This window comes from Monodelphis domestica, chromosome 2 (genome assembly GCF_027887165.1).
Source record: "Monodelphis domestica isolate mMonDom1 chromosome 2, mMonDom1.pri, whole genome shotgun sequence".
Taxonomy (NCBI): domain Eukaryota; kingdom Metazoa; phylum Chordata; class Mammalia; order Didelphimorphia; family Didelphidae; genus Monodelphis; species Monodelphis domestica.
The window spans coordinates 259,496,026-259,630,661 of record NC_077228.1 but is presented as its reverse complement, the minus strand read 5'-3'; the positions used below and the strand labels follow the sequence as shown (position 1 = coordinate 259,630,661).

The window sequence follows — 134,636 nt, the reverse complement described above, 5'->3', positions numbered from 1 at the left end:
GTAAGTGGACAACACCATAATTAGTTACAAGAAATTAGAGAGCTCTGGACTGGAGATGTGTAGTGCACTGCCATGAGGATCCTCTACTGGAGGCCAGGAGTACAACCAACCTGGAACCCAAGGAACACCTGGGATTCTCTTGTTCCTGGACAATGGACTTGGAAGAAAACTTGAAAGGGAATGGTCAGGTCTTAAGCAACCTTCGGGAATACCCAGGAAAAGCTATTTAAAGCCAAAAAAGGCAAGAAAGGGATGTGTGGAGTTGGGAGTAGAAAGGATGCCAGATTTGGAGACAAATGATGGGAGTTCTGAAAAATCCCACTCAACCACCGAGTTAGTAGGTAGATAAAACACTTTAACTTTTAGGGAATCAGTTCCCTACACTGTAAAATGAGAATAATTTGTCTCTCTCAGAGATGGGTTTATTATAAAAGAAACTGAGAAAAGCACTCTGGAAATGGGAAACAATGTTGCACTGTGGGCACCTTTCCTTAAATGGAAAAAAAAAATTCAAGGTTTTTTCAGCTACATAAATTGCCTTCATTTCTTCCCAACTTTCTAACACTATATTTTAAAAAATCTTTTTAACAAATGCTTAGTAAAGAAAAACAAATTCCCAAATTGACCATGTCTAAAATCTGCATCCTGAGCCTAGTATCACCTTTATATCAGATGGGATGCATGGTAGAGGGCAAGATAACAATTTGAGAAGAGGTTTCAAGAAGTCTTGTCAGACTAGAACCCTGGGATGAAGCTAGTAAGATGTCAGTTAACAGTGAAAAATAGAAAATTCTACATTTATCTTGAAATAATCAACTACCAGACTAGGGAGATATGGATAAAAGTTAGTTCAGATGCAAACCTGGACAGCAAGCTCAATGGGAGACCAAAAGTGTGAGGGGGCAACTAGAAGATCTAATGTGATTTTAGGCCACAGGAAGGAAAGCAAAGTCCAGAACTGAGCTGATAAAAATCCAACTATATACAAGTCAAGGAAGTTACAGTACCCAGTTATAGAACTGGGACATAAAGCCTGTAGATGAGGAGATGAAGGGAGATGTATAGGAGCTTTTCTTTTCAATGTAAGTTTAATTATTTAGTTTCTCCTTACTCCACTACTTTTATTTATTTTTATAATCCTTACCTTCCATCTTATAATCAATACTGTGGATTGGTTACAAGGCAGAAAAGTGTTAAAGGCTAGGCAAAGGGGGTTAAGTGTCTTGTTAAGATTGATTTTGTTGGACCACAGCAGCAGAAGTAGAAGGAATGGATAAAATAAACAAATAAATGAATTTAGGGAACTTCCTAACAATGAGCAAAATCCCAAAGGGTAACGTGCTGCCTTCAGAAGCAGTGGGTTCCCTTTGACTGGAAGTCTTCAAGCAAAGGTTGGATGAGTGCTGGTTGGGGAGGTGGTACCCAGCCTGTACCACAAATCCAGATTCCTGCTTATGTGCCTTGCTCCAACCAACCTGAAAATCCCCAGCTTCCTTCAAGACTCAGCTCAGGTGCCAACTCTTACAGGAGACTGTTCTTAGTCTCCTCTCTCCCCTAGAAAAATATTTGTATTTACATATCATGTTGTTTCCCCTTGATAGAACATCAGCTCCCTGGAGACAGAAACAATTTTATTTTTGTAACTTAGTACCTCGCTCAAGTGTTGAACCTCTATTGAACTAAAGGTGACTTGTTTCTTCTCTAAGTATTGGTTGAAGTAAATGGCCTCAGACTCCTTCCAATTCTGAGATTCTATAGAGTGTGCATGGGCAGTAGGGGGTGGTAGTGGTGATACAGAGTAAAGTTACCCTTAAGTTTCTTTTCAATACCTCCATACCCAGGCAGTGTCTTAAGGTCAAAAGACCTAGGTTGATATCTCCCCATATTTATCATATTAGGCAAGTTCCTTTCCCTCTGAAGCTTCAGGTTCCTCATCTTTAAAATGGGAACAATACTTGATTCTGTGAACTATAATCAGTTTTCTGTTTCCTGGTTCTCCTACCTTCTCCACCACTGCCACCTTAGATGGAGGATTTTGAGGTTGACCTCAAAGAAGACCTGGGGCCCCTCCTGTTTGTGAAGCTCCAGAAAATCCACCTTCTGCTGAAGGATGCCTGGTTCTGCAACCACATAACTGTTTGGGTCTCTGAGAAGAACATGGAGGAGGAGGAGGAGATACTGTTCCCCTGCTATAGATGGGTGCAGGGAGATGGCATCATCTGCCTGCCTGTAGCCACTGGTAAGAAGAGTGGAAGCTGAGGCAGGGAGACAGCAGAGGTCTGGAAGAGAGCTTTGGGATCATCCAAATTAATGCCCTGATTTAAAAGAAAAACAAAACACCAAGGCTCTTTAAAGGAATGTGACTGGTCCAAAGGTTAGGTGTGATTTGGGTTAAAGTTAAAAAAATTGGAGGGAGTAGTTGAGGAAAGGATCATAAGGAAGACAGAGGACATATAGAGAGGAAGACACAAGGAAGTGAGAGTATAGCAAGAAGCCAGAAGGACAGAAGTAGAGGTAGCTGGAAGAAAAATTACATGGCATAAAAGAAATAGCTTTGCCTGAGTGCAGTTGGAAGACACAAGGAAGAAAAATGTAGCATGTGTGACTCTAGGGAGCTGGTAACAAAGATAGGTGAGGATAAGGGTATTGGAATAGAAAATGTGAAGAATGTGATTTTGGAGAACAGGAGATGAGGGAGTGAGTGAGGGTTGGGCACAGAAAAACAGCATACAAAACTGAAGTAGAGGCAAGATGGGGATAGGAAGTGTGGGGTGAGGATGCAGGAGAACAGGAAACTTGCCCTAATACTGGGCAGCAGGAAAGAGAGGAATGGGGAATGGGCTGAATATGGAGGTAGAAAGGAATAGAAAATGGGGATAAGATCCAGGAAATAAGTGAACTGGGGTCAGGGGATAGTGAGCAATCGGGAATATATGCATGGAGATAGAGCATGTAAGTGAGAATTTATTCTCCTGCCTTTCCAGCTTGGATGATGGGAAAGGATGTCCAACACTTGTTTCAAAAACACAGAGAAGAGGAGCTGGAAGAGAGAAGGAGATTATATCGGTGATGTCCCTGTCCCTAACTCCTCAGTAGCTGAAGCTCAGACTCCTGAGTCCTATCTTATTTATTCTGTGACCTCTGACCCTTTAGTAGCTTCTAACCTCCACTGATCCTTGATTTTTAACCCTTTACTCACATATTGATTTTGGTTTCATGGACCTCCAGCTGGGCCACTTCAATAAAAGGAATACCACTGTCAGTGGATGCAACATCAGAGAAAGACCTGCCCCTGGATATGAGATTCCATGAGGAAAAGAAGATTGACTTTAATGGGGCAGTGACTGCAGGGTAGGAATGAGAACAGAGGCAAAAACTGAGGATCCTCAGCACAATGGCAGATATGGGACTCAGGGGTAGGGTAGGAATTCAAGCATCTAATTCCTCATTTAATTTCTTTATTCTTTATCCCAGATTGATGGAGATGACCCTTAAACGTGTGGGCACCCTCTTGAGTTCCTGGAATAGTTTGGAAGATTTTGATCAGATCTTCTGGGGCCACAAGAGCACCTTGGCCAGTTAGTAACAACCCCATGACTTTGATGATCCTTTCCAATAACTCATCCAGAGACAGTCTCTGCTCCTCCTCCCAATATCAGTAACACCCCACTTCCATCTGTAAATACTCTTATCACTGCTGCCTTCCAACTGGTTATCTTACCTAGAAGTGTCCCTAAAGATGACTCTTGAATCCTCTCTCCACAAGGTGTCCTGAGTATTGAGAGGACTGAAATGCTTGGCACTATGAGGAGAATCAGAATAGAGAGCCCCATAAGGTGCTATGATCTCTTCTTTCTGTTCCCAGGGAGGGTGCGCAAGTCCTGGAAGGATGATGATTTTTTTGGCTACCAATTTCTCAATGGGGCCAACCCCACAATGCTGAGAAGGTCCACCTCACTCCCCACCAGACTTGTGATCCCCCCAGGGGCAGAGGAGCTTCAGATTCAGCTGGAAAGAAAACTCCAGGTAGGCTCTCTCCTCTTGGTCTCCTCTCTATTCTAGTTTTTCTTCTTTTTGGACATCTTTCTGAACACAAGGAATTTAAGTTAAGGAAATTTCTAAGCAAACATACATTGCTTGAGGTTTAGGGTTGAGGTTGAAATTATATAAGGATAACTTGATTTTCAGAACTGAGGAATTATAAGTAAATCCTGGAAAAAACAAGGATCAATCAAGATAGCACAATCGGAAGAGGGAGTCAACAGTAGTATTTACTCCTTAATGTAAAGCCTCATTCCGAGGGGAATCAGATGATGTAAAAGAATATTATAAGAATAAAATGACCCTACTTTGTGTTAGTCTTTTTCTTGGGGAACTTACAGTATAACAATATAATAATAATAATGATAATGATAATAAAAGAAACTGGACGGAGAAAGAGGAAACAGATGGAGATCAGGACAGATTAACCACCAAATGCAGACTCTCCAAATGGATCTGAGTCCTGGATTTCAGTACTCAGAGAAAGCCAGATTTAAGAAAATTTTCCTGGAAGAGGTGGGAGTGGAGGGCTTGGGAGTTTGGAAGAGGGGAAGATTGAAAGGTAAGAAATATATTTTGGGGGAACAGAAAAATCTGTTCTGGAAGTGAGGAAGGAAGAAGGGAGATGGTGGGAAGGAAGATTATGCCCGAGAGAGAAGCCAAATAATTTTGGGGTTTTGAAGAGGAGCTTGATCACCCAATCAAAGTGTCCTCAGTATAATATAAGTAGAAAGAGCTCCAGAGTCAGGGACAGCTAGGTGGCACAGTAGATAGAGTGCTAAACCTAAGGTTAGGAAGACTCATATTCCTAAATTCAAATCTGGCCTTGGCTACTTTTTAGCTGTGTGAGTAAAGTCCCTTCACCCTGTTTGCCTCAGTTCTCTCATCTGTAATATGATCTGGAGAATGAAAAGGTAAACTTTCATCAATATCTTTACCAAAAAAAATAAAACATCTCAAATGGGGTCATGAAGAGTTGGACACTGCTAAAATAAATGAAGTCAGCAGACTTGGTCTCTAACGCCTGCTGTACTGAAGTAGTTGTGTTATGCTAGACAAGTCATTGCACTTCTCTGAGCCTCAGTTTCCCCCACTGTAAAATAAGAATATTGGACTAGATGACCTCTAAGAGACTTCCTAGTTTTCATATTCTGTGGGTCTGAGTCTCATTTAAAAACGTAGGTGGCTTTTTAAAAAAAAAACTATTACCTGCCATCTTAGAACCAATACTATATATTGGTTCCAAGGCAGAAGAGCATTAAGGGCTAGGCAATGGGAATAAAGTAACTAGCCCAAGATCACACTAGAAGTGTCCGAGGTCAGTTTTGAATCCAGGACCTCTGTTTCTCTAGGCCTGGCTCTTAATACACAGAGCTGCCCCCATCTGGACTTGACTTTTAATCCTTTATGCTGATATTTTGATTCTCTCTGATAAACCTCTGATCCTTGACCTCAGACTAATCTATTCCCCAGGAGGGCTGCCTGTTTGAAGCTGATTTTTCCCTGTTGGATGGAATCCAGCCCAATTTGATCCAGGGAGAGAGACAATACCTAGCTGCCCCTCTGGTTATGTTCAAGATGGAGCCTGATGGGAAGCTGCTACCCATGGCCATCCAGGTAAGGAAGCCCAAGTATCATCTTACCTAGATTCCTGATCCAACTTTCCTTCACCCCACTGCCTCCCCCACCAACCCATTTCTTGGGACAAAGACCGGACTGCTCTGCTTCATCAACCTCTCTTCCTTTCACAGCCTACCCTACCCATATAGTATAGGTTTATTTTTTTTTTTTAAGAGAAGTATCTAGAAGAGAGGTCCCAAGTTCACCTTCCTGCCTCTGATGTCTCATCTTGGGCAAGTCATTTAATCTCTACTGGGCTGCTGAAGTCCCTTCTACTTCCAGAGTTATGATTGTATTGATTCTTTTGTCCTCCAGCTCCAGCCTCCCTGCTCTGGCTCCCCAGTTCCACCACTTTTCCTGCCCTCAGATCCCTCCCTCACTTGGCTCCTGGCCAAGGCTTGGGTCAAAAATTCTGACTTCCAGCTGCATGAACTGCAAGCACATCTGCTGAAGACCCATTTGGTGGCTGAAGTGTTTGCTGTAGCCACCATGAGGTGCCTCTCAGGGATGCACCCCATCTTCAAGGTACTTACAACCCTACCTTACAGCTATTCTTCATATTCCACCCTACTAAACCTAAGGAAAAGGATTGCCTCTACAGGCATTCCAGAAATCAAATCTAATTAGAGCTGAATTTTCCATTTCTTTTCTTTAATTCCATTTTTTAATTCCAAATTTTTTCCTTTCCCCCTTTCTACCCTCACAGAAGGCAAGAAAAATAAAACCCATTACATATATGTAGTCATGCATAACAACTTTCTGTATTTGCCATGTTCATAATTTTTTTTAAAGAGAAGAAACTTTACCTGTCTATTCTCTGAATCTGCTATTTCTCTATCTAGAGGTGGATAACATGTTTCATCATGAGTTAGCTGGAATTGAGTTTGGTAATTTAGTTGCTAGGAGGTATTAAGTCTTTCACTATTCATTTTCTATTTCTTTCATTGTCTAAATTGTTCTCCTAATTCTACTCATTTCCCTTTGAATCAGTTCATATGTCTTCCTAGGTTTTTCTGAAACTTGTGATTTTTGACAGTATAATATTTGCTTTCCAGAATAAATGGAATACTGCTTATCTCCACCAAGAATGTATTAGTTTATCTGGTTTCACAACCCTCTCCAGTATTTCTCTCTTCCTTTCTTATAATCTTAACTAATCTGTTGGATATAAATTAATACCTCAGGGCTGTTTCAATTAGTATTTCTCTATTGGTGATTTGGAACACTTTTTAAAATGGCTATCGATAGCTCTGATTTCTTCTGAAAACTTACCTATTCATATCCTTTGACCATTTATCATTTGGGGAATGACTCTTATAAATCTGACTCAGGACCCTATATAAAATTTCAGAAATGACATATTTATCAAAAAAATTCCTACAAAGATCCTCCCAAAGGAATTTCTTGCTTTTCTCCTAATTTTAGCTATGCTGGCTTTGTTTATACATTTAAAAAATTGTTATCAAAAATTATATATTTTACCTCCCATCTTCCTATTTTGTTTGTTCATTAACTTTTCTGTTTTCCATAGATCTGAAAGGTAATTTCTTCCATAACCCATTATTTTCTTATGACATTCCGATTTATTTTTTAAAGCATGAAGCCTTTGTGAGCTTGTCTTGGCATACAATGTGAATTGCTGATCTATGACTAGTTTCTCCCAGATTGCTTTTCAGTTTTCACAATAGTTTTTGTCAAATACTGGGTTCTTGCCCCAGTAGTTGGGTTCTTTGGGCTTATCAATCATTAAGTTATTTGCTCATTTGCTCCTATATGTGGAGTTCCATTGATCAACCTCTCTATTTCTTTCCTCATACTGAATGATTGTGATGATTATAATTTTGTAGAATTAGGCTCAGTTTGAGATCTAGTATTGTTAGGTCCCCTTCCTTCCTATTCTTTTCTCATGGATTCCTCTAATATTCTTGACTGTTCTTCCAGATGAATTTTGTTAATATTTTTTTCTAGTTCTAGGAAGTAATTTGTTGGTAGATTGATTGTATTAGCACTAAATAAGTAAGTTAATTTTGGCAGTATTGTGACATATAAAGTTTTGGCCTACCAATAAATAATATTTCTCCAATTAACTAGAGTGTTCAGATAGCTCCTATGTGTGGCTGGGCAGATAGACTCCCAAGTATTTTATATTTACTGGGGCTATTTTAAGTGCCTTTATTCTTTTGTTTCATTTTCTTGGCAATATGTAGAAATTCTGATAATTCATGAGTTTATTTTATATCCTACAATTCTGATGAAATTGTTTCACTTATTTTTTTTTAAAACACTTACCTTCCATCTTAGTATCAATAGTATGTTTTGGTTCCAAGGCAGAAGAGTCATAAGGCATAAGGGATAAGGCTAGGCAATGGGGGTTAAGTGACTTGCCCAGGCTCACACAGCTAGGAAGTGTCTAAGGCCACATTTAAACCCAAGATCTCCTGTTTATGCCTGGTTCTCAATCCACTGAGTCACCCAACTGCCCCATTTGCTTATTCTTTTAGTTGACTAAGTAAATTGTCATATCATCTGCAAAAAGTGATTCTTTTGTTTCCTCTTTGCCTACACTTATTCTTTCAATTTTCTGATACTATCTTATTACTATAGCTAGTGTTTTTGTTATAATATTGAATAACTATGGTGATAATGGACATTCTTGTTTCACCCTGATCTTCTTAGAAAGACTTCTGGCTTATCTTTATTAGTGAAAATGCTTGCTCTTAGTTTTAGATAGATACTACTTAGTAGTAGTAGTCGTCTCTTGGTAACCAAGGATGACGACTGTCTTTGTGCATTTTCAACTATGGTGTATAGATGAGTGTGCACAAAGACACTTGGGCGTAAATGAGATTTAAGTGGAAAAGTCAATGCACAGAGACAGTCCCACTCTCTTGGCATTGGAAGCCTGGGTCCAGGGGCACAAAAAATCGTTACACCTGGAGACTTCCTCAGCTGCATTGGATGGCCATGTTGTCCTTTGTGCTCCAACACGCCCTAAGCACTCCACAGTGCTTTGCTGCGTCACCATCTCAGCCATTGAACCTTTTTATTGGTTTCTTCCGTCTGTTCAGCCAAAGCAGTCTTCACATGCTGGGTGAGCAAAGCCCTAGTTCACCAGGGGTCTACAACCCGATGGCTACCCTCACAAGGTTTAGCCGTTGCCCGGGGTGTGGCCGCTGCCGCATGCTAGCAGCTACTGGAAGCCACAAGTGAGAGCTGGGTGTCAGGTGAGGGTCAGAGGTTGGAGAGCTGCCCTAGGAGGGCACGACAAGCCCTCCATACCAGAGATACTACTCCTCCCTGAGCACCATTATCATTTTAAGAAAAGCTCCACTTTATTCCTATGCTTTCTTTTTATCAGGAATGTTGTATTTTGTCAAAAATACTTTTTTTGGAATAAATATTATTTTTGTTTTTAAAATATGGTTAATTATCTTTAATATTTTCTTAATGTTGGAACAATCTTATATTCCTGGCATTAATCTAGCCAGATCATTGGGTGTGATTTTTATGATATATTGCTATAATCTTCTTGCTATTAAAATTATGAAAGCACTTGTTCTTCAGGGTAATGGTTTATGATTTTCTTTCTTTGTTTTAATTCTCCCTCCATTTCAGTAGCAAGATCATATTTGTGTCATAGAGAAAGTTTGCTGGAACTGCTTTTAGATATTTGGTAGAATTCATTTGTGAATACATATACAAAAAGTTTTTTTCACCTAGGGAAGTAATTTATGACTTGTTCCAATTTTTTCTCCTAGGATAGAGTTTCATTAAGAGGTTGAGTTTCTTTAAGCATTATTTATGAGGCCTTACTTACGAGTGAAGTGTCCTGGAAAGCATCTTTGGGAAAATTACATCCTCAGTGAAATGAAAATGAATATGATGGCTCAGCATCTTTCTAGTTCTTATATTCTAAGGTACTGTAGAACAGGCCATAGAGAAGAGTGGACAGAGAATATTCAACTATAGAAATCTAACAATTTTGTAATAATGAGAAAAATCAGTGTATATCCAGCATTAATTGTATGCTGGTCATTGTTGAAATCTTGAAAGGATTTAAGAAATGATGTGGCTTCTACCTTTAGGAGTTTCAAGTTTAAGATTTACACTCACAATTCTGGTAATGACATCCCTATAAACCCATAAAACAATCTGTAATGAATAGGTATTCTCTCCTCCCCAAAATCTCCTGGTACAATCTTTCCCTCGCATTTTCTCTCACATTCTCTCTCCTATTGCTTGCTTACCCACTCTCCCCTTTTCTATTTTCTCTTGTTCCCTCTCTTTAACTTACTTTCTCTTTCTTCCTGTACTCCTAGAACAGGCAAGAATAAACATGGCATAAGTTGAGGGAGAAGTCTGTGAACTACTCTACTGAATTGAAGAGTTTATTAACTTGAGTTTGGCTGTTAAGGAATTAGTGTCAGGTTCAAGGAGACCTTGAGGATCAAGTTAAGGACTCTGGACATTTTCCTCAAGGCAGTAGAGAACAATTGATGAAAACTTGTATTTTAAAAATATTAATCTGCATAGAGTAAAGTGAAGAGACCCTGGAGACAGTGATGCCAATTAAGTTGCAAAAGTATAGGAATAAGGTGGCAGGGGACCTGTGATATTACAACAAGGCTGAATGAGTAGAGGTGGAGGAACAAGAATAAAGAGTAAGAGATGATTAATCTTTTAAGCTTGAGTGGGTGATAGACACTAAAGAGATGGTATGAGTGAGGATACAAATTGTGAGACATATAATGTATATGGAAATAGACAAGTCAACTTTGAATTAACTGTGGGCCATCCAGAGGAAAAATACTTTTAGTAGCTAAGACTGCAAGGCTGGAGACAGAATGAAATGTCTAGGCTGAAGATATATAGATTTAGACCTTTATCATTATAACACAGAGGTGATAACTGAAGCTATGAAAGTATGAATTCATATTTAAAAAGAAATGTAAAAAATGACAAAACCTTGTGAAGAAAGAAGGCCATAGATGGAAGGTAATAAGGAAAGAGGTTCCAGAAATATTAAAAAAAAAAGCAACTTATAATGAGGCAAGGAAAAAGTCCAAAAAGATGGAGGGAAAATGAAATTAAAGCCTGCTTGGAGCTTCTCAGAAGAGAGAATACAAATTGTATCAGAATCCTAAACTTCCTCCAAATATGGATCAAGAAGTGCTTTTTCAAGAACCTACAATGAAATCATGCTCACTCTCTACAGTGTATTCACAATGTTCTATAATTAGGTCCTACAAACCAAGCCTTCACTTCAACTTCATAGCCTTCATTCACCAAACATAACAGGTTCAGCCTACCTTTGCTGCTATTCTTCCTACAGAATTGCCTCATTTCTTGTCCCTAAAGGAGCCTTGATAGGTCATCAGGTTCATCTTCTTGTGTCTAAATCTGATCTCATCCCAGTTCAGATATGTTATCTGTCCACATGTTTCAATGTTCCTCTACTGCAGCACCATCCTGGTCAAGTATCTATTGTGGGGAATTCAAGACTTTCCTCTCCCATTTCCACCTACCTTCTTTCCACAGCTGCTGGTCCCTCACTTCCGCTATACTATGGAAATCAACACTCGTGCACGAACCTCACTCATCTCTGAAGGGGGATTTTTTGATCAGGTATGAAGGGGTGGGACCCAGGAATTGGGAAAACTTGGAGGAGTTAAGGAGGGACATGCCCCTCTATCTCAGCTTCTTTACCCATGAAGACTTCACCCTCCCCGAACCTTCCAAATCAATGACCTGATTTTGTTTTATTTTTCATCTAATTAAACATTTAAGTATCAAGTATACACGAGGCACTATATAAATGAGCCTTGCTCTCAGTAAGCTTACAATCTGGCAGAATGGAAAAGATAAAGAAATCACTACTTGTTAAAAGATAATTAAATATAGAGGAAAGGTCAGCTTAGAATGTAAAAGTCAAGAAAAGAAATCACATCTACTTATGTCAGAAAAGGAGTCAGATGAAAGTAGCACTTAAGGGGAATCTCAAAGGAAGAGAAAGATTTCAATACATAGATGTGGAGGGATTATATTCCATACATGGGGAAACTGTTAGAGTTTAGTCATGTGTGAAATCAAGTAATATGAAATGAAGTGAGAAAGCAGGATGGATCCAGATTAGGGATGGCTTTGAATACCAAGCTGAATTTTTTGTATATTATTTTGTAAGCATGGGGAACCACTTAATGTTGGAGACAGAGCAATGGCAGCATCAAATCTATCCATTATCTAGACTATTCTGGCCATACTGAAGAATGATCAGACAAGAAGAGTCTAGAGGTCAAGAAGGCTGTTAGAAAGTTATTACAATAGGTCTAGGCCAAAAATAGCTAGGAACATGAGGATGAAAGGAAAAAAAATCACTTTATTTTCTGAATTTCTTACAACTTCCTTTCTAATTCCTATATCTCAGCCCTTACCTCCATCCCACCTAATTCCCCATTCAACCAACACAGGTGATGAACACTGGTGGGGGAGGTCATCTGGATGTCCTCTGCAGGGCAACAGCCTGTCTGACCTACCGATCCCTCTGCCCTCGTGATGACCTGGCTGACAGAGGGCTTCTGGGGATTCCATCAGCTCTCTATGCCAATGATTCCCTTAGGCTCTGGGAAATTATCTCCAGGTGAGGAAGGAGAACCTAGCAGAGGAATGGACTAGTACAAGGGGAAGATGGGCTAAGGGATTCCAATGGTGAAAAGGCAAGAGGGGACTGAGAACCAGACAATCTAGACTAGGCAAACAAAAAACCAAATCTGAAAAGATGAAAGTTATTGCAGGGGTTAGGGCTATTTATGTTATCTGACTTTCTAGGGAACAATAATAGTTCATACTTATAAGGTACATTACTAACAAATGTTAATGGTATGTCCATTTTACAAGAGAAGGGACTCAGCAACATTAAGTGACTTGACCTTAGATATACAGGAATAAGAAATAAGTTAAATGGGGCCAAAAAAGGTTTGAATTAAAAAGTAAAGACAAAGTGTTCTAAATAAATCTAGAAATCTAGATGGAGAGGGAGAGAGACAGTGAGAACAACAGAGGAAGAATACCAGTAGAAGTACCCAGTAATTGAGAGAAGACAGAATCCTAGAAAGAAAACTAATAAATAGAGCAGATGGCAAACATGCAGGAAGCAAGACAGAAAACTGGAACCAATGAGGTTCAGGGAAGAACAACTCATGACAAGAACATGACAATGAAAAGGTTTTTCTTATTCAAAGGAAAAGGATAATGGATTAAAGGGTAAAAAGCACCAAACCTGAGTCCAGATAGTATTATACTTCTGGTTTGGGAATGGAAAGAAATAAGACACTCATGCACCAAATCCTATTTAACAAACATAAATTCGCTCAACTACAGCACAATTTGGATACTTAGCAAAGATAGAACATAAGGTTCCATATCTTCCCTCACCTTCATAATTGGCATGGCGGTTTACATAGTTAGAAAGATACCTTGATTCACAGGGAAAATGACAAAGTCTAAACAGTACTAACTACTCATGGCTGGGCTTTAATCTCTTAGGCTGTTGGTTTCCCTAACTTTTATGATCATGAAAAAAAATATTTTTGAGCATGTATTTCCAAAATAGTTATGTTTATTTATCATTTATATGCATGTAGTTATACTATAACTTATAACTGCATATTAGTACAGTGTTTTAATGACCTAATAAATGAATACCTAATAAAACACCCAGAAATAAAAATACATTAAAGATGAAATAAAGGTGAAACAATATTTAAATGAAAAGGAAGCCAGACCTAGAAAGAGGAGGCACTGGGTTCAAATCTGACCTCATAACACTTCTTGGCTGTGTAACTTTGGTCAAGTCACTTAATCATCATTGCCTAGCCCTTACCACTCTTCTACCTGGGAAACAATACTTAGTCTTGATTCTAAAGAAAGTAAAGGTTTAAAATTAATTAATTAAAATAAAACGGGTAGATAATTGAGAATGAACACAAAAGAATCTTATAAGAAGAGTGTCAAACACAGCATTATCTGAATTGGATGATCAAAGTTAAAGATAATAAAAGGCTTTCTAAGTTACATTTGGGCAAAAAATACCAGAGAGGGAATAGAATTCCTGTTTGGCTGGATGAGCTGATGATGTAGAGAAGAAAGATCTTGGAAAAAAGAAAAATGGTGAAAAGGAAATTGAAACCCAAGACAAGCATAGAGATAGTAGGAGAGCACCTAACTCCTCTGGACAATTTCTATTCACTGGACCCAAATCAATGAAATCCCAGGATTCTAATGAGATTGCTGAACTAATTAATGTTAGTGATATGTAAAAAATCATAGGCATGGAAGAGATGCTACAGGGCTAGAAAATGACAAAGAATCTCAATATCCAAAGGGAGGAGGAAAGGTAGAAATCTTGAGAGGAACAGAATAACTTTCAATCACTTAAAGGACCAGCATCTGCAGAAGAATTCAAATTATTCTGTGATGCCTCAAGGAGCAACTCTAGGAGCAATGAGGAAAGTGGGAAAAAGAAAGATCTAAATTTTGATGTAAGGAACAGCTGCTAGACATATAGAGCTACACAAAAGGACACTAATGATCTTCAAATGAAGACAGAATCATGACTTGTTAGGGATGATATAAAAAGGATTTTTAGTCAGTTTGGGGTAAAAGAGAATATTCCTTAAATTTCTTTCAGCCTATGATTCAGACTATGGGAGACATGCCTCTACATGGTCTCCTTTAGCTGATCTTCCTTAAATCCCTTTCTTTATTGGGAAGCAGGTATGTGCAAGGAATAGTCCATCTCCATTATTCAGGGGACAAGGTTGTGCAGAGTGACCTTGAGCTACAGGCCTGGTGCAGAGAGATCACTGAGATTGGGTTGTGTGGGGCCCAGGCCCAAGGTAAGATGTGACATCTGCCATATTGAAAAGTCATCTCTCCTTTTTCCTAACCCCTCCATGGAGCCCTCCCTAAAATCCCTCTTTGAATATCAATACCCTTCAGAAACTATTTCCAAGCCTAGGGCCCACTCAAAATGATCCTTATCCTTATCCCATGTGATTACAAACAATGCAGAAACAAACCGAGTCCACAAACATAAGGCACCAAGACCCACAAAAAATATATGATTACATATGGCAGTGGGGTTCTATTGCCAATAAGTAGATCTTAGTATCTACAACCACCATTTTCATCACCTCTATCATGGATAAATTTGAGAGACATTTCATCCATCTAAGACTAAATTCCTGTGATCAGTATCCCTTTCCTTCTCACTTCTAATCTTCAGGCTTTCTGGTGCTTCCCCTATCTATTATAATTGACTATATACAACTCGTATGTAATTCTAAACCTTACTATAATGTAAGGGGATTTACCAGAGCAAAATATTATGACTGGAAAAAGTGATTTACCCCTCTAAATCTCTCTAAAATGAAGGGATAAGTAAAACATTTGATCATACAACTTTTGAGCCAAAATTTTTCCAAGTTTCCTAAAGATCCTATCAAGGATCTTGGCCTGAGAACACCAGTCTTTATTTCTCCCCGAGTCTTCAGTTTCTTCCACAGACTCTTCTCTCTTCCAGGGTTTCCTGCCTCCTTCCAGTCCAGGGCTGACCTCTGCCACTTTCTCACCATGTGCATCTTCACATGCTCAGCCCAACACTCAGCTATTAATCAGGGACAGGTAAGGGGCCCAGATATATTCCTTCCTCAGGACTGAAGAGAACCTTCAGGGGGAAAGGAACTAAGAACTAAAATCCCTGGGACCATGAATGATTTTGGTCTCTCTCCCTACCAACAGGAAGACTGGTATGCCTGGGTTCCTAATGCTCCAGGCACTATGCGGCAGCCCCCACCAACCACAAAGGATGTAACATTAGGGATGGTGATGGCCACACTGCCCAATGTCTATCAGGCCAGTCTCCATATGGCTGTGGTATGGCTTCTGAGTCGGATCCAGCCAAACAGGGTGAGAGCCAGGGCCCTTGAGGAGGGTACAATGCCTGGGGTAAGGGACTTGAAGTGGCAGCTGAGAGTCTACAGACCTGAAGCTTGTGACTCTGAGATGCCTTCTTTCTCTGCCTCAGGTACTCCTGGGTTATCACAAGGAAGAATACTTCTCAGGACCTGAGCCCAAAGCTATACTGTGCCATTTCCAGGAAGATTTGTATACTTTGGAAAGAGAGATTATGGCCCGTAATGAAGGCCTGGATCTTCCCTATGAGTACCTTCAGCCAAGCAGGATAGAGAACAGCATTACCATTTAAAACATTTAACCACTTAAAAACATCTGGCTGACTATTACTCTGATTGGGTTGGAAAAGCCCCATTTCTTTTCCTAATTCTAGTCTTTTTAATCTCATAACTATAGATACAAAAATCATAAGTTTAAGGTTTTGTCTCTATATCTAAACTATCTTCCCTTTTTTTTTTCACTCAGCCACTGAGGAAGGGTCTTTAATATCATTCTCCAGTGTCAGGGGTCATTAGTTCACACTCAGCTCCTTGGCATATTCCTCCTCACATATACTTGTCATTCTCTGGTGCTGCTGTTCCTGGAAAGACATAATCTTCACTTTGACTTTCTTCCTGGGACAGGGGCAGAGGCAGCCTTCTGTTATCATTCTGTCCAAGGATTGGAAAGCTCCCAGTGTAACCACATAGGGAGTTTCCAATTTCCTTCTCTTATCACTGATAGTCCCCCTAGTTATACCACCTCATTTCTTCTGTATCTTTACATATGCCTGTCCCTTTGCTAAAATCTGCAATAAATAAATGGATAAATCGATCTACTATAAGCCATCTCAAATTATGTTGCTCATTGAACAAAATAACTGCAATACTGGCATACAGCCACAGACTAAGATTGTTTTTCATATCACCAAGAAGAGTGATATGAGAAATCACAATCATCTTTCCTGGCTAAAAAGGTTAAAAGTAACTTTCCAAACAATCATTGAGGTCTGACGACTGTAAGGATAATTTTAGGGTTGTGACCTAAACTAAATTAATTGGGTAGCCAAGGAATATCCCAAATAAAAATACCCAAGTCAGTTTGGAAATTTATGGTGGTTTAATCAATATAGGGAGAAGAAATCAAGGCGAAGAGAGAGGGAAAGGGAATAGGATTTCTCCCACCTGGCCTGTGCCAGGGGGAGTTCAAAGTCCTCCACCACAAGGACTTTGAAGATTAGAGGCTTTCTCTAAGAGGATAGTGTTTGGAAGGTAAAGGAGAAAGGAATCAGCTTAAACTCCAAGAGAGCTCCACTAAGATGCCTCACCTGAACTAGGCTACTCAGCTTTTCCCAGTATAGTATCAAGGAAAACTCTCTGCCAAACCAGACAATAGCTTCCACCATGCCAAGATGCTGAAATACTCAGCATGCTGCCAGCCAGAGACCTCTCCACCGCCAAAAAAAAGAGAGAGGAAGTGATGTGAAATATATAGATGGTTTTACATCACTTTCTTGTGTCTCACCTGAACCAATGATAACTTAAGCTTGACTTAGGACAGCCCAGGCATCTGTCAGCTGTTTCTGATTTGTCATTTGCTAGCACATGCCTATCATAGGCCATCCTCCTAGATACTTAATCTTTAAGTATGGGTGTAGACATTCCTGATTTTGTTAGACTAAGTAGGGTGGAGTAATCTAAAGTTCACACTTCCATGAGTGTGGCCATGCCTCTTTTATCTACCCTTATTCTGTTTCCATCATCATTCTGATCATCATCATGGCTAATTGATTCTATGAGGTCACTGCCTGTGTATAAAGTATGCCTTTCATCTTGTTCCAAATTTGTCTCTTTCAAGTTGGGGGGGGGGGGGGGGAGGAAGTGCACTGCAGTTCCTTTACTGCAAAACTGACATCTTTAAGTCATACCCTGTCTTTATCATTCCAGAAAAAGTCAAAATTCACTTTTAGCTTCTACTTTTAAGATTTGCAGAGAGGGCAGCTGGGTAGTTCAGTGAATTAAGAGCCAAGCCTAGAAATGGGAGGTCCTAGGTTCAAATCTGGCCTCAGATACTTCCCAGATGTGTGACCCTAGGCAAGTCACGTAACCCCCATTGCCTAGGAACTCTTCTGCTTTGGAACCAATACACAATATTGATTCCAAGATGGAAGGTAAGAGTTTAAAAAAAAAAAAGATTTGCATAGTAATTTATGTGTATTTTTATATGATCCTTGAAATTCTGAGAAAATAATATCATGATTTTTTATCCTTATTTAAATATAGTCATAAAAGCTAAATTTGCAGTCTCCCAGCTAGTAAGTATCAAATATGGGTTTTGAATCTAAAACTCTGAAATCCAAGTAAAGTTTGCTTCTCCCAACAGACCATTCTCAGGCTCCAATGAACAACTATCAACTTTTTAGCCTGCTCATAAGGAAGCTCTTCTGAACCAATCTTTTAATATTATTTATCTTTATATAAAACCCTATGAGATAGCTGTTACAAATAAAAGAGTGGTTGCCTTAAACTGTGACCACAGGAGGGGCAAAGGAAGGGTTAGTAACTGGTGGGAAAGAAACAGAGGTGTTAGGGTTGGAGGAATGAGTAGGATTTGAACTTAGGATGGTCAGTATGGGTGGGGTGTGAACTCAGGGTGGAGGTGGTAGGGTCAGAAGCATGGGTGGGGTGAGAATTTAGAATGGAGGGTGTGGGATTGGAAGCATGGGCAGGTTGTGAACTTAGAGTGGAGGGTGTGGGATCAGAAGCATGGGCAGGGGGAGGAGTGGGTTGGTTAGAAGTAGGGTTTTCTGAGGTTGATGGGGCAGGGGGAGGGGTGGGTTGGTTAAGAGCAGGGGGTTCTAAGGAGCAGTGGGTTGGCTAGGAGGGTTAGTGTCCAGAGCAGGGTGGGACAGAGATCCTGATAATGTTCTTAACTCTCTTTTAATGCTTCTCATAAAAGTTATGATCTCCCCATGACGTCCCTCTATAAGCTCCTGCCGAGTATTTAGTTCTACAATTTGTTGAATATTAGAGGGAGCAATTTGTTGGTTTGACTGAGAAATGAGTTCTTCAAGGAGATCCAATATTACAGTTACAACAATCAAAAACTCAAGGGAAAGTAGTATATCAATTAGATTTTGCCATAAATTCCATGGGATGAGCCCTTTCAGAGAGACAAGGAATTCTGTATTTACAAGTTTGGTCATGGAGCTGATGAGCCAGCTGTTAAGTAAGTTGCAGACCAATGCTTGTACTAAAAAAAGAACAAAGTATTTACTGAAAAGCCAGTTGTTAACTAAGTTCTGAACTGGCTGTAACTCCATATTTCTAAAGTAAACTCGTGGGAAGCAGGACAAGGCCAAAATATTTTCCCAGGTAATTCTTAATCCTAATTTAGGCAGTTGTTCCCTAAAGGAAAGAATATTTAGAAACAGCTCTCCTAGCCAGGACCTTAGGACCCTGTTGCTAAGATTTAAAACAGCTGTGTTCTATTTAATTTAAGGAGAAACCAAAATGTTTTTTACTCACCCACTCTTGCAGCTGTGTTCTGAAGCTGAGTTAGCATGTTTAAAAAGACTGACTGACAGAGAAAGTAATAGAGAGAAAAGAAAGAGATTTCACAGAAATTTTTGAGGGTTTTTTTTTTCACCAACTTCATGGTCAGCTATAAACTGTTACAAATAAAAGAGTGGTTGCCTTAAACTGTGACCGTGAAAATATGGTTTCAAGACTTTGAATTGTCAAAACTGTAAAGATATTTTTTAGTGTTTTGGTTTTATATTAAAAATAAAGTGGTCGCCATGGGAATTAATTCCCTAATATGAAATACCCACGTCAGCTGGGTTTTATGGAGATTTTAATTAATACAATTAAAGGAATTAAAGAAAAAGGAGCGAGAATAAGAGAGATATAGTATGAAGGGCCTGAGCCTTAAGAGAGAGAGTAGTCAGTCTTTTATCATTCACCACAAGATCCTTCCAAGCAAAACTCTAGTGTTCAGAGAGACCCTCCAGTTCAGCTCCTGAGCTCCACTTCAGCTTCCAAGGCTGAATTCCCTTTCAGCCACCAAAACAGAGACCAGCCTCCAGTTCAGCTCCATAGTTGAATTCTCTTCAGAGGCCTTCTGACCTCCTTTTAAAGAGAATTTTCTCCTATGTCACCTCCCCTAAGTTTTCACATCTACCAATCACAGTAGATGTTTTCACAGGACTGACCAGTCTTAATTCACACCTTGTTATCATCTTCTCTGGGTAGACTAAAACCTCACACCTCTTGCTAAGCTTGCTTGACCTTTTAGTGATTAATTTGACCTTCATAGGTACTTAGCACCTTTTTGTATTAAATCTAAAAATAGACCCAGCTTAAGGGTTTTAGCTTTACTTTAAGTATGGGTTGAGTACTTTTCATTGTTCAGTAAGGAGTTTTACAACTTTATCTTCCCCTAAAGTATGCTTAAGTATGGGTGGAGTAATGTTAGAGTTCTCACATTCCTGATCAAGTACCTTCATTGTTTAAAATGGGGAATGGTCTTAACCAAATGTTCTAAGGTAGAGTCTGAGAATTTTTAAATTCACAAGTCTGAGAAATTTTAAGATTCACATAGCATAAATATTATCATCACAGACAAATGAGGAAAATTAAGTTTCTAGGATTGAACTAAATAACCCAAAGTCACAAAGGAAAGAATCAGGGTAGGAATGGAACTCTGATCACCTATACCACTATAGCTACATTTGACTTTCTCTGAAACATCTCCAATCTGTTTTACTTTTTTCTAAGTTCATGAATATGAATTTAATACAGACGTTCAGGCGTGAGCACCTAATGCTTTTGTAGGAAGAAAAGTGTAGGGCAGTTGAAAGATTATTTAATTTTGAGAACTAGGTTTAAATATTATCCTTGAAACAACCTGTATGACAAATTACAACTTTTGGGGGCCTAAATTTCCTCTCTGGTAAAAGAAACTTTTAAAAAACTATGTAACATTATATAATTTATTTCAACTGCTTTTTTAATTATATATTTCAAATTGAGCCACAAAAGCATACTGACTCTAGGAACTTGGATTTTAACTGAGAAATGGTGGGAAGATGCTATTTCTAATTCATGATCAATTCAAATAAGAGGAACAAAGGATCTTTCCCTGTGGTTCCTCCCACATCCCTTCTTGTTCTGCCATTTTAGGAGGCCCACTTGGCAGAATTCAAAACATATGCTATTATCCTCATCAGACAGCTAGGCCTATATCCAATCCCATCCAAAATCAAAGATGGAAATGACTGATTTCCCCCAATATCCATAAGGTGGCCTTGTAGCTCTTCTGCAGAGTCCTTTCCAGCCCCATTTAGGGATGAGGGTAACAGCCTATACCAACCAAAGTTCCTAAATTTGTCTTTCTGGCAAAACAAGGGGGTTGGATTATATAGTCCTTACACCTTTAAAGCATGGAGTATGTGGCATTCTCTTTGACTTCAATCACTTTCCTGATGATATCTAGCATCTTAATTGTACAGTGGTTCCAAGGACTTGGAGCTTAACTTTGAGAAATGGTCCTAAGACTCTCGTCCTAGTTCCTAACTGTTCAGGAAGAGAGAACAAAGGATCTTTCCCTCTAGGTATCTGTCTCTAGTTCTTCCTACCTCCCTTTCCTCTTCTACTCAAGTGGGTTATAATTTGTGTCTTTCTCATAAGAAGTGTTTCATCACAATATTTAAAAAAACTGAGATAGAAGTTAGTATTTTCCCTTCCTTTTAGAACATCCTCCTTCTCTAAAAACAAAACTTTTGACCTGCCAACTCCTTTATCTTCTAACCTACAACACAGTAATTAACTTATCTTTTAAAGATGTCAAAGATGAGGGCATCTGACCAGAACAAAGGATAGGAGGAGGAAGATGGAATGGAGTTTCTATGATTGGAAGACCCTATAAATTAGGTCTTTGGACTCAATACTTTGACATTCCTTAAGCATCCAAAGCTGGGGAATGTCTTTTTCATGAAAAAATAAATTGCTTTCTTATACTTCTGCTCCTAACTCCATTATGTATTCATTTAAGTGGAGAAGTACATTGCTCGGGAACTCATTCCATACATATTTAAATTTAAGAAGGCCCACTAGGCATTCCTGAAAATATTTTTGCTACGGTCCAAATGGGACAAACAGGCTTTACACCAACTGTATCCAATCAAAGCAAAGGTGAAAATGGGCCTGGATCCCCTCCCCTCATAAGAAACACCTCCAAACCATGTACCCCTCTGTGACAATCCCACAAGGCCCTTCTCCAACATCCCCCCACTTTAGAGAGGGAGGAAACCAGGCTGGCACCCCAAAAATGTGCCTAGAACTAAGAATTCAGGAATCTACTTAATAACAGTTCGCTAGAGACAAGAAGATACACCTATCCAGGTCACATGAGTCGGTCAGTTTGCAATTCTTATTCCCCCTTCTGTGGGCCATACCATATTCCCGTGGAGAAAGAAGAGAGAAAACTTGTATTTGTCTCCTGACCGTGCAAAATAAAGAACTCTGTGGGAGTTGGAAGTGCGGCGAATGTCGTCCTTGGTTCTACTTCATGACCACATTCTTCCCTGCCATCGACTTCTCTGGGAATGACAGGATCCCAGCTCTCCAAGCACCAGGAGCTAGTTTCTCCCTCACAGATCCACCACCTCCCTACTGCTCAGCTCCACCCCAGAATTTGGAGCCCATTCCCCCTCCCCTCTCACGGAGGACACCTCCTCTCCTCCCGCCCACTCCCGAATTGCTCCTCCCCTGATCTCTAGACCCGCCCCTCTGGTCTACTCACTCCGAGGCCCCTCCCCTTCCGGATCTAGCTCCGCCTTCTGACCCACCTCTCCAGATCCCACAATGGCCTCTTTCCCTGCCTGCTGCAGCCCAGGCATTTGAAGCCAGGATTCCGTTAGCTGAGACCCACACTCCAGCTAGGCTCCTGTACTCTCCGGCCCCACCCCACACCCGCCCCACCCTACGGGCCTCCCCATGGTGTCCTTCCTTTGTCGTGTGCCCAAGGCGGCTGACTGCAGTGTGAAGGAGGCCTATGTGGAGCATCGAACTAATGAATGATTGAAACCCCTTTGTGGTGGGACAGAGTGTTTGCGAGGAATCGTGGGAGCCAACTTTGGGGGAGCAGGGGATGGGGTGGTGGAGAGGAGGGCGAGAATTTGGGGAATTAGAGGACAAAGGAAAGGGCAAACGACAGACCCTACTCTCAAGGTGAAGGAGTTGATAAAGTGTTTGTATGACCTGAGTTCAAATGTGGCCTCACACTCTACATTCCCTTTGCCAAGAAAACCCAAAGAGACTCAAGAAAAGTCTGATACGATTTTCAGAGTTAAGTTGAGGTTAAGACCAAGGGCAGGTTTGGAGAACTTTTAAGGAGTTTATGAAGTACCACCTCCAGCTGTGAGCTACAATTGACCTAAGATCTACCTACCCACACAGAAAAAATTGCAGGGATTTAAAGTATCCAGTCATAAGACCTAATGCATTAAGTGCACAGAATGGAAGTGGGGCCCAATTAATGTTTACTGAGTTAATGAAACTCGAATTATGGCCAAAAAACTGAATCTGTATCCCTCCCCTTCTCTTTCTTTAGAGAAGACCCCACTGAGACACCTTCCAGATACTTCCCTAAACTGCACACTCCCCAGTCTTGTTTCCCAAGCTTCCTCCAAACCCAAAGAACCCAGAATACCCCCAAGACTTCAACAGTCAACAGTTTGCTATCTCTGTGTCTGCCACAACATCATCCAGTCTCCTCTTACTCTCCCCATACCTCCTCTTCCTCCATTCCACCAGGCAGTTCTGCTTTGTTGTTTCTTGCTCTTCACTTACTGCTCACCGATTGAGGTGAAAAGCTGAATAGTATCAATGTAAAAGAAAAATACTGGGAGCAAACTTCTGAGTGAAATAGAATGTATTGTTAATGCCCATCTCACACAAATCCATGGTCTACAGAATTCCCAGTAGCCTGAGATGTCTAGCTGTTGAAATTAAATAGTATTTATATAGGTGCTAGATTACAGAAATTCCATTTACAGGAGGTCTGCCAAGTGGAATCTTTCTTGTGAAGGTCATTCATCTTCCCTTGGAAGCTGGGCACCCTCCTCGTGGCAACAAGGTCTGGGGTTTTTCTTGTGAAAGCTGGATCTTCCTTTGGAAGCAGCAGAGTACCTTCTTGGCAAGAAGAGGTGGGGTTTTTCTTGTCAAGAAGGTCAAGATAAGATTGTTTTATCTCTTTTCTTTAGGTGGATTATATAACCCTCAATTCCATAGATTGTGATAATGTGGATAGCCAAGGTTATTCTGTAACTTCAGAGCAAATGAGATAAGAGTCTCAGAAACTTCTGGATACATTCCAAGACAATGAAAGTATACACAAACTTCCCTTAGCAAAGATATCTAGAAAGAATTCATTTTAAGCACACTCAATTATTGGTTCCCATATACAGTAAGTCAATCAAGGAATAACTGGAATTATTCCTTATTATTCAATGTATTATGATTACAACTTAGCATTATAATATTGGGTATCTAATAGAATTATATGCTAAGAATATGAAGCTATACAGAGGCATAAAACAATATAAACTGAAGTTGATTAAATTATCCTTTCCTTAGAAAAGAAACTGAGAAGCTATGTGTTTGCTTCTGAGTGACTCTAGATTCTGTTTTTTGTTTTCTCTCTCTATCTGGACTGTATACCTGGGTTCCTAATGCCCCATGTACTTTGCCCCACCCAGCACAAAGAATGTGACACTGGAAATGGTGATGGCCTGTGTCCACCCAGAAATGCCTCCAGATCTCTTCAATATGGCAATGGGGTCAAGTTCATCCATAGTGAGTAGATGGAGAGTTAAAATTGAGAGCCAGTGGTTGTATCTAAACCTCAAGAGTGTAGAACAAAAGTCTCTCCTTGCTCCAATCCACCTTCCAAAAGCCAATGTATCTTTCCTTAAACACCACTAGTTCTTTATTACCAATAAGATCAAAAACAAAAATCTTGTTTGGTAGTAAAACTTTGCTTAATGTAGGTCCTCTCCCCCACTCCACTCAGATTTCCAGCTTTCTCACGCCATACTCCCTACCACATACTTTTTGATCCAGTGACATTAACTTTTGCTGTTCCATGAACAAGATACTCCATCTCTAAGCCTCAGGCCTTTTCTCTGGTTGTCCATTAGGACTGGAATGTTCTTCCCTCCTCACTTTTTGGCTTCCCTTAAGTCTCAACTAAAATGCTATCTTTTACAGGAAGTCCTTCCCAATTGCTCTTAATCTTAGTGTATTCATTTTGTTAATGATTTCCTATTTATCCTATAACTAGCCTGCACATACATATTGGTTGACTTGCCTCCTCCATTAGAATATATAGCTCAGTGGATTGAGAGCCAGGCCTAGAGACGGGAGGTCCTAGGTTCAAATCTGGCCTCAGACACTTCCTAGCTGTGTGACCCTGGGCAAGTCACTTGGCCCCCATTGCCTAACCCTAACCACTCTTCTGCCTTGGAGCCAATACATATTGACTCCAAGACAGAAGGGAAGGGTTTAAAAAAAAAGAATATGAATGCCTGGACTGAACTATCTTTGGCCTTTTTTGTTGTCCCAGTGTTTAGCACAGTGTCTGATACTTAAGAAATCTTACTAACAAACTAGATTTGGAGTGAGATCTGGGTTTGAATCTCAGCTCTGATAGTGCTTATGTGACCTTGGACAAGTCCCCACTCTGAGTCTGAATTTCATCAATGAAATGGGATAGTGGTAGGAACAGGATCAGAAGGAGGCTTAAGAATTTTTTTAAATTCCTTACAGATATGAATCTTAAATTCCTTTAGGGACAGTAGGGAGCTTCTTGGATGATCTATGAAAGGAAATGCTTGTTCTATCTGGCCCAGTTCTCTTGGAATAGTACAAAGATGAATACTTCTCAAGCTCTGGGAAACTGGTTGTGTTGAGCAGTATTAGGGAAAATTTGGATTCCCTGGAGAAAGAGATCAAAATGTTCTGTAAAACCTGTCCTATGAATACCTGAAGTCAAACTAAGTGGAAAAGAGTCACTCTCAGACTCTCCCCTCCCCCAGCCCTTCCAACAATGCCTTCCCAAGCTCACAGGGACTCTACTGCAGTGGGATCCCAGAGTCCACTCTTAAAAACACCTCCATGCTGGATGAAAGGGAAAAATTAAATAAAGCTTTCTCACTGAAATGAATAGCAAACTTGATTCAAGAGTAGGAATCCTGTCAGCCACTTATCAACTGTGTGATTCAGACAAGTCATTTAGGCTTTCTACTTATGGGAGGGTTCAAACTAAAGCTCCACGGAATTGGAGAAATTATTCCTAGTTATATAAGAAATTGAGGCTATATTCTTTCAGGTCTCTATCAAATTGCATATCTCCTCCCTACATTCCCCCCAAATAAAAAAAGGCAAGGTTCCTGTCCCCAATATACAAGCTCTCATTTCCCATTCAGGAAGTCCTAATCACCTAGAAACAAACCCCAGACATCATCTCCCTCTCCACCTTCCCTGCCTAAATTTCTGTGGCAGGTCCAGGCCTGTCCCAGGATGGGGAAAGTGAAGGCTTAGATTGAGAAGGGTGGGGACTGGATAGGCACATGGGTGGATATGGGAAGGGCTTCTCCACTATAAGACTTGAGCCAGTTACCAGGGCAGACACTGGACAGCAGTGGGAAGAGCTCTGAGCAACTTTTCCGTTACTCTTCTCCCAGCATCCAGAGTCTCCAAACGTGATGGGTCGGTACAGAGTACGTGTGGCCACTGGGAGCTTTGCCTTCTCGGGGTCTACCAACCAGGTGCAGCTGTGGTTGGTTGGGCAGCGTGCAGAGGCTGAACTGGGGATGCAGCTGCGGCCCACTCGAGGACAGGTCAGCAGCTGGGTGTGGATGTGAAGGGGAGGTGGGGGGGACTGGGACAGCTGGGAGGCAGGAAACTGCTCTGGGCTGAAGATTTTTAAAGCACAGTGATACTGATCCAGGACACCTGGAACTTTCTTCTTGTAAGCCAATGGATTTATATAAGAGGAAACCTTGAAAGGGCATGCTCAGAGCCTTTGTATGGCCTTCTGCAGTGCCCAGGGAAACCCATGTACCCCAGAGCCAAAAATTTGGAGGTTAGGGGACAGAGATAGGGCAAGTGTAGAAACAGTAGTAAACTTGGAGCCAGAGGATCTGGGTTAAGATGCCCCACCTCTGCCCTATAAGGATCTAGTTTGTTCCTGGGTAGTCAAATTACTCTGCCTTTCTGGGAACCAGTTTCTCTCTCCATAAAATTAAGGTTTATTGGCCAACATACCAATCAGGCTTTTATACAACTTCTGAAAAGTACTGTGGAAATATGACATGTTCCTATAGTCCCTTTCTTCTCTTGGCATTTATATATTAATTTTATAAATCAAAACCCTATTTTTTCTTCCTCCCATCCTGCCCCATGACCATGAAAAAGAAAAAAAACAAAACACTTGTAACAAATATGCATAGTGAAGCAAACCAGTTCCTAAATTATGGCTCTTAATCTGCATTCTGAGTCCAACAAATCATGAGTACCTTGATGTGGTTGGTTAATTAGAGTTCTCAAGTCTTTCAAAGCTGTTTCTCTTTATACTGTTGTTATTGTATATACTGTTCTCCTGGTTCTGCTCATTTCACTATGGATCAATTCAAACAAGTCTTCCCAAGTTTCTCTTGCTTTCATTTCTCTTTTCCCCCCCTTTTAAACATTATTTTATTTGGTCATTTTCAAACATTATTCATTAGAAACAAAGATCATTTTCTCCCCCCCCCCCCTCCCACCACCCCTCCCAATGATAATGTATACTTCCTCTGGGTATTACATGTGTCCTCTTTTCCATGTTGTTGGTATTTTCATTAAGGTGTTCATTTACAGTCTTTCCTCAATCATATCCCCTCCACCCCTGTAGTCAAGCTGTTGCCTTTCCTAGTTGTTATTACTCCCACCGTTTGACCTCTGCTTGAGGGTAGTTTTTTTCTCTCCTAGATCCCTGAGGATTGTTCAGGCACATTGCATTGCCAGTAATGGAGAAGTCCATTATGTTCGATTGTACCACAGTGTATCAGTCTCTGTGTACAATGTTCTCCTGGCTCTGTTCCTTTCACTCTGCATCAATTCCTGGAGGTTGTTCCAGTCTCCATAGAATTCCTCCACTTTATTATTCCTTTTAGCACAATAGTATTCCATCACCAACATATACCATAATTTGCTCAGCCATTCCCCAATTGAAGGGCATCCCTTCATTTTCCAATTTTTGGCCACCACAAAGAGCGCAGCTATGGATATTTTTGTACATGTCTTTTTCCTTATTATCTCTTTGGTGTACAAACCCAGCAGTGCTATGGCTGGATCAAAGGGCACACAGTCTTTTATCGCCCTTTGGGCATAGTTCCAGATTGCCCTCCAGAATGATTGGATCAATTCACAACTCCATCAGCAATGAATTAATGTCCCAACTTTGCCACATCCCCTCCAACATTCATTACTTTCCTTTGCTGTCATGTTAGCCAATCTGCTAGGTGTGAGGTGATACCTCAGAGTTGTTTTGATTTGCATCTCTCTGATTATAAGAGATTTAGAACACTTTTTCATGTGCTTATTAATGGTTTTGATTTCTTTGGCTGAAAACTGCCTATTCATGTCCCTTGCCCATTTATCAATTGGAGAATGACTTGATTTTTTGTACAATTGATTTAGCTCTACAAATTTGAGTAATTAGATCTTTGTCAGAGTTTTTGGTTATGAAGATTGTCTCCCAATTTGTTGCTTCCCTTCTAATTTTGGTTACATTTGGTTTTGCTTGTACAAAACCTTTTTAATTTGATGTAATCAAAATTGTTTATTTTACATTTTGTGACTCTTTCTATGTCTTGCTTGGATTTAAAGTCTTTCCCTTCCCACAGGTCTGACATGTATACTATTCTGTGTTCACCTAGTTTACTTATAGTTTCCTTCTTTATGTTCAAGTCATTCACCCATTCTGAGTTTATCTTGGTGTAGGGTGTGAGGTGTTGATCCAAACCTAATCTCTCCCACACTGTCTTCCAGTTTTCCCAGTAGTTTTTGTCAAATAGTGGATTTTTGTCCCAAAAGCTGGGGTCTTTGGATTTGTCATGGACTGTCTTGCCAAGGTCACTTACCCCAAGTCTATTCCACTGATCCTCCTTTCTGTTGTGACAAGGAAATCACTTTAAAAGACTGATATATATTAATTTAAGGTCGCCAAGGAATTCAGCTATGTAATTCCTTAATGAAAACTCAAGTCAGCAGTCAACCTTTTATGGAGTTTAATTACAAACAGGAGGAAGAAAGGTATTAGAGAGAGAGAGAGAGAGAGAGGGAGAGAGAAAGGGGGAGAAAAGGGAATAGGGCTTAAATACCCCTTCTGTTTAGGCTGGGCCAAAAGGCCCAAGCCCTTAGATAGCTGAGGCAAAGAAAAGAGATCAGTCCCTATCACTCACATGACCAAAATGGAGAAACAGTCTCAGGGGCCTCCACCTCCAGCTTCCTTCAGAGCAAGCTTCTCAGAGCACAACCTCTCAAAGCCAAACCTCTCCAACCAACCCCCCAGTCCTCAGACCCTGCTATCTTTAAGGAAACCATCCAAGTTCACTCCCCTCAGTTCTCACATCTACCAATCACTGTCCATGTCTTCCCTGTGCCAATGGTGGCTCTAGCTTAACCCAGGACCACCCAGAGGAGAGGTCTGTGGCTTTGCACATGTCTGTTGAAGATCATATTCTCAAATAATTAAATCTTGATCTATGCTGCAGCCCTTCCTAAATCCTCTTAGGACTGAGTAGGGTGGAGATTGTATCAATTCTAAAATCAATCATGACTCAAAGAACTTCCTATTCTATGTTTAAGCATAGGTCAAAGCCCTTTCCATTGTTCAGCAAAAGGTTTCTGTCCTAAAGTAATCTTAAGAAGGGAGGAGGAGGAACCTCCCTTGCCAATGGGGTTCACATTACAATGGTGAAATTTTCAACATTCACAAGTCTAAGAAATTTTAAGGTTTACACTGTCTCTTAGCCAGTACCAAATTGTTTTGATGACCACTGCTTTATAATATAGCTTGAGATCTGAGACTGCAAGGCCCCCTTCCTTTGTAATTTTTTTTCCATGATGTCCCTGGATATTCTTGAACTTTGTTATGGTTTTTTCTAATTCAGTAAAAAAAATTTTTTGGAAGTTCAATGGCACTAAATAGATAAGTTTGGGTAGGATGGTCATTTTTATTATATTGGCTCGTCCTATCCATGAGCAGTTAATGTTTTTCCAATTGCTCAAGTCTAGTTTTAGTTGTGTGGAGACTGTTTTGTAGTTGTGTTCATATAGTTTCTGTGTTTGTCTTGGCAGATAGATTCCTAAGTATTTTATATTGTCTAGGGTCATTTTAAATGGAATTTCTCTTTCTAATTCTTGCTGCTGAGCTGTGTTGGAAATATATAGAAATACTGATGACTTATGCAGGTTTATTTTGTATCCTGCAACTTTGCTAAAGTTGTTGATTATTTCAATTAGCTTTTTGGTTGAATCTCTAGGATTCTTTAAGTAGACCATCATGTCATCTGCAAAGAGATATATCTTGGTCTCCTCATTGCCTATTTTAATGCCTTCAATTTCTTTTTCTTCTCTAATTGCTACTGCACTAGCAGTACTAGTTTCTAGTACAATGTTAAATAATAGAGGTGATAATGGGCATCCTTGTTTCACTCCTGATCTTATTGGGAATGCATCTAGTTTATCCCCATTGCAGATGATGTTAGCTGATGGTTTTAGATATATACTATTTATTATTTTTAGGAAAGACCCTTCTATTCCTATGCTTTCTAGTGTTTTTAATAGGAATAGGTGTTGTATTTTATTAAAGGCTTTTTCTGCATCTATTGAAATAATCATGTGATTTTTGTTGGTTTGCTTGTTGATATGGTCAATTATGTGGATGGTTTTCCTAATATTGAACCATCCTTGCATTCCTGGTATGAATCCTACCTGGTCATAGTGAATAACCCTCATGATCACTTGCTGGAGTCTTTTTGCTAGTATCCTATTTAAGATTTTTGCATCTATGTTCATTAGGGAGATTGGTCTATAGTTTTCTTTTTCCTAGATGTTTTTGACCTGCCTGGCTTTGGAATCAGTACCATGTTTGTGTCATAAAAGGAATTTGGTAGAACTCCCTCTTTGCTTATTATGTCAAATAGTTTGTATAGTATTGGGATTAGCTGTTCTTTGAATGTTTGATAGAATTCACTTGTGAATCCATCTGGCCCTGGGGATTTTTTCTTAGGGAGTTCTTTGATGGCCTGTTGGATTTCTTTTTCTGATATGGGATATTTAAGAATTCTATTTCTTCTTCTGTTAGTCTAGGCAATTTGTATTTTTGTATATATTCATCCATATCACCTAAATTGGTGTATTTATTGCCATATAATTGGGCAAAGTAATTTTTAATGATTGCCTTAATTTCCTCTTCATCGGAGATGATGTCCCCCTTTTCATCTTTGATACTGTTAATTTGCTTTTCTTCTCTCCTTTTTTAAATTAGATTGACCAGTACTTTGTCTATTTTGTTTGTTTTTTCAAAGTACCAGCTTCTTGTCTTATTAGTTCAATAGGTCTATCACTCTTGCTTTCATTTCTGATAGCCTATAAGTATTCCATTCCTACCTAAATATGATCCTATAGCATTCATGATGGTATCTAATGGATAAATAGGCATTACAGATAGAAAGAACTTTCCAGATTTTATTCAACTGACCAAGTTCCTATTATGAATTTGCCCTGTGATCATCTTATCCAACTCCTTGAGTTTTTTGTCTATTCTATTAATTTTATTTATATAGAAACAAATGTTAACAACTGCTTTCTGACCTTTTTGAAATCCAATTTTTCTTTCTCCTTCTACCCCACCCTCAGAAAGTAAACAATCTTATATAGGTTATTCCAGTGTTGTCACACAATACAAATTTCTATATTCCTTCTCCTTCACTTTAAAAATCAGAATACTGAGATGCAAGATCACACAAATTGTAAAAAGAATCTGTACTGGATTACTTCTACTAGCAGGAAGCTAATTTCTCTTATCCTTGTCTGAGAGTGGGAAGAAAACCAGGGCTCTGGGTTGCAGAAGCTGAGGCTGTGGTCTTCATTGTCTTCTAAATGGTTTTTAACTTAATAAGTTACTCCTGTCCTAGAGTGAAAGAGGGCTCTAAAGATGGAATGCTTATCCATTTGAAGGTCCTATAAAATTTGTAGGTAATAAAAGGAAAAATTACCCAACAGTGTGCATAATCCCAAAGGATAATGTGCTGCCTTCAAAAGGATTGGGTTCCTTTGACTAGAAATCTTTAAGCAAAGGCTGGATGAATGCTGTTTGGGGAGGAGGTGGTAGAGACATTGTTCCTACTTTGTCTTGATCCAGATTAATCCCCATATCTGGAAGGCTCTCCCTTCTCACCTCAACCTCTTAAAACCCCCAGCTTCCTTCAAGGCTCAGCTCAGGTGAAATTCTACCTGAGACAGTTCTTAGACTCCTCTGTCCAGGAAAAATATTTTTTATTTACTTAACATGTTGTATCCTTACAATAGAACATAAATTCCTGAGGACAATGAGAGTATTCATTTTGTCACCTAGCATAGTACCTGGACCAAGGGTAACTATTTCTCTTGAAATAAAATTGAATTAGTGGGCAGCTAGGTTGCTCAGTAGATTGACAAGTAGTCCTTGAGAGGGGAGATTCTGTGTTCACATCAGGCCTCAGACACTTCTTAGATGCATGACCCTGGGCAAATCTCTTAACTCCCATTTCCTAGCCAGTGATGGTGAATCTATTGAATGGGTGCCAAAAATGGCACACAGAGCATCCTCTGTGGGCACGCAAGCCATCTTCCCCCACTTCAGGGTTCATTATTAGGAAGGCAGAGGGACTCTGGTGCCCCTGTTCCTTTCCCCCTCTCCACATCTTTTCACATCACCTGCCCCTCCACCCAGCAGCCCAGTGGGAGTGCTCTCTCACTCCCCTGTGTGGGGCAAGGAGGAGGGGCAGGGCATGCCTGGCACTTGTGGCGGGTGAGTTGTATAGTATTTGGTCTGGGGCGGGGGGGGGGGGCACTCTGTCTCTAAAAGGTTTGCCATCATGCCTTGGAATCCATACACAGTATTGATTCTAAGACAGAAGATAAGGGGAAGGAAGGAAGGAAGGAAGGAAGGAAGGAAGGAAGGAAGGAAGGAAGGAAGGAAGGAAGGAAGGAAGGAAGAAAGGAAGGAAGGAAGGAAGGAACGAACGAACGAACGAACGAACGAACGAACGAACGAACGAAGAAAGAAAAATTGAATTTCTTTTTTGGGTAAAAGTTGGAGTAGATGGCTTCAGATGCTGTCTAAGTCCAATATTCTTGGGGGGGAGGAGGGGGAGGGAGTATCTGTGTATGTTTGTGGTGTTGCACAGTAGACAGTTTCCTCTAAAGAATCTTTTCAATATCCCTATATAAAGCATAGTGCCTTGATGTCAACAGACCTATGTTGAAATCTTACCATATTGATCATATCAGGAAAATATTTTTCCTTTTGAAGTTTCAGGTCCTTCATCTATAAAATGGGGACAATATTTGACTCTAAGATTTAATTAAAGGTTCTCCTACCTTCCCTTCCACTGCCATCTTAGATGGAGGATTTTGAAGTGGATGTCTCTGAAGACCTGGGGCCTCTCTTGTTTGTGAAGCTACAGAAAATCCATCTCTTCCTAAAGGATGCCTGGTTCTGCAACCACATAACTGTTTGGACCTTTGAGAAGAGCATGGAGAAGGAGATAGTGTTCCCCTGCTACAGATGGGTGCAGGGAGATGGCATCATCTGCCTACCTGAGGCTACTGGTAAGAAGGGTGGGAGCTGGGGCGGGGAGAAGGCAGAGGAATTAGGATTGGAAGGAAGCTTTGGGATCATCTAAATCAGCGGTTCTCAACCTCTCAATTTGTAGCAATGAGAATACATAATGCATATCAGGTATTTACATTCCAAATCATAACTGTAGCAAAATTACAGTTTTGAAGTAGCCACCAAAATAATTTTTTGGTTTGGGGTCACTGCAACATGAGGAACTGTATTGCGGGGTCACAGCATTAGAAAGGTTGAGAACCACTGGTCTAAATTAATACCTTTATTTAAAAGAAAAAGAAACTCAGTCTCATTAAAGGAATGTAACTTGCCTAAAAGTGAGGTGTGGTTGGGGTTAAAGTTGAAAAACAAGAGTTGAGGGAAGGATTAGGAGAAAGTCAGAAGATATAAGGAAGGGAAGGCACAAAAAAGTCAGGATACAGTAAGAGGGCAGGAGGACAGAAATAGAAGTAGCTGAAAGAAAAATTACATGTTAGTTATATGACATTAAAAAGTATCTTTACCTGGGTGAGGCAGGGGACATGAGGAAGAAAATGTACAGTATGTGAATCCAGGGAGTTGGTGACAGAGACAGGTGACAACAAAGGTCTCAGCAGAAAATGTGAAGAATGTGATTCTAAAGATCAGGAGACAGGAGTGAGTGAGGGTTGCATAGAGACAGAAAAGACAGTATACAAAACTGGGGCAGAGGAAAAATAGGAATAGGAGGGGTGAGGTAGGGACACAAAAAAACAGAAAACCTTCCCTAAGACTGGGCAGCAAGTAAGAAATGGATGGGGAGTGGGCTGGACATGGAGGCAGAAAGGAACAGAAAATAGGGATGAGACTCAAGAAACTGGTGAGCTGTGGTCAGGGATAGAGAACAGCCTGGGAACACATCTGTGAAGATGGAACAGGTAAATGAGACCTAGTTCCATGTCTTCTCAGCTTGGACGATGGGAAAGGATGTCCAAGGCCTGTTTCAGAAACACAGAGAAGAGGAGCTGGAGGAGAGAAGGAGATTATATCGGTGATGTCCCTGACCCCTAATCTCTCAGTAACTTAAGCTTTAACTCCTGGACCCCATCTTATTTATACTGTGCCCTTTGACCTCTCACTTCCACTAATCCTTATTTTTTAACTCTTCACTGACCTATTAACTTTTAATTCTATGGACCTCTAGCTGGGCCACCTGGAAGAAAGGGATACTCTTGTCAGTGGATGCAAAATCAGAGAAAGACCTACCTCTGGATGTGAGATTCCATGAGAATAAGAAGATTGACTTTGAAGGAACACTGATTGCAGGGTAGGAATGAGATCAGGTGCAAAATCTGGGGATTTATGGTGGGGGCTCCCAGGCATAATGGCAAATATGGGGACTGGGGAATTTGGAGGGAGAGGGAGAGAGCAAAATTCAAGCAACTAATTTCTTTACTCCTTATCCTAGAATGACTGAGATTGCCCTTAAACGCACGTACACCCTTCTGAGCTCCTGGAGTAGCTTAGAAGATTTTGACCAAATCTTCTGGTGCAGCAAGAATACCCTGGCTAGTCAGTAACAGTTCCATAAGCTTGGTGATCCTCTCCAATAACCCATCCTGACATTCTCAGCTCCACTTCCCCATTTCAATAACAGCTCACTTCTACCCTCCCTTCCCCCACATATACTACATCCCTGTTGCCTTTCCACTAACCATTTTTACACAGAAATATGTCCCTTAAAGTGGCTTCTCTCTTGACAGCATCTGGGGCATCCCAAGATTAGGGGCTCATACCTGGTACCTGGGGTACTATGATATTTCCCTTCTGGTTCCAGAAAAGGTACGCCAGTCCTGGAAGGATGATGATTTTTTTGGCTACCAATTCCTCAATGGGGTCAACCCCACAGTACTGAGAAGGTCTACCTCACTCCCCACACGACTTGTGATCCCCCCAGGGGCAGAAGAGATTCAGATTCAGCTGGAAAAAAAACTCCAGGTAGTTCCTCTCCTCTTGGTCTCCTCTCTACTCCAATTCTTTCTTCTTCCTTTGCATCTCTGTGACCAAGAGAATTAAAAAGGCTCCTAGGGATCAAGTTAGGTTAGTTTCTAAATACACTTACTTAGACATATTAGTTTAGGGAAAGGGACAGGTTGAAATGTCACAATTATAACTTGATTTTAAGAATGGAGGAACCATAATTAAATCCTGGAAAAGCAAGCAACATTCAAGATGGTATAGATAGAAGTAGTCAACAGTACTAATTCAACACCCATTCTTCATACAGAACTTCATTTTGGGGGGAATCTTAAGGATATGTAAAAACAAGGAAGAGGTTCCATAACAGTAAAATGAGACTACTATTTATTACAAGAGAAACAGGACAGAAAAAGAGGAAGCAGATAGAGACAAGACTAGGTTAACAAATGAGACTCTAAATGGATCTTAGTCCTGAATCTCAGAACACAAGGAAATTAAGAGAAGAGGGAATCAACAGATATAATGATTTAGAGAAACTTTCCTGGAAGAAGCAGGAAGAGAAAATCTTGGGAGTTTGGAAGGTAGGAAAATTGTTGGAGAAAAGAAAAAATATATATATTAGAGAAGAAGAAAAACCATATTTTGAAAGTGGGGAAAGAAGAGAGATGATAGGTTTGAGGAGTTAGAAGATGCTGTCAGAGAAAGAAGTCAAATAGTTTTAGAGTTTAGATTTGGTTTGGGGGACTAGAAGACTGAAGAACATGACCACCAAAACAAAGGGGTATTTCAATTTCTCTTGGGGTAAAGTAAATGCAAAGGGTTTTGGAGTCCACAGACTTGGTCTCTAATGCCTAATGTGCTGGAGTAGTTATTATTTCTAGACAAGTCATTTCATTTCTCTGGGCCTCAGATTCCTCCACTGTAAAATGAGGGTATTGGACTGGTTTTTACATTCTGTGGATCTGGTGCTCATTTAAGAATTTGGACTTCTCTTTTAGTCTTTGATGCTGAGCCTCTTGACTCTCTGGTATTAAAAGTGTTCTACATTAACCTCTGATACTTGACCTCAGACTAATCTATTTCCCAGGAGGGCTGCCTCTTTGAAGCTGACTTTTCCCTGTTGGATGGAATCCAGCCCAATGTGATCCAGGGGGAGAGACAGTACCTAGCTGCCCCCCTCGTTATGTTTAAGATGGAGCATGATGGGAAGCTCCTACCCATGGCCATCCAGGTGAGGGAACCCAGGGATCCTTCTACCTAGCTCCCTAATCCAGCCTTCCTCCACCCCACTGCTTCCCCAACCCTTTTCCTGGAACCAAGACCTCTGACCTCTCTGCTCTGCCTCATCAATCTCTCTTCCTTTCAAAGATCCAGGGATCTAATGCCCTACTTTACACATGTAATTCAACTAAAAGAGCAGTGACTGGAAGAGAAGGAAATCCTGGGTTCACATTCCTGCCTCTGATGATATCTCATCTTGGGCAAGCCATTTTAACTTCCCTTCAGCCTCTGAAGTCCTTTGCAGTTCCAGGCTTATGATTGTGTTGATTCTGTTGTCCTCCAGCTCCAGCCTCCCTGCTCTAGCTCTCCAGTTCCACCACTCTTCCTGCCCTCAGATCCCTCCCTCACTTGGCTCCTGGCCAAGGCTTGGGTCAAAAATTCTGACTTCCAACTGCATGAACTGCAAGCACATCTGCTGAAGACCCATTTGGTGGCTGAAGTGTTTGCTGTAGCCACCATGAGGTGCCTCTCAGGGATGCACCCCATCTTCAAGGTACTCACCCTTCCTTACATATACCCTTCACATTCCACTCCTGTTATCCTAGGGCAGTTATGGGGTTTTTTGTTGTATTTTATTTATATTGTTAAATGTTTTCAATTATGTTTTAATCTGATTCTGGCAAGACTTTAAAGTGTTGTTGATTTACTGTATGGTCCTTGAGTTTGACATCTCCACTTCAGACAATCCCCTCTAAAATGGGCTTCCCTCAAGTCCCTAATGTATGTGTATATTTGAAACAATGCCTGCATCTATGAAAATGAGCATTTTTCCAAGTAAGCCTGTAATAAATTTTTCTGTTGCACCTATATTCAGTTTAGTAGGTTGCTCTAAATTTATTTTCTGATTTCACAAAAACCTAGCTAGCTCAGTTCCACTTTCATCTTTGCTACTTGTTTTTTCCCTCTCAACACTCATAAAACAATCACTTTCTTCTTACCTGGGTTTCTTGTCCTTCTAAGCACCTTCAGAGGTCATCATTTTCATCTCCTTGCCCATCTGTTCTCATCATAGGCCAGGATGTAATCATCCACACACTTTAAAGTGCTCCTCTATTATAGCACCATCCTTACCCAGAATCTAATGTCCTGTGGGAAAGAAGTTTTCCATTCTCTTATTTCTACTTGCCCTTTTTCCACAGCTCCTGATTCCTCACCTCCGATATACTCTGGAGATTAACACTCGTGCCCGGACCAAACTCATTTCTGATGGGGGGATTTTTGATCAGGTTTGAAGGAGTGGGAATCACAAGTTAGAAAATTTGGGGGGAGTCAGGAAAAAATAGGTACTGCCACCCCAGGATCTTTGGGGTTTTTTCATCCTCAGGAGCCCTTAGAGACTCCTCCCTCCCTCCCTCCCTCTAAAATCAATGATCTGATTTAGACTTATTTTTAATCTAACTAAACATTTTTTAGGTACCTAGAATGCAAAAGACACTGTGACTATATGGGTCACAGATACAATCCCTGTCCTCTAACAGCTTATAAACTAGTATATGAGAAACAATATATACAAATAACTACAAATTAGGAGATGATTTATATATAGTTTAAGTGTTGTAATTAAAGATGTTTAAGTATTGTAATAAAGATTGTAATGCAAGATTCAAGGAAGGGGATATCTATCTGAGTACATTATGGAAGGTAACCTAGGAGAGATGATACATGAACTAGACCTCAAAGGAAGAGAAAGATTTCAACACATGGAGGCAAAAGGATTATATTTAACACATGAGGAACCTGTTGTGCCTTAGCTGTGTGTGAAGGGGAGTAATGTGAGAAGAAGTGAGAAAGGTGGGATGGAGCCACAGTAAGGATGGCCTTCAACACCAAGCTGAAGAATTTATATTTTGTTCTGTAATCATAGGTACCACTTAAGACTGGGGGCAGAGCAATGGCAGCATCAAATCTGTACATTTTCTAGACTATTCTGGCAACACTGAAGGATGACCTAGAAAGGATGAGCCTGGGGGCCAGGAAAGCTGTCAGGTTATTACAATAGTTAGGTCAGAATTAACAAGAGACATTATTAATGTGTATCTTAGTAGGGAAAAAAATTACCTGTCTCTAAATGCCTTCCAGCCTCCTTTCTAATTCCTAAATCTGGCTCTCTACCTTCATCCCATCTTAACTCTCCATTCAACCAATACAGGTGGTGAACACTGGTGGGGGAGGTCACCTGGAAGTCCTCCGCAGGGCAACAGCCTGTCTGACCTATCGATCCCTCTGCCCTCCTGATGATCTGGCTGACAGAGGGCTTCTGGGAATTCCATCAGCTCTCTATGTCCATGATGCCCTCAGGCTATGGGACATTATCTCCCGGTGAGGAGGTGGTTCCTGAGGAGGGATGGACTAGAACAAGGGGAATATGGGAACTAAATCATCTAGACTTGGCAAACAAGATAATCAAGCCTGAAAGACTATATGGAAGAGTCATGAGACAGTGGTCAGAGTCTGGGAAAGAGAAGATCATTGCAGGCATTGGAGCTGTTTGCATCATTTGTGTTTCTGGGAGAACCATCTTAGCTCACATTGACATAGCACATTATGATGTCCAATCACTTTCTTCACAACTGCCTCTGAAGTAGATCATGCAGGTACAATCAGTATAAATACTGAGTGGCAGGTCCATTTTACTACTGGTGAGAAAACTGAGACTTAGCAGTGTATGTCACTTACTGACTTATCCTTAGTCACACAGTGATGAGATAGTCAGTGCCTATGGAAAAGAAGCTTTAAATTAAAAAGGAGGAAATAGTAGAAGTAAATCTTGCAATCTAAATAGAGATAAAGAAAAAGTGGGAGCAAGGATGGGGGTGGGGATGTGACAGAGAGAGAGAGAGAGAGAGAGAGAGAGAGAGAGAGAGAGAGAGAGAGAGAGAGAGAGAAGCAATAACATCATAGGAGGAAGACTACCTGTAGAGATGCTCAATAATGCATGGGAAATAAAATCCTAGAAAAAAATCCACAAATCCATCTAACAGGTGAAATAAATGCACAAGGAATTAATAAGTAATAACCAAAAGTGCAAAAAATTCCACCAGTGAGACTTAGTATGATTCATGACAAGAATATAGTTATGAGGGGCAGATAGGCTTCGAGGGAGAAACTGGGTTCAAATCTGGCCTAAGACACTTCCAAGATGTATGAACCCTGTGCAAGTCATTTAATTCCAATTGCCTAGCCCATGCCACTCTTCTATCTTACAATTAATATTCAAATAGGTTAATAAAAAGAATATGACTGTGGAAAGTTATACCTTATTCAAAAGATTCAGAAAGGGAAAAAGTAAATGGAATCTTTGAACTAATACTTAGTATTGATTCTAAGACAGAAGGTAAGGGTTTTAAATAAAACAAAAAATAAAGCTGCCAGCCTGGGTCAGATCAGTATGGTAATTCAGGTTTGGGACTGGAATAAAATGAGACACTCATATTCCATATACCATTTAACAAAAGGTTGTTCACTCAATCATTGCACAGATGTGATACTCAGGAAAGCAACCCTAGAGCAATGGTTCCAAAGTTCCCCTCACCTCCATATTAGACACAATGGTTCATATGGTCAGAAAGCATTCCTCAGGGCAATTCCTCAGGTCAGAAGTCCATTAAGCCTAAAGACTACTCATGACCCTTGGTCACTGGTCTTCCCAACTTTTGTGCCTATGCAAACATATCAGCAAAATGCTAATTTATATTTTATATACATATAATTTAAATGTAAATATTAGTATTATATGACACTATACTAATAAGTAGGTAAACTATAATTTAATTTATTTAATTATTTAAATTTAAAAGTATACAGTCAAGAAAAATATTTTAATCAAAAAGAAGCCAATGGAGTCTACAGAGTCAAACAAGGAAATAAAATATCAACCTGGAAAAAACAAAGAACTACTAAAGTAGTCAATAAAACCCAGTCTTTAATTAGGAAAGAGATAATGTTCAATATTTGGCTATCACACAGAGTCAAGCACCTAAAAACCACACAGAGCCAAAGGCTCTGGGACTCTGCCAAAGATGGTTCTCCAAAGAATGACAGAACTTGGGGACTTACCTACCTTTTAGGGAATTAAGTACAGCAAACATACACTGATCAGTTGCAAGCAGACTTGGGAAAGAGGCTGTAGCCAGAGGCTGGGAAATCAAGAAGTGGCCTACTGTAAAGGATACTAAAGAATAGTTCCTGCACAGGTGTTGGTCTTTTTGGGAACAGATCTCAGATACAATAGGGGAAACTTCTCTAAGACTAAAAGAGTGATTAAGCATTTGAACATTTCTATTATTCCTATTCCAGACATTTAATGTGTGCTGGGAGATCCCTCATTCAGTCTAAGACAAAGTCCCTTAAAGTAAGTTCCCAGGGAAATGGGCAAACTTAGGGCTTCCAGAATTCACATTGACAAAAATGTTTGGATCTGCACTTCTATAAAAACCACTTTGGTCACAGTATGCAGGGTAGAATGGAAAGAGGAGACTGTTAAGGTAAATAAACCAAACAGGAAGCTATTGTATATACAAAACGTGGTAAGGGCAAATACAAGGGATGTTGGCTGTGTTAGAAAGAGAAAGATGCAAGAGATGGCATGGAGGTAGAAATGACAGAATTTGGCAGCTTCTTGCTTCTTGAATATGTAGAGTGAGGAAGAGAGTCCAAGAATTACAAAATTCAAAAGATTCAAAGAAAGGATAGACTAGGATTCCATGACCTAAAACTATTGTCAAAGTCAGCCTAGAAAGGATGGGAAGTTCTCAAGATTGAAAGTATGGAGAAGAAAACAGAAACAATGATGATGAAGAAAAGAAAAAATTGTTTCAAGAGACTAATGTCTCTTTTAGCTACTTAGCCTTAATTGGGGATTAACACAAAAGCAGAACAATCCTATTAGAGAATAATGTCAAGCATAGAATGACCTGACTCTGATCATGAATGTTAAGGATAACAATCTCTGGGTTGTAAAGAAGAGAAGAAAAATGGTGAAAAAAGAAGAAACCTAAGAAAGGTAAGGAGAGAGTAGGAGATCTAACTCCTTTGGAGTCCTTTGAGTTACTGGGCCCAATTCAATCCCAGGTCCTAAACACCTGACAAATGTCATTGCTAAACTAATGTTAGTGATCTACGAAAGATCAGGAGAATGGGAGAGATGCCGCAAGACACTGAAGGACAAAGGTCCCAATTGTTCAAATCAGAGAGGGCAGAAGGCTTCAGAGAAACAGAATAGCTTAAAGAACCAGCATGTGAAGAGGTACTAGATTTGTTCTGTGTGGCCTCAAGGGGCAGCACTAGGAGCAATGAGGAAAGTATTAGAAAAGGAAGATCTGGTTCCTTTGATGGAAGAAAAAAACTGCCAAAGCTACTGAATGCTATACCTCAAGAGGAAGCACGTTTTCTCTCACTTGTCTTCAAATAAAAGCAGAATCACAACTTTTTGGCCATTATATGACATACAAAAGATTTTTCTTTAGTTTTCAGTTAAAAAGATGTTTCTTGAATGTTCTAATTCCAATTCTGTGCTTCTCAGTGATGGGCATCTCAGTGATGCCCTGCCTGTTACCTTCAGCTGCTTTTCTCTGACCACCTTCTCTCTTGGGGAGCAGGTATGTGCAAGGAATAGTCCACCTCCATTATTCAGAGGACAAGGTTGTACAGAATGACCCTGAACTACAGAACTGGTGCAGAGAGATCACTGAGATTGGGTTACATGGGGCCCAGGCCCGAGGTAAAACATGACATCTGCCATACTGAAAAATCATCTCCCTTTTGTTTTAAACCCTCTCTAGAGTCCTCTCTAAAAACCCTCTCTGAGTTCCTGTATTCTTATGAAACTATTTCCAAACCTAGGGACCACCTAAGATGATCTTGGACCCCAAATCCCTAACATTTCCATATATTCTGATTCCATATCCCAAGGGTTTACAAACAACAGAGAGAGAAAAAAACAAGCCCAGTCCATTAACACGAGGCACCAAGAAACATATAAGGGACATGGTACCACATGACAGTGGGATTCATTTGCCAAGATAGCTCTTAGGGTCTCCAACCTCCATTTTCATCATTTCTATCCAGGAATAAAATTGAGAGATATTTCTTCCATCATAGTCTGGGTTCCTGAGATTGGCTCCTCCGTTCATTCTTATTCCTAACCATCTCACTTTTTGCTCCTTCCCCTCTTCACTGTAGAAGACAATATACAATCCATGTGTAAATTTAAACTTTACTACAATGTAAGGGGATTTATTAGAACAAAAGATTTGTGAGGGAGAAATTTATTTACACCTGTAAATCCCTCTAAAATTGAAGGGAGAAATTTGATTATTTGACAATTCCAATTTTAAGAACCTAAATTTTCCTAAGTCTACACATCCCTAAGAACACCAGCCCCTTTTTCTCCCTGAGCCTGTAGCCTCTTCCACAAACTCTTCTCTCTTCCAGGGTTTCCTGTCTCCTTCCAGTCCAGGGCTGACCTCTGCTACTTTCTCACCATGTGCATCTTCACATGCACAGTCCAACACTCAGGCATTAATCAGGGACAGGTAAAGTTATTTGAAAATCTGAATCCCTGAGTGTGTTGGGAGGCTGAAAACATTCCTTTATTATGGTGAAGGAAATGGGGATGGGGAACTAAGGGTTCAGATTCCTGGTCTCTGAATGACTTCAGTCTCTCCTCACAATAGCTAGATTGGTATGCTTGGGTTCCTAATGCTCCATGTACTATGAGGCAACCCCCACCAACTACAAAGGATGTAACATTGGAGATGGTGATGGCTACATTGCCTAATATCCAACAGGCCTGTCTCCAGATGACTATTTCATGGCACCTGGGTCGGTTCCAGCCAGACATGGTGAGAGCCAGGGCCCCCAGAGGGAACTGGGCACAGGGGTAAGGGACTAGAATTGGCAACTGAGGATTTATATCCTGAAGCTTGTGACTGTGAACTTACTTTTTTCCTTCTATCTCAGGTGCCCCTGGGTCAGCATAAGGAAGAATACTTTTCAGGACCTGGGCCCAAAGCTGTGCTGAGTTTTTTCCAGGAAGAATTGAACACTCTGGAAAAAGAGATTGTGGCCCGTAATAAGAATCTAGATCTGCCCTATGAGTACCTGCAGCCCAGCAGAATAGAGAACAGCATTACCATTTAAAACTGAACATCTGTCTGACCATCACTCTGGCCTGGAAAATCCCCTTTTCCTTTCCTAACCTTAGTCCTTTTAATATACCTACAGGTATAGCACTCACAAGTGGGCTCTATTCCACAGCTGACCTACCTCCCCTATCACCTACCTACTGAGGAGAGATCTTTCTTCTTACGGTATAAATCATGTTTAATCTCGATCTCCAGTGTCATGGGTCATTAGGTCATATTTAGTTCCCACTTCCCACATGTTTCTCATTCTCTGGTGCTAGTGTTCTTGGAAAGAATTTATTTCCCTTTGATTATTTTCCTGAGGCAGGGGCAGAAGCAGAGGCAGCCCTCCCTTATCATTCTTCCAAGGATGGGAAAGCTCCAGGTATAACCAGATATGAAAGTTCCCATCCCCTTCTTCTAGTACTGATAGTCCCTCCTAGCTCTACCACCTCATTGCTCTGGGTCATTACATGTCCCTGCCCCTTTGCCACAATCTGCAATAAACAAATCAATAAATCGGTATACTATATGGCATATCAAACTGCTGCTCAAGGAACATAATAACTGCAATGCTGGTATAAGGTCACAGACTAGTATTACCTTTCATAACTGTACTATTGAGAAAGTTGATAAATGAGAATATAGTCATCTTCTCTGGCTCAAAAGGTTAGAGTAATTCTTCAAAAAGCTGTTGAAGGTCATTTATAAGTATAACTAAACCTCTCTTGAAAGTTGTTTCCATCAGCACTCTGTTAAATTTATTGGTTGGACTGAATATTTAATTGGTGGTCACCAGGGATTTAATTTCTATATCCCAAAATGAATTACTCAAGTAAATGGAATCATGGTAGTTTATTTTACAATAAAGGGAAGATATTAAGGGAGAGAGAGACAGAGAGAGAGAGAGAGAGAGAGAGAGAGAGAGAGAGAGAGAGAGAGAGAGAGAGAGAGAGAGAGGAAAGGAGTCTCAAGATGATGGGCCTATCTCTAAGGTTCACACCTCCAGAAAGGGCAAGGAAAGAAGTCAGCCTTTATACTCACCATGGTGACAGGAAAGCAGTCTGAGGTCTCCTGCACAAGCTCCTCCAGGGGTCCAGTTCCACAGCCAAGTGTCTTCACTCCAAGTCTGAGTGTCTTCCAGTCTCTCCTCAAGTGTCTGTCTTCCCTCCAGCTCTGAGTGACTGTTCTTCACTCCAAGCCTGAAAGGCTGTCCTCTAGTCCAACTGAGTGACTGAATGATCTGTGCGCCTCTGTTTCCACTATTTAAAGACCTTTTTCTCTTGTGTCATGTCCCCTAAATTTTACATCTACCAATCACAGCAGACAATCCTCTCCAGGACTGCCCACTCTTTTACAGGTGGATCACAGACCTCCTACTCAATGTATGAAATGGGTGTTCATATCTTTTTGTGGTTAGTTCACACCTTTTGGTGGTTAAAATGAGTAGATCTACTTTAAATACTGGGTGTAAACTTTGGGGATTAAAATCTAAAAAATAGACAGGAGATACAATTTAATCTTCACAATAAAGGAAGAGCTAAACACCTTCATTGTTATAATCAAGGGAGAGCTAAATCCAATCTTCACAACTCTATTCTCAACACTAAGGGCAACTGGTTTTATGTCTTTGATTTTGTTCCAAATTTCCCTTTTTCAAGCTTAATGGAGAGACATTACAATACAATAATTTACAAACTTCAGCCAGATCTTGTCTTCATCTTTTCACAATGAATAACAACTTACTTTTAAAATACTTTAAGACATTTCAGAGCATTATGTCTCTTACTTTGTAGTCATTGCAACCCTTAGATAAATAAAACAAATATTATTACCCCTATTTTATACATGGATATGTCAACTTGAAATCTGGAGACTCCAATTCTGCCCATCCCCTGAGAATTCACCCCAAGGGAAGTCCCAGATTTAGTCATTTCAGATTGAATAATAGACCTTAAAGTACTTGATAATCCCAGTTTAGGTGGGGCTAGCAGATTTAAGCAAATGCTAAATACCTTTTTTTTAGTCTCAGAAGTTTCCCCCATTGTATCAGAGTTCCCAAGAATACCAACATATGAGCAGGAACCATCCTTTTTAGTATACATTGTAAGTAGACCACTCTCTGATACCCCAGCCTGTGGCTATGGTTTCTTTCCCAAAACTGTTTGCATCCAGGCTGTATAGGTTGGACCTCTCATTTCCTTGTAGCCATGGTAATGTCAGTCAATCATATTTCCCTGTCCCGAGTTCTCCAAATTCTATTGTTCTTTGGAAAATCATCTACTATGGTGATTCTCTCAAAGATACTGTTGCCAGAGCACCAGAGCCTTTGGCTCTGTGTTTTGGGGCACTTAACTCTGTGTGGTGGCCGAAATATTGAACACTATCTCTTTCCTGATTAAAAACTTGGTTTTTCTGACTACTTTAGTAGTTCTGGGTTTTTCCAAGTCAATAGATACAATTTATCCTTTGTCATCCACCTAGCATTAGAAGAAGGACTTGATTTCAGGATCCACATTCCAAATAATCCTTGCTTTTTCTACTAAATCATGCTGCTACATTTGTCATCTCTAATGACAAACACTTCTTAGTTTGCTCAAACAGAAAGTCTCCCGGGTCAGTCCTTTAAGGACTCATAATACTTCAAGGCTTATACTGTTTTCTTCATAACAACTTTGTATAGTAGGAAGTATAAAGAGTGTCATCGTCTTTGACAGATAAGGAAACTGAAAATTGTGAGGAATGGAACCCAGATCTACAGATTTACTTCTCCATTCCTCTTTCAACTATAGCTACATTTGCCTTTCTCTATACCATCATGAGGTCTGTTCTACCACATAGTTTCATAAGCTAGAACTGAATACAGTATTCCAGGTATGGAGAGAGGGATGCTTTTGTAGGAAGGAAAGTGTTGGGTAGTGGAAAGAACAATTAATTTTAGAGTCCTGAGTTCAAATTCTGCTATCCACTCTGTTAGAAGGGACAAATCAAAACCTCTGGGTCTAAATTTTCTTTGTGGCAAAATTAGATGGTTTTTTACAGCTTCAAAGTATGGAGTATATGACATTCTCTCATGGATTTCAATTGTTTTCCTGCTGATACCTAGCCTCCTGGTTGAGTCAATAGAAGCACAATGACACCAGGGACTTGGAGCTTAACTCTGAGAAATGCTCCTAAGATGTTCTGCCTATTTCCTTACTCTTCAGGATAAAGGAGGAACAAAGGATTTTTCTCTCTGGATGTCTTGGTCCCTGGTTCTTGCTCTTCCCTTCCCATCCTCTGCTTCTGAAATTTCAGAAGGCCCACTTGGTAGACCTGAAGATATCTGCTCTAGAGATCCTCACACGACAACCAAGCCTTTACACCACATCCACCCAAAGCAAGGGTGTTAATGGGCCGTGGTCCTCTTGCCTCAGAAGTCCATTTGAAAGTCCCACCTGAAGTTTCACTTGTCCAGCAAGGCCCTTCCCCCACATTCCTCCACTTAATGGATGAGGGAAACCGGTCCGACATCGAAAAAAAGCGTCACATGCTAGGGATCCAGAGCTTCACTAGAGAACACCTTTAGCAGTTGGTGAAGATTCTTTCTCCACCCCCTTATCTTATCTCTTTCCTGCGGACCGTACCATATTCATGGGGAGAAAGAGGAGGAAAAGGCTCATATGTGTCCCCGTACCCTATATTAATAGGACTTTATGGGAACTGGAAATGCCCTGAATATCGTCCTCCGCTTCTCTTCCTAAACACATTCCTTTCAGCCACCACCTTCTCTGGGAAGGATCCGTCTCCGGCGCTCCAAGTCCGCCCCCTCCACGTCTCGAGTTCCTCCCTCCCCAACAGCTACTGTGTTCGGCTCCGTCCCAAAGCATGGAGTCTGCCCCTCCCCTGTGCAGGGCACCTCCTTCTTTCCCCGCCCCATCCCAAACCGCTCCTCCCCTGCTCTCTAGGCCCTCCCCTCTCGGTCTCCCTCCACGAGACCCCGCCCCATCCAGAAACAGATTCTCCCCTTTTCCTAACCCCGCCCTTCCCGGATTCTGCTCCTTCCTCTTGTTAGCTCTCTGCCCAGGTACCTGAAGTCAGGATTCGTTTTGCTCATACCCATTCTCCGTCCCAGTTCCTTCATTACTTGCCTGGTCCCGGGTTTGCTATGAGGTCCCTTCTGTATCGTGGCCCAAGTTGCCGCAGTGTAGAGGAAGCCAATATGGAACATGAACCGAATGAATGATTGAAACGCTCTTGGGATGGGACCAGAGAGCGTTTGCTAGGAATTGTGAGAGCAGACTTTGGGGGAGCAGGGCGAAGGAGGATGGTGGTGAGGGGGGCGTTAATTTGGGGAATTAGGGGACAAGGGGTGGAGTCAGACAGTTGGCATTTATTAAGCGCCTTCCATGTTCCTGCCCCTTAAATTTTTAAGGTATGAAGAAAAAGGCACTAAACCAAACCCTACTCTCAAGGAGCAGCTACACAGTGGATAGAGCACCCAGCCTGGCGTCGGGAAGATTTGAATTCAAATTCATCCTCTGAAACTATGATCCTGGACAAGTCACTTAACCCTTTTTGCCTCAAATTTTACATCTGTAAAATATGCTGAAAGAAGGAAATGGCAAATCACTCTAGGATCTTTGCTAAGAAGATCCAGTGTCTCTTAAAGAACTCAGCCTCATAGAAGTGAAGTTGTGGGGAGAACAAGAGGAAGCTCAGGGGAGTTTGAGGAATTTATGAAATAGCTTCTGGAAATGTGGCCTGTTACAAGCTACAATAGTGAATAATCTACCCGCTCAGATGAAATCACAAAGTTTTAAAGTATTGCAAGGGGGCAGCTAGATGGCTCTGGATTGGGAGACAGGAGGTCCTAGGTTCAAATTTGGCCTCAGACACTTCCTAGCTGTGTGACCTTGGGCAAATCACTTAACAGCCCATTGTCTAGCCCTTACTGCTCTTCTGCCTTAGAACCAATACACAGTATTGATTCTAAGAAGTAAGGGAAGGATTAAAAAAAAAAAGTATTGCAGTATTCAGCCACTAGTACCTAATGCATGAAGTGCACTTGGAACAGAAGAGGGATTTAGTGTTTGTTAAATGAATGAAGAATGAACTGCTGGAAATGGCCAGAAATCTGGATCTATACCCCTATCTTAGAACCCACTCAGCCACCTTCTGGATACTTCCCTAAAAGGCACTGTATAGTATAAGGAAACTATTCAATTGTGGGAGTTGGGAGAAAACCTTACTGCATTGCTTAAACCTAGACCTGCCTAGCTGGGAAACTGGTAACCTAAGACTCAGGTTATGCTGACCAGAAACACTAAGAGTGATAGAAAGGGTGTAAGCAATCTATGTCTTTTCTGAAACCTGGATTCATACATATCAATCAGTTGTTGTTTCCAAGCTCCTTTAATTGTTTACAGATACCTGAGGAGTAGAACAACTTTTCCTGAATTCAATGAATTTCAGCTGTTCACTTTCCCCCTATTAATTTGGCAAGTCCCCAATCATTCAGCCAATTAGAAATCAGATTACCTGGACTTGTTTTCACTTGGTCTTATTTCATTAATTGTTGTTCATGTATAAGTCTGTCTCCTACTGTTTTCAGTGGCTTTCTCTGCCTGTGTCTCTATGTTTCTGCCAAAACTCCACCCAGAATCTTCTTCCTCTCCCCATACCTCCTATTCCTCCATTCCATTTATTTCTGCTCTTTTGCACTTGTTTGCAATGTTTTTATGCCCTAATACGTGGTCAATCTTTGTGAACGCACCATGTGCTGTTGAAAAGAAGGTGTAATCCTTTGTGTCCCTATTTAATTTTCTCCACATATCTACTAACTCTAATTTTTCCAAGATTTCATTCACTTCTCTTACCTCTTTCTTATTTATTTTTTGGGTTGATTTATCTAGTTCTGATAGAGGAAGGTTCAGGTCTCCCACTAGTATAGTTTTTCTATCTATTTCATCCTTGAGCTCCACTAGTTTCTCCTTTAGAAATTTGGATGCTATACCATTTGGTGCATACATGTTGAGTACTGATATTTCCTCATTGTCTATATACTGCCTTTTATCAGGATGTAATTACCTTCCCTCTTTTAACTAGATCTATTTTTACTTTGGCTTTGTCAGATATCATGATTGTGACTCCTGCCTTCTTCTTATCAGTTGATGCCCAATAGATTTGGCTCCATCCTCTTACTGTTATCCTATGCGTGTCTACCTTCCTCATGTGTGTTTCTTGTAGACAGCATATGGTAGGGTTTTGGATTCTAATCCAATCTGTTATTCACTCGCATTTTGTGGGTGAGCTCATTCCATTCACATTCAGAGTTATGATTACCAGCTGTGTATTTCCCAACATTTTGATTTCTACTCCTAGTCCTTCCTTTTCTTCTTTCACTATTTCCTTCTACACCAATGTTTTGTTTTTAATCAGTCCCCCTAATTCTTACCCTTATTTTACTTCCCATTCTACCACCCTCCCTTCTTATTCCTCCCTTATTTTCTTTACAGTCTTTTAAAACTACCCCACCCACCCTCTTCCTCCCTTATACTACTTCCCTCCCCACCAGTCCATTTGTTACCCTTCTATTTCCCTATAGGGCACAAATAAATTTTCTGCCCCAATGGATTGGACTGTTCTTCCCTCTTTGGGTCAATTTCAATGCACGTAGTAAGAGTTGAGTTTTTCCTATCTCCAATCTCTTTACCCTTCCAGTGTATTGATGTTGTCCCCCCACCCACCAAGAGCTTATTTGTTGACATATAAATTTACCCCCTTTTTGTTTCTTTTCCCATTTCTTTTAGTATTAACCTCTTTTTTTAGCTCTAGTTGTATATATATATATATATATATATATATATATATATATGTGTGTGTATACACATATGTGTATTTATGTATACATATTTATGTCTTAGCATTTCATCCTATACAGTTTGTCACTGTTCCCTCTGAGTATAATTCTTCTAGCTGCCCAGGTGATAATAACAATTTTTAAGAGTTACCAATGACCTATTTTCTTATAAGGATACATATCATTTTAATTTATTGGGTCTCTTTTTTAAAAAAGGGTTTTTTTGTTGTTTTGTTTTGTTTTTCTTTTTTCCCTCCTTCTTAATTAGCTTTTGATGATTCTCTTGAATGGCCACTCTATCTACTCTCCACCAGGCATCTGTATAAATATCTGTACTTGGGCATCAAATTTTATGTTCAGGTCTGGTCTTTTCTTTACAAATGCTTGGAATTCTTCTATTTTGTTAAATGACCATACTTTTCCCTGTAAGAATACAGTCAGTTTTGCTGGGTAATTGATTCTTGGTTGTAGACCTAGTTCCCTTGCTTTCCAGAATATCATATTCCATACCTTTCAGTCCTTCAGTCTAGATACAGCCAGATCCTGTGTTATACTCACTGTGGTTCCATGGTATCTGAATGACTTCTTCTTAGCAGCTTGTAATATTTTTTCCTTGGTCTGATAGTTCTTGAATTTGGCTATAACATTCCTGGTTGTTGTCAGTTGAGAATTAAGTACAGGAGGTGATCTGTGGATTCTTTCAATCTCCACTTTTCCCTCTTGTTCTAGAATATTGAGGCAGTTTTCTTGGATAATTTCCTGTAGTATGATGTCCAGGTTTTTTCTTTTGTCATGGTCTCCTGGTAGACCAATGATTCTTAAGTTGTCTCTCCTGGAACGATTTTATAAATCTTCTGTTTTGTGAATGAGATGCTTCATATTTTCCTCAATTTTTTCATTCTGTTGATTTTGTTTTATAGTGTCCTGCTGCCTTGTGAAGTAATTTGTTTCTAGTTGTTGTCTTCTGGTTCTTAAAGTCTGGATTTCATCCCTGGATTTTTGGTCATCCTTCTCCTTCTGGTCTGATTTTCTTTGGAGGTCATCTTTCATCTTCTTTGCCTCATCTTTCATCTCCTCTGCCTCATTTTCAAGCTGGTTGATTTTGGCTTTCAAGACACTATTTTCTTGTTTTAGTTCAAGTGCCTCTGTTTCCAGATGACTTATCTTAGTTTTTAAGTTCTTTCCCCAGTTGTCTTCAGCCCCTTTTAATTGTGTTTTGAATTGCATTTTGAGTTCTTCCAGAGCCTGTATCCAATTTGCTGGGGTTTTTTGCTTAGAGTTCCTTCATCCTTCTTTGTTCTGTTTGCTCTTTTTTCATTGCCTGTATAGAAGCTGTCAGTTGTAATTTCTTTTTTCTTTTCCTGTTGTTTGCTCATATTTACCCCTTCTTTACTCCTTGCTGTTGCCTGAACTCTTGCTCCTCTCATTTTTTGTGGTTTTGGGCTTTTCGTTCCACCTTCACCCTTGGAGTTTTGTCAGTAAATCTCTCAGTACAGTCTGTGGGGGAGGGGTGTTGGAACTTGAGCTTCCCTGCCCTCTGGAGGCTTTGATGGGATTAAGTCCATCTATGTTGCTGGATGTGCCCTAAGGCCAAAACCTCGGGAAGGGGGGTGCGATATGGAGTGTCTCCCCTGCTACAATTAGGCTGCTTGCTCTGCATTTCTTCTCTAACTGCTTCCCCACTACCTGTGTTGGATGCTCTGAACCTGGCACAGCTTTGCCTGCAAGGTACTCCCTCTGGACCAGTGCCTTTGCCAGCCCAGAGGTTCCAGCTGCCACTGGAGGCTTAGCACTCTAGGTGGGGGAAGGGTCTCAGGACTTTCCTTTTTCCTTCCCCTTAAACTGGAGTGTTCTCGAATTCTGGCTTTTGGTGGTGTACCTTTTAAGTTGAGTCCAGCAGAAGGGTTCCTTGGCTCTGTCTTATTGTTAGGTTTGATTTTCAGTCCCCTAGGAGCATTTAGTTTGTAATTGGTAAGGAAGAGTTTTCAGAGGTCTGAACTTTTGCTGCCTCTACGCTGCCATCTTGACTCTGCCTCCTATTCCTCCATTCCAGAGAGAAGTCCTCCTGCTTCACATATACTCTATCATGAAGTCAAGGACAAAATTCAGTACTGAGGTTAAAAGTCCAGTGGTGTCAAAAAGGAAACTGAGACCATATATTTGATTCTGAGTGACTCTAGATTCTTCTTTTTGTTTCTTCTTTCCAGCTGGGCAGATATGCCTGGGATCTTAATGCCCTGTGCACATTGCCTATATTTCCACTCAGGACAAAGGATGTGACAGTGGAAATGGTGATGGCCACTTTATCCACTCTCCACCAGGCATCTGTATAAATATCTTTAAACATAGCAGTTGGGTCAAGTTCAGTCATGATAAGGGGATGTTGAGTTAAAGGTGAGAATCAATGACTGAATCTAAATCTAAGATAAAGAGTATAATACACCCAAAGAGATCATAAGGAAAAATACTTGTTCAAAAATATTTATAGCCACATTCTTTGTGGTGGCAAAAAATTGGAAAATGAGGAGGTACCCATTGATTGGGGAATGGCTGAACAAATTGTGGTATATATTGGTGATGGAACACTATTGTGCTGAAAGGAATGATGAACTGGAGTATTTCTAGGTGAACTGGAAAGACCTCCAGGAATTGTTACAGATCAAAAGGTGCAGAACCAGGAGAACATTGTACACAGGGCCTCTACTAGCAGCAATGCAATGATCCAGTACAATCCAGAGGAACTTAGAAAAAGAACACTATCCACATCCAGAGAAAGAATTGTGGAACAGAAATGCATAAGAAAAACATATGACTGATCACATAGTTCAGTGTGGAATGATTAGGGTTTTGATGTTAAAAGAGCATTCTATTGCAAATATAAATAACATGGAAATAGGTTTTAAAGAATGATACATGTATAACCCAGTGGAATTGCTTGTCAACTCCTAGAGTGGGGTGGGAAGAGGAGTGGGGGAAAATCATGAATCATGTAACCATGAAAAAATATTCTAAATTTTTAAAAATAATTGAAAATTTTTTAAATTAAAAAAAATTTAAGAGTATAATACAAAAGTCTCTCCCTACTTTAAGCCATCCTCCAGCAAAGTATCTTTTCTTAAACACCACTGATTCTTTATTACCTCCAAGAACAAATACAAAATCCTTTGGCAATGAAACCTTGCTAAATGTAGGTCCCATTCCCTACTCCACCCATATTTCCAATCTTCTTATAGTCCTTATCACATATTTTTTTGATTGAGTGACATTAGTTTCCTTGCTTCTCCATGAATAAGACATTCTATCTCTAAGTTCCAGGCATTTTCTCTGGCTGTTCCCCAGGACTGGAATACTCTCCTTCTTTATCTTCTGCCCTCCCTTTAGTCCCAAGTAAAATGCTAACTGCTATATGAAGTCCTTCCCAATTGCTCTTAATATTTTCATTCTGTTAGTTATTTTCTATTTATCCTTGCTGGTACATATTTTGCCTCTCTTATTAAATAGACAATGAGCTCCTGTACTGGATTATCTTTGGCCTTTTTTGTAGTCTCAGTGTTTGTTTAGCACAGTATTTTTGGCACTTAAGAAATACTTAGGGGCAATTGGATAGCTAAGTGGACTGAGAGCCAGGCCTAGAGATGGGAGGTCCTAGTTTCAGATCTGACCTCAGACACTTCCCAGCTATATGACCCTGGGCAAGTCACTTGACTCCCATTTCCTAGCCCTTATCACTCTTCTGCCTTGGAACCAATAGACAGTATTGATTCCAAGATGGAAGGTAAGGGTTTAAAAAATAATTAATTTAAATTAAAAAAAAAGAAATGCTTACTGACAAACTCTAAGATTTGGAATGAAATCTGGCCTCGAATCCCAGCTCTGACAGTAATTTTCGGTCTTGGACAAGTCCCCTCTCTGAGTCTGAGTTTCTTCTATGAAATGGCGATGGACTGCCCTATCCCAGTCATAGTAGTAATGGTGGCTGAAGCTAGAGCAGAAGGAAACTTTAGGATCCTTCTAGCTCTAAATCTTTTTTTTTCTTCAGTTATGTGAAAACATGATTTTTTTTATATTTCATTTTTTAAAGGTTTGAGCCAAATTTTCACCTTCTGTGAATTTTAAAACTATTCCACCCTAATCAGACCATACTTTAGAAGATCTGATTTAGCTATTTCCTAATCAATAACAATAGAGATACTTGGACTAACAGAATCAGGTCTTGGGAACCCTGCATTTCTCCACCCTCCTAAGTTTAACAAGATTAGGAAGGTCTGTACCCCAAACTCAAGATTTAATTATCTGAGGAAATGGCCTTCAACAGACATATGCAGAAAAAGCGGACAGACCCCTGGGCTATCCTAAGTCAAGCTAAGCTATCATTGGTACAGATGAGACACAGGAAAGTGATGTAAAACTGTCTATATAAGGCACATCACTTCCTCTCTCTTCCTCTTTCCCTGGAGAGGCAACTCTGGCTGGAAGCTTGCTAGGCGTTCTGACAATTTTGGAGTAGCCCTTTCCTTTTTGGAGTTCAAGCTGACTCCTCCCTCCTTCATACTCCAAAACCTTATCTCCCAAACTCACCACTCGGTACTAGTCAGGTGGGGGGGAGGGGGAGGGGAGAAAACCTACTCCTTTCCTTCTTCTTTCTCCTTAATCTCCTCCACTATCAATTAAATCACCATAAAATTTCCAGCTGACTTGGGTGTTTCATTAGGATTTTATAAATAAGATTCTTGGTGATCAAAATAATTATTACATTCAGTCTCAACCATAATTTTAACCATTACACTGCTCTCCTTCCCTTACTTCTCCCCTCCTTAAGATGGCAAGAATTTTGATATCAATTTTACATATCTAATACTGTTAACACAGCTTTCCATATTCCATATTTTGTGAAAGAGAACTCAACCAGTAAAAGTGTAGCAATAAAATAAAATATAGTATGTCTCAGCTTGCATTCAGATTCTATCAGTTCATTCTTTGCAGATAGATGGCATTTTTTTATCATGAGTCTTTGAGGATTTTCTTGGATCACTGCATTGCCAAGAACAGCTAAGTTATTCATAAATGTTCATTATATAATATTGCTGTTACTGTATACATTATTCTCCTGGTTCTTCTCACTTCACTTTGCATTAGTTTATATAGGTCTTTCCAGGTTTTTCTTAAATCATCTTTCTCATCATTTCTTATAGCACAGTACTATTTCATTACAATCACAAAATACAACTTGCTCAGATATTTCCCAATTGATGAACATACCCTCAGTTTCCAGTTCTTTGTTTCCACAAACCTTAAATCTTAAATCCCATTAAATCCCATTAGGATACAAAGGAGCTTCATTGATGGTCTTTGGAATTAAATTCTTGTTCCATCTGGCCCAGGTTCTTCTGGGATGACAGCACAAAGACAAATATTTCTCAAGCTCTGGAACACTGGTAGTGCTGTGCAGTATTAGGATAGATTTGGACTCCCTAGAGAAAGAGATCATAGAACATATTCAGTAAAACTTGCCCTATGAATAACTGAAGTCAAAGCTAGTAGAAAAGGGTGTTACCCTCAGATCTGTACTCCCCCTAGCCCTTTCAACCATGCCTCTCCAAGCTCACAGGGACTCTGATCCATTTCCTAAAGAATCTTGGAGCCCTCTCTTAAAAACCTCCATGCTGGAGGCCAGGGAAAAACAAAACTTTCAATGCACTGCAATGAAAATTGGACTTGAATAAGGACTACCCTGTCAGTGACTTCCTAGCTGTGTGATTTTAGACAAGTCCTTTCTCTGGGCCTCATTTGCCTCATCAATGAAAAAGGAATACTACTACTTATGGGAAGAGTTAGATCATAAAATACAGGCAGTTTTAGCCGGAAGGTTTTGACGACCAGAAGGAACGAGAATTACTCTCAAAAGATTTTTTTAAGATAGCCTAGATAATTTTTTTTTAAGCCACATTTCTCCTGCCAAGGCTTTTTGCCCACCGCATCCACCCACCCACTCTCACAAAGTCACTTCTCCTGATTCAGCTCACTCCTGCTGCTAAATCTCAGGGGCTTGCTTCTCTTGCTTCTGCTTCTGCTCCTGTTGCCCCCTCCAGCCTCCAGCCATCCACTCCTGACCTTCTTGATCCAGATTGCTCATCCAACCCCAGGTCCAGCCCCAGGACCCAGGCTGCTGGTAGCTGCCCCTGTGTCTTCGGAATCACAAACCAATTGGTAAAAACTGGGGTATATTTTTTTCTATTTTGATTTTTTAAATTGTCACATAGAGGATGGATGGACTTCATCAAAACTGGTTACAATTGTATAACAACCTTTGGAAAATTTAATGAACTAAATATCTCAAATTGATCTTAAGGGGTCTTTAGACATGATTTTTAGATTTTTTCCCCCCACAACTGATCATTTTGCCTGCCTCTAACAGGAGGTAAGGTCCATTTTAGTAGCTGACGTGAAATACAATTATAATCCCCACCTGCCGATGGGACATTACAGTCTCATACCAAAGGAGCTGGAAAGTTGATCCCAGGGCACAGTACCCCTGGATGGCTCCCAAAAGAGAGGCATCTCTCATTTGTAACTCCTCTGTTCACTTACTTTCACCAGAATGATCTCTAGATTTCTTGATGATGTTCTAGACCCAAATATGTTTTATTTTGTTTAAAAATATGTTTGCCAAGGTTGAAAGATTTGCTACATCTGTAAAAATTTCCTTAGCTGATACAGTGTGTCAATGATTATAAGCTATATTTTTTATTTTTAAAACTTTTATTATTCTTTTTTCTTGCATGTGCAATATACTATTTCAGTTTTTTTTTAATTTTTTCTCTCCTATTTGAAACATGCCACCAGTATTGAGATTTTCTTTAACTTTTTTGATTTTGCAGTAATATAAGTTTAAAATATATTTGCTATAATGTCAATGCATACCCCCAAAGCTTTAGACTATAAAAATGATGCCACTGGTTGTTTAAAAAAATTATGGGGCTTTGCTTGATGATTGTCTGATTCTAGGACAAGAAAAAATAAAAAAGAGCTACTGCACAGTGCCAAAGAAGCACAAAGCTAAACTGCATAGTGCCAATCGAGCACAAGGTCAAAGAGACCAACTAATCCCAATGGGATTGATGAAAATTTTGAGCCAAGACAAGAGGACTTGAACTTGTTTGGGGTTCGAGGTTGTGGCTGTTTAACATATGTTAAAGGCAGGTCTTCCTTATCCCACATTCTACCAAGTATCTCAAATTTGGCTCCTTTCTGGCTCCTATAATCTAGTCTCTTTTCTGTTTTCATAGTGTGGCAAACTTTCTATAGTCCTGGCTATTGATTGGGTAAATGCATAATTGCTTAAGTCACTTTAATTGGGCCCTGATTCAAGGACCTATTATAGATTTATTTTTCCTTTACTTAGAATTTTTACACATAAGACTTTGATAGTCTATATTTCATCCAGAAATTATTTTTTTATTTGGATTTCTCATGCCAATTGATTCATATACCTCATAACTCAGCCATGCATTCCTAAGTGATCCTTGTGTTTTTCAATCACCCTCTTCAGGGGGGGAATGTATAATTATTATTATTTTAAATTGAAAAGTTTAAATTCCTTTTGAGAGTAATTTTAGGTTAAGAAACCTGCTACCTCTCCAAATCCAGAAAGTGATTTGGAGAAGATACCATGAAGATGCCTCCACAGACCACATGCTACACCAGAAGATCCAGAGTGAACTCTGAGATGTGGTGATTTGAATGACCATACTTTCCCCTGTAAGAATATAGTCAGTTTTGCTGGGTAGTTGATTCTTGGTTGTAGACCCTTGTTTTCTGGAATATCATATTCCATGCCTTTCGTTTTTTCAGTGTGGATGCAGCCAAATCCTACGTTATCCTCACTGTGGTTCCGTGGTATCTGAATGACTTCTTCTTGGCAGCTTGCAATATCTTTTCTTTGGTCTGATTGTTCTTGAATTTGGCTATAACATTAAGTATAGGAGGTGATCTGTGGATTCTTTCAAACTCCACTTTTCCCTCTTGCTCAATAGGATATCGGGGCAGTTTTTTAAAAATAATTTCCTGTAGTATGATGTCCAGGCTTTTTTCTTTTGTCATGGTCTTCTGGTAGACCAATGATTCTTAAATTGTCTCTCCTTGAACAATTTTCTAAATCCTCTGTTTTGTGAATGAGATGCTTTATATTTTCCTCAATTTTTTTCATTCTTTTGGTTTTGTTTTATAGTGTCCTGCCTTGTGAAGTAATTTGTTTCTAGTTGTTGTCTTCTGGTTCTTAAAGACTGGATTTCATCCTTGGCTTTTTGGTCATCCTTTTTATTTTGGTCTGATTTTCTTTGGAGGTCATCTTTCATCCTCTTTACCTCATCTTTCATCTCCTTTTCCTCATCTTTCATCTTCTTCACCTCATCTTTCATCTTCCTTGCCTTATCTTTCATCTCCTTTGCCTCATTTTCAAGCTGGTTGATTTTGGCTTTCAAGACACTATTTTCTGTTTCCAGATGATTTATCTTAGTTTTTAAGTTCCTTTCCCAATTGTCTTCAGCCTCTCTTAATTGTGTTTTGAATTGCATTTTGGGTTATTCCAAAGCCTGTATCCAATTTGCTGGGATTTCTGATTTTTCCTTTGCTGATCCCTCCCCCTGTTTCATTTGCTCTTTGCTCATTACTTGTACAGAAGCTATCTATTGTCATTTCTTTCTTCTTTTTCTGTTGTTTGCTCGAGTTTACCCCTTCTTTGCTCCCCATATTTGTCTGTGCTCTTGCTCCTCTCATTTTTTTTGTTTTGGTTTTGGTGCTGTCAGCCTCCCCTCTTGGAGCTTTGTCAGATCTCTTGGTACAGTCTCTAGGGGAGGAATGTTAGCTTCCCTGCCCTCTGGAGGCTTTTGATTGGATTAAGTTCAACTGGATTGGGTTGTATGTACTCTGAGGCTGAAGACTCCTGGAAGGCTGGTGCCACTCAGGCTCTCTCCAGTTCTCTCCAGCTGCTTCTCTGCTGTCCGCAAGGTTCCCCAGTGCCTTTGCCTGCCCAGAGGTTCCTGTCCTTGCAGGAGGCCCTGCACTCTAGTGGGGGAGGGGTCCTGGCCTCCCTGAGCTCTAAGGAGTCCTGATGGGATTAGGTTCAACTGGGTTGGTCTGGATATGCCCTGAGGCAAAAACCTACGGTGAGACTAAAGCCAGATGGAATGACCCAGCCTCGGGGCTACAGGCTCCCCGGTCTCTCCCTGGCTTCCTTCCCACTGCCCACACTGGATGCTCCGAGCCCGGTGCCCCACTGCTCACAAGGTAGACCCTCCAAACCAGCAGCACCTTTGCCCGCCCAGAGGTTCCTGCTGCCGCTGGGGCTCAGCTCTCTGGGTTGGGGGAGAGGGATCCTTGGACCTTCCTTCTGCCTTCCCCTTAGACCCAAGTTTTCTTGGATTCTGGATTTTGGGGGGCATACCTTTTGATTTGAGTCCAGAAGGAGGGTTCCCCACCTCTGTCTTGTTGTTAATTTTGAATTTCAGTCCCCTAGGAGCATTCACTTTGTGATGGGTAAGGAAGGGTTATCCGAGGTCTGAACTTTTGCTGCTTCTAAGCCGCCATTTTGACTCCGCCTCTGAGATGTGGTGATTTAAACTGTGTGGGGTTGAATGCATTTGTTTTGTATGTATATTCTTATACCAAAGGGGACTGCCCCCTAACTGGCTTTTTGTCAATGTGTCTAGCATTTATTGGTTTTGTTCTCTTCATCTTATCCTCAAATTATTGTAATTTCATAGCTAGTATGTTTACAAGACCCACTGGAGAGACTAGTCTTCTGCCGGTCTCAGGGGGGAATATATAAATGGAGATTCTTGAACCCTAGACTTCATTCCCCAGAAGTCCTTGCTATTTCCCAGAATTCCCTATAATCTCTCCTGCATCTCCATGTTGGCAAGATCACATTATTGCTATTTAACTGGCAGTAACGCCTACCATGCTTTCTCTTCTTGAATGATGTAGCATGAGCAGTGATGTGGTAAGGTGAGGAAAATTTGAAAATGGCTAACCAGCCATGGGCACGTGGCTTTTATTTGGTATCCTCTTTATTCCTTGATTTCTAATGATCCTTAATAAACCTAAAAAATATAATATTTTTATTATTAGAGATTATAAATTTAATTTTTACAAAGGGGACATAGAAATCATCATGTCCTATATCTTAAGACAAAACAAAAAATCACTTAGACTAAAGCTATGTGAGATTTTGAAAATTAGCCCTGGTTTTGTAAGAAGAAACAGAGTATTTTCTTTCTGGGATCTCTCTGATTGCTTATTTTCTCATCCATTCCATCCCCCCTGTCAAGATGGGATTAACTTTCTGGCTCACCTACTTTTAAATTTAATCACCAGAAGCATACATACCATTCTTAATGCCTAAGTGGGGGAGGTCCAAAACCCACTTGCTAAAGTGTGTGACAACTCAGAAATGATTGACTGCCCCCTGGGTAGTCCTCAGCAAAGTTATAGATGGCAATTGGTCCCTGTAAAGTGGAGTGATGTGGAAAAAGCACTATAAAAACCCTGAACTTTCTGTCCAAACACACTTTTTCCTTCAAACTTAGCCTTGGAGGAGCCCTGACTTGGGGGCCTCTGTTTGGACTGCTTCTGGTAAAACTGCTCTTGGATTTTCCCCTATGGACTACAATGTGGGTGAGTGAAAAAGGCTGACTCCTTTCCTGGCTTCTGGAGAGATTAGTTTCTGGAGAGGCCACTCTGTCTTGGGGAGGCTGTATGGTTATTCATCACTGAGTCCTCTGGCTAAACAGCCCTCCATCTGAGGGCTGTGAACCTTAAAAATTCCCAGACCCTACTTCATAAGATTGGATTAAGACCATTCCCCATTTGGGCAGTGAACTCTACTTAGATAAAAAATGTGAAGACCTCTACTCCACCTGTACTTAAGCCTGCTTTAGGGGAGAAAACTCCTTGCTGAACAATGAAAAATACTTAAACCCATACTTAAGCCATGCCTATTTTTAGAACTAATACAAAGGGGTGCTAAGTACCTATAAAGGTCAGGCAACTTATGAACTTACAAGGAACAAAGAGGTGAGAACTTACTCAGAGATTTTAGTCTACTCAGGTGTGGATTACTCAAAAGTTTAGCCTACTCAGGTGTGAATTCAGAATGGGCTGTCCTTTGGAAAACATCTACTGTGATTGGTAGATGGAAGAACTTAGGGGACGTGACGTAGGAGAAAATGCCCTTTAAATAGGAGCTCAGAGACATTCAGAGGATTGAGCTGGTGGAAGTCAGCTGAGATGGAGCTGGCCTGGTGTCACTAGAATCCTTGCTTGGACAGATCTTGTGGTGAGTGATTAAGGACTGACTGATCTTTTCTGTTAGGGCTTAGGCCTGGGATGGCCAGGACTGGCCAGGGCCAGCTTATCCCTTTCTCATTATTCCCTCTTTTTCTCTCTTTCTTTAATTTCTCATTGTATTATTAATTAAAAATCTCTATAAAACCCAGTTAACTTGGATATATTTCATAATTGGGAATATTTCCCTGGCGACCACCTTATATTTGATTCAAAAACAAAACACTGTAGTGAAAGCATATTTCCTGCGGTCACAATTTACTCATCCACTCTTATATCAATCACAATTTAAGTCTTCTGGTATTTTAACTCACTACAGTTTATGACCTCAACCATTTTAATCATTACAGTTTATGGCTCCCACTCTTTTAATTATCACAGTTTATGGCTGACCACGAGGTTGGTGAGAAAACCCTCAAAAAGTTTCTGTGAAATCTCTTTCCTTTCTCTCTTTATTACTTGCTCTATCAGTCAGTTTTGTTTTCTTTTTTAACTTGGCTTCAAAAATACAGCTGCAAGAACGGGTGAGTAAAAAAACCTTTTTGATTCTCCTTAAATTAAGCTGTTTTAGATCTTAACAGGGTCCTAAGGTCCTGGCTAGCAACTGCCTAAATTAGGACTAGAAAAACCTGAGAAAGCTTTTGGCTTTGTCCTGCCTCCTACATGTTTACTTTAGAAATATGGAGTTACAGACAGTTCAGAACTTAGTTAACAATTGGCTTTTCAGTAAATATTTTGTTCTTTTCTTAGTACAAGCATTGGTCTACAACTTATTTAACAGCTGGCTTATCAGCCCCATAACCAATTTTATAAATACAGAATTCCTTGTCTCTCTGAAAGGGCTCATCCCATGGAACTTATGGCAAAATTTAATCGACATACTATTTTCCCTTGAGTTTTTGATTGCTGTAATTGTAATATTGTATTTCCTTGAAGAAATCATTTCTCAGTCAAACCAACAAATTGCTCCCTATAATATCCAACAAATTGTGGAACTAAATACTTGGCAGGAGCTTATAGAGGAGCTTATGGAGGGACGTCATGGGGAGATAGTAACTTTTATGAGAAGCATTAAAAGAGAGTTAAGAACATTATCAGAAACTCTGGACACAGTTCCCCCTGCCCCACCGGCCTCAGAAAACCCACCCACTCCTCCCACTACTCATGCTTCCAACCCCACACCCTCAACTCTAAGTACACACCCCACCCACACTTCTGACCCTACACAATCAACTCTAAGTACACACCCCACCCATGCTTCTGACCCTAATACCTCCACTTCACACCTTACTGATTCCTCTAATCCTAACACCTTTGTATCCTTTCACACTTCTTCCTTGGCTCCTCCTTCTCACCTTACACAATCCACTTTAAGTTCACATTCCAACCTAAATTCACACCCTACCTCTGATTTTTCTGGCACTATGGGACAAAAACAAACCCTCTCCCTCAGTGTGCCCAACTCTTCTATTTCTTATACTTACCCAACTGAGAATGGAGCAAGAAGCCTAGAAACAGGAGTACCAAATAATTCAGATAGCTTATTTCCTTTAAGGGAAGTACCCACTTTTAATAAAAATGGAAACTTGGTATCTGTAAGACATTATACACCTTTTAGCCCTGAGGATTTAAATAAATTGAAGGAAGATATGCCATCATTTGAGGACGAACCAATATTAATTATAAAAAAATTAGAGAACATATTCAGAACTTTTGACCCCACTTGGTTGGATGTTGAGAATTTATTAGAAGCATTATTGACAAAGAGAGAGAAAAATAATATCGTCTCTCTGGCTAATCAAAAATGAGGTAAAAAAGGAAGTTATTGGCCAACTGAAGATTCACATTGGAACCCCAATGTTGAACTAGATCACACAAAACTAAACCAAGCCAGAGAAGCATTATTGATAGCCATGAGAGCTTGCTCTTATAGACCTGAAAAATGGTCAAAATTTGAAAGAACCCGACAAGATCTTGATGAAACACCCTCCCAGTTTATGGACAGACTTATTGACTTAGGAAATACATATATGGGCCTTGATTTATCCAGAGAAAGAGACATTAGTCAAATACATAGGCAATTCATTGAGAATTGTTGTTCAGTGGTAAAAGACTACTTTAAAACTAGCTGTCCTAATTGGGACTCTATGGACCTTGAAGAATTGAGGAGAGTAGCAACCTATGTTTATAAGGGTCGTGTAAAAAGACCTGAGGAAGGCAATACTTTAGTGGAAGATTTAAAGAAAGAAATTGAAATATTAAAGAGACAATTGAAAAATAAGGGAGAGACTATAGCCCCTTAGCGGGGATTCACAAATAAATCAGTAACTTGCCACTTCTGTGAGAAGAAGGGCCACAAAATGATGGAATGTAGAACCTTTCTTAAGATGATTGGAAGGAATACGCAGTTTAATAATAGCTTTAGAAATAATAACTATAGAAATGATGATAATGGTCATAGAAACCAGAACAACTATAGCAATGATAATGGTCATAGAAACCAGAATTTTAGAAATTTTAGAAATTATAATAATGATTATGGAAATAACTATAATTAATATAGAAATAAGAACTTTAGAAACCAAAATTATAGAAATAGGAATTGGGAAAATAATGACAATGCTCAAAATGAAGAAAATTATAATGATAATACCCAACAACAAAATATAAGAAATGGAGCTCGTCCAAAAAACAGTCGAGGTGCCCTTCAGGGGGGTGCCCAAGGAATATCCCAAACGCAATGATGGTGTCGGGGGGGGGGGGCTGGGGCACAGGAATCAGAGGATACAACCTTTGATTTTCCAGACCCTGATGTCCTACTACCCGTTGTCCCTATCCACTGCCCTACCCATACTAATGAGCCCCATGTTACCTTAAAGGTGGGTAACACTTATTATGATTCTCTCTTAGACACTGGAGCTACCTTGAAGAATGTACCAGATTTAAATTGTTATTCTGTTGGCTCAGAGAATGTAATGGGAGTATCAGGAATACCCCAAAGAGTTAAAAAACTTGCCCCTAGAGGTACAACATTCCTTTCTTTTAATGCCTGACTCCCCTTTAAATTTGCTGGGGAGAGACCTTCTATGCAAACTCAGAGCTACAATAACTTGTTCCCCAGATGGTTCCTTAACATTGGAAGTACCAGAGGAATCTCTAAATTTACTCCCTGTACTTCTCTCGGAGAACCAGGAGGCAAAAGAGCCTCCCACTTTTGAAATACCTAAGGATATACCGGAATCTCTTTGGGCCACATCTTCTTCCGATGTAGGCTTACTTAAATCTGCTGTTCCTGTGCAGATAAAAATTAAATCTAGCCCACCTCCTTTAGCCCAGTTTGAGTTGCTCTAGGTACTGGAGAAACATTAGGGTGATAAGCTAGACTGCTTACTCTACCCTCTTTCACATTACCCTATTTAGCTCACTCTCTATTTTGTAAATAAAGCTGCTAAATAAGTCATTTTGACTTGAGCCATAATATTGGTGACCACATTCTCTTATTTAATCCAATCTTAATTTTTAACCCTTACACCCCCCAAATTGCAAGTTCTTATCCCCTATCCCAAACCCTCTTATTTCCCATCCAGATAGGCCTAATCACCTTGAAAGGAAAAAAAAAAACCCTTATCGCCTTGAAAGGTATGTATCCTAGAGGAAATCACTTTAACTATGTCTCAGTTTCCTTACCAATAATAGGAGTTGAAGAAGGAAATGGCAAACCACTCCAGTATCTTTGCCAAGAAAACCCTAACAGAGGTCACAAAGAGTCAGACATTAATATCTGCCTTCTTCTTTAACAAATGCTTATAAAAAGAAAAAGTAGAAATTCCAGAATCCCCCCTCCTCATCAATTTTCCCTGGCAAGTCCAGGTTTGTCCCTCAGTAGGGAAAGTGGAAGTTTAGATTCTGAGAATGAAGGGCTTCTCTACTACAAGGCTTGAGTGTGTGCCAAGGAGAGACACCAGAGAGCAGTGGACAGAGCTCTGAGTAACTTTCCTATTATACTTTGTTTTTAAAAAAAAATAAAGGGGGCAGCTGGGTAGCTCAGTGGATTGAGAGCCAGGCCTAGAGATGGGAGGTCCTAGGTTCAAATCTGGCCTCAGATACTTCCCAGCTGTGTGACCCTGGGCAAGTCACTTGACCCCATTGCCTAGCCCTTACCACTCTTCTGCCTTGGAGCCAATACACAGTATTGACTCCAAGACGGAAGGTAAGGGTTTAAAAATAAATAAATAAATAAAAATAAAAATAGATAAAAAGAGGGAATGTACCCCCAAAGGGGAGGCTTGGAGTCAAAGTATGGAGAGGGGGAAAGGGAGGAGAACCCCCTTCTCCACAAAGTGGGGTTCAGAGGAGCCAGCAGATGTAAGATGTTGGCTCATAGAGAGGAGGGGGGGTTTGAAGAATTTCCCCCTTCTGCCTTCCCTCCTTAGCTAAAGCTGCTCTCCCCAATTCACTCTTGTCCCTCTTGTCCCCCCTCCACTACTCGAGACCAAAAGGTCTCCCCTTGATTCCCTTCACTCACACTCAGCTTGGGGAACAGATAACTTTAATGATTACTCAATCAGATAATACAAAAGGAATAATGGGCAGGGAAAGAATGGGAGAAGGAAAGTGGGAAAAGGGGGTCTCGGTCTCTCTCTAAACCCTTTTTCTCCCTCCTCAAGTTTGGGGGGGAACTCAGGTCTTAGCAGCCTGAGCCCCCCTGAGAAAGTCAGGTTGACTCATCCCTGGGCAACAGGAGCTGAGGTAAAGTCTGCTTAGGTTTCTCTTCAGAAAGTCCCTTCAACTCATCCAACCATTCTGGAGGGCAATTTGGAACTATGCCCAAAGGGCGACAAAAGAATATCTACCCTTTGATCCAGCCATAGCTCTGCTGGGTCTATACCCCAAAGAGATAATGGACAAAAAGACTTGTACAAAAATATTCATAGCTGCGCTCTTTGTGGTGGCCAAAAACTGGAAAATGAGGGGATGCCCATCAATTGGGGAATGGCTGAGCAAATTGTGGTATATGTTGGTGATGGAATACTATTGTGCTAAAAGGAATCATAAAGTGGAGGAGTTCCATGGAGACTGGAACAACCTCCAGGAAGTGATGCAGAGCGAGAGGAGCAGAACCAGGAGAACATTGTACACAGAGACTAATACACTGTGGTATAATCGAACGTAATGGACGTCTCCATTAATGGCGGTGTAATGTCCCTGAACAATTTGCAGGGATCCAGAAGAAAAAAACACTATTCATAAGCAAAGGATAAACTATGGGAGTGGAAACACCGAGGAAAAGCAACTGCCTGAATACAGTGGTTGAGGGGACATGACAGAGGAGAGACTCTGAACACTCTAATGCAAATATTATCAACAAAGCAATGGGTTCAAATCAAGAAAACAGCTAATGCCCAGTGGATTTACGCGTCGGCTATGGGGGGTGGGGGGGAGGAAAAGAAAATGATCTATGTCTTTAACGAATAATGCTTGGAAATGATCAAATAAAATATATTAAAAAAAAAAAAAAGAAAGTCCCTTCAATTGGGAAGTGTTTGGGGGAAAGATTTCCAGCCACCAGAAGGAAAAGTGGGTAACCCTCAGGAGAAAGTCTTTTTCCATCTTCTCTCTTCGACATCTCAAGATGGAGAGACCCTCACTGCTCTCCAGTCAGAGTCTTCTCAGGAATCCACTCCTGGGGCCCCTCCCTCATCGAGGTGATCAATTTCACATACTCTTGTAAAATTTAAAAATTATATTTCTACTAATAAAAATATTACATTTTAAGAGGTTTATTAAAGGATTATTGGAAATCAAGGAATAAAGAAGTAATAACTCACATGTCCATGGCTGATTAGCTAAATTCAGAACCCCGGAGCTTAGCTTACTTACTACATCCTTGCAAATGGAAGAGAGCGAGGTACGCGTTACTGCCAGATTAAATACTAATTGTGATCTTGCCCAGGTGGAGACTCAGGTGAGATTATAGGGAATTCTGGGAGATACCAAGGACTTCTGGGGATTGAAGTCTAGGGTTCAAATCTCCATTTTACACTTTTCAGTCTGGCACTTTTTTCCTAGTGCCAGTCTCTGTCACAACTTCTCACAGCAGCCAAAGTTTCTGGAAGTGACGGGTTGTTAAAGGGTGGGCATTTGTCACTGGAAGCTTTGCCTTCTCAGAGTCCCCCAACCAGGTGATGCTTTGGTTACTTGGGTAGTGTTCATAAGCAAACTAGGGAACAGGTTTGCTAGCTGGTAAGGATGTGAAGGGGAGGTCCAGGAATCCACAGACCAAGATGTTTGAGAAGGAATCAGGAAAGGACTCTAGACTGGGAATTTTTAGCTCACTGTGATGATGATCCCCAATGGAGAAGAGAAGAACAACAAAGTTAAAGCATAAGGGACACTTGGGACTTTCCTGTTCCTGGTCAATGGACTTGGAAAGGAAGAAACCTGGAAATGGCTATATATGGCAAAACTATGAATGGCTTTCTGGGGTGTCCAGGACAAGTCATTCACCTCAAAACCAAAAAGGCAAGAAGGGGCTGGGATGGAAATAGAAAAACAGCTGGATTTGGAGCCAGAGTATCTGGGTTCATATCCCCCACTCTTCCACTGAGGAGTTAGTTTGTTGCTGGGTGGGCAAATCACTAACTTTTTCTGAATCAATCCCCCACTCTGTAAAATAAGGATAACTGGTCTACCTCCCAGATATAAAGGCTGTAGAGGAATTTAGGGGAAATACTATGAAAATGTGCTGTTTTTGTTGCTATTTATGTGGGTCTCTACCCCCTTCTCTCTTACTAAAAAAATTAACTTAGAAAAGGCATAATCTGACTATATATGTGTGTGTGTATAAGCATGTATACTGTTACAAGGGAATCACTTTAAAGACTGATATATATTAATTTAAGGTCGCCAAGGAATCAGCTATGTAATTCCTAAATGAAAAACTCAAGTCAGCCGTCAGCCTTTTTTGGAGTTTAATTACAATAGGAGCAAGAAAGGAATTAGAGATATATATAGAGAGAGAAAGGGGAGAGAAGGGAATAGGGCTTAAATACCCCTTCTGTTTAGGCTGGGCCAAAAGGCCCAAGCCCTTAGATAGCTGGGGCAAAGAAAAGAGATCAGTCCCTATTACTCACGTGTCCAAAATGGAGAAACAGTCTCAGAGGCCCCCACCTTCAGCTTCCTTCAGAGCAAGCTTCCTCAGAGCCCAGCAACCACACCGACCCAAAAACTCAACAACCACCTCCCGAGTCTCCAGACCCTCCTATCTTTAAGGAAACCATCCAAGTTGCCTCCCCTCAGTCCTCACATCTACCAATCACTCTTCATCAATTTCCCTGTCAATGGAGGCTCTCGCTTAACCCAGGACCGCCCAGAGGTTTCTGGCTTTTTGCACATGTCTGTTGAAGGTCATATTTTCCAATGATTAAATCTATACTCCTTTGTTACAGCCCTTTCTAAATCCTGTTAACTTGAGTATGGTAGAGATTGGAATAATTAAATTTTGATCTAGGCTGCAGCCCTTACTCAATCCTATTAGGACTGAATAGGGTGGAGATTTATTCCAAGTATCTCCATTGTATCAATTCTAAAATCAATCAAGACTCAAAGAAATTCCTGTTCTATGCTTAAGCATAGGTCAAAGTCCTTTCCATTGTTCAGCAAAAGGTTTCTGTCCTAAAGTAATCTTAAGAAGGGAAGAGAAGGAACCTCCCATGCCAATGGAGTTCCCATTCCAATAGACTATCAGTAAGAAATTTTCCAAGTATGAAATATCCCAATGGTGAAATTTTCAACAATTATAAGTCTAAGGAAATTTGAGGTTTACAATACATATATATATATGTATATAAACTATGTCTTTTGTGTTTCTATTTATCATATCTTTCTCTGAAGGTGGACATTCACAAGTTATTCTTTAAATATTAGTTCTCTTGGTTCTGTTCACTTCTCTTTTCATAATTTCATATAGGGCTTTTTATGTTATTTGAAATTAACCTGCTCATGATTTCTTATAGTGTAGTAGATGCCCATCATAATCAGATGCCACAGCTTATTTAGCCATTCTCCAGTTGATGGACATGCCCTCAATATCTGTACATAATTCCAGATTGCTCTCCAAAATGGTTGGATTAGTTCACAGTCCCACTAAAAGTATATTCATGTGCCCATTTTCCACATATCCTTCAGCATTTCTCATTTCACTCTTTCATCATTTAGCCAATCTGAAAGGCATGGGATAATATCTCAAAAAGGTTTCAACTTGCATTTCTCTAATAAGTAATGATTTAGAGCATTTTTTCAAATGATTACCTCTGGCTTTGAATGATTTGTAAATTTAAAACTGTCTGTTCATACGTTTTGACCATTTGTCAAATGGGGAATAACTCATATACTTATAAATTTGACATATATATTTGAAATATGAGACCTGTGTGCAAGAAACTTGTCTATAATCACCCCCTCTCCAATTTTCTGCTTCCTTCTAATCTTAGCTACATTAATTTTATTTGTACAAACCCGTTTTGATTTAATATAATCAAAATTATCCATTTGATGTCTCACAATGCTATCTCTTGTTTATTCATAAATTCCTCTCCTCTACTTCCTAGCTGTGTGACCCTGGGCAAGTCACTTAACCCTCATTGCCTAGCCTTTACTGCTCTTCTGCTTTAGAACCAATACACAGTATTGATTCTAAGACAGAAAGTAAGGGTTTCAAAAACAAATGAATTCCTCTCTTCTCCAAAAATCTGATAGGTAATATATTCCCTGTTCTATTTTTATGATATCTCCCTTTCTGTATTGTGACAAGGAAATCACTTTAAAAGACTGATATATATTAATTTAAGGTCGCCAAGGAATTCAGCTATGTAATTCCTTAATGAAAACTCAAGTCAGCAGTCAACCTTTTATGGAGTTTAATTACAAACAGGAGGAAGAAAGGAATTAGAGAGAGAGAGAGAGAGAGAGAGAGAGAGGGAATAGGGCTTAAATACCCCCTCTGTTTAGACTGGGCCAAAAGGCCCAAGCCCTTAGATAGCTGGGGCAAAGAAAAGAGATCAGTCCCTATCACTCACGTGACCAAAATGGAGAAACAGTCTCAGGGGCCTCCACCTCCAGCTTCCTTCAGAGCAAGCTTCTCAGAGCACAACCTCTCAAAGCCAAACCTCTCCAACCAACCCCCCAGTCCTCAGACCCTGCTATCTTTAAGGAAACCATCCAAGTTCCCTCCCCTCAGTTCTCACATCTACCAATCACTGTCCATGTCTTCCCTGTGCCAATGGTGGCTCTAGCTTAATCCAGGACCGCCCAGAGGTCTGTGGCTTTGCACATGTCTGTTGGAGGTCATATTCTCAAATAATTAAATCTTGATCCTTTGCTGCAGCCCTTCCTAAATCCTGTTACCCTGAGTAGAGTGGAGATTGGAAGTTCCAAGACCTGGTTCTGTCATTCCAAGTATCTCCATTGTATCAATTCTAAAATCAATCATGATTCAAAGAACTTCCTGTTCTATGCTTAAGCATAGGTCAAAGCCCTTTCCATTGTTCAGCAAAAGGTTTCTGTCCTAAAGTAATCTTAAGTAGGGAGGAGAAGGACCCTCCCATGCCAAAGGGGGGTTCACATTCCAATAGACTATCAGTAGGAAATTTTTCAAGTATGAAATTTCCCAATGGTGAAATTTCCAACATTTTTAAGTCTAAGAAATTTTAAGGTTTACAGTATCAATTTTGAACTTATTTTGGTGTGGTACCCAGAATTTAAACAATAAATAAAACTGAGGTCCTTTCTCTATCATATAACATCATTTATTAATAGGGGAATGTGGTCTATTAATAAATGTAAGAAAGAAATCTGGGCCATCATTCTGAATTGAAGATCCAACTTTTTTTTTTTTTAATAAAACCCTTATCTTCTGTCTTAGAGTCAACATTGTGCATTGGTTCCAAGGCAGAAGAAGAGTGGTAAGGGCTAGGAAATGAGGGCTAAGTGATTTGCCCAGGGTCACATAGCTGGGAAGTGTCTGAGGTCAGATTTGAACCTAGGACCTCCCGTCTCTAGGCCTGACTCTCAATCCACTGAGCCACCCAGCTGCCCCCAAAGCTCCAACTTTTAATTTGTGAGTGAAATAGATTTGGAGGTCTCAACACATTCAGTCTGTGAAGAAAGACTTCATTTAGATGTACAACAGCATATTTCTTAGGCTTTTGACAGTCAATTAACATAAGTGATTAATAAAACCAAATGTGTAGAATATGTTTGCCAAGATAGTTAATAAATTCCAATAAAAGGTTTAAGACTAGCAGCCCCCCGTTTGCCCTAATCCTTCTGGTGATTTTACATCAATTAAGACTTTTTGTTTGACATCAGAAGATTTACAAAAATCAAGGCCTCTGCTAAATATCTGTCTCTAGAGTTCATAGTATGTCACACGTACCATTCATCACTGAAGCTTGAAAGCAGTAATAACAAAAAATATGGGAATTAATCTGATCAGGATACAATTTTCAGTCATCTCTAATTGATACTACAAATAATAGACCGATATAATCAGACAATTTATTATAATGAATCTTGAAGGAAACTTAAATATAAACTAAAAGCACCTAGCTGGGCCATTAATGCTAAGGAACTTACAGTGAAAAAAATATAAATCCTTCACAAAATCAAATATTATATTTTCTTTGTAATACATTCCTAATTTCTACAAGGGATTCAATGATTATTTCGATTATCTTTACTGGGAATCAGGGTTTAGTCAAGCTGATCACTTAACATTCCAGAGTTGATTTACAGAAGTTCTTTATTTTATTGGTATCTAGAATGTTCTAATACTCCTCACTATATCTATCTTTTCTCTTATATTATTATAATTGATGTCTTATATGCAGTTAGTTTATTAACTGGGTTCTAATGCTTTCTAAAATCATAGTTGCAACAATTACATTAGGAATTTCCCAATCTTCCACCCCTGCAGTGCTGGCTGAAGAAAGTTGGCCCTAATACAACCAAGAGATGGCTGAATTAAGAAAGGATTCTCTGCCTCTTGTTTTAGATGCATTTACATTAGTTTTATGATAGGGGTCTTAGTACGGAGCACAAAACTTCTATTTTACCTCAGACATCACTAGGTTCTTCAAGAAAGGCAACTCACCCATCTTTATGATCAGGATGTCATAAACAATGTATTATACCTGTGCTTTTGCTCCCAGATCCCAAGGCACCTCACTATGTCACCTAATCACCCTTGTTTGTCCCCTTCCCCATCTTTCTTTATAAGTCATGTAGATCCTATTCCTTTAGGATATAAAAATCCTGGACTCCTCTTCAGGGAGGCAGTTTAGTCCTGCACCTACCTCCCAGTCATTCAACTCAATATAGTTCTCTATTTTAAAAGATAATCATAATCGTCAGAGCTTGTTCATTTTTTGAAAGTCAGTAATTTCCTGAACTAGAACCAGATTAATATCAAACTTTGCTAAAATTGATCATATTGTCTGCCAAAAAAAAAGATTTAGTTTTATGACCTCTGACAACCTTGTTTTATGAAAGCCCAGATTGACCCTTGTCTATGATAACCTCTTCCAGAAATGCCCTGACCTGAGACCTCTACTCCAGACTGAACAATAAACTGTCAAGCACTATTGATCCCTAGTAGATAGGATTTACAGATAGAATAAAATTTAAAGTATTCTTTTTGTTGTCTTATCTATTCTGCTTCCAGATAACCTAGCCTCTGGCTACATCCTCATTCCCAAGCCTTTACTTAACCAATCCCTGCCTATATGCTGTATGTGTGTGGGGGGTAATAACCCCAAGTTCTTTAATTGGGAGGAAATTTCCATTATTTTTGTCTTTCCTGAGAGTTCCCAGAGCAGCAGCCATGTTGTATCCTCTCATTAGAACATAGAAACAGTCTCAATTACATAATTTAGCAAAATACCTTGCCCAAGGGTAACTACTTCTCTTGGGTCAAAGTTGAATGATTTCTTTTTCTTTCTTTCTTTTTTTTAACTTGGTCTTCAAAACAAGTTTTATTTCTTTTAAGCATTTTACTGTTGAAACAATTTTTGAGGCCTGGGCTATTTAAAGGAACAATGAAAAAATAAGAAAAACTTTATTTCAAACAGTTTTGTTAAATGTATGACAATAAAGCTGTTTTGACTGTTGTAAACACATCTTAATTTCAAACCTGCATTGTTTATTAATTTCAAACCTGCACTGATGTATAAATTAGACATGTAGTATGAGAATGATTAATTTCTGCTAAAATGTGGAACAAATCCACCATTATGCCAATTTTTACATTTATTGCAGACACTGACTAGTTTTAATACCAGAGGTTAAATTTTCATCACAAGAAATTAGAAAACTAACCAGCATTTACCAAATGTAATGAGCTGAAAAATTAATTCCCCATTATTGCTCTGAAAATATACCCCTAGATTTAAATGGAATCTTTCTCTTCAGCCAAAGTTAGGGATTCAAGTGGTAGTTCTTTAATCATCATCTACCTTTGGCTTGATTGTAACTCCTCTTCTTATCTGACCCCAGCCAATCAAACGCCAATGTTTCTCAACTCTTCAACTAAGGGCAATTTTTTCTCCAATTTCTGTGCAGACAGGATTAGTAAAGAACAATTTTGCCTAAATCAGCCTTTACTGCACTGACTCTTCCTCCAGTAGACAAGGAGCCTATGTTCACCATGAGCACTTCATTCTTGGACAATTTTTGCACTTTCGCTGCTTTTTTGTCTCCTTCAGTGTGCACTCCTAAAAGTCTTCTAAGCAGGAAATAGGAAATTTCCAATTCTGTAAAGATTTCAGGCAATGCTCCAACTGCACCAAGAACCTGTCCCACCATTCTGTCAGCTCGGCACAAAGTTGGATCAATTTTTGTTCCAACCCCAATAAGGCCTCCAGGAGCAGCATACTGCAGGTCATTATGCTCTGCAAAAAGTGATACAATTTTGGAAAAGATTGGCTTACACATGAGTTTCCCTTCATTATCTTTGGAGACAATGCCAGGCCTGACCTCCAACTCTTGTCCCACCTTTAATACTCCTTTGAGAATACTACCACCAGCCACACCACCCTTAAGGTCATCAACTTCACAACCAGGCTTGTTGACATCAAAAGACCAAATAACAATAAGTCTGGGTTCTGAAGTAGTCTCTTGGGGGTACTGGAATTTTCTTTACTATATATTCACAAACAACTTCAATATTATACTTCAGTTGAGCAGAAATTGGAATAATAGGAGCTCCCTCTGCAACTGTACCTTGTACAAATGCAAGGATTTCTTCGTATTGTTCCTTAGCCTGACTTTCCTTCACCAAATCAATCTTATTCTGTAGAACCAGAATGTGTTTCAATTTCATGATTTCAATGGCAGCTAGGTGCTCAGCAGTCTGAGGCTGAGGACAAGACTCATTGCCAGCTATTATTAACAGAGCTGCATCCATGACTGCTGCACTGTCCAGCATAGTAGCCATCAAAATATCGTGACCAGGACAATCCACAAAGGAGACATGTCTGACTAATTTAAAGTTTCCTTTAGTTCCTGGAATGTCTGTAGGAAATTCATCAGGTGTGCTACTTCCACAAGATCTGTAACATTCTGGCCGAGAACAACTTGGGTCATCAAGTTGGTAAATCTTAGCGTTAGCATATCCCAATTTAATGGTAATATTTCTTTCCAGCTCATTTTAAAATCGAACAGTGTGAACTCCAGAAATAGCTTTTACTACTGTTGACTTTCTATGTGCTACATGACCAATTGTACCTATATTGATCGTGGCTTGTCTGCTGATAACTTCATATGAAAGCGGAGTCAACTTGGTAACATCCCGCAGGCACACACTCTTTGGGTATCCCTCAAATCCAGAATTGCACCAGCACTCCGGTCAGGGAGCAGACTCACCAAAGTGGTCAAATCCTGGCGAGACAGATGCGGCTGCCCCAGAGTCACTCCTGAATGGTTTCTTAAGAGTCTAATTATACCCAGCTGTGTGACCCTGGGCAAGTCACTTGACCCCCATTGCCTAGCCCTTACCACTCTTCTGCCTTGGAACCAATACTTAGTATTGAGTCTAAGGCAGAAGCTAAGGGTTTAAAAAAAAAAAAAAGAGGAACACAAGGAGACCTGAAAAGTTCTTTATGAAAATATGCAAAGCAAAAAAAAAAATGAAGCATAGACTACAAGCATATTTTAAAAATGAGAGATAGTGGGCAAAAATTCCAAATAAAATAGTATTATGATAGTACACTGAAATGAATTTTATTGGAAAGGGGATATAAGTTAGTTATTTGTATTTAACATTCAATGCTTTTAATTTTTAAAAATTATAAAAACTAAATTAACATTAGCAATCACAGCAAATGCATATATCTTTATTGATTCCAAGATGGAAGGGTTTTTAATTTTTAAAAAAGAGTCTAATTATAAGTTGAAGTAAATGGCTTCAGACTCCTTCCAACTGTGATACTGTAATAGATAAGTGCATACATGAATGTGTTCATGTATGAACCTGTTCAATACTCCTTATACATTAGCAGTGTCTTGAGGCCAAGAGACTCAGGTTGAAATTTCACCTTATTTATGACATTAGGCTAGTTCCTTTCTCTCTGAAGCTTCAGGTCCCTCATCTATAAAATGAGGACAATACTTGACTCTGTGAGGTATAATTCCATTTCTCTAACACCTGGTTCTCCTATCTTCCCCTTCACTGCCACCTTAGATGGAAGATTTTAAAGTTGATATCTTAGAAGACTTGAGTCCCCTCTAGTTTGTGATGCTTCGGAAAATACATTTCCTGCTGAAGGATGCCTGTCTGGATCTTTGAGAAAAGCATGAAGGAGAAGGAGATAGTGTTTCCCTATTACAGATTAGCATCATCTGGCTGCCTGAGGCCACTGGTGAGAAGGGTGTTGTCTGCAGTAGGGAGAAGGCAGAGGTCTTAGGGCTGGAAGGAACCTTTGAGATCATTCAAATTAATGCCCACTCATTAAAGAAATGTGATTTGCCCACAGGTGAGGATGTTTGGGGTTAAAGTTTTAAAAATAGGAGGGAGTAGTTGAAGGAAGGATCAGAAGGAAGGGAGAGGACATAAGGAGGGGAAGGCACAAAGAAGTCTGACTAAGGGGACAGGAGGACAGAAATAGAGAAACAGCTGGAGGAATTCTTATATGACAATTATAAATAAGTAGATTTACCTGACTCAGGCTGGGGCACAAGGAAGAGAATGCAGAGTGTATGACTCTAAGGAGTTGGTGACAGAGGCAGGTGAGGTTATAAGGGCATATTGGAACAGAAAATGTGAAGAATGTGATTCTGTAGAAAAGATGTGGGAACGAGTGAGGGTTGGGTAGAGGCAGAAAAGTTAGCATACAAAACTGGAAAAGAGGAATAAGAAGGGTGGGGTGGGGACACAGGAGAACAGAAAATCTGCCCTAAGACTGGGCAGCAGGTAAGAGGGATCAGGAAGGGCTGGACATGGAGGTAGAGAGGAACAGATAAATGAAGCTAAGAATCAGGAAATTAATAAACTGAGTTAGGGGAGAGAGAGCAGCCTAGGAGCAAATCTATGAAGATGGAGCAAGTAAGTGAGACCTTGTTCCCATACCTCCACAGCTTGGATGATAGAAAAGGATGCCCAAGGTTTTTCCAGAAACACAGTGAAGAGGGGGCAGTTGGGTAGCTTAGTGGATTGAGAGCCAGGCCTAGAGATGGGAGATCCTAGGTTCAAATCTGGCCTCAGACACTTCCCAGCTGTGTGATCCTGGGCAAGTCACTTGACCCCCATTGCGTAGCCCTTACCACTCTTCTGTCTTGGAGCCAATACACAGTATTGACTCCAAGATGGAAGGTAAGGGTTTAAAAAAAAAAAGAAAGAAACACAGTGAAGAGGTCCTGGAGGACAGATTATTCTAGTGATATCTCTGACCTCTCAGTAGCTCAAGTTGACTCCTGGACCCCATCTTTATTCTGTGACCCTTGACCTTTTAGTGGCCTCTAACCTCCACTCACCATTGATTTTTAACCCCTCACTGACATTGATTTTGGTTTTATAGATATACACCTCACCCCCCACCCCACCCCCACTGGGCCACTTCGATAAAAGGGCTATCCCTGTCAGTGGTTGCAACAGCAGAGAAAGACCTGCCCCTAGATGTGAGATTCCATGTCTATAAGGAGACTGACTTTACTGGAGCAGCAGCTGTAGGGTAGGAAGGAAACCAGAGGGAAAAACTGGGGATGTAGGGTGAGATCCCATGCATAATAGCAGGTATGGGAGATGAGGGAAGTAAGAATTCAAGCATCTAATTCCTCATTTAATTCCTTTATTACTTATCCCAGATTGGTGGAGGTAGTCCTTAAATGTATGGGCATCCTCCTGAGTTCCTGGAACCAAAATCCAAGCTGAAGATTTTGACCAAGTCTTCTGGGGTCACAAGGGCAGCTTGGCCAGTCAGTAACAAATGTGACAGAGGCTAGCACTAAAGGAAAAGTGCCAGCTGAAGAGTGTGTGAAACTGATCACCTCGATGGGGGAGGGGCCCCAGGATTTTGGGAATCTAGAGGAGGAGGAGGAGGAGACTGGCTGGTAGAGGAGTTGGTCTCTCAGTCTTGAGAAGGTGGAAAAAGACTTTCTCCAGAAGGTTATCCATTTTTCCTGCTGGTGACTGGAAATCTTTCCCCCAACATTTCCCAATTGAAAAGACTATTGAAGAGGAAACCTGAAAAACACATTTTAAATCTTCAATGTCCGACTTTACTTCAGCTCCTGTTGCCCTGAGTCTGAACTGTGGCCAAGGGGCCAAACCCAGGGTGAGTCAGCTTGACTTTCTCTCAGGGGGCTCAGGCTGCCAAGGCCTGAGATCCCCCAAACTTGAGGAGGGAGGGAAAAGGGTTTTATATAAAGACAGGGACCCCTTTTCCCCCCACTTTCCTCTCCCATTCTTTCCCTGCTAATTATTCCTTTGTATTACCTTGATTGAGTTGACATTAAAATAGTTAACTTTTTCCCAGGCTGTGTGTGAGTGAACAGATCAAGGGGAGACCCTTTGGTCTCAAGTAGTACACGCGCGCGCGCGCGCGTGTGTGTGTGTGTGTGTGTGTGTGTGTGTGTGTGTGTGTGTGTGTGTGAAACAAGAGGGACAAGAGAGAATCTGGGAGAGCAGCCTTAGCTAAGGGGGAAGGCAGAAGAGGGAAAATATTCAAACCCCCTCTTCTCTCTCTGAGCCAACCCTAAACATCAGCTGTCTCCCCTGAACCTCACTTTGAGAAGGGAGGTTCTCCTCTCTCTCCCCCTCTCTATACTGAAAGTCTTAACCCCTCAGGTTACAACTAAACCACCCCTCAAATACACAATCAGCTCTATAATCTTGGTGATCCTCTCCAATAATCCATCCTCCATCCAGGACATTCTCTGCTCCCCCTCCCCATATCAATAATACCCCAATTTCACTTGCAAATACTCTTATCACTGCTGCCTTCTCACTAAACATCTTACCCAAAATAGAAACACAAAAGAAAAACAACTGCTTGATCATATAGTTCAATGGGGATATGATTGGGAATGTAGACTCTAAACGATATTAATAATATGGAAATAGGTCTTGATCAATGATACATGTAAAATTCAATGGAATTGCTCCTTGGCTAAGGGAGGGGGGTGGGAGGAAGGGAGGGAAAGAATATGAATCATGTAACCATGGAAAAATCTGCTAAATTAATTAATTAAATAAACTTAAAAAAGAATGAAAGCTGCCCTCCCCCCCCCCCCCCCGCAAAAGAAATGTCCCCAAAGGTGACTCACTTGAGGCCCCTTTCTGCAAAGTGTCCAAGGCATTCCACTTCAAGGTGGGGATCTTGGCACCATTAGGAGAGTCAAGAGAATATGGACCCCTAAAGTGTTATGATTTTTTCCCTTTGATCCCAGAGAAGGTGAGACAGTCCTGGAAGGATGATGATTTTTTGGCTCCTGGTTCCTCACTGGGGTCAACCTCACACTACTGAGAAGCTCCATCTCATTTTCCACTAGACATGTGATCCCCCAGGGTCAGAGGGGCTTCAAATTTCAGCTAGTAAGAAAGCTTCAGGTAGCCCCTCTACTCTGTCTCCTCTATTCCAATTTTTCTTCTTCTATGATATCCTTCTGACCATAAGGAATTTATTAAAATTGTATTTTGTTTCTGTATTAGTTTTTATATTTTTAAATTTATTTTTAATTCTGAATTTAAAGAATACCAAAAAGAGAACATTTTCAAATTCAAAATTTTACTTAAAAATAGAATTGCATATGAAACTATGAATCTTTATTTTGTACAGATGGCTTTCGGGGGAAAAAAGTACATGGAAATTCAATGTTATTTTCAAATATTTCCTGCTTGTCTGTATTTCCCATTGAACTTCCTTCTGTTCCCTCCTGTGCATTTTATTTTATTTTTTAAATTTTTCCTCATGGTTACATAATTCTTTTTTTTAAAATAATATTTTATTTGATCATTTCCAAGCATTATTCATTAAAGACAAAGATAATTTTTTTTTCCTCCCACCCCCCTAGCTGATGCGTGATTCCACTGGGTATCACATGTGTTCTTGATTCGAACCCACTGTCATGTTGTTAGTATTTGCATTAGAGTGTTCGTTTAGAGTCTCTCCTCTGTCATGTCCCCTCAACTGCTGTTGTTGGGCAGTTGCTTTTCCTCGGTGTTTCTACTCCCACAGTTTGTCCTCTGCTTATGAATAGTGTTTTTTCTCCTAGATCCCTGCAGATTGTTCAGGGACATTACACCGCTACTAATGGAGAAGTCCATTACATTCGATTATACCACAGTGTATTAGTCTCTGTGTACAATGTTCTCCTGGTTCTGCTCCTCTCGCTCTGCATCACTTCCTGGAGGTCGTTCCAGTCTCCATGGAATTCCTCCACTTTATTATTCCTTTTTGCACAATAGTATTCCATCACCGGTTACATAATTCTTGTTGTCTCCCTCCTCTCTTCTCTCTCCCCTCCCGGAGTTAACAAGCAATTTCACTGGGTTACAGATATATTAATATTCAAATCCTATTTCCATATTATTCATTTTTGTGATAGAGTAACCTTTAAAATCAAAACTCCAAATCATATACCCATATAAACAAGTGTTAAATCATGTTTTCTTCTGGATTTCTACTCCCACAGTTCTGACAGGTATACCATGTTCACCTAATTTACTTATATCACTCTTTATGTTTAAATAATATACCCATTTTGATCTTATCTTGGTAAAGGATGCAAGATATTAATCTAAACCTAATTTTTGCCAGACTTTTTTCCAATTTTCCCAGCATTTTTTGTCAAATAGTGAGTTCTTATCCCAAAATCTGGGATCTTTGGGTATATTGAATACAAGATTGCTGAGGTCATTTACCCCTAGTTTATTCCATTGGCTCTACCTATCCATGAGCAATTAATATTTTTCTAATTGTTTAGGCCTGATTTTATTTGTGTAACAAATGTTTTGTAACTGTGTTCATATAACTGCTGGGTTTCTTTTGTTAAGTATATTCCTAGGTATTTTATGTTGTCTATAGTTATTTTAAATAGAATTTTATTTTCTATCTCTTGTGTTGAACATTGGTGGTGGTAAACAGAAATGCTAACAATTTATGTGGGTTTATTTTGTATCCTATAATTTTGCAAAAGTTAATTGTTTCTATTAATTTTTTAGTTGATTCTCTGGGGTTCTTTTGTAATCTCACAATAAAGCTGGATTCCAGTTCTCAACCAAAGACCACCTTTGTGAGCAGCCCTCTTTTATAACACAGTTGAGTTAGAGATACCGAAATGATGTCAGAACTACAATGGAAGTTGACATAAGTAACTTGACTATTATCACTCACTTGGCCTATATCATTGATGCAAATAAGTCCAATACCCAGGGTCACTGGTGGAAGTAGTTCCTTTGGCCATCGAAGTCAGCATACATATTCCACATGCACTGGTGACTTTGGTCTTGGACACCTGCAGGGGTTCTTAGATCAATTACAACATAAGGATAAGTTGTTTTAGAGCAATTGCAAAAGTATGAACAGAGGTATTAGACTCAGGTCCTGTGGCCTTCGGCTGAACATAAAGGGTACATAGCCAGTATCATATATCAGTAATGTATATCTTTTGAAAAGAACCTAGTCTCATTTTAGCCCTAGTGTACATTAACTTGGGGCATAGCCTTGGTCAAGAAACACAGAATAATAACCAAGCAGAATATCAAAGATGCAGTTGTGTTGGCCTAGGATAAATAAGGTCAGAAATTTAAATGGGGGGCAGTAACAGACTAGGAAATATATATACGTAAATATATATAAAGTCTTACAGAATATATAATATATATAATAATAGAATCACAGGGGATATGGAATTTCACATTCATATTAACCCCTCCTCTGATCCAAAGAAAAATATTAATTTTTCCTATGAATTACTTTATGTATACTATCATATCATCTGCAAGGCACTCTAGTTTTGTTTCCTCATTGTCTATTCCAAATCCATAAATTTTTTTTCTGCTCTTATTGCTACAGCCAGCATTTCTAGTATATTATTAAATAGTAGTGATAATGGCCATCTTTGTTTCATCTTATTGGGAAGGATCTACTTTATCCCCATTATGGGTAATGCTTACTAATGGTTTTAGATAGATGCCCTTTAAAATTTTGAGGAAAGGTCCTTTCTAAATTTCTAAAATTTTTATAGGAAATGATGGTGGTATTTTGTCAACACTGTTTATTGGTTCCAAGGCAAAAGAATAGTAAGGGCTAGGCAATGAGAGTTAAGTGACTTTCTGTGGGTCAAGTAGCTAAGAAGTGTCTGAGTCTAGATTTGAACCCAGAACCTCTAAACTCTAGTTCTGGTTCTCAGTCCAATGAGGTACCTAGTGGCGTGTGTGCACGCGCGCACACACACACACACACACACACACACGAACTTTAAATTCTAGAAAAATAAGAATGAATCAAAATAGCAATACTGGAAAAGGTAGTTAATACCAATTACACATATCCTTAATGTAGAACTTTATTCTGGTAGAAATCTTAAGAATGTGTAAAACAAGGAGGTTCAGCTAGTTGGCTAAGAGGAAAGAGAGTTAGGGCTAGAGACAGAATATCTTGATGTCAAATCTGGTCTCAGATGCTTCCTAGCTGTGAGATCCTGGGAAAGTCACTTAATCCTAACTGCCTGGCCCTATCACTCTTCTGCCTTGGAAACAATACTTAGTATTGTTTCTAATATAGAAGGTAAAGTTTAAAAAGAAAAATCATAAGGAAGAGGTCCATGAGAACAAAATAAGCCTAATATTCTTTTTCTTGGTGAACTTATAATATAATCTAATAAACAGGACAGAAATAGAGGAAGCAGATGGAGATAGGGCCAGATTAACTAACAACTGCAGACTCTCCAAATGGATCTTCGTTCCATATTTCCATACACATGGAAAGCAGTATTTAAGGAAACTTTCCTGGAGGAGGTGGGAGTAGAGAGCTTGGGAATTTGGAAAGGGGGAAAGTTGAAAGGAGGACAAATATATCTTGAGGGGAAAACCTCTGTTTTAGAAATGGGAAAAGAAGGGAAATGATAGGGTTTTGGGGGGGGGGGGAGGGAGAAGACTATGCCAGAGAGAGAGGGGCCAAATAGTTTGGGAGTTTAGACTTTCCATGAGAGAACAGAAGAAAGATAAGTATAATCACCCAAGCAAAGAGGCCCTTAAATCTGTCTCAATGTAAATAGAAAGAGCTCTGGTCAAGAAGACTTCTCTTCCTGAGTTCAAATCTGGTATCATACACACTCAAGAAAATCTCAAATGGGGTCATGGAGAGTTGGACACACCTGAAATGACTGAACAACAACTAGCATCACAAGACTTAGTCTCCAGGAGAACACTGTACAGAGACTGATACACTGTGGCACAATCAAACGTAATGGACTTCTCTACTAGCAGCAATACAATGATCCAGGGCAATTCTGAGGGACTCATGAGAAAGAATGCTATCCACATCCAGAGGAAGAACTGTGGGAATAGAAACACAGAAGAAAAACAACTGCTTGATCACATAGGTCGATGGGCTCTAAAGGATCCCCCTAATGCAAATATCAATAATATAGAAATATGTAAAACCCAGTGGAACTTCAAGTCAGCTATGGGAGGGGATTGGGGAGAGGGGAGGGAAAGAACATGAATCTTGTAACCATGGAAAAATATTCTAAATTAACTAATTTGAAATTTTTTTTTCTCAAAAAAAGACTTGGTTTCTAAACTCTGCTAAGCTGAAGTAGCTGTGTGACCTTGAACAAGTCATTTTACTTCTACGAGTCTCATCTTCCATCACTGTAAAACGAAGCAGCTGGATTAGGTAACATCCAAAGGGCCTTCCTATTTTCATATTCTATGGATCTGGGCCTCAGTTAAGAATCTGAACTTCTGTTTTAGTCCTTTATGTTGAGCCTTTGACTCTCTGGTACTAAAAGTGTTCTGGCATTAATCTCTGATTCTTGACTTCAGACCAATCTATTTCCCAGGAGGGCCGCCTGTTTGACTTTTCCCTGGTGGATGGAATCCAGGTCAATGTGATCTAGGGGAAGAGACAGTATCTGGCTGTCCCTCTGGTTATTTTTAAGATGGAGCCTGATGGGAAGATGTTACCCATAACCATCCAGATGAGGAAACTAGGCATCCTTCTACCTTGACTTCCTCTTCCCCACTGTCTCCCCACCAACCCATTTCCTGGGACAAAGACCTTTGATCTCTCTGCTCTGCCTCATCAACCTCTCTTTCTTTCAAAGATCCAAGGATCTGATGCTTTATCAAAAGAACAATGACTAGAAGAGAGGTCCTGGGTTCATATTCCTGCCTCTGATGATGTGTCACCTTGAGCAAATCATTTAACCTCCTCTGATCTGCTGAGGTCCCTTCCATGATTACAATTATATTGATTCTTTAGTCCTCTAGCTCCAGCCTCCCTGCTCTAGTTTTCCAGTCTCTCCCTACTCTTCCTACCCACAGATCCCTCCCTCTCTATGTTTCTGGCCAAGACCCGAGTCAAAAATTCTGGCTTCTAGCTTCATGAACTGCAAGCCCATCTGCTGAAGATCCATTTGGTGGCAGAGGTGTTTTGGAATGCACTCCATCTTCAAGGTACCCATAATCCTATCTTAGAGCTACCCTTCACATTCCTCTCCAGTGAACCTAGGGAATAGGATCACTTCTAAAGTTTCTAGAAACCAAACCCAATTACAGCTGAATCTTTAGTGTTACTTGTTTTAACTCAACTTTTTCAGTCCCAAATTCTTTCCTTTCCCCTTTTCTACCCATTCAGAAGGAAAGAAAAATAAAAAAAACATTGCAAATATGTATAGTCATACAAAACAACTTTCTGATTTGCCAAGTTCATACTTTTTTTAAGATAGAGAAAAAATTTGATTCAAATCTGTTCTCTGAATCCATTCTCTATCTGGAAATGGCTAACCTTCTTCATCATGAATTTATTAGAATTAAGGTTGGAAGTTATGTTGACAGGAGGTAACAAGAATTTCAGAATTGACTGTCTTTATAATATTTCTGTTGTCAAAATTGTTCTTCTAATTCTATTCATTTCTCTTTGAGTCAATTCATATGTCTTCCAAGTTTTTATGATTTCTTACAGCAAAATCTTATTCTATTAAATTCATAATCTATGTCTTGTTCAGCCATTCCTCAACTGCTAATTCTTTATCACCATAAAAAGAGCTTCTATCAATGTTTGTAATACTGGTCTTTTTCTTCCTTGGATATAGACCTACTAGGTGTATAGATAGGTTAAAGATATGCATGGTTTAATAGTTTTTAGGATATGATTCTATCCTTTCCAGAATGGATGGAATAGTTAGATCCACACAGAATCCATTAGTGTATCTATTTTCACAATCCTCTCCAGTATCTGTCTCTTCCTTTTGTACATTTTTCATCAATCTGATGAGTGTTAGGTGGTACCTCTGTTGTTTCAGTGAGCATTTCTCTGTTAGTGATTTGAGGTAATATTGATATTGACAACTTTGATTTCTTCTGAAAACTACCTATTCATATCCTTTGTCCATTTATCAATTGGGGAATGACTCTTATAAATATGATTCAGGTCCCTATATATTTCAGAAATGAAATAATTACCTAAAAATCTTCCTGCAAAGTTCCATACCCCTTCCAAGAAAGAATTTCTTGCTTTTCTCCTAATTTTAACTGCATTTGCTTTTGTTTGTAAAAACATTTTTAATTTTCTACAATTAAAATTATACATTTTATTTCCTGTGCTCCATTGTCTTGGTTTTTTTTTTTTTGTTAATTCTTCTCCTATCCACAGATCTGAAGAGTAATTTCTTCCATACTCCACTATTTGCTTCTGACATTTTGCTTTATCTCTATTATCATAAAGCCTTTATGAGCTTATCTTGGCATACAAAGTGTTGATGTATGACTAGTTTCTGTCAGACTGCTTTCCAGTTTCCACAAAAGTTTTTGTCAAAATAGTGAATTCTTACACCATTTTTTTCCATTTATCAAATATTCAGTTGTGTTCATTTGCTTCTGTAGAAGGCGTTTCATTGAGTTCTCATATCTAATGGTTGTGATGATTATAGCTTTGTAGAGTTAGGGTCAGTTTGAGATCTGCAATTGTTCGGTCCCCTTCCCTCTCATTTTTTTTTAAAGGATTCTTCTATTATTCTTGCCCTTTTGTTCTTCCAGGTGAATTTTGTTATTTCTTCTAGCTTTAGAAAGTAATTCTTTGGTAGACTGATTGTATTAGTACTGAATAAGTAAGTTAATTTAGGCAGTACTGTATCATAAAGGTTTGGCCTACCAATAAACAATTAAATTTATAAAATTAATTAGATCTGTTTGTGTGAAGAGTGTTTTGTAATTGTGTTCAGATGTTTCCTATGTGTGACTGGGCTAGTAGACTGTCAAGTATTTTATACTTACTGTAGCTATTTTAAGTACAATTATTCTATTTCTTCCTGTTACATTTTGTTGGTAATATGCTGATGATTTGGGTTTATTTTATATCCTATAATTCTGCTTAAATTGTTTCACTTATTCTTTTAGTTAAGTCTCTGGGAGTTCTCTAAGTGAATCATTGTATCTGCAAAAAAGTGCTACTTTTGTTTCCTCTTTGCTTAAACGTCAAATTTTTGATACTGTCTTATAACTATAGCTAGCATTTCAATTATATTATTCAATAAGTTATTCTGGACATTCTTGCTTCACCCTTGATCTTCTTGAAAAGACTTCTAGCTTATCTTCATTAGTGAAAATGCTTGCTCTTGGTTTTAGATAGGTACTAGTCATTTTAAGGAAAGCTCTACTTTATTCCCATGTTTTCTTTTGCTTTTAACAGGCATGTTGCATTTTGTAAAAATCTTTTTTTTACATCTATTAAAATAAACATTATTTTTATTGTTTTTGTTACTAAAATGGTTATTTATTTTAAATTGTTAATCTTAAACCTGTCATATTCCAGGCAGATTATAGGGTATAATTTTTGTGATATAATACTATAACCTCTCTTCAGGGCAAGTGGTTTATAATTTCCCCCCCTTTGTTTTAATTCTCTCTCTGTTTAGTTAGCAAGATCATATGGGATTTGATGGAACTGCTCTATCTACTTTTACAAACAGTTTATGTAACCTTGAAATTCATTGTTCTTTAAATATTTGGTAGAATTCATTCATCAATACATCTATGGAAGGTTTTTTTCACCTAGGGAGATCATTTATGACTTGTTCCAATTTCTTCTCCTAAAGTAAGGGTAAAGTAACCATTCTGGATGGCAATTTAGAACTATGCCCAAAGAGCGCTAAAAAACTGCCTGCCCTTTGATCCAGCCATACCATTGATGGGTTTATACCCCAAAGAGATCATAAGGAAAAAGACTTGTGCAAAAATATTTATAGCTGCACTCTTTGTGGTGGCAAAATATTGGAAAATGAGGGGGTGTCCCTTGATTGGAGAATGGCTGAACAAATTATGGCATATGCTGGTGATGGAATACTATTGTGCTCAAAGGAATAATGGACTGGAAGAATTCCATGAGAACTGGAACAACCTCTAGGAATTGATACAGAGTGAAAGGAGCTGAACCAGGAGACTGATACACTGACACAATTGAATGTAATAGACTTCTCTATTAGCAGCAATGCAATGATTCAGAACAATTCTGAGGAACTTATGAGGAAGAATTGTGGGAATAGAAACAGAAGAAAAACAACTGCTTGATCACATGGGTTGATGGGGATATGATTGGGGACATAGATCCTAAACAATCACCCTAGTGCAAATATCAAAAATATGGAAATAGGTCTTGATCAATGACACATGTAAAACCCAGTGGAACTGTGAATGGGCTATGGTTCAGGGGTAGAGGGAGGGGAGGGAAAGAACATAAATCTTGAAACCATGGGAAAATATTCTAAAATAATTAAAAATTTCCAAATTTAAAAATGAAGTAAGAATAAGTATTCTTCCTGTTCTGTTCATCTGGGCAATTTATTATTTCTGTAAATATTAATCAACTTCATTAGAAGTTAGTTTCTTTACAACATTTAAGCATTATTTATTAGATCTGAGAGCAAAGTATCCTGGGAGGCATCTTTAGGAAAATCACGTTCCTAATCTAGTCTAAAATTTCTTCCTAAGTGAAATGAAAATGAATCAATGACGTCTCCATCCTAACAGGTCACAAAGTTGTTCAGTCACATAAAAAATCCCACTTCCAATTCTTATTTCATCTTCCGGTCGACCATACATACAGTATTTGGGAGAAAGAAGAGGGGAAGCTGGTATTTGTCCCTGGACCCTGTAATATAGCACACTGTGGGGGATGAAAGTTCCTCCCAGCCACCCCTTTTCTTGGGAACTATAGGTCTCTAGTGGTCCAGGGCCCCATTTTCTCCCTCCCTGCCAACTCCCACACTCCCTGGTTTGGCTCCTCTCCAAAGTTAGGAACTGCCCCACCCCACCACATAGAGGAAACCTCCTCTCCAGCCCTCTTAGCCTCCCATTCCCTACCCCTTCCCCCACCCACCCCCTCAAGGCCCCTGCTCTGGACATGCCCCTTGTCCTGACCCTACCTCTTGGGATCCCACTCCAGCCTCTGTTCCTTCTGTCAGCCCAGACACTTGAAGCTAGGATTCAGGTTAACTAAGATCCAGGATCAGCCCCGCTCCTGCACTTCCTGCAGTATTAAGCCCAAGCTGGCTGCTTACTATGTGGAGGAGGCTGAAAGAATGAATGATTGAAACCCTTTTGGGGTAGGACCAGAGAGCGTTTGCTAGGAATCCTGGGAGCCCACTTTGAGGAGTTGGGAGAAGGAGGTGGTGGGGGAAAGGCCCAGGATTTGGGGGGGAGAGCAAAGGGAAAGAATTTATTAAGCCCCTATTAAGCGCTGATGATACAAAGACAAATGACGGACCACAGACCCTCCTCTCAAGCAGCGGGTAGGCGGAGCAGTTGATAAAGCCTGGGAATCTGTTAAGAAAAGTTCAAATTCAACCTCACACCCTACTCTTTGCCAAGAAAACCCAAAAGGAACTCAGGAAGAGTCAGATACGATCTTGAGAGTGTCAACATGGAAAAAACACAGAACCACTAAAGTAGTCAGTAAAACCCAGTCTTTATAATCAGAATAGTGTTCAATATTTGGCTGCCACACAGAGTCAAACCCCTAAAAAACACAGAGCCAAGAGCTCTGGGACTCTGGGAATAGTATCTCTGAGAGGATCACCATGGGAGATAATTCTCTAAAGAACAATAGATCTTGGGGACTTATATACCTTTTAGGGAACTGGGGACAGTGAAATATGATCAATTGGTTTTATAATGGCTACAAGGAAAAGAGAAGTCCAAGACAGGATAATCACAGGGAATCTGATGCATTATGGTGGATACAAAAGGGAAAGGGTCCAGCCAAGGGCTAGACTATCTGGGAGAGGTCTTTGATGCAATGGGAATAACTTCTAAGACAAAAAGGGCACTTAACATTTGATTATATCTACTAGTCCCACCTAAACTGAGATCATTAAATTTTTAAGGTCTATTGCTCAGTCTAAAACTCCTCTTAAGGCCTTTTCCCTTTCCTAAGGGGAAGAAGCAAAACTCAGGGTACCATATTTCAAGTTGACAAGAGTCAAGTCAAAGTTAAGACCAAGGGCAGGTTTGGAGAACTTTTTAAGGAGCTTATGAAGTAGCACCTCCAGCTGTGAGCTACAATTGACCTAAGATCTACCTACCCACACAGAAAAAATTGCAGGGATTTAAAGTATCCAGTCATAAGACCTAATGCATTAAATGCACAGAATGGAAGTGGGACCCAATTAATGTTTACTGAGTGAATGAAACTCGAATTATGGCCAAAAAACTGAATCTGTATCCCTCCCCTTCTCTTTCTTTGGAGAAGACCCCACTGAGATACCTTCCAGATACTAAACTGAACACTCCCCAGTCTTGTTTCCCAAGCTTCCTCCAAACCCAAAGAACCCAGAATACCCCCAAGACTTCAACAGTCAACAGTTTGCTATCTCTGTGTCTGCCACAACATCATCCAGTCTCCTCTTACTCTCCCCATACCTCCTCTTCCTCCATTCCACCAGGCAGTTCTGCTTTGTTGTTTCTTGCTCTTCACTTACTGCTCACCGATTGAGGTGAAAAGCTGAATAGTATCAATGTAAAAGAAAAATACTGGGAGCAAACTTCTGAGTGAAATAGAATGTATTGTTAATGCCCATCTCACACAAATCCATGGTCTACAGAATTCCCAGTAGCCTGAGATGTCTAGCTGTTGAAACAGTATTTATATAGGAGCTAGAGTACAGAAATTCCATTTATAGGAGGTCTGCCAAGTGGGGTCTTTCTTGTGAAGGTCATTCATCTTTCCTTGGAAGCTGGGCACCCTCCTCTTGGCAAAAAGGGGTGGGGTTTTTCTTGACAAGAAGGTCAAGATAAGATTGTCTTACCTCTTTTCATTAGGCAGATTGCACAACCCTCAATTCCATAGATGATGATGAGGATAGCCAAGTTATTCTATAACTTCAGAGCAAATGAGATAACAATCCTAGAAAATTCTGAATATATTCCAAGCCTCTTCCCTTAGCAAAGATATATTCAGAGAATTAATTTATCCATTTTAAGCACACTACAATGGTCCTTTAGTGTGGAGGCTGCCAGATCCTGTGTAATCCTGATTGGTATTCCTTGATATCTGAATTGTCTCTTTCTGGCTTCTTGCAATATTTTCTCTGTAGCTTGGAAGCTCTTGAATTTGGCAATTATATTCCTGGGGGTTGTCTTTTTAGGTTTTAATGTAGAGGGTAATCTATGGACTCTTTCAATATCTATTTTGCCCTCTTGTTCAAGATTATCATGCCAAGTTTTCTATTTATTTCTAGGTTTTCAGGTAGGCCTATGATTCTCAAATTGTCTCTCCTAGACTGGTTTTCCAAGTTAGTTGTTGTCTCAATAAGATATTTCATGTTCCCTTCTAATTTGTCATTCTTTTGACTTTTAATTCTTGCCTTCTTGTGAAATAATTAGCTTTTACTTGCCCAATTCTAGTCTTTAAAAACTGATTTTCAGCTATGATCTTTTGATTTTCCTTTTTGGTTGAGGCTCTTACGCTTTTCATGGCTTCCAACAGGCCAATTATGATCTCCAAGTTGTTTATCATTTCATTTGATTTCTGGGCTTCTTTTTCCAAGTGGGAGATTCTGTCTTTAAACTTTTTCCCACTTTCCTTGCTAAGTTTGTTCTATCTTTCTTACTTGTTTTACCACCTCCATTCTGATCTCCTGGAAAGCTTATGATCAATTTTCATTTTTTTTGGAAAGTTTGGATGTATTTGCTTGTTTGTAACCCTCTGCTGTCTTCTCTGTAGACTGCTGTTTTTCACCATAGAAATTATTCAGGATCAAAGTTGTTTTGGGTTTTTTTTGGTGGTTGTAGATTGTAGTTCTTGGGTGTTGATGGCCATTGCTGTGTTAGTTTTTTCTTCCCTTCCCAGTCAGAAATCTGAGTGAGGCAGGTAGGCAGGTCTCTGTGTATTGAGCTACAGAATGGTTTTTTCCCTAAGGTTATTTTTCAGTCTACACAGTGTCTGTGGGCAGGCCCTCTTTGCCCTATTTCTTTACCCAACCTCTGTGTTCCTCAGCCTCCTGGGGTCTCAAGTCTCACTGCTCTCAGGGGTAAATCTGTGGAGTCCTCAGCCAGCCCCCCAAGAACCTAGATATTGCCCCACACTCGCTCTGACTCTGGCTCTGTAGATGGAGTGGGGGAGGGATAATCAGATCCTGCTTTGGTAGGAGTAATTTTACCCTCTTAGAGCATGGAAATGCCCAAACCCTGCCTACCTTCAAGGCTGCGCCCTACAGTAGAGTCCCTTTACTCATCTGATTTTGGTTTTTGTCCTTTTGATGTGCTTTATATTGGTTGGTGGTGAGGAGAAGACCCTTGCTTCTACTCTGTAGCCATCTTAGCCTGGAAGTCTCTAGATTCTGTTTTTGTTTTCTCCCTCCATCTGGACTGGTATACCTGGGTTCCTAATGCCCCATGCACTTTGCCCAATCCCCTACCCAGCACAAAGAATGTGACACTGGAAATGGTGATGGCTTCTAACCAGTGTCTACCAGGAATGCCTCCAGATATCTTCAACATGGCAACTGGGTCAAGTTCAATCATGATGAATAGATGGGGAGTTAAAATTGAGAGCCAGTGGTTGGATCTAAATCTCTGAAGGAGAGTGTAGTACAAAAGTCTCTCCCTACAACAATCCATCTCCCAGTAGCCAAGGTATGTTTCCTTAAATACCATGGTTCTTTATTACCTCCAGAATCAAATACAAAATTTTCCATTTTATAATAAAACCTTTCTTAATGTATGTCCCCTTCCCCACTTCACCCATATTTCCAGCCTTCTGACAACATACTCCCCACCTCTTACTTTGTGTTCCAGTGACACTAGTCTTCTTGCTGTTTCATGAACAGGACATTCCATCTTTTAATAAGTTCCAGACTCCCCACCAGGCTTGGAATAATCTCCCAACCTCCTGACTTCCTTAAGTCCCAAGTAAAATGCTGTCTTCTACAGAAGTCTTTCCCTACTACTCTTAATCTTAAGTGTTTTCATTTTGTTAATTATTTCCTATTTACCCTGTATCTAGCCTGCACATACTAGTTGTCTCCTCCATTACAATATGAGCTCCTGGACTGGACTATCCTTGGACTTTTGGTAGTTTCAGTATTTAGCACTGTGCTTGGCATTTAAGAAATGCTGACCTGGGAAGCTGGGTGGCTCAATGGATTGAGAGTCAGGCCCAGAGATGAGAGGTCCTAGGTTCAAATCTGACCTCAGACACTTCCTAACTGTGTGACTGAGTCACTTCACTCATTACCTAGCCCTTACTACCACTCTTCTGCCTTAGAATCAACACACAGTATTGATTCTAAGATGGAAGGTAAGGGTTAAAAAAAAAAGAAAGAAATGCTTACTGACCAACTCTAGATTTAGAGTGAGATCTGTGTTTGAATATCAGCTCTTATAGGCCTTTTGTGACCTTAGACTAGTCCCCTCTCTGAGTCCAAGTTACATCTATGAAATGAGAATGGATTGCCTGAACTAATTATAGTGGTGGTGGCAACAGGAGCTGGACCAGAAAGTTTAAGGTTTCTTCCAGCTCTAAATCTTAAATTCCATTAAAGAGTTTCTTCAATGATCTTTGGAAGGAAATGATTGTTCTATCTAGCCCAGTTCTCCTAGAACAGTACAAAATCAATACTTCTCAAACTCTGGGAAGCTGGCTATGCTGCGCAGAATTAGGGAAGATTTGGATTCCCTGGAGAAAAGGATTATAATATTTGGTAAAACTTGCCCTATGAATAACTTAGTCGAAGCTAGTGGAAAAGAACCACCCTCTTCCCTGAGCCCTTTAAAACATGCCTTCCCAAGCTCACAGGGACTTTAGTCCTTTCCCTAAAGGATCCGAGAGCCCACTCTTAAAAACGCCTCCATGCTGGATGAAAGGAAAAAATAAAATAAAGCTTTCTCACTGACTTGATACAGGAGTAGGAATCCTGTCAGCCACTTACCAACTGTGTGATTTCAGACAAATCATTTAGGCTTTCTGGTCTTCAGCTGCCTTAGCTATAAAATAGGAATACTTCTATTCATGGAAGGGTTGTGAGGAAATTAGTGGGAAAAAATTTTAAAATCTTGAAGTACAAATTATGTTGTAAAACATAAATACTATTAGCTGGAAGGGGACATAGATATGTCCTACCCCAAACATCTTCATTTGGAAAAAAAAACAAAAACGTAAAGTCATATAGTCTGGCAAAAGCTACATGAGATTAGAAAAATTATGCCTAATTATATAAGAAAGGAACAGGCTATTTTCTTTCTGGTATCTGTCCAATTGCTTATCTGCTCCCCACATTCCCCTCAAAACAAAAAAGGCAAGTATCCTGTCCCTAGTATCAAAGCCCTCTTATTTCCCATTCAGGAAGTCCAAGTTATCTCGAAAGAAACCACAGCTATCCACCTCCCCAACTCTTGCCCATTTTCTTTGACAGGTCCCAGCCTATCCCCAGGTGGAGAAAGTGGAGGCTTAGATTGAGAAGGGTGGGGACTGGATAGGCACATGGGCGGATATGGGAAGGGCTTCTCCACTATAAGACTTGAGTCAGTTACCAGGGCAGACACTGGACAGCAGTAGGAAGAGCTCTGAGCAACTTTTCCTTTACTCTTCTCCCAGCATCCAGAGTCTCCAAACGTGATGGGTCGGTACAGAGTACGTGTGGCCACTGGAAGCTTTGCCTTCTCAGGGTCTACCAACCAAGTGCAGCTGTGGTTGGTTGGGCAGCGTGCAGAGGCGGAACTGGGGCTGCAGCTGCGGCCCACTCGAGGACAGGTCAGCTGGGTGTGGATATGAAGGGGAAGTCGGGGGGACTGAGTAGTCTGGGTGCCACACATTGGGATAGTTGAGTCAGGAAACTTCTCTGGGACACCTGGAATTCTCTTCTTATAAGCCAATGGATTTATATAAGAGGAAATCTTGAAAGGGCAAGAGCCTTTGTATGGCCTTCTAGGGTGCCCAGGATAGGCCATGTACCCCAGAGTCAAAAAGTTGAAGAGGAAGGGATAGAGATGTGAGACATGTAGAAACAATACTAAATTTGGAACCATAAGATATAGGTTAAGATGTCCCTACTCTGCCACCTAAGGATCTAGTTTGTTCCTTGGTAGCCAAATCACTTTGCCTTTCAGGGAATCAGTTTCTTCCTCAGTAATATGAGGGTGATTGGCCAACATACAAATTAGCTTTTACATAAGTTCTGAAAAGCACTATGGAAATGTAACATGTTACTATGGTTCCATTTCCCCTTTATTCTCTTTGCATTTTAAAAATTATTTGTCAGGGGGCACCTGGGTGGCTCAGTGGATTGAACACCAGACCTAGAGACGAGATGTTTTAGGTTCAAATCTGGCCTTAGACACTTCCTAGCTGTGTGACTCTGGGCAAGTCACTTCACCCCACTGCCTATCCCTTACCACCACTCATACCCATAACACAGTATTAATTCTAAGATGGAAGGTAAGGGTTAAAAAAATATTATTATTCAAAACCCTATTTTTTCCCTCAATCTCAGATCACTCCACCACCAGGGAAAAGAAAAACAAAATACTTGAGACAAATATGCATAGTGAAGCAAATTGGGTCCTAAATTGGCTGTGTCCAAATTATGGGTCTTAATTTGCATTCTGAGTTCAGCAAATCATGAGTCCTCTGAAATCATGAGTTGGTTATAATCAGAGTTCTTAACTCTACCAAATATATTTCTTTTTATATTGTTGTTATTGAATATACTATTCTTCTGGTTCTGCTCTCTTCACTCTGGATCAATCTATTCAAATCTTTCCAAGCTTCTCTGAAACAGTTGCCTTCATTTCTGACAGCATAGTAGTATTCCATTATCTTGATATGTAGCCAGATATGAGGGTCAGCCTCTGGGATGACTCATTTAAGTCCCTTGCCCATTCTGACATGCTGTTTTCTAGGAGCTATTATGTATAAATGATCTAGAAAAAAATTATCTTTTAAAGATGTTCCTGAGGTATATAACTCACAAAATATTATCTCTAGAAAGGATTTTAGAAGGCATCTAGTCTAACTCACATTCCTTTTACCTGTTGAAAAGCTACTCATCCCTCAAGATTCAGGGCCGAAACTACATCCTCCAAGGAGGCTTCCCAATCCTTGCTTCCTCTGTTGGCTTTCTTCAGACTGTATATCTTTCATAAACTAGTGTTCTTAAAGAAATATGTAAATGTTTATTTAATTGCATAAATCCCAACTACCTAACCCAAGCATGATCCTACGGATAAATAGATATTAGAGATAGTTTTATGGTGAAATTTTCACCTTTTAAGATTGTTATAATATTGAACAATGGCCGCCAAGGAATTTACTTATGAAATTCCTAAAATGAAACACTCAAGTCAGAATGGAGTTTATGGAGGTTTAATCACAATGGGAGTAGGGAAAAGGAGAGAGAGAGAAGGAGAGAGGAGAAAAGGGAAAGGGGCTACTCAACCTCTGACCAAGGCAGAGGGAGTTTAGGCCCAAAGGGCCAAGTTGGAAGGAATCAGTCCTTGACTCATGTGACCAATCTGAAGGGAAGCTGTCTGCGGGCCTCCTCTCTGTTCAAACTTCTAACACGAAACTCCCGTCTAGCTCTCTCCAACAGGAAGTGCGCGAATTCCAGAGGCTGTTCCCTACCTCACTTCCTGTGCCTCACAAGTGCCAATGGTGGCTCTAGCTTGGCTTAGGACAGATAGATGTTAAGGAAGGGATGGGGGGAGAGGGAAGAAAGGAAGCAAGCAAGCAAGAAAGCACAAAAGAGTTTCCTCTAAAGCATCTTTTCAAAATTTCCATCTAAGGCACAGTGTCTTCATGACAATAGACCTACATTGAAATCTTACCATATTTATCATATCAGGCTAAACTTTTTCCATCTGAAGTTTCAGGTCCCTCATCTAGAAAATGGGGACAATACTTGACTCTGAAGTATAATTATGTAACTCCTGGTTCTCCTACCTTCTCCACCACTGCCACCTTAGATGGAGGATTTTGAAGTAGATGTCTCAGAAGACCTGGGGCCCCTCCGGTTTGTGAAGCTCCGGAAAATCCACCTCCTGCTGAAGGATGCCTGGTTCTGCAACCACATAACTGTTTGGGTCTCTGAGAAGAGCATGGAGGAGGCGAAGGAGATAGTATTCCCTTGCTACAAATGGGTGCAGGGAGATGCCATCATCTGCCTGCCTGAGGCTACTGGTGAGAAGGGTGGAGGCTGGAGTGGGGAGAGGGCAGAGGACTTTGAGCTAGAAGGGAGGTTTCCATTAATTCATACTAATGCCCTGATTTAAAAGAAACAGAGACTCACCAAAGGAATGTGACTTGCCCAAAGGTGAGGGTGTTTAAGGTTGAAAAACTAGAGGGAGGGAGGGCATATGGTTTTCTCAGTGGATTGAGAGTCAGGCCCAGAGATAGGAGGTCCTGAGTTCAAATCTGACCTCAGACACTTCCTAGTTGTGTGACCCTGGGCAAGTCACTTAATTCCCATTGCCTATCCCTTACCACTCTTCTGCATTAAAACCAATACTAAGAGGGAGAGAGGAAGGGAGGAAGGGAAGGTTGGAGGGAGGAAGGGAAGAAGAACAAGAAAAACAGGAGGGAGGGTCGAGGAAAGGATCAGAGGAAAGGCAGAAGACATAAAGAGGGAAAGGCACAAGGAAGTCAGAATATAATAAGAGGACAGGAAGAAAAATTACCTGTCAGTTATGACATAAATTAATAGCTTTCCCTGGGTGAAGCCAAGAACATGAGGAAGAGAAGGGAGTGTCTGACTGTGGGGAGTTGGTGACAAAGACAGGTGATAATGAAGATCTCAAGAGTAGATGAATGTGAAGAATGTGATTTTGGATAACAGGAGATAGGGGAGTGAGTGAAGGTTGGGTATAGATGGAAAAGAAAGCATAAAAAACTGGGGCAGAGGAAAAATAGGGACAGGAGGGGTGAGGTGGGGTGGGGATACAGGAGAATAGGAAACTTGCCCTAAGACTGAGCAGCAGGAAAGAGAAGGATGGGAGATGGGCTGGACACAGAGACAGAGAGGAACAGAAAATGGGATAAGATTCAGGAAATTGTAACAGATAAACGAGACCTTGTTCCCATATGTTCCCAGCTTGGATGATGGGAAATGATGTCCAAGACCTGTTTCAGAAACACAGAGAAGAGGAGCTGGAGGAGAGAAGGAGATTATATCGGTGATGTCCCTGACCCTTGACCTCTCAATATCTTAAATTCTGACTCCTGGACCTGATCTTATTTACATTGTGACTCCTGACCCTTTAGTAGCCTCTAACCTTCTCTATCCCTTGCTTTTTAAACCTTCACTGACACTATTAACTTTTAATTTCATGGACCTCTAGCTGGGCCACCTGGAAGAAAGGGCTACCATTGTCAATTGATGCAACATCAGAGAAAGACCTACCTCTGGATGTGAGATTCCATGAGAATAAGAAGTCTGACTTTGAAGGAACACTGATTGCAGGGTAGGAATGAGACCATAAAGACAAATATGTGGATTAGGGAAATGGGAGGCATGTTGAAATTCAAGCAACTAATTCCCAACTTAATTCCCTTACTTCTTATCCTAGAATGATGAAGATTATCCTTAAACGCATATACACTCTTCTCAATTCCTGGAATAGCTTAGAAGATTTTGACCAAATCTTCTGGTTCAGCAAGAGTACTCTGGCTAGTCAGTAACAGTTCCATAAGCTTGGTGATCCTCTCCAATAACCCATCCTGACATTCTCAGCTCCACTTCCCCATTTCAATAACAGCTCATTTCTACCCTCCCTCCCCCCACATATACTAATCACTGTTGCCTTTTCTCTGACCATCTTACACAGAAATATGTCCCTTAAAGTGGCTTCTCTCCTGATGATATCTGGGGCATCCCAGGTTGGGGGGCTCATACCTGGTATGATAGAGGTACCTGGGGTATTTTGAATTCATCCCTTCTGCCCCCAGAGAAGGTGCGCCAGTCCTGGAAGGATGATGATTTTTTTGGCTACCAGTTCCTCAATGGAGTCAACCCAACACTGCTGAGAAGGTCTACCTCACTTCCCAACAGACTTGTGATCCCCAAAGAGGCAGAGGGGCTTCAGGTTCAGCTGGAAAGAAAGCTCCAGGTAGTTCCTCTCCTCTTGGTCTTCCCTCTACTCCAATTCTTTCTTCTTCCTTTGCATCTCTGTGACCAAGAGAATTAAAAAGGCTCCTAGGGATCAAGTTAGGTCAGTTTCTAAACACAGTTACATAGACATATTCATTTAGGGAAAGGATTTCAACCTATTGCACAAAGATAAATTGATTTTAAGAATGAAGGAACCATAATTAAATCCTAGAAAAACAAGCATCAGTCAAGACAGTATGACTGGAAGAGAAAGTAGTCAACAATACTAATTCAACACCCATCCTTCATATAGAACTTCATTCTGGGAGAATCTTAAGGATATGTAAAACACAAGGAAGAGATCCATGAGAATAAAATGAGCCTACCATTCTTTTTCTTGGGGAATTTGCAATAAGGGAATCAGAGCAAAAAAAAAATAGAAAGCATATGGAGATAGGGAAAAGTTAACAAATGAAGCCTCTTTAAATGGATCTTGGTCCTGGATCTCAGAGCACAAGGAAAGCTAGAGAAAAGTGAGTGAACAAATAGCATGATATATGGACACTTTTGTGGAGGAAAAAGGAGAGGAGTGTTTGGGAGGTTGGATGTGTGTGTGGTGTGGGAACAGATTGAGAGAAGGGAAAATATATTGTAAGGAAGAAGAAAATCTTTTCTTTTGGAAGTGGGAAAAGGAAGGTGATGGTAGAAGGTATGTTTGGGGGAGATTATGCTAAAGAGATAAGTCAATGCAAAGGACTCTGGAGTCAGCAAAACTGGTCTCTAAATCCCTGCTGTGCTGGAGTAGCTGTTATTCTGGACAAGTCATTTCACTTCTCTGGGCCTCTCAGTTTCCTCCACTGTAAAATGAGGGGGTAGGACTAGATGACTTCCAAAAGTTCTTCACTTATCACATTCTGTAGGTCTGGATCTCATTTAAGCATCTGTTTCTCTCTTTTAACTCTGGTATTAAAAGTGTTCTACATTAACCTCTGATCCTTGACCTCAGACTAATCTATTTCTCAGGAGGGCTGCCTGTTTGAAGCTGATTTTTCCCTGTTGGATGGAATCCAACCCAATGTGATCCAGGGGAAGAAACAGTACCTAGCTGCCCCCCTAGTTATGTTTAAGATGGAGCCTGATGGGAAGCTGCTACCCATGGTCATCCAGGTGAGGGAACCCAGATATCCTTCTACCTAGCTCCCTAATCCAGCCTTCCTCCACCCACCAACCCTTTTCCTGGAACCAAGACCTCTGACCTCTCTGCTCTGCCTCATCAATCTCTCTTCCTTTCAAAGATCCAGGGATCTAATGCCCTACTTTACACATTTAATTCAACTAAAAGAGCAGTGACTGGAAGAGAAGGAAATCCTGGGTTCACATTCCTGCCTCCTCTAATGATATCTCATCTTGGGCAAGTCATTTAACTTCCCTTCAGCCTCTGAAGTCCTTTGTAGTTCCAGGCTTATGATTGTGTTGATTCTGTTGTCCTCCAGCTCCAGCCTCCCTGCTCTAGCTCTCCAGTTCCACCACTCTTCCTGCCCTCAGATCCCTCCCTCACTTGGCTCCTAGCCAAAGCCTGGGTCAAAAATTCTGACTTCCAACTGCATGAACTGCAAGCACATCTGCTGAAGACCCATTTGATGGCTGAAGTGTTTGCTGTAGCCACCATGAGGTGCCTCTCAGGGATGCACCCCATCTTCAAGGTACTCACTCTTCCTTACATATACCCTTCACATTCCACTCCTGTTATCCTAGGGCAGAGATGGATTGCCACCATGGACCCTAAGGGAAAAGATGGCTAAATCCAATTACAAGGGAATAGTCAGGTAGGGTTTCTTCACACAAATCAGGCATTATATGTTTCACCTGACAACAAAGAATCCTGGGAGGCAGCTTTAGCTCAATGGATAGAACAAGTCTTTTTCCTTGTCTGGGCCTTAATTTCCTCCTCTGTGAAATGAAATGGAGCCAATGATGTCTCAGGTTCTTTGTAATTCTTACCTTCTAAGGTTCCATACTGTAATAATGTGAAAACTCAGTGTGTGCTAAGCACTTCTGGTGGGCCTTACACTGATAAAATCTCTGAAGGATTCAAGAAATGATGTGGCCTCTGAGGCCTTCAGGAGGGTTACAATCTAGTGTAGGGAAGTTCTGGGCCCACTTTGCAGCTCATGATAGCCATCTACAATCTACAATAGGTACTACAATCTGCAATCACTCAGGTGCTCTCTCTTCCTAACATTTCTCTCTCCCTCTCCTCCTGTCCCTTGCTCCCACACTCTTCCCTTTTTTCTGCTATCTTACACCATCTCTTTCACTTACCTTCCCTTTCTTCCTTCACTTTGAGTAGTCAGGAATGATGATGGCAGAGATGGGAGGAAAATGTGTGGACCAGGCTACCTGAATTGTAGAGTTTGTGCAGGGGAGAAGTGAGAGGCTTTTAACGTATTTGGGGACCAGATCTGTGGAGACTTTTTTTTTGTTGAAAGTTGGTGTTTAAAGATTAAGCTGCATAGTAGAATGGAGATAGGCTAAAAACAGTGAAGTCAATTAGGTTGTAAATTACAGGAATGAGGTGACTGTGAGAAAGAAGGGAGGGCAGGATCTGGGCCATTAGAAAGGAAGATTCAACAGGGCTGGGTGATTAGAGATGGGGAAGCCAGGGAATCTGGCTTGAGTAATCTTTTGACCTTGAGGGACAGAAACTGAAGAGTTGCTATGAATGGAGATACAATTGGGGGGGACATATGGTGCGTATCACCACAGTGTACCATTTAAGAGGAAAGAGATTTTTGTTAGCTAGACATATAGCAGTGGAGATTGAGTGAAAGATCCAGGGTGAAAATGTAGATTTGGGCCTTTCTCAATACTGTAGGAAAACAACCATTGTGGGGAGGAAGAAGAGAAGCCATGAAAGGAAGGTAATGTAAAAAGAGATTACAGAGATCCAGATGGTAAGCGATACCTCAGTGATTGAAGAAAGAAACTGCCAAGATCTGGAGAAAATGAGATGAAAGACTTTAAGCTAATCAGAAGAAAGAATGCAGATGAACTTGGAATGTTAAACTTTCTCAAAAATACATATTGGGGGAGGGGCAATCTGGTGGCTCAGTGGTTTGAGAGCCAGGTTTGGAGAAGGGAGGTCCTGGGTTCAAATCAAACCTCAAACACTACTTAACTGTATTACCCTGGGCGAGTCACTTTATCTCTATTATCTAACCCTTACCGCTCTACTTTGGAACCAATACATATTATTGATTCTAAGATGGAAGGTTAGGATTTTTTAAAAATACATATCAAGTGACTCTCTTGCAAGACTACAACAAATGACCACTACTCCTCATCATAGTATTCAAAACTTTCCACAATTTGGCCCTATATACAATGATCCCTCACCTATCGCTGGAGTTATGTTCCAGAAACCCCCACAATAGGTGAAAATCCATGAAGTAGTGGTGTTATATTTATTTTATTATTTATATATACATTTTAAGGCTTTATAAACTTGTTTCACTCTCCTATAAACTTTTTCTACACTTTCGTAACCTACAGTCATTAAGCCAGTCAGTACCCAGGATACAGCCAATAGTGTGCCAAGATAAGTGTAACTCCATGATACAGAATTAGATATACATTTTTTTAAAAAACCGGTGATACAGTGAAGCCCTAATGAAGGTGAACCACAAGTGATTATTCAGTTCCACTTTCATCTTTGCTGCTTGTTTTTTCCCTCTCTACACTCATAAAACAATCACTTTCTTCTTACCTGGGTTTCTTGTCCTTCTAAGCACCTTCAGAGGTCATCATTTTCATCTCCTTGCCCATCTGTTCTCATCATAGGCCAGGATGTAATCATCCACACACTTTAAAGTGCTCCTCTATTATAGCACCATCCTTACCCAGAATCTAATGTCCTGTGGGAAAGAAGTTTTCCATTCTCTTATTTCTACTTGCCCTTTTTCCACAGCTCCTGATTCCTCACCTCCGATATACTCTGGAGATTAACACTCGTGCCCGGACCAAACTCATTTCTGATGGGGGGATTTTTGATCAGGTTTGAAGGAGTGGGAATCACAAGTTAGAAAATTTGGGGGGAGTCAGGAAAAAATAGGTACTGCCACCCCAGGATCTTTGGGGTTTTTTCATCCTCAGGAGCCCTTAGAGACTCCTCCCTCCCTCCCTCCCTCTAAAATCAATGATCTGATTTAGACTTATTTTTAATCTAACTAAACATTTTTTAGGTACCTAGAATGCAAAAGACACTGTGACTATATGGGTCACAGATACAATCCCTGTCCTCTAACAGCTTATAAACTAGTATATGAGAAACAATATATACAAATAACTACAAATTAGGAGATGATTTATATATAGTTTAAGTATTGTAATTAAAGATGTTTAAGTATTGTAATAAAGATTGTAATGCAAGATTCAAGGAAGGGGATATCTATCTGAGTACATTATGGAAGGTAACCTAGGAGAGATGATACATGAACTAGACCTCAAAGGAAGAGAAAGATTTCAACACATGGAGGCAAAAGGATTATATTTAACACATGAGGAACCTGTTGTGCCTTAGCTGTGTGTGAAGGGGAGTAATGTGAGAAGAAGTGAGAAAGGTGGGATGGAGCCACAGTAAGGATGGCCTTCAACACCAAGCTGAAGAATTTATATTTTGTTCTGTAATCATAGGTACCACTTAAGACTGGGGGCAGAGCAATGGCAGCATCAAATCTGTACATTTTCTAGACTATTCTGGCAACACTGAAGGATGACCTAGAAAGGATGAGCCTGGGGGCCAGGAAAGCTGTCAGGTTATTACAATAGTTAGGTCAGAATTAACAAGAGACATTATTAATGTGTATCTTAGTAGGGAAAAAAATTACCTGTCTCTAAATGCCTTCCAGCCTCCTTTCTAATTCCTAAATCTGGCTCTCTACCTTCATCCCATCTTAACTCTCCATTCAACCAATACAGGTGGTGAACACTGGTGGGGGAGGTCACCTGGAAGTCCTCCGCAGGGCAACAGCCTGTCTGACCTATCGATCCCTCTGCCCTCCTGATGATCTGGCTGACAGAGGGCTTCTGGGAATTCCATCAGCTCTCTATGTCCATGATGCCCTCAGGCTATGGGACATTATCTCCCGGTGAGGAGGTGGTTCCTGAGGAGGGATGGACTAGAACAAGGGGAATATGGGAACTAAATCATCTAGACTTGGCAAACAAGATAATCAAGCCTGAAAGACTATATGGAAGAGTCATGAGACAGTGGTCAGAGTCTGGGAAAGAGAAGATCATTGCAGGCATTGGAGCTGTTTGCATCATTTGTGTTTCTGGGAGAACCATCTTAGCTCACATTGACATAGCACATTATGATGTCCAATCACTTTCTTCACAACTGCCTCTGAAGTAGATCATGCAGGTACAATCAGTATAAATACTGAGTGGCAGGTCCATTTTACTACTGGTGAGAAAACTGAGACTTAGCAGTGTATGTCACTTACTGACTTATCCTTAGTCACATAGTGATGAGATAGTCAGTGCCTATGGAAAAGAAGCTTTAAATTAAAAAGGAGGAAATAGTAGTAAATCTTGCAATCTAAATGTAAAGAAATGTAAAGAAAGAGAGGAGAGATAGAAAAGCGACTACATCATAGGAGGAAGACTACCAGTAGAGATGCTCCCTAATGCATAGGAAACAGAATCCTAGAAAACAATCCATAAATCAAACAAGTGATACAGATATACAAGGAATTAATAATAAGCAAGAGTGCAACCAATGGAATCAGTAACACTTAGTATGATTCATGACAAGAACATGGCTATGAAGGGCTGCTGAGCGGCTTGGTGGATAGAAATCCTGGAGTAGGAAGGACCTGGGTTCAAATTTGGCTTCAGATACTTCCTAGCTATAAAACCCCAAGTAAGTCTTTTAACTTTGATTGGCTAGACCTTGCCCATATTTCTTAGAATTGATACTAAGACAGAAGAAAAGGGTCAGAACAAAAACAAAAATAATATGGTATGGAAAATTATACCTTATTCAAATCAAAAAGGATAACAGAAGGCAAAAGCTAAGAATTGGTAAGCTGCCAGCCTGGATCAGATCAGTAAGGTAATTCAGGTTAGGGGCTGAAATGAAATAAGACACTCATATTCCATATTCCTCATGACAAAAGGAAGTTCACTCAATTTTAGCTTACTCAATGATATTCAGCAAAGCAAACCTAGAGCAATAGTTCAGTAGCTCCCCTCACCTCCATAATAGGCACAATGGTCAATATGATCAGAAGGAGATATTTCCTCACAGGGCACTCAGAAGTTCACCAGACCTAAAGAGTATTGACTACTTAGTAAAAAAAATGTTGAGCACACACCTCCAACAAATCTATGTGTATATCCATATCTATATTTATTTGTAATTTATATGCAAATAATTTACATGTATATTAATATTATATGATACATATCTAATAAGAATCTAAACTGTAAAGGATACAAAAGTTTAAATAAAAAAAAAAGAATGAGATAAAGGAAAAAATCTTTTAATAAAAAAGGAGCCACTGGAGTTTATCGAGTCAAGCAAGAGAATAAAATATTTAGATCTGACTTCTATAAAATCACTTTGGCCATTGTGTATAGGATGGATTGGAGAGGGGAGACAAGAGGGGGAAAAACCAAATGGGAGGCTATTGCAATAGTCTAGGCAATTGATAAAGGCCAAATGACAAGGGGTGTTGGCTGAGAGAGAGTCATACAAGAGATATCAAGGAGGTAGAAATGACAAGATCTAGCAGCTTCCTGAATATGTGGAAGAAGAGAGCCCAAGGACAGCACCCAGGTTGGAAGAATAAATTTCAAAGGATTCCAAGCATACACTAATATCCTGTAACCTAAAACTTTATAGTTGAAGGTAGCCTGGGAAGAATTTAAAGTTCTCAAGAATGAAAGTCTAAGGAAGAATATAGAAATAAAGACAATGAAAAAGAAAAAAGAGAATTGTCTCAAGAAACTAATGCCTCTTTTAGCAACTTAGTGTAATAGATGGTATTTTGGGGTGTATATTTGATTGATACTAGATGACTAATGGATCAAGGTTTTCCTATTCCTCCCTCTTCAGAAGCCTTTCAGTTTCCCCTCCCCCCTTCTGTGAGCTATAAGAATTCAGAGGAAATACTCTTTTCTTTTCTCAAGTAAGGGTTTATTTGGGAAAGATAGGACAAGAATAGAGGATAAGGTAAGAGGGGTAGGATTTCCTTATTCCCTATAGAGAGTGTTGGTTTGGAGGATATTGAGGGAAATGGAAATTCTGTCACAATTGTGAAACAGAGTCAGTCAGAGAGATATAAGGACCACTGTCCTTTTTCTTTCTTCTGCCAATCGGCCAGGTCCCAGAGATATAATTATCTTCTTTCCTTCACCTCAGCCAGCCAGCAAAAGCCTTCAGCTTCAGTCACCACCATCAGCCAAAAGCCCTTCAGCCCAGTCCAGCTGTTGGCTAGGCTCCAACTGCTTTTCCTGGTAACATTCCAAATGGAATTTCCATTTGACTGACAGATGATCCATCCCCAGTTTCTATCCTTTGCATGCATTGTAAATTCTCTCCTCCACATTAGCCTTAATTGGGGATGAACACAAAAGAGTAGAACAATCCTCTAAAAGAATAATGTCAAACACAGAATGACCTAACCCTGATAATGAATGTTAAGGACAACAAAAGGCTTTCTAAGTTATGTTTAGGCAAAAAGGGACCAAAGGATAGATAGGACTATTGCTCTAATATATGGACAGAAGACAAAAGCACTCAACTGTTTTCTCTGCCAAGAAGAATCATCTTTGGATTAGAAAGAAAAATAGGGGAAAGGAAGTAGAAGTCCAAGATAAGTTAGGAAAGAGACAGGTTCTTTTCCCTGGATCCAAATCACTTCCAGGTCTTAAAGACCTAATAAATGTCACTGCTAAACTAATGTTAGTGATCTATGAAAGGTCAGATATGCTACAGGGCTGAAGAAAGATGAAGGTCCCAATTATCCAAAGTGGAAAGAGAGAGCAAGAAGGCTTTTAATCACTAAAAAGAGGTACTATGAAGAGGTACTAGATTTGTTCTGTGTGGCCTCACGGGGCAGCCCCAAGAGCAATGGATAAAGTGGTGGAGAAGGAAGACCTGCTTCCTTTGATGTAAAGCTGCCCAAAGGTAATGCTATACCTCAAAAAAGTGGCAGGTTTTCCCTCTTTTATAATCTTCAGATGAAAGTAGAATCACAATTTTATGGCAATGATATGATATACAAAATATTTTTCTTCATTTTTGGATGAAAAAGGTGTTCCTTGAATTCCCTTCTAACTACAATCCAGTGCTTCTTGGTAATGTCCCACCAATTCCCCATAGCTGCTTTTCTCTGACCCCCTTCTCTCTTGGGAGCAGATATGTGAATGGAATAGTCCATCTACATTATTCAGGGGACAAGGTTGTTCAGAGTGATCTTGAGCTACAGTCCTGGTGCAGTGAGATCACTGAGATTGGGTTATGTGGAGCCCAGGACCGAGGTAAGAAAGACATGACATCTGTCATACTGAACAATTATTTCCCCTTTGTTCTAAATCCTTTCTGGGGCCCTCTGTTAAAATCCTTTCTGAATTCCACTACTATTATGAAACTATTTCTAAACCTGGGGACTATCTATTAAGATCATCTCAGACCTTAATCCCTTGATATTTTCCTACATCCTGACCTCTTTCCCCAAGTATTTATAAACAGCCCTGACAGACCCACATAAGGGACATGGTACCACACAGCAGCCAAGTAGATAGATCTTAGGGTCTCCAAGTCTCCATCTTTCTCATCTCTACTTAAGGATAAAATTAGGACATATCTTCTGACAAAGACTAAATTCCTTAAGTTGGCTGCCCTTTCTTTCTGACTGGCTTTTTGCTCCTAACCCTGTCCATGTACAAATTTAAATCTGACTATAATGTAAAGGGATTTGCCAGAAAAAAGACTTTTACACTCTAAATCCCTCTAAAAGTAAAGGGAGAAATAAGAAACATGACCATGTAGCTTTTAAGGATCTAAATTTTCCTCCAAATCCACACATCCCAGGTCCTTGGGTACCTTCTGAGAACACCAGCCCTTATTTCTCCCTGAGCCATCAGCTTCTTCCACAAACTTTTCTCTCTTCCAGGATTTCCTGTCTCCTTCCAGTCCAGGGCTGACCTCTGCCACTTTCTCACCATGTGCATCTTCACATGCACAGTCCAACACACAGGCATTAATCAGGGACAGGTAAAGTTATTTGGAAATCTGAATCCCTGAATATGTTGGAGACTGAAAACATTTATTGTAGTAAAGGAAATGGGGATGGGAAATTAAGGGTTCAGATTCCTGGTCTCTGAATGATTTCAGTCTCTCTCCACAACAGATAGACTGGTATGCCTGGGTTCCTAATGCTCCATGCACTATGCGGCAACCCCCACCAACTACAAAGGATGTAACATTGGAGATGGTGATGGCCACACTGCCCAATGTCCAACAGGCCTGCCTCCAGATGACTATTGCATGGCACTTGGGTCGGTTCCAGCCAGACATGGTGAGAGTCGGGGTCCCCAGAGGGAACTGGGCCCAGGGGTAAGGGACTAGAATTGGCAACTGAGGATCTATATCCTGAAGCTTGTGACTGAGATTATCTTTTTCTTCTATCTCAGGTACCCCTGGGTCAGCATAAGGAAGAATACTTTTCAGGATCTGGGCCCAAGGCTGTGCTGAGTCATTTCCTGGAAGAATTAGACACTCTAGAAAAAGAGATTGTGGCCCGTAATAAGAATCTAGACCTGCCCTATGAGTACCTGCAGCCCAGCAGAATAGAGAACAGCATTACCATTTAAACCTAACATCTGTCTGACCATCACTCTGATTAGCCTTGAAAATCCCCTTTTCCTTTCCTAACCTTAGTCCTTTTAATCTCATACCTACAGGTATAAAACTCACCAGTGGGCTCCACCCCACAGCTGATCTATCTGCCCTTTGTCACCTATCCATCACACTACTCTAAATGGGTTAGCAAAGTTCTATTTCCTTTCCTAACCCTAGTTCTTTTACATCCATACTCATAGGCACAAAAATAATAAGTTTAAGGCTCTGTCCCCATTTCAGACCTACCTATCCTTTTTTACCCACCTCTCAGGAGGGATCTTTCTCCTTCTGGTATAAATCATGCTTAATTTCACTCCCCAATGTCACTGATCATTAAGTCACATTCAGGCTCCTTCCCAACACTTTTCTCCCACTCTCTACACATGTTCCTCATTCTCTGGTTTCTGGAAAGAAATGATTTTCCCTTTGACTTTCCTTCTGGGGCAGAGGCAGCCCTCCCCTATCATTTTCCCAAGGATAGGAAAGCTCTCAGTGTAATCTGATATGAAGATCTTCTTCTCCTAGCAATAGTCCTCCTAGCTCTACCACCTCATTGCTTCTTACTTAGATATCCCTGCCCCTTTGCCACAATCTGAAATAAATAAACTAAGAAATCGATATACTACAAGGCATCTCAACCTCTGTTGCTCAAGGAACAAAATAATTGCAATGCTGGCATAAGGGACACAAACTAGTACTACCTTTCACTATACCATGGAGAAAGGTGATAATTGAAGACAATCATCTTCTCTGGCTCAAAAGATTAGAGTAATTCTTCAAATAGCCATTAAAGGTCTGTCATTCATGAATATAACTAAACTCTCTGTTGAAGTTGTTTCCATCATCATATTGTCCCAACACTAAGAGTAACTGATTTTATGTCCCTCATTTGTTCCAAATTTTAAACACTTTAAACTATTTCAGAGCATTATATCCATTATCTTGTGGTCCTTGACATCCTCATATAAATAAAACAAGTATTATTAACCCTATTTTACACATGGATACAGACTCAGAGGTTAAGTAATTTAACCTTTAACATCCAGCTAGTATCAAAAGAAGCATTTGAACCCAGGATCTAGGTTCCAAATGAACTTTGCCTTTTCTACTATACTTTTTCTACTCTTCAAAGACAAACTCTTTTTAGTCTGCTCATTCAGAAAGTCTTCCAGTTCAGTCATTTAAGGACTTCAACGCTTATACTGTTTTCTTCATAACAACTCTGTATGGTAGAAAATATAGCGTCATCATATTTGAAATCCAGGTTTATTATCTGTCCAGGACTCCACTACAGAAACATCTGGCTTTCTCTATAACACCTTGAGGTCTGTTCTACTACATAGGTTCATGAGTCAGAATTAAATACAGTATTCCAGGTATGGGTACATTATACTTTTGTAGGAAGGAAGGTGTAGGGTGATGGAAAGAGCATTTAATTTAGAACCCTGGGCTCAAATTCTGACTCTGATATCGACTCTTTTACAAAGAACAAATCACAGCCTCTCTGAACCTAAATTTCCTTTGTGGTAAAATAAGGGACAATTACAGCTTTAAGCATGTAGTGTATGGCATTCTCTCGTTAATTTCAATTGCTTTCCTGATGATACCAAGCCTCTTCGTTTGGGTCACTGAAGCAAAAAGACTCCAGAGACTTGGACTTTAACTTTGAGAAATGGACCTAAGATGCACTTCCTAGTTCCTAACTGTTCAGAAAAAAAAAAGTAAAAACAAAGGATTTTTCCTGTTAGATGTCTGTCCCCGGTTTTTCCTATTGCCCCCACCCCGCCCATGCCTTTAAAATTTCAGAAGGCCCACCTGGCAAACATGAAGACATATATGCGATTATCTCCACGGAACAACCAGGTCTTTACACCATATCCCTTCCAAAGCCAAAGATGATCCTTCTCTAATAAGAGGCACCGCCCGACCATATTCCCCTACACAACAGTCGGGCAAGGCCCTTCCCCCGCATTTCCCCATTTAAAGAATGGGAGAAATTCAAGTCAGCATCCAAAGAAATGGCCTGGAACTAAGATGGAGATAAACTCACAGCTCGCTAGAGGAAAGAGGCGGAGAAAAGCACCTTCCAGGTCACGTGAGTCTGGAGAAGTTCCGTCACGTGACGGCCCTCTTTCTCGCTTCACCCTTTCCAATGGACCGTACCATATTTGTGGGGAGAAAGAAAAGGGAAAAATTCGTAACTTTGTAGGAGTTGGAAGTGCTGCGAAGTGTCGTCCTCCGCACCTTTTCATTAAGCCTTTTCTCTTTTGTCATCCCCTTCTCTGGGAATGGCCGGCCTCCGGCGCTTTAAACCTGCTTTCTATCCCTGCTCTTTGGTCCCTCCCTCCTCCCCCCTGCTCCCGCCCCTCCCGGCTCCTGTTCTGTCCTTCCCGGCGCCCCCCACGTACTCTCCGGCTGGGCTAAGGCACCTGAAACCGGTATTTGGTTTCTTGGGACCCGTACTCCGCCTCAGCTTCTGTACTGTCCGCCCCAACCTGTGCTCGAGATGGTGTCCCTCTTGTGTTGTGGGCCCAAGCTGGCCGCCTGCGGTATCGTCCTTAGTGTCTGGGCCGTGATCATGTTGGTGAGAAGACCGGGGGAGGCGGGGGAGGGAGGAGGGGGGAGGGGGATCTCTAGGACTTGGGGCACGGAGACCCTGGAGCATCGAGGTAATGAATGATTGAAACCTTTTTGGGGTGGGTCCTGAGAGCTTTTGCGAGGAGTCCTGGGAAACGATTTGGGGGAAGGGGGATTGAGGACTAAGGGAGAAAGGGTGAAGTTAGACACCTATTAAGCACCTACTATGTACCTACCACTGCTAAGATCTGAGAATACAAAGAAAGGCAAAAGCCCATGTCCTATTCTCAAGGAGCTCAGTCTAATGGGGATCAGGTCGAAGTTAGGACTAGGGGGAATGTCTGGGGAGCTTGAAAAACGAGAGGCGAGTTAAGGAAAGCAAGATTCTGAGTGATAAAGGAAAAATCTGGGGCACAATTACCCCTATTTCGTCTCTGGCCTCCTGATTGGAATAGAATACCAAAAAAGGAAGTCCTTCCCATGATGGCGACGCTCCTTTGGAAAGAAAAAAGGGAGATGTGGGATCGATCTCTTGTTGGATCTATAAATGAAAGTCTTCCCTTTTGGGTTGAGAGTGTAGTAGGAGGGTGGTCTTTGAGTTTTATTTGATTATTTGTTTGGTTATTAAATTTGAGTTACACTCCAAATTAGGCGGCCTATTCTGGTTTAGTCTGGGCATATCCCTAGCAATTGCCAGATGTGGGAGTATGATGTTATGGCAACGAGAAGGGCACTTCAAGGTTCATTCTTCGGAATGGACTAAGAATTCAAATTTCTGGTTTCAGTTACCCCTTAACCTCATATTTTTCTTGAAATTTTTCTCAGGTTATTCTGGGAATTTTCTTCAATCTCCATACTGCTGGATTATTTGAGGATTTACCTTTTGAAGAGGATGATTTTTCCCAGTGAGTTGTAGGGAATAAGAGGGATTTCCCTGGGTCTCGGACTAGAATTAGAGCCCTGAAGGCTTGGAATGTTGCTAGAAAACCGAAAGGGGTGGCCTTCAAGTGCTTTGGGGGTAATGAGGACTTGGGCGATCTAGCAACTATTTTATTTTCACCCTTTCTTTCATTCCCCCAGGGATAATCCTGAGAAAATCTTTGCGCTTTTTGAAAGTGTGAGTTACAACTGCTTCATTGCTGCCGGCCTCTATGCCTTGGTTGGAGGCTTCTCGTTCTGCCAAGTCCGACTCAACAAGCGCAAAGAATACATGGTCCGTTAGGCTACTCCATTCCACTCCCAAAGATTTGGGGGTGCCCCTTACCTCACGTCTCATGTAAAAGGTCCCTTCTCGTAGCCTTCCCAGTTCTTTTTGGGATTCGACCTTTTTTTTTCCACTTTAGTTGCTGAAGGATTTGCTGGTTGCCCTCGGGGGTGGGGGTGGGAGACGGGGAGAAGGGCTTCATTTTGTTTGGTTTTTACCCCAGTTGTGTTTGGGTGGTTCTACTATCCCTTTCCTAGCCTCTCCGCTGTCTCTGCTAGTTACAATAAAGTGAAAGTAATCTAAGATCCCGGTGTGAGTTCTTGTTTTGTAGACCCTTCTAACATTAAATCCTAGGGGCTCCTGCGGTGTAGGGAGAGCGGGAGACCCCAGACGCCGGGGAAACTTAGGAGGTGGGGCAGCGGAAACCAAATCCGGAGGGTGATTCGCCAGAAACGGAAGTGTTCTGGCGCCCCGCCGGAAGCAGAGTGAACCCCGCCTACAAACCCCGGTAGTAGGGACGAGCTGCTGCGCCGGGCACCTTCCCTTCATGCCCCGTGGACGGAGCGCTCCCTCCGGCTGATGGTGCAGGGGAGGAGCACGAGCCCGAGAGCGGCGAACTCCTGGGGCCGGTGAGAAGCCGCTAGTCCAACAGAGGGGCGGGACTTCCGCGGCCGTTTGTTGGCTGGGCTTTTCCCGTCTCTGCTCGCGCTGCAGCTGCTGCAGCTGCGTCCCCCGGGAGCTGGCGTCCAGGGCCATGACGTCAGCTTCCACCAAGGTGCGCGCTCCTCCCCCACCCCTGGAAACACGAAGAGTGTCAAGGTAGCCCGAGGGAGGGGGGCCTGAGGACCCTCGGAAGATTACGCCTCTCACCGGACTTGCAGAATGAGAAGCCCCGGGTGTAGCACCTTCTTACACCCCCCAGCTTAGCGCCCCTCCAACCTGTTCCAGGAGATAGACCCCGGAATTGTAGCACCATCCCGGGGAAAGGAGAATGGGGCCTCTCTGGAGTGGACAAAGTTGGGTATCCCTTAGCTATTTTACTTTTCCCCCAGCGGGGAGAATGGAAAACATTAGGTACATCTCTCCTTTGGTGGCCAGAATGGAGCCCCTTGTGTAATGCTTCCCCTAACATAGGAAGGGAGGGAAGGGAAATTTTCTAGTATTACACTTTTCCTGACGTAGAAGCATGTCGGGGGTGAGGCTGTGACCCGAGGATTGGACCCCATAATCCTCAAGTGGTTGGATCCATCACCTGCCATTCTCCAGGTTGGGGAGATCTTCTCCGCTGCTGGTGCTGCCTTCACAAAGCTTGGTGAGCTGACAATGCAGCTGCATCCAGTGTCGGATTCCTCCCCTGCCGGGTAAGTTTGAACTAGCCTGAGAAGGGAAGAGAGATGCGGTGCAGGATCTCGTTGCCCTAGCCCAGGGGAGGGACAAACACTTTCTACAGTCACCATTTTCTGATCCCTGGCTCTCACATTTGTACTCTAGCCTTTGACTTTAGGGTTAACCTCTTTACTTACAAGTGTATAGTCTCTGGAGACCACAGACTAAGTGACCATGAGCATGTCATTTAAATATTCTTTGTTTGTAAAGGCACAAGTCTTTGGGTATAAGAATCAAGTGCGATTTGTAAAACGGCTTTGTAAGCTTTACCGTATTGGATAAAATCAAATTATTATGTATTCTAGGTAGGATCTTTTATATATTAGAAGTCAGATTATATTTATGTAGGTTTTTCATACCCAGGATTGGGGGAGGCAGATCTGGGAGTGTATGTGGGATAGTTAAAATTTATAGAAGAATTAAAGGGGCTCAATGGTTTGGGGACAGAGGACCAGAGCATGTGGTATGTGGGGTGACTTAACCCCTCCCTGCCACTCCACTTCCCCATCCCCCTCTCCCCTCCTGACAGTGCCAAGTGGACAGACACGGAGATAGAGATGCTGAGGGCTGCGGTGAAACGATTTGGGGACGATCTTAATCGCATCAGCTCTGTCATCAAGGACCGGACTGTGTGAGGGAGGGTGGCTAGTCAGGGAATGGGGGGCTGGACAGTTTCTTCTCCCTCCCCTTGTACTACCTTTCCTGCTATCTCTGGCGATAGGATGCCCCCAGGTACTAGATATAAATCATGAGAATTACTGCAGTTGAAGCAGGAATTGTTGAAATATTTTGATAGGGTTTCTTAAATTACTTCTGAAAGTAGTTTTCATAGGATCTCTTGGAGTACTTACAACAGAGGGTAGTTATTGTAGGAACCCTCCTAACCAATTGCTTATAGTGAGACTAATAGGATTGGTTGTATTGGGTGTTTGGGGTTACCCTATGTTTACATAGGGTGGGTTTTCCACTATTGGGTATGAATGAGTAGATCTTTATAAGCCAATGTCCACACCTTCCTCCCCACCTTAAGCCCCACCCCCCTTCTCCCTAAATGATTCCCTTTCTTCAATTTCCTGGTATTTTAAATAGAAAAGCATGATACCCCTCTTTCTAATTTTGCTCAGATATTTTACTTCTAGAGTTCCTGGCCTTTTCCCCTAAGTGATCCAAACACTTTGTAAAGTGAAAAGTAATCCTTCCTTATTAAAAGGTTAGGGATTTTTTAGCTATTTTCCCAGATCATAGATTATATTTGCCTGAATTTCCTTATACCTCACCCCACCATGTGTCCTCTTATTCTTCATATCCCTCTGACTCCCTTCCCCCTCTTTCCCTATCCTCTGACTTTCTTCCTCAGTGCTCAAATAAAGTCTACAGTGAAAAGAAAGGTATATGAAGACTCCGGCCTCCCTCTGCCAACTGAGTCACCCAAGAAGGGACCTAAGAAGGGAGCATCCAATGTCCTGGTTCCTGCCCTACCTGTACCCAGTGGGTCTAATATCCCTGAAACAGGGGTCCCTCCCCCGAAGAAGCAGAAGGCTGGTGAGGGCCACGGAGTGGTTTTTGTAGAGGTTTGCTAAGGAGAAAAATAAGATCTCAGGTCAAATGAATAAACTTGGAAATGAGATTAAAAGGGAAAAGCCTCCTCCCTCAACCAGTGAGGGAAGAGCTTGAGGAGGAGATGGGAGGAAGGGGAGCTGGGGTTGGGAAGGTTTGGGGAAATCTTGTGGGGGGGACCTAGTTGATGCCTCCCTCTCAGATGTGACGATGAGCAGCCTGAATGACTCAGATGCCAACAGTGACCTAGTGGACATTGAAGGGCTAGGGGAGGCTCCCCCAGCCAAGAAACTGAACTTCGACCAGGGTAGGAGTCCTTCCTCTTCCCAAACTAGTATAGGGTTGGGATTTGGGGGAAAAGATTCTTATACCCTGGGGAGAGGGAACTTTGTGGGGTGGGAGAATATGGTATAATGAAAAAACAGTGGACTGGAGTCACTTGCCACTGACCAGTTGTGCAATGTCAGTCAAGTCACTTCCTTTCTCTTTTGAAAAATGAAAGGGCCACATCAGATGTTCTATATATTGTGACAGGTAGGCATTTCCTTGGAAGGTGGGTTTAGGGCTCTCTCTTTCCCTCCTAATTTTATTTCCTGTTCTAGACAGCCTGACACTACACTCTGGACTTCTCGTGACCTCTGCTGAACCTCCTTTGCTCTCCCAGTGACCTTCCTATTCCTGACTCCTTTGACCCTTTTATCTTGGACCTGTAGACTGAATAGAAACCTAGAAAAAAGAATTCTGGAGGAAAATAAGTTATCTGCCCTACAGACCCTATGTGAACACATGCCCACTGCCCACGATGGACATTTTTTTACAGAATCAAATAAAGATTTCACTCTTAATTCGGTGGCTTTGTCTCTTTATCTCATCAGAGAACAAGGGGGTATCCCTCCATCATTCAGAGGTCTTCTTCCCACAGCTGCTCTAGCTACCCTGTCTAGAGCAGCACTCTCAATACTGGCATGGCTTTCCCTCAGGTGCCAATATTTTTGTGCTGCTAAAGCCAGGGAAGCCCAGGATGGTAATGGTCAGGTTAGAGGGGAGAACAAAGTTGCAGACAGACTTATTAGTTGAGGTCTAGAACTTTTCTCTGAGTACTTTCTATGACTTCCATAGTTCATGTGGGGGTGCTCTGTATGTTCAAAGCCTCCCTAAACATGGTCCCTAGGATCTTTCTTGGTGAGGAACCCCTGTGTTTTTATGGGATCTCTCCATTCTATTTGTCATACTTCCCCCAGGGTGTCCAAGATATTCTGCTCCAGGGTCCAGGCTGTGGCGATGGCGGTGCCTCCCCTACCCTCGCTCTAACACCACAGTGTGGTTTGGACTTGGCCATAACACTGAACAAACCACAGTGTGCTGCTGGGGCGGAGGCAGGATGGGATTTGGATAGGACGCTGTGGAAAAACAGGGCAGTAGAGAGACAGATGCAGGGAAAAACTAATAACATAAGACTGATCACTGGCAAAAAAAAATGGGTCCTGGCATGTTGTAAAGAGCTCGGGATGAGGTGGCAATGAGATAGAAGAAGGGAGACAGGGATACAGACAGACAATTCTCAGGCTCTGACAAAGCAGACTAGATGGAGCCATTCTCTCTTCCTAGACAACCCAGGTCAAAAGGACTTTCTTAGATGGAATCAGGGGGTACAAGTCATAGAATGTGAGAATGATAACTGCCAAAAACCTCACCTTGTCCAGCCCCAGCCCTAAATGCATATACACACAAACACTTCCTTCCAAAATAGACAAATACAAATACAGCCAGAGAAAGGCTGACAAGTGGTAAAAGCTGATTCTAGATATGGATGGAGCTGAAGGTAGTGGCCAGAAGACTGGGACACCCAACCTAGCCCAAAATACCTAGAAAGAAGAGGGTAAAAGTAGGAGTTTGGAGGGCTGGGGGTGTGAGTAAACAAAAATCTAGAAAGAAATTACTTCTGGCATCCCCACATACCTCTACCTGCTCCTCAGCTCTACTACGGGTCGTATCAGGGATATATGTTTCCTTTTCCACATATCCCTATATCAGATCCATCAACCAGGCCCAAATCTCCAGGGCGAAGCCACGTTGAACATACAAACATTTCCCCTTTTCCTCACCCATGCTCCTCCCCAACCTCTAGGCCCTTCCTCCTGACACGTCCTCTGTCCTCTCCCACATCCTCCCATCTTGTCTAGGACACTAGATGTAATGGGAATGCAAAATTTTTAATCTATATATGAATCTGTTACATACATAAGCCCAAAGTCATGAGTAAAAGTTATCCTTCAGAAAATAAGTACCTTCCGAATCTTAAAAAAAAAAAACAAACCCTCAATTTCCTAAGAAAACATCCCAGAACCCAAAAAAGAACAAAGATGGTGTAAACAGTTTTTCAGGTTTTGGAGGAATTCAGGCACACCCTCCTAAACCTCTCCACCCTCAAAACTCCAGAGCTCAAGTTTTCACCTACATTGCCCCTTAAACTTTAAGAACCCCTAAAAAATTCCTAATTTTAACCATCAGAAGAATTACTTTAAAAATTAGATATGGAGGCCAATGGAAGAGGGTGGGGGGAAGTGTAAGAATCCTTTTGTCTCCACTTTCAGCCTGGAGGGGATGTGTGGTATGAATTTGGGGGTTCAAGAAGTAACCCCATCCTGTCTATCTTCAAAGTCAGTACCCCAGCTCCACCCATTCCCCCCATCTTCCCCCATCCCCCCCAACAAGGGATGCCTCCCTGCCCCCTCTCCACTTACCTCAGCTACTCCCCCCTGGTTCCTGGTCCCCCCCTCATTTCTGAAGGGAGCCGATTTGGAGGCATATTCCCCAAGTTAGGGGCCCAGGAGAGAGGAGACACCCCAAGTCGTATCTTCGGCCTTCTCTTTCTCTGGCTGACTTAAGGAATAAGGAGTGCCTTAAGATGGGAGGGACCCCCCCACAAAGAGGACTTAAGAGTGGGGTTTCCCCACTGTAAGTTAGAATTGGGGACACCTTCCCCCCCTCCCAATCCATCCGTCTCCAACTTGGGTGGGAGAGGCAACAGAAATGCCCAAGTCAGATTACACCAACACTACATTCCTCACCCATCCTATAGGGGTTCAGGGCTCCCCAAAAAATCCCAAAAAAATTGAGGGTCGAGGGGAGACTACCCTTGACCAGCTCTCCAAATCTGGGCCACTCAGGTCCCCCCGTTTCTCCAGGAAAATTCTTGCTTTTGCTTGCCTCCCGCCCGCCCTGCTCTGTCCTGATGCCAATTTTGGAAGTCACTCTCTCCCTCCTCCTCCCGGGTGCCCCAGCCCGCCCCACTTCCCCCTCCAAGGCTTAGATGCCCGACACCTGGGTCCCTGGCCAAGGGCCCTTCCTAAGGACCTGAGGAACATGGGGTCCATCCATTCCCCCTACCCCCTGGGCATCTAGGAAGCCCGGTTCCCCCTTCCCCTCCCCCCCTCCCCCCCGGGTCCCTGTGGTGATTTAAAGAAGCTTGGAGGACTGGAATCTGCCATTGCAGTTGTACAGCCAGCTTTTTTTTGTTGTTGTTGTGGTGGTGGTTTTTTTTTGTTTTTTTGTTTTTTTTTTTTTGTTTTGGTATAGGGTTTTTTTTTGGGGGGGGGGGATACGGAGGAAGGAGGGGCTGGAAGGGAGGCAGAAATAATGCTTGGGTCCCTTAATTCTCCAGCTCTTATTCTCTTTAGGAACCAAATGGTCAATCCAACCCTCTCTAATTTCCTGTGTTTGTCTGGTAATCCCAACGGATTAACAACCTGGTATAGGGTTGGGGTGAGGGGCTTTTGTTGGGACAATCATTTTCAAATTCCCCACCCACATTATATTGTCCTAGAATCCTTCTTTGGCTTCTGAACCCCACAGCTACAGTGACTTTGCTAGTAAGATTTAGCAACAATTTGAGTCCCTCCGACACGTGTATTCCATAATTGAAGATTGCCCCAAGTCAGCACCCCAAAAATATGCCAAAAGCTCTCAAATTCACACTCTCATCCCCTAGAACTCCCCTCCCCCACAAAAAAGTACTCTGGAAATAAAACCTTAAATCTGATCAGATATGGTCAGAAAAGTTCCTGGATTCTGATACTTCCCCAAACCCTTTCATTCTTAAATTGTGTAAATATGAACCCAGTTAATTGCTTCACATTCAAACTGCTTCCCTCATCTTAAATTCGCAGCACATTCCCAATTCCCCAGCCTTAAGTTCCTGTTCCTGGAACCCACCAACATCCTAAAATACTTTTTAACAGCTTCCAAACATGTCTCCTTTCCCTAAATCAGAGAGAATAATAAATCTCCAATCTGGTCTTGTAGTCCTCCCTGGCAAGTTCTAGATCTCTCCCAAACCCATGGAACTCCTCAAAAACTGTTTTTGCTCCCAAACAGTCATAGTTAACCTCCAAATGATCCCAGAGTCCCTGTTTTGTTTTTCCACAGAACCAGAGGACAGTCCTCCCCACCAAGAGCAGAGGGGAGACCTCAAAGACTCCCCCATCCACCCTTTCACCTACACACCTCTTTCCTGGGTCCTTTTCTATCTCCTTGATCCCCTGATCCATTTTGGGATCTTTACTATTGCCTTTCCAACTTTCCAGTCTCCAGTTTCAAACCAGGCCATAAATTATAAATTAATGATTCTTGCTTAAAACTCTCTAAGGGGTTCAGTTGTAGATAATTAGCAGGACTAATCACTAAGATAATCTTGCACAGATCCAGAAACCCAGAGATATTTTCTGGAGCTCAAGACCATCTTGTCCAGCCTGTTGGGTCCACCCTTCTCCAGCTCACGCAGCCCCAAGCTTCCCAAGTCAGGGAAGAAAACTAAGCTACCGAATGTTTTCAGCGATGGGATATAAAGAAGGTTAGAAGACAGTACTTCATCTCGAGAAGCTGGCAACTTTACGGAGGCGACAACGTGTAAGCAGCCAGGTACAAACAAGATATAGACAGGATAAATTGGGGGTAATCAATAGAGCAACGTTTCCTCCCCCCTCCCCCTTCTTTAAGCTTCAGTCTTCGTCTTGGCTGCCCCAGGGTTAGCTTTCCATACACAAATACCCGAGGAAATGAAGAAGTGAGATGGTGGGAGGATGGGGTGCGGCAGGGGAGTGAGGAAGAGAAGTCTGGTCGATATTCCCTTCTAGGTTTAATCTTCCCCAAGGACTCAGATTCTTTTTAAGGTCCAATCGCCTCTTGGACGTGGCTGGGACGGAGCAATGCTGCCATCTTGTGGACCAAATCATGCACTAACGGAGCAGAGACTCCTCCCTGGACCAAAGACAAACCCCTTACCTTAATCTGGACAGGCTAGGATCCTGGGTCCCCGAGAAAGGGGGAGGAGGAGGGACGGGACGTCCTAATTTGAGGAATGAGGAAGTCCTAATTTAAATCGGTCTAGTACTGGATTTGAAGTCAGGAATGACCTCGGTTCAAATCCTAATTCTAACATTAACTGTGTAACCATGGGCTTCCTGAGCCTCCGTTGCCTAACTTGTAAAATTGAGAATAGCTATTAATATATTATTAGTTATCAGCTAATAACAGATAATAGCTTAACTCAGTTGTTAGTATCAAATAATTTAATGTAAACAAAAAGCTTCGCAATTAAATTGCTATAAAAATATAAAGTATCATTATCTTTAAATGGAGCCGAAGGGGGAAAGTCTACAACTTCGAGGCGGGGAGATGCCAGTGTTCCCTCCGTTTCTTTCCAGACTTCCGCCCCCGCATGGGGGTTTCCCCGCCCCCTCTAGGGGAAGCAGCTGGACTGTCCGTCCTGTACCCGGACAATGGCAGGAAATGGACTAGAAATCACATCCGCCCCTCCCTTCACCCTCTCTCCCTATCGAGGACTCTCTCCCTGGTTCCCCCGGGGGCCCGGTCGTAAACACTTTCTGTGGCTAGCTACATGACAGCCACACAAGGATTAGGATTGGAGCCAACCTTCTTGCTAAACACCCTTAGCCTGTATCGCCAATCTCATTATAGTTCTGTTTTCAACAACCCTTTCTCCACCTCCCAGGATGTGATGCTTGACTCCAGGCAGAATTTTTTTCTCCTTGCTTTCCTTCCTACCAGGACAGTTTTAGCCAACTACACCCCTCTTCCCTCCCGCTAAAGATCCTGCCCAAGCCCCTAACGGGCCCCCAAAGGCCAACCCTTTAATTCTCTTTGCAACCTAATCGGTACTTGTCTCTCAAAGAGGCACTGTGATAACTCTGGCCTCATATACGCTGTTCTTAGACTTCTCTAACCCTAAATCCTTTTTTAAAAAAATTAACCTTTAACATCACTCCTCACGGGCTCAGCAGGATCCCTCTTTTCCCAGGCCACCACCCCCGTTTCCAAGGTCCCGCCCCCAGTCTTCGCCATCTAGGGAGGCAGGAAGGATACCGACCCAAGCACTCCTCCCTCTAGTTCTCCCTCCCCCAACATCCCGCCGGGATAAAGGAGCCAGGACTGAGAGAGTCACTCCGCCCCCTCCCAGCAAAAGGAGAAACCGCAGCCCCTGCCGGACAGGGGTGAGAGTCAGAGGGGCACCCGTGCTCCAGGGGCCTTGAGAAGAGTGGGGATAAGCTGGGCAAGAAAAACAGGGAACCCTGGGTACCAAGAGTAATTCGTAGGAGAGAAGGAGCCTGGCAGAATTCAGGAGCAGGGAAAAGAATTCGGGTTGCAAATTTAAGAGGCCTGGGTCTTTGAATGAATTTGAAGAGGGCAAAGAGTGGGATGCCTATATCCCAGGAAATATACTAGAGTGGGAGGAAAGGAGGAGAAGGGAGAAACAGGATGCCTGGTCTAGAATGAGTCCCAAGTCTAGGCTTTTGGGATGTCCTTAACTGATACCACTTCACCACCTTCTGTAAGTGGAGAATGTCACAAATAATTAGTTGAGCCTAGAGTCTTCCAAAAGCAGGGGGTTTGAATTCTCCTCCCTTGCATGGGACGAAGGTTTGGAGTTCTGGTGGAAGGTGCATCAGGATTGGGAAGAGCTGCACTTTGGCAAATGAGGGGAGGAGGTGGGGGGAGGCTGGGAAGGACCTTTGACTTCCAGCAATTGATCGATGTGAATGAAGTCCGCAGGGGATGGAGGCTCAGAAGCAGGTGTTCAGGAATCCTAAATCTTGAGAAGATATTGGAGAGGGGAGAGAGGCGGTCCAAGGGGGAAGACAAGTGCCCAAACTAGGAATTTGACTGTTCAGTATCCAGAAGAACGGACGAATATCCTAAATCTTTGAGCCCCGCTTTTCATTCACTCGAAGGCTACCTTCACCATGAGCTCAGTCGCGACTGCAGTAGGGAGTCTAGGCTACGTCCGAGAATTCACGCGCCACGCATCAGATGTGCTCTGGAACCTGAACGAGTTACGCCTGCGTGGGATCCTCACCGATGTCACGTTGTTAGTGGGAGGTCGGGCCCTCCGAGCTCACAAGGCGGTCTTGATCGCCTGCAGGTTCGACCCGGCGGCTTTGAAGGGAGAGGGGGTGTAGAGGGAATCTGCTCTACGGTTGGGGCGGGACCTGCCTGGGGGGAAGTAAGTCCCAAAAAGTGGAAGGGAGGAGAAGGGTGAACAAAGATTCCCTGGACTGGGGAATGGGCCAGTAGAAAAGTTAGGGCGCACTTGGGAGGAGCAGAATATTACCTAAAAGCAGAAGCTATGGATCCAGGGTGTGGATCTTAGTGTATATGCGGCAGGGGGTTATTTTTGTTCTGGCTGGGTCTGGGAACTGAATTGCCTGAAGCGTCAAATCACTGCAATCTCGATCAGATCAAGTGAGTAATACGACCCACTTCTTTTTCTGGTCCGCAGTGGCTTCTTCTATTCGATTTTCCGTGGTCGGGCAGGGTTGGGAGTGGACCTACTATCTTTACCTGGAGGTCCTGAAGCTGGTGGTTTTGCCCCTCTTTTGGATTTTATGTACACGTCGCGCCTACTCCTTTCACCAGCCACGGCCCCAGCGGTCCTGGCAGCAGCCACCTATCTGCAGATGGACCACGTGGTAGAGGCCTGTCACCGCTTCATCCAGGCAAGGTGAGGGACTTGGAGAAAAGGGGCTTGGAAGGATAAAGTGATGGCAGTAAGGTTACTGGGTTTCCACAGTGGAGGCCATGGGAAGAGTTAAGGAAGAGGGAACAATCTCAGGTTGAAGAGTATCTAAGAGGAACATAGGTTTGGAGGTACAGTGATGGGAAAACTGGAGATTCAAATGCCTGGAAATGAATCAGCTTCCCTCTCTGAGCCTTAGTTTTCTTTTCCGTTAAAAAAAAATCCCCATTTACCTGATGACAGGGTTCTAGTAGTCTTGCTTCCCATGAAAGAATCCTAAACTAGTTTGTCTTACCCATCCACTTGAAGGTTAGATTGATTGTCTGCTCAAAATTGGTTGGTCTGGCTCTCCCACTTCTAGCTGTGTAATTTTGGACAATCAACAAGCATTTATCATGCATCTACTAGGTGTCAGGCACCATGCTATATCATCAATTTTTTAAAAATGAAGATAACAATCTCTGCCCAGAATTAGTGTATTACCTTCTATGCAGGAGATAATATGTAATACAGTAATAGGGGGCAAATATGCAGTAGTCTTTGTAGATGGCATCCTGTAGAAGGTGATACTAGACATGAGCTAGAGAATCTAAGAGGTAAGGAAAAGAGAAAGTGTATTATGGACAGAAAACAGTGTACTGTATTTCAGGTATAGTATACAGGGCAAAGATGTAAGGTCCGTTTGGCTAAAGGGTAGAGAAATAGGAAGGGATGTAAGATATAACAACGCTGGAAATGTAGGTTGGAGCCAGACTGTGAGGGACTTTAAATGCCAGAGGAGCCTATATTTGACCCTAGGGATAATAGCCACTGAAGGTCATTGAACAGAGCTTTGATGACAGTCAGATTTTTCTTAGCTTTTCTAGGCCTAATTTTGTCTTATCTTCATAAATGTAATTGAACCAGGGTATCTTTAAGGCCACTTCCAGCTCTAAATTCTATAATCTTGACTCTTCAATCTCACAGCTATGAGCCCATAAGCATCTCTCTGCAACCACTTGATGCAGAATCACAGGCACCCCCTATGCCAGCAGCACCACCAGAAGGTAGCCCTCACCGATTTGAAGGGCACCCGGACCCCCCGACAGAGTCCCGCAGCTGTTTCCATGGTCCTCCCAGCCCTGCTAGTCCACCTAGTCTTGACCCCGCAGCCTGTAACTGGAAGAAATACAAGTTCATCATTCTCAACTCCAGGACGGCCCAAGCAGGGACCCCAGCTGGGAAGGCAGACGCTGCTGCCGAATCTCCTGCCTCAGCGAAGCCTGCCAGTGGCGAGGAAGCCTCTAGCAGCAGCGGGGAGGAGGGTTCCTGTTCCGGAACTGGGAGAAGGTTCGGAGGGCTTTGGGATTCCGAGGGTTGGGGGAGGTGTGGTAGGTGATATCTAAGAGGTGTGGCCTCAATCGAGATGATTAACCCTAGTGTGATCCGACGGCGGTGGTCCTAGGAGGTTCGGGGGAAGGGGAGTCTACTGAACACTTTGGGGTATGGCCTTAGATTGAAGGTAGAATGAAGAAGTCCAGTCACTAAGTCAGGGGAGCACACCCCCAATACTAGAGGGGAGCACACCCCCAATACTAGAGGGGAGCTGCACGCCTACCTCTACTCTAGACCGAGTACAGCTTCTCCTCCGGGAGTGAGAGGCGTAACTTTTTTCGCCCCCACCCTGACTGCAGGCTCTCCCCGGCTCTTGATCCTGCTTTGCTGCTCCCTCATCCCAGTCAGAGAAACCTCGGATCGCCCTCTGAAGCCTCCGGTCCGCGACCAGGTGAGAGCCCTTCCTCTTTCTCCGGGATCCCAACAGAAGAGCCAGTTCAGGGCATGAAGTTTCTGTCCCTCGGGACAATCCTAGGAATAGGTCTATAGGCGTTTTCCACCAGACAGAGCCAGGAAAAGAAAGGGCGAGGCTTCAGAAAAAGGACCAACCACCATAGGTAGACTTGGAATGGCAACTAGATGGATAGTGCCAGACCTTGGAAACGAGAAGTCTTGGGTGACCTCAGACACTTCTGAGCTCTGTGACTTTAGGTAAGGCACTTAACCCGGGTCGTCTAGCTCTTATCGCTCTTCTGCCTCAAGACCAATAAACGGTAATGATTCTAAGCTGGGCGGTAAGGATTTTCAAAATAAACTTTAAAAATAAAATAAAGACTAGCAATCCTAGTTCTCCTTCCTTCCAACTGGAGTTAGGAAAAGGTAAAACGTGGTTTACCTCCTCCCTTCTCAGGGAATAGTTTCTTCAGCTGCCAGGACTGTGAGGCAGGGACTGGCTATCCGGAAGAAGTGCGAGCGCGGGCACTGACCCCCCACAGCCCCGGGAATGAAGACAAACCCTACAAGTGTCGGCTCTGCCGATGCGCTTTCCGTTACAAAGGCAACCTAGCCAGTCACCGCACGGTGCATACAGGTATATGGAAGGAAAGGAGGAAAGAGATCGGAGGGAGAGCCCCGGTCCATCCCCAGGCAATCCAACCTAGAGCCCCCACTCTCTCCTTCACTTCCCAGGAGAGAAGCCATATCACTGCGCTATCTGTGGGGCCCGTTTTAACCGACCCGCCAATCTCAAAACTCATAGCCGCATCCATTCCGGAGAGAAGCCTTACAAATGCGAGACTTGCGGCTCTCGCTTCGTGCAGGTACTGGGGTCAAAGAAAAGAAGGTTGGGAGAGCTCTAAGTAAGGATGCGAATAGGACCCAGAATTTGAGTTCTAGGACAGGCAGACTGCACTTTGCCGGCTCTCAATGAATTCGTCAGAGCCCTAACGCTCCCCCCCCCCCACCCGTACACACAGGTGGCACACCTCCGTGCACATGTGCTGATTCATACGGGAGAGAAGCCCTATCCCTGTTCCACCTGTGGAACTCGTTTTCGCCATCTGCAGACACTGAAGAGCCACGTGCGCATCCATACGGGGGAGAAACCATACCACGTGAGTATTGGGGGTTGGAGTAGAACCAAGCCCTCCAAAGAAAATGTGCCCACCAGTGCTCTGAGAGATCTGATGGAAGTCTATGGGAGTGACGGATGATTCAGGAGCAGAGCTGGAGATGTGTAGGTTGGAAAATTCTGGAAGTGAGGTGTGAAATAATAGATTAGTTGTGGGGATGGGGATGTCCAATTAGAACACCCAATTTGGGTCCCACTTGAGGAAAGAGAAGGGAGGGTAGTTAGAAAACAACCTGTCATTCAGGAACTAGTTAGAGAGTAGAGAGTAGATGATCTATGAATAGCCTTCCCACCCCTCCAAGTAAAAGTTATTTACTGGAGTGTTTAAAAGGGGAAATGATAAGTGTGACTATAGGATGTGACAATATTTTCAAGGGACTGTGCATGTTCCCAATGCTGACTCTGTTTTCTCCAATCAGTGTGAACCCTGCAACCTGCATTTCCGACACAAGAGTCAACTGCGCCTGCATCTTCGACAGAAACATGGTGCTGCCACTAACACCAAAGTCCATTACCATGTTCTGAGGGCCCCTTGTTGAGGACCAGGATAAGTGGCGCACCTTCCTTCTCCTTCCCCTTTCCTGGTTCCGGACCTGATCTTAGTCTGGTTTTTCACCCAGGGGAGAGCAGGGGTAGCAGATCTATTAGATCTGTTTCCATTTTGCTGGTCAAAATCTCTTCCCTTTCTTTTTTTTCCTTTTTCTTTCTTTTTTTTTGCCTAGTTTCCTAACACTTGTTAGGTTGAATGGGAGAGGAGGGGCAGAACTCAACCCCTAGCATTTCATTTCGGTTCCCCTGTAAATATAATTTATTGGAGTTACTGAATGGGGTTGATGGTTTTTTCTCACTCCGAACTGTATTCCATATTTTCTCATTCCTCCCCTTCCCCATGAAGGAATTGTGTGGCCAAAAGTTATCCATAGTAAGGTGAGGTCACAGCTCTGCTGGCAGAGACAAACCTGGGGACCCCTCCATACCTAAGCTTGAATATTTCATATAATTCTTATTATAGCCATTATACTTAAACTTTTTTTTGGAGAACTATTATACAAGAGATAGGAACCTCTATTCTAGAGCAGTTTAGGAACTCTGTGGGGAGTAATGAAGCCAAGCCAAGCAATTCTGGAAAGGAATGGGTCTCTGATCAAGGTTTCTCTCTGTTCTAGAACAGTCTGACCCCTTGGATAATCTAGATATAGGAAAACTAAAACCTTCACTATGGCTCTAGAGGAGGTTTAGGGAACACTGCATTATTCCAAAATGGGGGCTGGTAACCTCCAGAAATCTCATTGATGCACACTTGGTCACCTAGAAGAGGGGGACTGGATCCTTCATGGTGATTCTAGATATAAAATTATAAAAGTCTTGAATTTTCTCTTATTACTATAGAGTTGGGTCTGGGACCTAACCTGACATTTTTAAAATCAGCTCTTAGTTGTGCAAAAACTGGGAACCTCCATGTTGGCTCTAGAGGGGAATCTAGAATTCCTTGCTACCCTAGAGTTCAGCCTGCTGGGCTGCTGGAACTCCAACTGTGACATTTTCCAGTTCTTGATATTGTTTTCTGGAATGACAAGGACTCAGGAATGGCTGAGCTAATGTCCTAGAGAGTCTGCCTGGGACTGTGACCCTTTTCCTTTATTATTTTCTCTTTCAGAGAAACCAAGTTCCTTGACTCTGGATGTTGCCTCATTGGTTTCCTACTGTACCTAGAAAACTCTCCTTTTGCTCAAGAAGTCTTTGAGTCTGTGTAATACTTTGTTGTTTGTTTTTCTTTTAAACTAAGAAACTTCTAGGATTACCTCCCTCCTTTTTTTTGTCACAAACCAGAAAAGGCATCAGCACCTGAGGCTATGAAGAGAAGCTGTGGAGAGAGAGATACTCTGGACTTGATGGAATTGAAGATTTTTGTTATGACTGAATGTTTAAGGGGTTGGTTATAATTGCATAGTTGAAGTTAAGGGCTACCTTGAGAACAGTCTGTTAAGGATAGTCTGTGACTATTGGAGTGAAATGTAGACTTCTGTATATCTGGGTCCAAAATTAGAAAATTTTCAAGTTGGCTTCCCAATCTGGGGCAAAATGAGACCTAGATTCTGACTTCCAGTTGAACAAAGGGTTAGAAATAAAATATTCCTTTCAGGGTGAAAAAGACTTATTACAATTACACATCTTGAGTCAGAGCTGTAGGAATGGAGAAGATAGAGTCACATACCCCAAGAGGCTATTTGTGCTGGTGTGGGAGAAGTACACTCATTGTAGTTGGGCAACTAAATGTGGTGGGGTTAGGGCTTAGGTTCAGTGTCCCTTCTTCTCTTACTCTATGCCCAAGTGAAGGTAGAAAGAGGTGAGAGATTAGAGACCTGAGGTGGTATTTAGAAAAAGAATGAAAGGCAGAAAGTGAATGGGGGGAAATGAGTAGAAATCCAAGATGGCATATTGTTTGAGCCTCAAAATAAAGAAACATCGATGTCATTTGGTGTTTGTTAGTTTCTTGGTTAGATGTGGGATGGGGTAGCCTGTGCTTAAGTGAATTTTGGATTACATCCTCCAGACACTAACAGCAGTAGCCCTTTCCAACTCCACTCTCCCCACCTTCCGGTTCATTTCTTGTGATAAAGCCGGAGCCACCTGCATCCTGTCACATATGAGGTAACTTCCTATATGAATTGAGTGGTAGAGGAGGAAGCCAGAGAACTACCTCTGTCAAGGGGTAGCAGAACCTCCTTCCTGAAACATTATTAAACATCCTGATTTCTGGGTCTTCTTTCCATTATTTCTCATCCCCTAAATTCTTGTTCTCCCACTACCCAGGTATTCCTTCTCAGCTTTGTCACTTGAGGATATATGGGAGAAGGGTGGAGGGGAGTATATTACAGAGAACCTCTCTTTAAATAGCATTCTCAATTCAACTCAGTCATTTGATTTATTAAGAGCTGAGGAAATTCTTAGAGAGACACAGTGTCCAGGAGTAGAGAGATGATAGCCTGTTAAATTCTATCTGGTCATACAATATCTGGAATACTATGTTCAATTCTAGGCACCATGTTAGGAAGGAGTTTGATCATGTGGAAAACATCTGGAGGACAACCAGGGTGGTGAAAGACCTTGAATTCATGCTACATAAGAAGGAACTGGAAATGATTAACTTGGAAAATAGAAGATAATTCTTCAGATACTCAAATTTAGCTAATCTATTTTCCATCACTTAAAAGAAGGGACAGAGTTATTTTGTTTGGCCCCAGAAGTCAGAACTAGAAATGATGTTTGGAAATTGCAGAGAAGCTTGACTCTAATAATTGTCTTCAGGAGCTTCAAACTGCAGAGGTGATTTCCCAAGATGGTGACAGGGGGCCCAGGGCTTAAAAGCATTACTATCCCAAGATTTTGGGACTCAGGGTCCCCACTCATGACTCCAGGTTAAGAACCCTTGATATAGGGAAATTAAAATACAAAAATAAATACAAATACATAAAAGAGGTTATAAATGCTATTTAAGATCCAAGGGAGGAGAAAAAGCCATTTTAATTAATGGAAAGACCCCTGTCCTGCTGCAGAGGGAATGGTTCTCCCACCTGAGAAGACAGGAAATAATCTAAGAAAGGAAAGAGGCAGGGTCCTTGGGGGAGAAGGGAGTTGGCACTGTGGGTGCAATCACCACTATCTTTCTCAGTTATTTTTATTCCCTTTGCAGACTTCCTCTTCTGAGAACATAAGTTATAGGTCCAGGCTTCCTGCTCCATTGGTGGGATTTAGGGTTTCTATACCCCAAGTCCCCAACTCTTCCCCTCAGAAAGTGAACTTTAGGAATCAAAACTGTCTTTGTCCTAATTCTTTGGGTGGAACTTACTACCCCATAACTTCCCTTCAGGAAACATTCACGGTTCCCTCCCTTCCCCCTCCACTGCTATGCCCTCTCACAAAAAAAAAAAGAAAGAAAGAAAAAAGAAAAACAAAGATGTAGTTCTAAACATTTACCAGTGGGGTGACAAAGCACAAGTTTACTTAAATCTGTCCCTTTATACTTCCCTACTCATGGCACTACCGGCCTCCGAGTCACTCCTAACAAGAAACCTCAAGGTTAAAACTTCTCTTACTCTCATTCCCTACATCCAATCAGCTACCAACCCTGTGAATTTTAACCCCCCACATCTCTATATTTGTCTCCATTTATAGACACCATCCAAATTCATGTTTCCCAGTTCACTCATGGCCAATTGTAATAGTTTCTTAACTGGCCTTCCAGTTCTTAGTTTCTCTCTCCACATTAGTCTATCTTTAACGCAGCTGAAAAAATGAACTTCTAAGGCAGAAGTTTGTCCATGTTACAACCCAGCTCAAACACCTTCCAGAGTTTGTGTCCAAGAATAAAATAAAAACTTCTCAGTCTCTCATTAAAGGCTCTCCACTTTCTAGTTTTAACCTTCCTTTCTGACCTTATTTTGCAGTATTCTTTCCCCACCACCTCTCTTTTTTTTGTCATTGGTTTATGGAACTTTATTTTTAAAATTTTTTAACCCTTGCTTTCTGGCAAACAGTGTTAAGTGACCTGTCCAAGGTCATACAGTTAGGGAGTATCTGAGGTCATATTTGAATCTAGGTCCTCCTGACTCCAAGCCTTAGACTTTATCCACTGAGCCACCTACCTACCAGTAAAGTCTGGAACTTTACTTTTTTTACATAGCTGAAACAAAGATTATTATGCTTCACTCTAATTTTTCCAAAACCCAGTAATCAAAACTGTGATCTCAGACAAAGCAAACAGTAAAAATGTGCCAAGAGACAAACAAGGAAACCACATCATAGTTTATTCAATTTATTAAAGAAAAAAGAAATTACTCATCTGTTGACAACCTGCATCATGTGTTCAGCATTACGTTAAATCATATATTGGAATATAGATTAACTCTTTGCTCTACTCATAAGATTTAAATGAAGATTATAAAAAATTCCATACCTTATTTTGGGAAAAAGGGATATTTGATTTCTGATTTCCATCTTCAATAATGGATTATTCCTCTATTGGCATACATCATTCTAGATGTGGGTGCAAAAAGTCACCCAAGAAAGGAACTTCATAGAACCCCTGAGACCCCTGACAACAGAGTTTTTTCTATTGAATTGAAAGAGATAGTCATTGCAATTGAGAGTTGAATTGCAGAAAGTAAGATCCTAGAGACCGAAGTAAACAATCTATCCAGCAAAGGAGGGGCCTGCAAGAGAAGTCTACAAAAGAGAAAAGACTATAAGACCCTGTAGTATCTGGAGTGGTTAATTCAATCAACCAATAAATATTATTAAGCATCTACTACATACCAGGCACCATTGGAACTGCTAGAGATATAAATACAAAAGACATACAATTCCTATGTTTGACCCAGCTTCTTCCTATGGAGACCTGTGTATTTGTGAATTTGTGGAGAAAATTTAGCTATCAACTACTGTATTCACTCTGCCATCTTAGTAAATGCCTTTGCTGAAAGCTAATTGTATCTATTAGCTGAATGTTAATAGGAAACATACCAGCAGGGACTTGTAAGCTATATTGTGTTAAGAGTAGGTGTGCGTAGTATATCTTCTAGAACCTGATAGTCATAGTCACCCTCTAGATCAGTGCCATCAAACTCAAATAGAAACACATCCCTGGCCTGCTACATATTGACTTAGAAAACCATAAATTAACACTGCCTATGTTTAATTGTATTTTTATTTATTTTGTTAAAACATTTCCTAATTACATTTTAATCAGTTTTTGCTTTACAAATTTAACATTTCTGCTCTAGCATCAGTGTGTGAGAGTTGGGAGAATACCTCAAGCAGAGTGCTACACAGAAATGTAATGGGATATTACTATGCCATAAGAAATGAAAAATATGAAAAAAAGGAGCATGGGAAGACTTATTCGAACTAATGCAAAAAGAAGCAAACAGAACCAGAAAAGGATATACAAGATGCCTACAAAACATAAACAACAAAAAGACACTAGATGTATAATAATTAATAATTACCAAACTTGACTTAGGAGAAGAGTTAAGATAATGTATCTCCTATGAGATATTTTGGTTTTGCTGAAATATTTTTCTCCTTTTTATTTTATTTTGATTCTTTGTAAAAAAAAAAATAAGGATGGCCCATTGGTAAGGGAGAAAGGAGAAGGAAAGATTCAGAAATGAAAGTAATAGACCAATAGTTTCCATTAATCAGCATAAACCCCAAGGAAGTCAAAGATAGAAAGTTTTTCTGTTCACCAAAATATTTAACGTGGCACTTTTTGTAGTAGCAAAGAACTGAGAACAAAATAGATACTCAGAGATTGGGGAATGGCCAAATAAATTGTGGTCATTACAAAACATAATGGAATATTGCTGCAGCATAGGAAATGATAAAAAAAAAGGAAAAAAAGGAATTGGAAGTCATATTAAATGGTTCAAAGTGATGTAAATATAAGCAAGAATATAATATGTCTATACTATATATTATAACTACATGAGATAACTTATACAGTGCTTTACAAAGTTTAAAGTACTATATAAATGCTAGCTAGCTAGTAGTAGTAATAGTAGTAGTAGTAGTCCAGGTTTCTGGATGCCCATGGGAACATGCCATCCCCAGACTGTGTGGTTGAGGGCCTTGGTGGATCCCCTGACTCCTTTTCATCTGTTTTCATCAATAGAAAACTATTTTATGCCCTACTAATCTACCTAGACTCATTCCCCAATGGTTAACATAGGAATTAGTATCCCAGTGATACCAAACCTCTGACTACTAAAGAACAAATTCCCTTCCCTAACCCCTACCACCTACTTGCTCCTTCATCCTCAAGCCATTTCATCTATTCCCTACCCTTCCACTATGCCTTCTAAAACATTTTAGATTCTTTTTCCATCTGGCAGTCATGGAGCCTGCTCTCTCCCTCCCACCCCACCCCCCTTCTTCCCACCCCCCAAAAAACCAAACAACAACCCCAACCACCACAACAAAACTCAAACCACTATATTCCTGGCTATTCGGTGGGGGAATAAGAATACTGCTTCCTCCCCATTGTCTCTTCTTTTTATTGACATCATTCAGCAGTTTCCTCCTTTGAGGTTCATCTAACCAAATCTATCACTCAATTCACATTCGGGTAGCTTTCATCTTCCAATCCCCTTAACATCCTCCATCTTTTCTTAATGACTTTTCAGTGCTTCCTTCATAGACTCCCTCTTCACCCCTCCACACACCCAATGAGGAGTGTCACACCTCACTATACATGTTCCCTCTCAGTTCCTCAATCTTCCCAGCCCTTGTCATCTGTTCCTCTATACCAGATACATTCCTAAGTGCAGCCCAAATCAGATTAAAATATAATAGGGACAGGCAATAACATGGCTCAATGAATTGAGAGCCAAGCCCAGAGATGGGAGGTCCTGGGTTCAAAATTAGCTGTATGAACCTGGGCAAGTCATTTAACTCTCATTGCCTAGCCCTTACTGCTCTTCTGCCTTAGAACCAGTACACAGTATTGATTCTGAAACAGAAGGGAAAGGTTTAAAAAAATATTATGGTGAAGCAGGAAGGGGAGCAGCTAGGTGGATGGAGAACCAGACCTACAGACCAGAGGTCCTGGATTCAAATGTGGCCTCAGATACTTCCTTGCTAT

General features: G+C 41.2%; 6 protein-coding genes, 2 long non-coding RNA genes, 2 other non-coding genes and 1 pseudogene across 24 annotated transcripts; 6 read left to right on the top strand and 5 right to left on the bottom strand.

The window, feature by feature from the left end:
- The first annotated feature begins 12,108 nt into the window (after positions 1-12,108).
- Positions 12,109-16,453, top strand: LOC100015867 (polyunsaturated fatty acid lipoxygenase ALOX12-like). The gene is made up of 4 exons (XM_056817677.1): positions 12,109-12,298; positions 14,434-15,342; positions 15,460-15,627; positions 15,746-16,453. The coding sequence occupies exons 2-4, from the start codon at positions 15,292-15,294 to the stop codon at positions 15,923-15,925; spliced, it is 399 nt and encodes a 132-aa protein (XP_056673655.1). The 5' UTR covers positions 12,109-12,298; positions 14,434-15,291; the 3' UTR covers positions 15,926-16,453.
- A 9,797-nt stretch (positions 16,454-26,250) lies between these two features.
- LOC100015831 (polyunsaturated fatty acid lipoxygenase ALOX12-like) lies at positions 26,251-43,924 on the top strand. Its single transcript, XM_001365559.3, has 14 exons — positions 26,251-26,515; positions 33,329-33,536; positions 34,486-34,567; positions 34,721-34,843; positions 34,985-35,088; positions 35,354-35,514; positions 36,584-36,727; positions 37,061-37,270; positions 37,917-38,003; positions 38,927-39,096; positions 42,375-42,496; positions 43,210-43,310; positions 43,452-43,619; positions 43,738-43,924. The coding sequence occupies exons 1-14, from the start codon at positions 26,381-26,383 to the stop codon at positions 43,915-43,917; spliced, it is 1,995 nt and encodes a 664-aa protein (XP_001365596.1). The 5' UTR covers positions 26,251-26,380; the 3' UTR covers positions 43,918-43,924.
- A 6,979-nt stretch (positions 43,925-50,903) lies between these two features.
- Positions 50,904-111,403, bottom strand: LOC103106430 (uncharacterized). 2 transcript variants are annotated; one of them, XR_008916484.1, is made up of 3 exons: positions 111,107-111,403; positions 60,700-60,842; positions 50,904-56,213 (listed from the first exon to the last, which is right to left on the bottom strand). It is a non-coding gene; the product is annotated as an uncharacterized LOC103106430 (long non-coding RNA). The 2 variants fall into 2 exon arrangements; XR_008916485.1 differs by lacking the exons at positions 50,904-56,213; positions 60,700-60,842 and adding an exon at positions 96,647-99,459 and having other exon boundaries at positions 111,107-111,229.
- Positions 74,099-75,942, bottom strand: LOC100016859 (eukaryotic translation initiation factor 2 subunit 3-like; annotated as a pseudogene).
- LOC103105729 (uncharacterized) lies at positions 78,409-89,105 on the bottom strand. The gene is made up of 3 exons (XR_001628180.2): positions 83,956-89,105; positions 81,972-82,092; positions 78,409-78,820 (listed from the first exon to the last, which is right to left on the bottom strand). It is a non-coding gene; the product is annotated as an uncharacterized LOC103105729 (long non-coding RNA).
- On the top strand, positions 78,788-111,113 carry LOC100015746 (polyunsaturated fatty acid lipoxygenase ALOX12). Its single transcript, XM_001365497.4, has 15 exons — positions 78,788-78,911; positions 94,896-95,051; positions 97,262-97,475; positions 98,386-98,467; positions 98,633-98,755; positions 98,861-98,964; positions 99,240-99,400; positions 100,405-100,548; positions 100,875-101,084; positions 103,349-103,435; positions 104,359-104,528; positions 107,807-107,928; positions 108,564-108,664; positions 108,801-108,968; positions 109,084-111,113. Exons 1-15 carry the CDS (start codon positions 78,846-78,848, stop codon positions 109,261-109,263), a joined length of 2,088 nt encoding a protein of 695 aa, XP_001365534.2. The 5' UTR covers positions 78,788-78,845; the 3' UTR covers positions 109,264-111,113.
- On the top strand, positions 111,392-113,375 carry RNASEK (ribonuclease K). The gene is made up of 3 exons (XM_003340326.4): positions 111,392-111,875; positions 112,694-112,773; positions 112,949-113,375. The coding sequence occupies exons 1-3, from the start codon at positions 111,798-111,800 to the stop codon at positions 113,088-113,090; spliced, it is 300 nt and encodes a 99-aa protein (XP_003340374.1). The 5' UTR covers positions 111,392-111,797; the 3' UTR covers positions 113,091-113,375.
- Positions 113,376-113,525: 150 nt separating this feature from the next.
- C2H17orf49 (chromosome 2 C17orf49 homolog) lies at positions 113,526-116,860 on the top strand. 13 transcript variants are annotated; one of them, XM_056817669.1, is made up of 6 exons: positions 113,526-113,847; positions 114,339-114,433; positions 114,988-115,089; positions 115,816-116,000; positions 116,218-116,322; positions 116,622-116,860. In XM_056817669.1, the coding sequence occupies exons 1-6, from the start codon at positions 113,827-113,829 to the stop codon at positions 116,624-116,626; spliced, it is 513 nt and encodes a 170-aa protein (XP_056673647.1). In that variant the 5' UTR covers positions 113,526-113,826; the 3' UTR covers positions 116,627-116,860. The 13 variants fall into 13 exon arrangements, with proteins under 13 accessions (XP_056673647.1, XP_056673640.1, XP_056673643.1 ...); XM_056817663.1 differs by having other exon boundaries at positions 113,547-113,847; positions 114,255-114,433; positions 116,618-116,860; XM_056817672.1 differs by having other exon boundaries at positions 113,549-113,701; positions 116,618-116,860.
- A 95-nt stretch (positions 116,861-116,955) lies between these two features.
- Positions 116,956-117,027, bottom strand: MIR195 (microRNA mir-195). The gene has a single exon (NR_034992.1). It is a non-coding gene; the product is annotated as a microRNA mir-195 (primary transcript).
- Positions 117,028-117,312: 285 nt separating this feature from the next.
- On the bottom strand, positions 117,313-117,396 carry MIR497 (microRNA mir-497). The gene has a single exon (NR_034994.1). It is a non-coding gene; the product is annotated as a microRNA mir-497 (primary transcript).
- A 5,019-nt stretch (positions 117,397-122,415) lies between these two features.
- Positions 122,416-129,469, top strand: BCL6B (BCL6B transcription repressor). Of its 2 annotated transcripts, XM_007483220.3 has the most exons (9): positions 122,416-122,527; positions 123,266-123,456; positions 123,814-124,035; positions 125,017-125,379; positions 125,724-125,815; positions 126,275-126,454; positions 126,553-126,683; positions 126,840-126,977; positions 127,414-129,469. In XM_007483220.3, exons 2-9 carry the CDS (start codon positions 123,278-123,280, stop codon positions 127,531-127,533), a joined length of 1,425 nt encoding a protein of 474 aa, XP_007483282.1. In that variant the 5' UTR covers positions 122,416-122,527; positions 123,266-123,277; the 3' UTR covers positions 127,534-129,469. The 2 variants fall into 2 exon arrangements, with proteins under 2 accessions (XP_007483282.1, XP_056673639.1); XM_056817661.1 differs by having other exon boundaries at positions 122,436-123,456; positions 125,245-125,379.
- The last annotated feature ends 5,167 nt before the right edge of the window (positions 129,470-134,636 follow it).

Coding starts and splice junctions, on each gene's coding strand:
- LOC100015867 (XM_056817677.1), top strand. CDS start 15,292: ATGTGCATCTTCACATGCTCAGCCCAACACTCAGCTATTAATCAGGGA. Junction 15,343..15,459: donor CAGCTATTAATCAGGGACAG/GTAAGGGGCCCA, acceptor CCCTACCAACAG/GAAGACTGGTATGCCTGGGT. Junction 15,628..15,745: donor GTCGGATCCAGCCAAACAGG/GTGAGAGCCAGG, acceptor TCTCTGCCTCAG/GTACTCCTGGGTTATCACAA.
- LOC100015831 (XM_001365559.3), top strand. CDS start 26,381: ATGGGTCGGTACAGAGTACGTGTGGCCACTGGGAGCTTTGCCTTCTCG. Junction 33,537..34,485: donor CTGCCTACCTGAGGCTACTG/GTAAGAAGGGTG, acceptor ATGTCTTCTCAG/CTTGGACGATGGGAAAGGAT. Junction 42,497..43,209: donor ACATGGGGCCCAGGCCCGAG/GTAAAACATGAC, acceptor TCTCTCTTCCAG/GGTTTCCTGTCTCCTTCCAG.
- LOC100015746 (XM_001365497.4), top strand. CDS start 78,846: ATGTCCGACTTTACTTCAGCTCCTGTTGCCCTGAGTCTGAACTGTGGC. Junction 78,912..94,895: donor GCCAAGGGGCCAAACCCAGG/GTGAGTCAGCTT, acceptor CTCTTCTCCCAG/CATCCAGAGTCTCCAAACGT. Junction 108,665..108,800: donor CAGGCATTAATCAGGGACAG/GTAAAGTTATTT, acceptor TCTCCACAACAG/ATAGACTGGTATGCCTGGGT.
- RNASEK (XM_003340326.4), top strand. CDS start 111,798: ATGGTGTCCCTCTTGTGTTGTGGGCCCAAGCTGGCCGCCTGCGGTATC. Junction 111,876..112,693: donor TCTGGGCCGTGATCATGTTG/GTGAGAAGACCG, acceptor AATTTTTCTCAG/GTTATTCTGGGAATTTTCTT. Junction 112,774..112,948: donor GAAGAGGATGATTTTTCCCA/GTGAGTTGTAGG, acceptor TCATTCCCCCAG/GGATAATCCTGAGAAAATCT.
- C2H17orf49 (XM_056817662.1), top strand. CDS start 113,827: ATGACGTCAGCTTCCACCAAG. Junction 114,434..114,987: donor TCGGATTCCTCCCCTGCCGG/GTAAGTTTGAAC, acceptor CCCTCCTGACAG/TGCCAAGTGGACAGACACGG. Junction 115,090..115,815: donor GTCATCAAGGACCGGACTGT/GTGAGGGAGGGT, acceptor TTTCTTCCTCAG/TGCTCAAATAAAGTCTACAG.
- BCL6B (XM_007483220.3), top strand. CDS start 123,278: ATGAGCTCAGTCGCGACTGCAGTAGGGAGTCTAGGCTACGTCCGAGAA. Junction 123,457..123,813: donor GCGGTCTTGATCGCCTGCAG/GTTCGACCCGGC, acceptor TCTGGTCCGCAG/TGGCTTCTTCTATTCGATTT. Junction 125,816..126,274: donor AGCCTCCGGTCCGCGACCAG/GTGAGAGCCCTT, acceptor CTCCCTTCTCAG/GGAATAGTTTCTTCAGCTGC.